At 44.2% G+C, this 137809-nt stretch overlaps 5 protein-coding genes, 1 long non-coding RNA gene and 1 other non-coding gene across 13 annotated transcripts; 5 read left to right on the top strand and 2 right to left on the bottom strand.

Annotated features, from left to right (window-relative positions):
• Window positions 1-15932: 15932 nt before the first annotated feature.
• Window positions 15933-16705, top strand: LOC115178434 (uncharacterized). Its single transcript, XR_003872625.1, has 2 exons — window positions 15933-16104; window positions 16200-16705. It is a non-coding gene; the product is annotated as an uncharacterized LOC115178434 (long non-coding RNA).
• Window positions 16706-20916: 4211 nt separating this feature from the next.
• On the bottom strand, window positions 20917-28656 carry LOC115178158 (ERI1 exoribonuclease 2-like). Its single transcript, XM_029739200.1, has 9 exons — window positions 28424-28656; window positions 28159-28223; window positions 27984-28064; window positions 27684-27811; window positions 27316-27469; window positions 26474-26574; window positions 26238-26319; window positions 24063-24151; window positions 20917-23194 (listed from the first exon to the last, which is right to left on the bottom strand). Exons 1-9 carry the CDS (start codon window positions 28444-28446, stop codon window positions 21269-21271), a joined length of 2649 nt encoding a protein of 882 aa, XP_029595060.1. The 5' UTR covers window positions 28447-28656; the 3' UTR covers window positions 20917-21268.
• Window positions 28609-57814, top strand: LOC115178157 (RNA exonuclease 5-like). Of its 2 annotated transcripts, none has more exons than XM_029739198.1 (18): window positions 28609-28767; window positions 29218-29572; window positions 29756-29882; window positions 30065-30182; window positions 30338-30445; window positions 30551-30639; window positions 31212-31327; window positions 31419-31557; window positions 32052-32146; window positions 32378-32480; window positions 34560-34654; window positions 45592-45715; window positions 46654-46767; window positions 50343-50480; window positions 55062-55157; window positions 55462-56050; window positions 56351-56642; window positions 57115-57814. In XM_029739198.1, the coding sequence occupies exons 2-18, from the start codon at window positions 29334-29336 to the stop codon at window positions 57203-57205; spliced, it is 2673 nt and encodes an 890-aa protein (XP_029595058.1). In that variant the 5' UTR covers window positions 28609-28767; window positions 29218-29333; the 3' UTR covers window positions 57206-57814. The 2 variants fall into 2 exon arrangements, with proteins under 2 accessions (XP_029595058.1, XP_029595059.1); XM_029739199.1 differs by having other exon boundaries at window positions 45607-45715; window positions 57115-57452.
• Window positions 45739-45814, top strand: trnaa-ugc (transfer RNA alanine (anticodon UGC)). The gene has a single exon. It is a non-coding gene; the product is annotated as a tRNA-Ala (tRNA).
• Window positions 57815-58764: 950 nt separating the features above from the next.
• LOC115178548 (zinc finger protein 345-like) lies at window positions 58765-71709 on the top strand. Its single transcript, XM_029739802.1, has 3 exons — window positions 58765-58832; window positions 61371-61941; window positions 69321-71709. Exons 2-3 carry the CDS (start codon window positions 61429-61431, stop codon window positions 71322-71324), a joined length of 2517 nt encoding a protein of 838 aa, XP_029595662.1. The 5' UTR covers window positions 58765-58832; window positions 61371-61428; the 3' UTR covers window positions 71325-71709.
• An 11515-nt stretch (window positions 71710-83224) lies between these two features.
• On the top strand, window positions 83225-87711 carry LOC115178070 (oocyte zinc finger protein XlCOF6-like). Its single transcript, XM_029739097.1, has 3 exons — window positions 83225-83612; window positions 84077-84665; window positions 84914-87711. The coding sequence occupies exons 2-3, from the start codon at window positions 84135-84137 to the stop codon at window positions 87008-87010; spliced, it is 2628 nt and encodes an 875-aa protein (XP_029594957.1). The 5' UTR covers window positions 83225-83612; window positions 84077-84134; the 3' UTR covers window positions 87011-87711.
• Window positions 87712-104962: 17251 nt separating this feature from the next.
• LOC115178071 (oocyte zinc finger protein XlCOF6) lies at window positions 104963-137538 on the bottom strand. Of its 6 annotated transcripts, none has more exons than XM_029739099.1 (9): window positions 118268-118600; window positions 117664-117874; window positions 116509-117342; window positions 115451-116258; window positions 112025-112193; window positions 109941-110687; window positions 108726-108980; window positions 106635-106835; window positions 104963-106347 (listed from the first exon to the last, which is right to left on the bottom strand). In XM_029739099.1, the coding sequence occupies exons 4-9, from the start codon at window positions 115457-115459 to the stop codon at window positions 105701-105703; spliced, it is 2028 nt and encodes a 675-aa protein (XP_029594959.1). In that variant the 5' UTR covers window positions 115460-116258; window positions 116509-117342; window positions 117664-117874; window positions 118268-118600; the 3' UTR covers window positions 104963-105700. The 6 variants fall into 6 exon arrangements, 5 of the variants coding, with proteins under 5 accessions (XP_029594959.1, XP_029594962.1, XP_029594960.1 ...); XM_029739102.1 differs by having other exon boundaries at window positions 109980-110687; XM_029739100.1 differs by having other exon boundaries at window positions 118342-118600.
• Between the last annotated feature and the right edge of the window lie 271 nt (window positions 137539-137809).

Here is a 137809-nt window from a genome sequence, read left to right as displayed (position 1 = left end):
CCTGTTATCACTGTGCTTTCGTACTTCCTGTTAGTCACTGTGCTATCCGTACTTCCTGTTAGTCACTGTGCTATCCACTTCCTGTTATCACCTGCTATCCATACTCCTACACACTGTGATCCACTTCCTGTTATTCACTCTGCTATCCATGAGTCACTGCTATCCATACTTCCTGTTATTCACTGTGCTATCCAGATTCACTCTGCTATCCATACTTCCTGTTATTCACTCTTCCTGTTATTCACTGTGATATCCGTACTTCCTGTTATTCACTCTGCTATCCATGATTCACTCTGCTATCCATTCTTCCTGTTATTACTGTGCTATCCATTCTTCCTGTTATTCACTGCTATCCATACTTCCTGTAGATTGTGATCCTGAGGTGGAGGCATCAGAATCCAACTTCCTGACGCTGATTAAAACGCTGCTGGAAGACCCAGTTGAGAGAGAACGCTTCTTTCAGGTCAGTGACTAAGTAGCTGATTCTGTTGATGATGATGGTGATGAGGAGGATAATAACTCCAAGGTGTTGAATGCTTTGACAAGGTAGTGTTGTTCAATGCTTAGATTCAAGCACTGTCCTATTCTCTACTTGTTTGATTGTTTCTCAGAACGTTTTCCAGAGGAATTCGGCCCAAAGTATCACTCCGCACTGCGACTGGTGTGGGAGTTCCTCTCCAGACTGGAGAAGCTGCTTCCAACACCGACCCTTCAACAGGTACCACCATAACATCTTACTACCTTCATCGGACTGAGGCTAGCCTTCATACATCAGGGTTATACCCAACGGGGACTTTACACAAATGAAAAATATCCATTAAGTGCATGAATAGATGCATAAAATGTATATTGTATTCTATACCATTGTGCGTTTTATACCATTCATGCATTTTGTCAGCGTCCTGGATAAACACGGTTTCTTTTCAGATGTATTAATGTGGTTTACTTCAGCAACCTCCTTTAAATAATGTACAACTTATTTTACCTTGTAGTTATTCTTTGGAATGCTACTCGTTTTACAACGTTGAGCTAGAAATGCCATTCAAAACTTTAAAACGTGCAGACTGGTCTGGAATAGTATGCTTAAATACACCTTTTTGAAACCATTTATACTTTTAAAACTATTAAATGTTTTTTTCCTAAAATAAATAAAACTTCTATCCACTTTAATGGAATTTCTTCAACATTCTAAAGCTTCCGTTGTTGAATACCCCATAACTTCTAACATTCTATTCACTGTAAACATTGTCACTTTTGATGCAATCACGACTTTGACCACTTTCCCAAAACTTAGAGCATACAACATCTTAAGGCTGTTTTTATATTTGACCTAACGACGTGTTTGTAGACAATTACAATTCGACAAGTATCGTTGGTCAAAACGACATTTCATTTTATACTCCGGTGGAATGTCTGTAGACCGTAGCTGCGACTGTCGTTTCCATGTTCATGTCGCAGACAGAAAAGGAAACTTTGACCCTGTTTCAGCGTTCGTTGTCATGGTTACCAGAAACCAGAGCGCACACGTTCTAAAAAATCTTAAGTAGAATGCCCTGCTTTTATTTCGTCACATTATTTAGATCTTGTTGTAATTTATCTTCCTGTAATGAAGGATACAAATTAGCTAAAGACGTTGTCAGCTATGCTCTGGTCATTATTTTAACTGGCTAGGCAGCTAGCTAACAAACAAACAACCAAACATTGTTTAGGAAGTTGCTTTTAGTTGCCTGGCTTGATAGATTGACATCTACTAAATACATTTTTAGACGGATGGGTTCAATTAAAAACAGCATTTATGCTATTTGGACCACCATGCTGTTGATGTCATGCAGCCTGGCGTTTTTGTGTTTATATTTTTTCATAACGACAACGATGCTGTCAGATGACAATAGAATGTTCATGATGTCACTGTGACAACTGTCTACAGACATGTCGATAGACCACAAGCCTTAAGTCTCCGCTATTAAAATCTAAATCAGAACAGAAATATCTTCTTCCAAACAAAAGTTACAGCTGTTTTAGTAATCGCATCAACTAAACTTAACAAAAATATAAACGCAACATGTAAAATGTTTGTCCCAATGTTTCATGATCTGAAATAAATAAAAAATCCCAGAAATGTTCCATATTTACAAAAAAGCTTATTTCTCTAAAATGGTTTCCACAAATTTCTTTACATCCCTGTTACTGAGTCTCATTTGCCAAGATAATCCATCCACCTGATAGGTGTGTCATATCAAGAAGCTGATTAAACAGCGTGATCATTACACAGGTGCACTTTGTGCTGGGGACCATAAAAAGGCCACTCTAAAATGTGCAGTTTTGTCACTCAACACAATGCCACAAATGTCTCAAGTTTAGAGGGAGCGTGCAATTGAATTGGAATGCTGACTGCAGGAATGAGAATTTGGCAGTACGTCCAACCGGCCTCACAACCGCAGACCAAGTGTAAAACCACGCCAGCCCAGGGCCTCCACATCCGGCTTCTTCACCTGCGGGATTGTCTGACACCAGCCACCCGAACAGCTAATGAAACTGAGGAGTATTTCTGTCTATAATAAATCCCTTTTGTGGGGAAAAACTCATTCTGATTGGCTGGGCCTGGCTCCCAAGTGGGTGGGCTATGCCCTCCCAGGCCCACCTATGGCTGCGCCCCTGCCCAGTCATGTGAAGTCCATAGATTAGGGCCTAATGAATTTATTTCAACTGACTGATTCCTTCTATGAACTGTAACTCAGTAAAATCTTTGAAATTGTTGCATTTATATTTTTGTTCAGTATACATTTTCTCTTTTTTATTATTTTTATAACTGGACAGTTTGACCACTTTCTCAACAAGTTAGACAAAAACGTAGTGTATGAAATCCTAGTCTTACTTCCTGCTTTTCAAATCTAAAATCAGAACACTTCTTTTCATGTAAAAAAAGACAAATAATACTCCATCAAAAGTGAGTTTTCTAGGGCAATGAGGTTATGATATTATAGAACGGATCTATTGTCATTGTCAAGCCGTTCTCTTTCCCCCAGACTGCATCTTGGTTTCTACCTGACCCCTCTGTCCTGGAGGAATGTGGGCAGTCGGTGCGTCACCCTCAACCTTTGAGGACCCTTCTCCCAGTACAACACCAACCCTTCTCCAGTCCCACACCAACCCTTCTCCAGTACCACACCAACCCTCCTCCAGTACAACACCAACCATCTCTAGTCCCCACCATATTGAGGCCAATGTAGGAGAAGAATGACTTTTGAAAAATGAAGGAATGATATTGTAATGGTTTTTTAAATGGTTTTTGACATTCATGTTTTGATATTGCCTTTTCTTCTTCTCTTGTCCTCGGCTCTGTCCATCTGGAGACAACCACATCCTGTCTCCATCTCCCCGAGAGTCATTCACTGACCAAGCTGACCCAGAGATCCAATCAGAACCCATACAGACATTTATGACCATTTCAAAGCCCTGCATCATATTACTTTGAGTCAGAAATGACACCTTCGCTGGATTACAGGGAGAGTCACGAGGGATGAATTTAGACCACACTGCAAATGTCGACATTTTGCCTTTGAATGGAGAGGTAGAGTGTGGTAAACAAAAGAACTCTTGACAAAGAGAGTGAAAATGGATCATGCTTTAGTCTTCACCTTCGTGCTGACAGTGTGGGCCGAAAATCCAACCAGGAGCTCGCCGCTTCGAAAAGGAAGTGCAGGACGTTTCTAATTTGTCTACGTCCTGTCGGCTCCTTGAGCCCACGGTGCTGCTGCACAGACTTGACATTACTGATATGCTGTCACCTGTGTCAGAGGTTTTTCCAACGCCGAAGCAGAGAGGCTTCAGATTGACAATGTGGAAACCCAAGGACAGAGAGAAGGACGGGTCATATCACAAAAGTAGTGAGGGGAAATGTCGACGTAGAGCCCTCAGATAGCCAACCTCAATATTCTCTGGTCCCTGGCCCATGCCATACTAAGGGGCAGCCTAAAAGAAGCATGCGTGTCAAAATATGCTCCTTGTGTGGGGAAACTTTCAGGGAAGCAAAGGATTTGACAGCACACATAACATCTCACACTGAGCAGAGGCCTTACCAGTACACCATGTGTAGGACAAGACGTTGAACACCATGAGGACTTACAGAAACATCGTCAGAATGGTGTGAGGTGGCAATTCAACCAGAAGAGGATAACACGTCTGCGACATCTACGGAGGATTGCACAGAGATATCCCAGCCCCACGACACTTTACCCCAGAGAAGGCACATGAAAATCCAACATGGTAAAACCAAGACAGACTTCCAAAGTCACCAAATGCTCCTGTGTGACAGGACCTTCAGTAAGGCGTCCCACATGGAAAAGCACATGAGATACACACATGGGAAGCTCCTGTGCCTCAACTGTGGGGAGGTTTTTGAGAACTCCACTTTGAAGAAACATAAAAAAGTGTGCTTGAAGACAAAGAAACGTCTCTCTGCTCTCTGTGCGGGGACACCTTTGATCTCTCTGAGGCAAACGAGCATGAGGACGTGAACCCACAGCAACTTCAGAGGAAGGCTCTTCCAGAGGCCAGCGCGCTTTTAGCAGCAGTAGAGAATGCAACAGAGATACCTCAGCCCTCAAACACAACACCCCAAAACCCAACCACCTCCAATGCTCTGCCCTTTCAGCTAGCTAATCATTACAGAAAATGCCTTTTGTGTAAAGAAGCTTTTGATAACGGAGATGACCTGAGAAGACATCTGAGATTTCAACATGGTGTACTTCCTCATCTGTGCTTCAAATGTGGGGAGAGTTTCCAAAGCACATCTGATCGGGAGAAACACTCAGACGAGTGTTCCGGTCAAAACATTCCAGATTCCAGAAAGTGTCCCGGGTGCAGGACAAGGACTTCTCAATATAGGCAGCAGCAGCAGGAAATGACAAGTCAGGAAGTGAACCTTAAAAGACACCAGACAGCCTGGCCACTAAATACAGGGGAAAAGGAGATGGAGATCCCACAGTCCAGCAGCACCAGACGTTGACTTCTCAAATTACTCTCAGCAACACCAGCTAAACCATCAGTCAATCAATCAAACTTATTTGTAAGGTGCTTTTTCGATCAGCGAACTGCTCTTACAGGAAGCCGGTCTAGACCCCGAAGAGCCAACCAGTGTGACGAGAGGGACATTCAGACACAGCAAGACTTTAATGAGGAAGTCAATGCAAGCCAACCCCTAAGGGAGGTTGAACCCAGCAGGTGGAAGCACATCTCAGCCTTCAAGGGGGAACGGGATAGAGACTCCCCTCCCCACAGTACTGAATCCCAGAACCCAACAACCTGCGACGCTTTCCCCCACTCTGCCCCTGGTGTGAATTTAGATTCTAGAACATGTCATGTGTGCTCCAAGAGTTTTCGTAGGAAACAATCCCTGATTTTGCATCTGAGACGTCACGGTGAGGGGGCCATTAAGTGTCCCATATGTTCAAGGTGCTTTGGTCGCAACAGGGATTTAAAGTTTCACCTGGCCAACAAATCAGGCTGTGGGCCATGCGCCGTAATCTTACCACCGTAATCGTTCCCACAAAAAGACACGCCGGTCTTCACTTGCCCCGATTGTCTGCAACAGTTCACAAGCGAAAAGAAACTGAAATCCCACATGGTATGTCACACAGGAGATGGGTTCTCCTGTAGCTTTTGTGGCAAAATGTTTGCTGGACATAATCAATTAAAGTTTCATATTCGTTGTCATAGTTACAGGGCCTTATCTATGTGATACGTGTGGCAAGGATTTCCCATCGCAGAGTGCATATGGAATCACACGAGCGTGTGCACACAGACGAGCGGAGTGACGCATACTCTTGCACGGATTGGTGGAAAACCTTTAAGCGTAAGGGTACCCTGACACAACATCGACTGATTCATACGGGAGAGCGGCCATTTGCGTGTACTCTTTGTCAAGTACGCTTACCACTAATAAGCATCTAAAACTGCACATGATGTGTCACACAGGGGGAGAGGCCTTTTAAATGTCCGCTTTGTGGGAAGGGCTTTAGAACAGAAGGCGATTTGAGGCAACATCAAGCTCTGTGTTCCTAGTTGCCTTTCGGCTCAAGAGTTAAGATAAAGAGTTCTTATTGTGTCTGTCAGTATTCAGACGTGTTATAATTCCGTCTTACCCTGAGTTCATAACATCTGGTAAATTTGGGAATACCAGCAATCCGACTGTGAAAAAGAATCCACTTGAACGTCTCTCCAACTGGTAATTACTAGTGGGAAACTGGTCTGTCATCTCTGAGCTTCCGACTTCTGCCACATGCTGAACTCTGACATCACAGACAAAGAAATTTAATTAGGAAATGACCTTGATAACAGCATTTTTGGCAGTTAAATGCACACACAAAACATTATTTATAAAAAAAAATTTAAAAATCTATGAATATGTTTTTTTGAAAACAAGTTGTTAGTGAGCAGGTTGCTGTACTTTGTGTATGGTTGACACAGCTTTGCCATCAGCCAATCGGCGATTTCTAAATTGGTTCAAAGCATGTGAATGTACTCAACTCGTTGCTCCCAGTTTCCCGTTTGTCTTGAAGGCAGCATTAAGCACGCCCATGGGAAGTACCGCAGGTGCATTCCAAGACGGTTTGGAATGGAGACTTCAACTTACTATTTTGATGAGGTTATCAATTAGCCTATTAGACCAATGTCAATGAGGATGTTTCCAAATGCAATAGACCTTATTCCACCCGTCGCATAATAAGGCCTATTAAGTACGACATGAATGGTTTCATTTCTTTGTCTTGCACAATTGTCCATGGCTGTCTTATTGCAAACGATCCAGAACTTTCTGAGAGGAGATAAATATTGTCTGATTCGAGGAATCGCTGAAGACTGAAATGCTGATAAAATGCTATTGTAACAGATCTCTCAGTGGGCAGATGTTCCATTGGGTGAATTTTGGGGAGGATGATGCACTGCGCCCAGTTTCAAGCACATGTGTAGAAGTCTGAATACTGGGGCTTGTGCCAGTAAACTCATAATTCAGCCAACTCTGAAAAGAGCACTAGTCATTTTGATTTGTGATATACACTACCAGATGTATTGTCGGGTAAATTAGATAGCATTCCTGTTGGGTGGTTCTTATCAACAGACTAAAACCCTTCTACTTTTTCCACACAAAATAAACTGCTTCTTTTGAGTTCATTTTGAATTCTCCCTATTGAATGAGTTACTTTTGAATTCTCCTTATTGAATGAGTTAATTTTGTGTTCTCCCTATTGGATGAGTTAATTTTGTGTTCTCCCTATTGAATGAGTTAATTTTGAGTTCTCCCTATTGAATGAGTTACTTTTGAATTCTCCCTATTGAATGAGTTACTTTTGAGTTCTCCCTATTGAATGAGTTCATTTTGAGTTCTCCCTATTGAATGAAATAATCTAATATGTTGAAAAATGTTAATTTTTTTAATTACAAACTTCTTAGCTTTGTAAAACAGCCAATTGTATATATCCTTTACAAAACTGCAACTATATGTCTAGAAGAATTGTAATAAACATAACAGCAACCCATGCATTATCCTCAATTTTGTCATCTTTCCATTTTGTATGTTACAATTTGTTCTACGATGCCCTGTAATGAACGGTTAAAAACATGTCAAAATGAATCATTTTGGCCTCTCCCCGATCTGTCTTAGTGAAAAGTTATCGACAACAGTTTCTGAATTTACATCCATTGTACAGAAATGATTATTCTGGAATCATTCTTAAGGTATTGGTTGTTACAGGTAACTGCCAAAATAATGGAAACACGTGAGTAAATGAGGGATACAAATGATATTGAAAGCAGATGCATCCACACAGGTGTGGTTTCTGAGTTAATTAAGCAATTAACATCCCATCATGCTAAGGGTCATGTACTGTATATAAATGCTGGGCTGGCAATTATTAAATGTAATTATTTTGGCTACCATGGCTATACTCTCATAGGATGACCTTGCTCCTATCCACTAGCCATGAGTGGTCACTGAATAGTTTGATGAGCATGAAAACGATGTAAACCATATGTCATGGCCGTCTCAGTCACCAGATCTCAACCCAATTGAACACTTATGGGAGATTCTGGAGCGGGGCCAGTGTTTTCACCACCATCAACAAAATAACAAATTATGGATTTTCTCATGGAAGAATGGTGTCACATCCCTCCAATAGAGTTTCAGACACTTGTATAATCTATGCCAAGGTGCATTGAAGAAGTTCTGGCTCGTTGTGACCCAACACCAACAATAAGACACTATGTTGGTGTTTCCTTTATTTTGGCAGTTACGTATGTCACCTAGTGAGACACAGGCTGATTTAACATGATAAAGCCACAATGATTTCTATCTTAATAAACAAATCATTTTCTGGGTAACAAATGAGTACCTTACTGTGATTGTTCTCAATTCAAATTGTCAAAAATTGCTTCTCATTAAAGAGCAATTTCTCAAGCTAGAATGTTGCTAGGACTGTCTTGGAGTGGCCTTAGTGGGGAGGTGAAAATGGAAAACTAGCTGTTATTGGCAGAGAAGTTTGGAACTCTCTTATTGGTCTATTAACTAATTTACCTTCCGGTGATGTCACCAGTCAGGTTATTTGGTATTTTATTAGGATCCCTATGAAACGTGACATAATACAGAACATTAATAGACAAGAACAGCTCTTCAGGTCCTGGACCTCTCTGGTCAGGTCCTGGTCCTCTCTGGTCAGGTCCTGGTCCTCTCTGGTCAGGTCCTGGACCTCTCTGGTCAGGTCCTGGTCCTCTCTGGTCAGGTCCTGGACCTCTCTGGTCAGGTCCTGGTCCTCTCTGGTCAGGTCCTGGACCACTCTGGTCCTCTCTGGTCAGGTCCTGGTCCTCTCTCCTCTCTGGTCAGGTCCTGGTCCTCTCTAGTCAGGTCCTGGTCCTCTCTGGTCAGGTCCTGGTCCTCTCTGGTCAGGTCCTGGACCTCTCTGGTCAGGTCCTGGTCCTCTCTAGTCAGGTCCTGGTCCTCTCTAGTCAGGTCCTGGTCCTCTCTAGTCAGGTCCTGGACCTTTCTGGTCAGGTCCTGGACCTCTCTGGTCAGGTCCTGGTCCTCTCTGGTCAGGTCCTGGACCTCTCTAGTCAGGTCCTGGTCCTCTCTAGTCAGGTCCTGGTCCTCTCTAGTCAGGTCCTGGACCTTTCTGGTCAGGTCCTGGACCTCTCTGGTCAGGTCCTGGTCCTCTCTAGTCAGGTCCTGGACCTCTCTGGTCAGGTCCTGGACCTCTCTGGTCAGGTCCTGGTCCTCTCTGGTCAGGTCCTGGACCTCTCTGGTCAGGTCCTGGTCCTCTCTAGTCAGGTCCTGGACCTCTCTGGTCAGGTCCTGGACCTCTCTGGTCAGGTCCTGGTCCTCTCTGGTCAGGTCCTGGACCTCTCTGGTCAGGTCCTGGACCTTTCTGGTCAGGTCCTGGACCTCTCTGGTCAGGTCTTGGACCTCTCTGGTCAGGTCCTGGACCTCTCTGGTCAGGTCCTGGTCCTCTCTGGTCAGGTCCTGGACCTCTCTGGTCAGGTCCTGGACCTTTCTGGTCAGGTCCTGGACCTCTCTAGTCAGGTCCTGGACCTCTCTGGTCAGGTCCTGGACCTCTCTGGTCAGGTCCTGGACCTCTCTGGTCAGGTCCTGGACCTCTCTGGTCAGGTCCTGGACCTCTCTGGTCAGGTCCTGGTCCTCTCTGGTCAGGTCCTGGACCTCTCTGGTCAGGTCCTGGACCTCTCTGGTCAGGTCCTGGACCTCTCTGGTCAGGTCCTGGACCTCTCTGGTCAGGTCCTGGACCTCTCTGGTCAGGTCCTGGTCCTCTCTGGTCAGGTCCTGGACCTCTCTGGTCAGGTCCTGGTCCTCTCTGGTCAGGTCCTGGACCTCTCTAGTCAGGTCGTTCATTCTTTTATTAGTTGAATCCACCAGTATTTGGACAAAACACTTGAAGCTATTTTGTTGTTGTTGTAACAACTGCTTGTATAACTATTTTTCTTTGTTTAAAAGATCCTTCACGTGCGATAGACTCCACTGTCCTCAACGGTACTCGCGCCGGCTTTGTTCTTTGTCATGGTAGCTAGGGCAAAACTCCATCCCACCAAAACAGCTCTTACACTAAAAGGGCATTATCATCATTTTCACAATTTCACAGTATTATTCCAACCTCATAGTGTGGAAACATAAAACACAGGAAAATCACTTTTTTAATGCATTGAACCTTTAACTACAGTGACCATTAAACTGCATTTACTATATCACAGATTGCACCTTTAATAAGATACTTTGGTGAAGATAGATAGGACTGGGTAGAAGCTCTCAAAACAACGTTCTGTTTCGCTGTCCTCTTGGATAGATAGGACTGGGTAGAAGCTCTCAAAACAACGTTCTGTTTCGCTGTCCTCTTGGATAGATAGGACTGGGTAGAAGCTCTCAAAACAACGTTCTGTTTCGCAGTCCTCTTGGATAGATAGGACTGGGTAGAAGCTCTCAAAGCAACGTTCTGTTTCGCTGTCCTCTTGGATAGATAGGACTGGGTAGAAGCTCTCAAAACAACGTTCTGTTTCGCTGTCCTCTTGGATAGATAGGACTGGGTAGAAGCTCTCAAAACAACGTTCTGTTTCGCTGTCCTCTTGGATAGATAGGACTGGGTAGAAGCTCTCAAAACAACGTTCTGTTTCGCTGTCCTCTTGGATAGATAGGACTGGGTAGAAGCTCTCAAAACAACGTTCTGTTTCGCAGTCCTCGTTTAGTTTCAGAACCATTGCTTTTAATCCACTTCTTTTCTGTTCCTCCTTTTCGTTTGTTTTCTGGTCACATGGTTCTCTTCTTCTGTGGCCTCATTGGGTGCATCTACAGTAGCGTGGTTCCTAGTTCTGCTTTAACTACAAGAGGGTTTTTAAAAACGGAATAGACTTACGTTAGCCTTGGATGTGATGTGGCCAAAGCCACATTCATTCTTCATGAGTGCGGCATACTGTTACTAGCTAAAACCAAAAGAAGGCACGCTATTCAAACTGTACGGGAGCTTCTCAACTAATCCATATTACACACTAGTAATGCACCGACTGACCAATGTGCAAGACATTTGAAAACAGTTTCATTTTCCATTTGGCTAACAACAAATATGATGTCTACTGGTTGTTGTTGTGTGGGGTATGTAGTGTCAGAGAACCATTGTGTTTACACCACTCAGAGGTGGGTATGTCGTGAAAACACGATTCTCAGTCGTCATTCTCTTCACACGGTTTTCTTTTCTTCCTCATTGTCTTCTTCTCTGTCTGTTTCTGCAGCTTTATCTACCGACTGCCCTCACAAATCTCCGTTTCCCCCTCCCACCCATATTCTGTTTTCACTGTTTTCTCCCCTTGTTTGGTTGTCCTCTTCTCCTTTACTGGTTTCTCCTCTTTTCTTGAGCTCCTCTCCTCTGTGTGTTTCGTCTGGTCCTCTTGAGCTCCTCTCCTCCATTTTATGGTTGTCAACTTTCTCACTATCAAATAAGGGACAAAAGGTCGCGTGCCAGTGCACGGTGGTATGGGTAGGTGTTGTCACGAACCGGCTCGAAGCCTGTAACAAAAAGGGAGACAACGTGGAGATAGAGAATAACAAAATGGATTTATTAACTGAAGTAAATACAATTAACAATGGTGTATGTGTAAGTGAGTGGTCGCATGTATACATGTGATAATGAGGGGTGTTGAAAGGTGCCAACGCAAACAAACCAAACAGCCACAAAAATGCCACAACCAAAATCTGTCTGTGTCTGCATGGAGAGAGTCTCCTCAGTGAATGGGGAAGAGGTGTATATATCCTGGGACACACCTGAGCCCTGGTGTCCCATTTCGCTGACAACCCTCCCAGCTCCGCCCACCGACATCCTATTAAGGAAAACAAGAGAAAGAAATCGGCAGACAGAGTGGGAGGGTCGTCACAGTGTTGTGTCAATGAATATACAGTGTATATTCATATTCTTATTCCAATTGGAAAGGCAAAACATTTGTATTGTAATGAAACAGCAGGGAGCAGGTCTCGAACCCTCGACCTTCTAGCCCGAAGTCCAGCGAGCTATCGACTGTGCAGCAAAAGCCTTCTCGAGCGGCAGAGTCGATATCCGCCGTTACACTATATTCCATTTAGTCTATAACTTTACTAAAACTGTATCATTATGTAAACAAATGTGAATAAACCTCAAAATAAATGATAAATGAAATCACAATTTGGACCTTTACAGAAAAAAAAATACTTTTCAAATGCAAAAGAGGGGCATGAGTCACTCACCAAGTCTACATATTTTTTGCTGCTCTTGACTGATTCAAGCAGTCCTTTCTCCTCTTGCATAGCCAGAGAGAAGTCATTACATGACCAATCACAGTTCACAGATATCTGAAGTTCATTTTTGATCAGCTCTGTGCTGCATCTGTTTCTTGAGTCTGACCATTTAATGGTCATCAGACAGAAAATCTGCTCTACAAAGGCATTTGAGCCTCTCACTGAGGACAAACGAGACAATCCTGAACATGTTGAACAAGTTGGCTTTCCCTAGGTCTTGGAAAATTGCCACCCACTTCTCACTGGCGGATTTTGTGGTATCCTGTCTGGCTTTCTGTATTTCCTCCAGGCTAGCACAAAACTTTTCATAGAGTTGGTCCATACTGACTGTCTGTCATTTTGAGGGCAACCACCACCTGCTCCAGGTCAGTGAAGGAGAGCTCCTCATAGAGGCACATCAGTTTCACCATTACATTTTCTGGTGAGAAATCAAACCACTTGTCAATGTATGTAATGACAGTGTCATAGAACTTAAGTCCTGTTGCTACTTGGACATTTGTGCTGACAATTGTTTGTCCATCAGCTGCTTGGTCTGGTATCCAAAACAAACGGTCCTGTTTCAGCTGAAGCATCTTCATTTTGAACTTTTGGACTTCCTCGTAAACATCTGTTTCCTCCCGCTTTTTTACGAGTTGGTCAAAAACACACCCACGTTGTGGAAAAAGCACAGATAAATCTCAGCAGCTTCATACTCAAAAATACTCTTCAGTGCCTCAGGACAAGTCTCCCCAAGGGACCTGAAGTACGAAGTAAGAGCTGGCCAGCTTTGCAGGAGACGATCGACAGATGGATCAAGACAGAGCCATCGTGTGCAAACATGTCGCAGAATTTCACGCCACTCAATGTCAACAAAGGCAAAACATGCACGCAGTTCCTCTCTTCGGGAAGCAGATACTGATAAGTGGCTGTAGATCTGTAAAACAATTGTCTCAATATCCACTGACAGCTGATCGCAGGCGTGCTTGCAGGCATTATGAGCTATGTGAGCTGGGCAATTAGCTTTCAGAATGCGATTGTTGGCACTGCTCAATAACTGGTAAACGGAGAGGTGTTTCCGCAGTAGACGTCAAGAAGAATGCACAGATATTACTAGCACCTTTAGCTCGCGTGGCCTTGTGCATTTCTGTGGATGCATGCTGAGTTAGGACATTCTCCTCTCCATGGCCAATTGAGAATTCCCAACGCATAAAGTACAGAAAGCTTTCGTCGAGTCACCACTGACGGGCTTAACCCACGTCTTTTTTGCTTCACATTGTTTGTTGTAGCTGCACGGTCTTTTTTGCTTCACATTGTTTGTTGTAGCTGCAGGTCTTTTTTCTGCAGGTTTATCCATATTTCCTTGATATGCCAAACTGTTAGGACCAACTATTTGTGTGCATATCCTATATAATATAACAAATTGTTTGCATAATCAATATAATATAACACAGATGCTATAATAATGAGTATATAAACTATAGATAATTGAGTACTGCTATATGATAGAGGAAGTGGCTCATGTGATGGTGGGTCATGTGGACAGAATACTGATGCTTTAAAACAGGGTTTTGCAAGAGCTTTTCTGTAGAATAATAGCAATAACAGGATATGCAGGGGGGTGTAAGGGTTTTAGAGAACTGTGCATTGTGCAGTCACAAGATGAGACATCCGCCAGAGACAACAACAACGCCAGGAAACAGGAGTGCGTCTAGAGGTTGGGACCAACCTGCACGCCAACGATAGGCTGGAATAAGTCTAAACCATATTCTAGCCTCTACTATGACAGGCCCTCATGGAGAGGGAACTACGTCTGTCAAGAAGTATTTAAGGAAGAACTTGTGATGTCATACCAGTTCTCTGTCTGCCCTGCGAGGTGTTACAGAGATCCCGTATATACGAGCCACATATTTACCATTCAAGTGTTTGCATTAATTAAAGTACAAAGAAATCAGAAGTTACTATGTGCAGACTATTTTGTTCTGATACGAGATTCGAATTGACGCGACCTAACAAAACCGACCGAACAATAACAGAAATTGCTTTGCAGGAATTTGCGAGTTTACGCTTTACTGTGATTGGATGAATATACGGGACAAGGAGGTCCCGTATGGGACAAACCAATTTAGCCCAATATAAGGGACATCCCGGACAATACGGGACAGTTGGCAACCCTACCTCCATGTCTTTCGGCTGGTCCTTTTCTCAGGTTGTCCCTTTTCATGAGCTTGGTCCTAAATTGGGGTAAATTCATTTTCAATTCAGTCAATTCACGAAGTTAACATTAATTCCAATTCTTCCCATTGTCTCTCAACCACGTTAACATCCATAGTTTTTATGCGAGTAAAATCGTACCGTACAAATTAAAAACATTACGTTTCGGTACAATTTTATAAATGCCAACAGAATGTGTTAGTTCGACATGGTGGGATATTTTTGTGTCGGTAAAACTGAATTAGCGAGAGACGGTGGAAACGCCTTTATTGACATATTGATATAATAACCATCATATCGAAGTAAAGTTGGAAGTCACTCGATGATATGGGTGTATGGTCCTCACACTACGACTCGTCGGGAAACCATGCAGTTTATTAGGCTACAGATTAAATAAATAATTTACTTCACAAGGTGCTGAAAGTGCACGGTGATCTTGATGCTCCTTTACAAGAAATATCAAAGTGTCTTATTCTGGTGACATGAGTGACTGCTGTTTGACAAATAAAAATATTCTCTTATCCATAATAATCTTATCCCATAGACTAGCCTACCCGCACAGCCTATCCGCCCCTTATCTGCGAGTTGATGGCGAGAGCGCACGTACCAAGACCAGATTAGTTACATTTGCTATTTAACACAACAGTTTGTGACTAAACTTTCGGTAGAGTTGATAATACGATGGAAACACGCTGAACTTTAAATTTTTATTCGATACATGAAAACTTAATCGAAAAAGTACATTTTTGCGTTCACTATATCATCACGCACTATAATTTCAAATCCAACGTGCTGGAGTACAGAACCAAAACAACAACAAAACATGTGTCTGTCCAAATACTTTTTGAGCCAAACTGTAGATCAGTAGACACAGTGAGTATGTCAAAGTTACTGGACAGTGTCCAACTACAAGATAATTGGGGAGACCCTACTGTATAGGGTCTGCATATTATTAGTATTAGGATAGAAAACACTTTGACAGTCATTTCTGATTTTTATTATTCATTCATTTTAAAGGTAAAGAAAAATAATCTGTCCCTTGTGTTAAGGTCAACCGTGTTACGTGAACTGAACTCTAGTCTTAATATGGAGAAACTATTCCTTAATAAAATAAATATAAAAAAGAAAAACAAACATTGAACGTCTACGTAATAGTCAAATCATAGTGTAAAAGAAGGTGAGCTGGTTCTGCACTTTTGGGGCATTTTCTGGTGTTTTGAGGTGGAAACTGAGTGGGTCGAGCGTAACACTTCTACCCGGTTACTCAAGCTTCCATTTCCCCTGTCACAGGGGGATTTATGTCTGAATTAAGATGAAATATTAGGTATTTTTTATTTAACCTCGAGATGGGATGTGGGTTTTTTTTTAAAGTTGAACGTGTGCTCTTTTTGGCAATGTTAAAATTAGGTGAAATACAAGGTTTTTATCTCCACATCTCAAAAAGGCACCGAATTAGTGGAACGACCCTTTTGAGTTTTTCAGAAATGTTTCAGGACCTCCGTGACACAAGATGGCGACACGGACCTAAAAAACCTTTCACATTCCATATGGATGGGCTATCGAAGAAGAAGCAATGCAGAGTCCAGAACGGGACAGCTAAGGTAGCTTGCATTTACAGGTATCCTCATTTCACATTCCTCTATACCTACCGATTGCATACATTATAAAGTCAGGTTATTGTATTGTTCCCGAACAGATCGTTGTAACATGGTGTTGAGTCGTCTTCTATCCGCTCTGCTCAACAAAGCGCAAGTGGTGGAAAAACTGGCCGAGTTGCGACCTATACGACGGGCCGCACAGCTCACCGCTTATGCCTGGATGAAGGCAAGAATTGCCGGAAAAGATGCGACAACCAAACTGATGAAGTTCAAAACAGTTCGCCAGATACGACATGAGGCTTCGGGACTGCCTAAAAACGTCGGGGAGGTGGGGAGAAGAGCCGGAAGACTTCGGGATTCTTTAGTAAATGATGTGAAAGACGGGATAAGGGACAATTCGAGACAAGTTAAAGACAAGGACAAATGATGCTGTGTTCAACAACAAACCAAACAGTATATTTTAAGGCCTAAATGAAGGCTATCATAATGGTCTTCTTTAGCGCTCAAAAACGCTATTCTGACTAGTATTCAAAATAAAAGCCCGCATTTCAAAACACTGCAATGTGTAGAATTCATTCAAAAACATTAAAATAGTACATTTTAATCTATGTCAATTTTTATTGTGATTTATAAGCAAACGCAAGGAGTACTTTATGGAAACAATTACAAACATGCTTCAAAAACCATTTAAAACCTGTTAGGGATAGGGGGCAGTATTTTCACGTTCGGATGAAAAGCGTGCCCAGAGTAAACTACCTGCTACTCGGGCCCAGAGTCAAATATTTGCATATTATTAGTATTTGGATAGAAAACACTCTGAAGTTTCTAAAACGGTTTGAATGATGTCTGTGAGTATAACATAACTCATATGGCAGGCAAAAACCAGAGAAAAATCCAACCAGGAAGTGGGAAATCTGAGGGTTGTAGTTTTTCTATCTAATCCCTTTCCAAAGTACAGTGTCTGTGGGGTCATATTGCACTTCCTAAGGCTCCCACTAGATGTCAACAGCCTTTAGAACCTTGTTTTATGCTTCTACTGTTACTGGGCAGAGAATAAGAGCCCAGTCAACCAGTGGACTGCCTGGAATCAGCGAGTTGTTTACTGCTCGAGTACGCAGGCGTGCCGCTCCTTCTTTTTCCTCTGTAATGAATACGCTATTGTCCGGTTGGAATATTATCGAATATTTATGTTAAAAATACCCTAAGGATTGATTGTAAACATCGTTTGACATGTTTCTACGAACGGTAATGGAACATTTTGACTTTTTGTCTCTGGTTTTACGCCCGCGCATTTTGCCTTTGGATAGTGATCTGAACGCGCGAACAAAAGGAGGTATTTGGACATAAATATGGAGTTTTTCAAACAAAAATAACATTTCTTGTGGGAGTCCTGGGAGTGCATTCCAACAAAGATCAGCAAAGGTAAGTGAAGATTTATAATACTATTTTTGAGTTTAGTTGACTCCAGAACTTGGCGGGTAACTGTATAGCTTGCTTTGATGGCTGAGCTCTGTACTCAGAATATTGAACAATGTGCTTTTGCCATAAAGCTATTTTAAAATCTGACACAGCGGTTGCATTAAGGAGAAGTGTATCTATAATTCTTTCAATAACTGTTGTAAAGTTTATCAACGTTTATGATGAGTATTTTTGTAAATTGATGTGCACATTCACCGGAAGTTTTGGGAGGCAATACATTTTCTGAACATCACGCGCCAATGTAAAATTATTTTTTTTTAATATAAATATGAACTTTATCGAACAAAACATACATGTATTGTGTAACATTGAGTCCTGGGAGTGTCATCTGATGAAGATCATCAAAGGTTAGTGATTAATTGTAGCTGTATTTCTGTTTTTTGTGATGCCTCTCCTTGCTTGGAAAATGGCTGTGGTTTTTCTTGTGAAGTTGATGTCCTAACATAATCTACGGTTATGCTTTCGCCGTAAAGCCTTTTTGAAATCGGACAATGTGGTTGGATTAACGAGAAGATTCTCTTTAAAATGGTGTATAATAGTTGTATGTTTGAGAAAATTGAATGATGAGATTTTTGCTGTTTTGTATTTCCCTGCTATTACATTGGCTGTTGGCGAGGGGTTCCGCTAGCGGAGCTCCTGTCCATAACAGGTTTTAAGACCCCTATCGAAAAATACAATGTTCAGATTGGTATATTCACAATTTTGGGCTGTAGAGAAGAAAAAAAAATTATTCTATGTGCCGAGATAAATGTGGGGTTGGGAATACTCTGTAGGGTCTGTAGAATCCATGGCGATTACTGTATAGGGTCTGTAGAATCCATGGTGATTACTGTATAGGGTCTGTAGAATCCATGACGATTACTGTATAGGGTCTGTAGAATCCATGGTGATTACTGTATAGGGTCTGTAGAATCCATGGTGATTACTGTATAGGGTCTGTAGAATCCATGACGATTACTGTATAGGGTCTGTAGAATCCATGACGATTACTGTATAGGGTCTGTAGAATCTATGGTGATTACTGTATAGGGTCTGTAGAATCCATGGCGATTACTGTATAGGGTCTGTAGAATCTGTGGTGATTACTGTATAGGGTCTGTAGAATCCATGACGATTACTGTATAGGGTCTGTAGAATCTATGGCGATTACTGTATAGGGTCTGTAGAATCTATGGCGATTACTGTATAGGGTCTGTAGAATCTATACAATGTGTTATTTCTTATGGGACTGTGGTCTAAATACCCAGCAGCACTTTCTACCCAACCCACTGGAATACATTGTAGGCCTATAACATTACAAATTGGTTTATAGAGGGAGAAAAAACAATTGTGTGTGTGGAAGTAAAGCTAGGGTTGGGATTACTGTAGAATCTGTATATGGTGTTATTTCTTGTGGGACTGTGGTCTAAATACCCAGCAGCACTTTCTACTCCACCCACTTGGTTCCAATGCAATACACTGTAGGCATAGACCATGTATCATTTACATGTTAGTCATTTAGGAGATGCTCTTATTCAGAGAGACTTACGGTAGTGAGTCATTTAGGAGATGCTCTTATTCAGAGAGACTTACGGTAGTGAGTCATTTAGGAGATGCTCTTATTCAGAGAGACTTAGGGTAGTGAGTCATTTAGGAGACGCTCTTATTCAGAGAGACTTAGGGTAGTGAGTCATTTAGGAGATGCTCTTATTCAGAGAGACTTAGGGTAGTGAGTGCATACATATCCATAGGCTACTGGTCCCCTGTGGGAATCGAACCCACAACCCTGGCGTTGAAAGCACCACGCTCTACCAACTGAGTCACCCGTACATTGATTCTACAGACCCTACTAAGTAATTCCAACCACACTTTTACTAAGGCAGATGGAATCATTTCTTCTCTATAAGCCAATGTGTAATTTATAGGCATATAGTCTATTGCATTGGGACCAATGGAGTAGTTGAAGTAGAAAGTGTTTCTAGGCTTATAGACCTCAGTCCACCATTAAGTAACACTATATACACAGTGGGGTGTGAAATTGACACCCTTAATAAAGATGAGCAATAATGACTGTATAAAATAATTCAAACACAGATATATTGTATGCAAAAAAAAATTAAAAACGGGTAACTTCTATTATTTTATACAATCGCTCAGAGAAAGATTGTGTTTAACAAGTAATACAACAACAAATTGACACCCCTAAAGATTCTTATACCGTAGTCAGAAGTTTAGTATTTGGTCCCACATTCCTAGCACGCAATGATTATATCACCTTGACAAATGTAGATCATATTCCATATGCATTTTTGTGTTTCAGATTATGTTATAAAAATAGACATTAAATGGTAAATTACGTAGTGTGTCATTTTGGAGTTAAAAAAATAAACACTTTCACATTAATGTGGATGCTACCATGATTACGGATAATCCTGAATGAATTGTGAATAAAGATGAGTTAGAAAGTTAGGGGGTCAAAGATCATACCCCCAAAGACATGCTAACCTCTCACCATTACCAATAACAGGGGAGGTTAGCATTATATATCATACCCCCAAGACATGCTAACCTCTCACCATTACCAATAACAGGGGAGGTTAGCATTATATATCATACCCCCAAGACATGCTAACCTCTCACCATTACAATAACAGGGGAGGTTAGCATTATATATCATACCCCCAAGACATGCTAACCTCTCACCATTACCAATAACAGGGGAGGTTAGCATTATATATCATACCCCCAAGACATGCTAACCTCTCACCATTACAATAACAGGGGAGGTTAGCATTATTGATCATACCCCCAAGACATGCTAACCTCTCACCATTACCAATAACAGGGGAGGTTAGCATTATATATATCATACCTCCAAGACATGCTAACCTCTCACCATTACAATAACAGGGGAGGTTAGCATTTAATATCATACCCCCAAGACATGCTAACCTCTCACCATTACAATAACAGGGGAGGTGAGCATTATATATTATACCCCCAAGACATGCTAACCTCTCACCATTACAATAACAGGGGAGTTTAGCATTTAATATCATACCCCCAAGACATGCTAACCTCTCACCATTACAATAACAGGAGAGGCTAGCATGTCTTGAGCGGTATGATCTTTGACCCACTAACTTTCTCACTCATTATTCACAGTTCATTTTGAAGGCTTACCGCCGATTCCACTATTTTTGCGCATGTAAAATATTGGTGGCTCTAGTACAGGGCACCAAGAGGGACAATTTGCAATATGTGCAATTCCAACCTCATGTCAGAACACAAAACATTTATAATTTCCATTTTGGTCCGACCTCAACTGTTATATTTACAACAATAGAACCCATGTAATAAAATTCATGACATATTTTATTATGACTATACCGACCTAAAAAGTATTTTACATTTCATCATGACGTCATGTCATCTCACATTATGAGGATCAATTCTATTTAGAAACTGTACAGGATATTGGTCAATGAATGCACCAGATTTAGTATGTGGACATAAATCATATACTCAAAACACGCATCATACATATTTTCATAAAGTACAGTTTAAAATATGAGACCTTTGTGAGGAGAATCTCAATTGCATTTCCTTGATTCCTCGTGTCCTCTCCTCGCCGCCTCACAAACCATTGGATGAGAAGGAAATGCTATTGAGAGTCTCCCTATGACCTCAAGCTAATTGATATCTCATCCTAGATGATGACAGGGGGACGAACAACACTGGAGTTGAGACCAAAACACAGAGCGATTGAGGCGGCAGCGGAGGCTGGTGATTTAGCCTGGAGGAGAGCAGACTCCCACTTAAATAACTCACATCCCTTCCTGGTCCCCCCAGGGCCGTGTTTACGCACCGCGCAGCAGTAGAACGCTCGGCCTTGGTTCGGACCGCCGTTACACACCGTTAGACGCTTGGCTCGCCGCCCACAGTCACACAGCGGGGCCGTGATCTTGGTGCTGCGGTTCGGCAGGAACGAGGACCGGTTAACGGACGAAGAGAGGATGGAGGACGATCCACCGACAGAAGGACGAGAGACAGAGGAGAGGCAAGAGGAGTACTTGTGGATCATGAAAGATGAGTTTGGCGTCTCTGCGTGCAGACTTGAACGTGAAGTCGATGGGTTAGGGTTATGGATGACAGGTCTGGGCCTGGCAAATGAAAGATTGGATGCAGAGCCGTTTGGTGTCTGTGAAACAGAGAGGTTAGAATCACCGCTGGTGGTAACTGGTTTGGGTCTAGTGAAGGAAGGATTGGGAAGGTTTGTAGTAGAGGACATGGATGTGAAGGAGTTACCAGGGTTTTTTGTTGTGAGCGATCTTGACAGTGTAGCATGGAGGTTGGAGTTCTGGAGGCCTGGTCTGGGTTTGACAAAGGAATGATTGGATGCTGTCGAGGTATTGGATGTGATAGAAATACTGGATGTAGAAGAGTTATTTGAGGCTCTTGGCTTGTCCTTGTAGATCACAAAGGAGTTGTTTGATGTTGCCGTTTGCGGTCTTGACCGTGTAGCTGAGCGGTTGGAATCATGGGTAACAGGTCTTGGTTTGGCAAAGGAGAAACTGCATGAACTATTGGACCCAGAGGTGTTGAATATCCTCGTTGTCTCAGCTTTTGCAGAACTGGAGGATATTCTCGATCCGTTCTTGTCGATCACAAAGGAGTTGTTTGACGTTTCCGTGTTCAGTCTTGACCGTGTATGTGAGAGGTTTGAGCCAGGGGTAACAGGTCTGGGTTTGACAAAAGAGGAAGGGGACAGACTATTGGGTGCAGAGGTGTTGTAGGTCCTTGTTGTCTCAGCCTTCAAAGACACCAAGTTCCTGGAGGACGTTCTAGTATCGGTCTTGTGTACCAGGCTGGTCAGACGTTGGCAGGGCGTGTTGGTGGTATTGGAACTAGGCCTACTGTTGGTTGGACCTCTACCAGGATTTGAATGTACTGGGCTTGGACACAGCAAGGTCTTCCCATAGACCGAGGTATCATCCACCTCAAACCTCTCGTTCTCTGTGTACACATCAGCAACAGAAGCCTCGTCACCAACCATGACATCCCAGTCCTCCTCCAATACCACGTCGTCATACGAACTGCACGACTCCGTTTCCACCAAGATGGGCAAGTCCTCCTCCATACTTCCTGTTTCTGGGTCAAGGGTCGGGTCTGGCTGGGGTAGATGGGTAATGCAATTCATAGTGGTGGAGACCAGAACGAGGCTGTTGATGTAGTGATGAGGAGAGGGGATATTGAAAGTCATAGGAGAGGAGACGGACCGTATTGTTCCTATTCTAACTGTTCTGCTGCTATTACTACGACCACCACACATTGGAGTGGTCAGACCATTTAGAAGGGTCTTTGGTGAAACAATACTCTGATACTGAACAGGTTCAGCGGTTAAGTTGTAGTTCACCTCTGTGTTGGGGACCATGCTGTCTGAAGGCTTGGGTCGTGTTTCAACAACGTCTGTGTTGCTTACTGGCTTGCTGTTGGGTTGATTTTCAAGATCGTCGCCGCTCTCTGCCGTCTTCGAGGGTTTTTTGATAGTGGTGTTGTTATCCCCCTTGTTGCTAGGACAACCATTCCCTGGCACGTTCCCATTTCCAAACAGGGGTTTGGTCTTCAAAGGTGCCTAAGAGGTAAACAAATAAAATAAATCAATACATTATAATTATTTTTTCCCCCTTTTCTCCCCAATCACAATCTTGTCTCATCGTTGCGCCTCCCCAACGGGCTCAGGAGACGAAGGTCGAGTCATGCGTCCTCCGAAACATGACCCGCCAAACCTCGCTCCTTAACACCCGCCCGCTTAACCCGGAAGCCAGCCGCATCAACTGACGACCGAGGTCAGCCTGCAGGCGCCCGACCCGCCACAAGAGCGCGATGAGCCAAGTAAAGCCTCCCCCGGGCCAAACCCTCTCGTAACCTGGACGATGCTGGGCCAATTGTGCGCTGCCATATGGGACTCCCGATCACAGCCGGTTGTGAAACAGCCCGGGATCGAATCAGGGTCTGTCGTGACCCCTCTAGCACTGAGATGCAGTGCATTAGAACGCTGCGCCACTCGGGAGGCCCCAAATCAAAACATTTTTTTACAAACTTTATTGATAGTCAGTCCAGTAAACAGAGGAGACAGAGTCATATTCACTAGAAACCAAACGGAAGAAAACAGACCCGAAACAAGGAGTGGCTTCCTGAACTCCAGTAAGAAATTTGTTTTCATTGCAAAACGTTTTACATGGCAAAATGTTTCGCTACGGTTTACACTAATGAATACAACCCAGGTGTGTATGGAACGGGGGAAGAGTCACCTACGCGCGTGAGTCTTTACGGGAGGAGGAGTGGGTATTCTGGGGCGTTGACAGAAATCCAAGGGTTCGATGTAGGTCACCCCTGGGTGAGTCTTTAGGGGCGTAGTACAGTAGTCCAGGGGTCGTCAGCACGGTGGGGTCGTTAGTACTGGGGGTGTAGTAGTGGGGGTTCGTCAGGACGCCACTCACCCTCTCCAGACTGCGCGTAATCTTCATCACACAGCCATCCCTCATCATCCTCCAGGCCAGGTGGGCCGTGTTGCGGGCGTCATCCAGACCTGCAAATAACATTCAACAAAAACTGTTTTCTATGTACTATAAACTATGTCTAGATTATCAAAAATGCTGAAGAGAAATATTCACATTGTTTTATATGAATGTTATTCATTGTAACTGTTATGGGCTTCGTCCAGACCATCAAACAATATGTATATTATTCCCAGTAACTGACAATGATGACTGGAGTCTTGTGTGTATGTTTCGATCCTAATGTTATTAAATGACTAGTGCTGAGAATGCTAATAGCTAGCTAGCCTGCCACTAGTGCAGAGAATGCTAATAGCTAGCTAGCCTGCCACTAGTGCAGAGAATGCTAATAGCTAGCTAGCCTGCCACTAGTGCAGAGAATGCTAATAGCTAGCTAGCCTGCCACTAGTGCAGAGAATGCTAATAGCTAGCTAGCCTGCCACTAGTGCAGAGAATGCTAATAGCTAGCTAGCCTGCCACTACTGCAGAGAATGCTAATAGCTAGCTAGCCTGCCACTAGTGCAGAGAATGCTAATAGCTAGCTAGCCTGCCACTAGTGCAGGGAATGCTAATAGCTAGCTAGCCTGCCACTAGTGCAGAGAATGCTAATAGCTAGCTTGCCAGCCACTTGTGCTGAGCAATTAGTGCTTTTTTTGAGGACGGTTCAGTTTCAATTCGATTATTTAAAAAATAAATCAGGGTTTTCGATTATGTGGGATGAATGCTGTAACACAGAATCCAACTATTACTAAAAGTTCCATGATGGCCCGTCACTGATCATCACCTATTAACCATTTATTCACTTTAATAAAATATTTCAGTTGTTGTGTACATAACATTTGGTTGATCTCTATTGAGCTGCTGTCTGACAGAAATCAGTATTTTGTAGTTCTTCAAAGTAAATAAGGCATACTTTTCTGACTGCTGATTACCAACTATCAATCACTTAGCTCATGTATTTTCAGGTAGAGATACCTCGTGAAGCAACAGCTGCTCTCTTCAGCCTCTTCCGTAGCAGGCATAACATAAAACAGACCGGACAAGTAGACGAGCAATGGATTATGGTTATTGTAGTTAATTACCACATTTTATGCACTAAACTATGTGGAATATTGGCCTGTTGGAAACTACATCTCACAGTTCAGGCTGGATCTGATGCATCTCTAGAGAAACTACAACTCCCTACTACATCTCACAGTTCAGGCTGGATCTGATGTATCTCTAGAGAAACTACAACTCCCTACTACATCTCACAGTTCAGGCTGGATCTGATGTATCTCTAGAGAAACTACAACTCCCTACTACATCTCACAGTTCAGGCTGGATCTGATGTATCTCTAGAGAAACTACAACTCCCTACTACATCTCACAGTTCAGGCTGGATCTGATGTATCTCTAGAGAAACTACAACTCCCTACTACATCTCACAGTTCAGGCTGGATCTGATGTATCTCTAGAGAAACTACAACTCCCTACTACATCTCACAGTTCAGGCTGGATCTGATGCATCTCTAGAGAAACTACAACTCCCTACTACATCTCACAGTTCAGGCTGGATCTGATGTATCTCTAGAGAAACTACAACTCCCTACTACATCTCACAGTTCAGGCTGGATCTGATGTATCTCTAGAGAAACTACAACTCCCTACTACATCTCACAGTTCAGGCTGGATCTGATGTATCTCTAGAGAAACTACAACTCCCTACTACATCTCACAGTTCAGGCTGGATCTGATGTATCTCTAGAGAAACTACAACTCCCTACTACATCTCACAGTTCAGGCTGGATCTGATGTATCTCTAGAGAAACTACACATTGAGCTCACAGAAGAAGAAAAAAAGACCTAAATGGAATTTAAATAATTTAACCGATGTCAGTCAATGAGTTGTTATTTTTTATTTATTTAAATAACACAAATTTCTGTTAATCTCTCAGCACTATAAATGATATTAGAGAGATGTTTTTGGTCTGTGTGTACCTGAGTGCTCCTGTCCAGAGAAGCTCAGGCACTATAAATGATAGAGAGATGTCTTTGGTCTGTGTGTACCTGAGTGCTCCCGTCCAGAGAAGCTCAGGCACTATAAATGATAGAGAGATGTCTTTGGTCTGTGTGTACCTGAGTGCTCCCGTCCAGAGAACTGTATCCCTAAATCCAGTAAAGCTCCATTCAGTCCTTTTGGTTTTCTGTTGTAGAACAGCTGAGAGAGAGAGAGAGACATGAGTTAGACTGGGTTAAGAGTAACACACACACACACATACACATACACATACATACATACATACATACATACATACATACATACATACATACATACATACATACATACATACATACATACACACACCACCTACTCTGTACGTAGCTCTCAGGTCTATCCAGCTGTTCAGAACAGCAGGTTTGTGGAGCTGCTTCCGTTTACACTCATACAGCAGACACACCCCCAGGTCCCAGTCTGAAACAATAGGACACAGATAATCAAGTTGAACAAGCTTATTCCCATTAAATGTTTGAGACTGTACAAAAGTGTGAAAATATACTTATTTCCTCTAAACCTTAACAAAGAATCCACTGGAAAGGCAATATATAGTCAGATATGAGTCCTGGGCCCACAGAGAAAGGCAGTGTATAGTCAGATACGAGTCCTGGGCCTACAGAGAAAGGCAGTGTATAGTCATATGAGTCCTGGGCCTACAGAGAAAGGCAGTGTATAGTCATATGAGTCCTGGGCCTACAGAGAAAGGCAGTGTATAGTCATATGAGTCCTGGGCCTACAGAGAAAGGCAGTGTATAGTCATATGAGTCCTGGGCCTACAGAGAAAGGCAGTGTATAGTCATATGAGTCCTGGGCCTACAGAGAAAGGCAGTGTATAGTCATATGAGTCCTGGGCCTACAGAGAAAGGCAGTGTATAGTCATATGAGTCCTGGGCCTACAGAGAAAGGCAGTGTATAGTCATATGAGTCCTGGGCCTACAGAGAAAGGCAGTGTATAGTCATATGAGTCCTGGGCCTACAGATAAAGGCAGTGTATAGTCATATGAGTCCTGGGCCTACAGAGAAAGGCAGTGTATAGTCATATGAGTCCTGGGCCTACAGAGAAAGGGAGGGAAATAAGAATTTCTGATTTCCGTATCAAAACATTTGGTCTCATTTGAAGGTGACCTGGGTAACCTTTCCTATCCTAAGCTACTATACCTGACCAGGTGACGAAGGCACAGGGGCGCTGCTCTGCGACTGGAGCCCTCTGGTCCCTGGGGAAGACAACACCCCTCTGGTGCTCCAGAGTCTGCAGCCACCGAGAGAACCGGGACAGACAGATGTGAAGGGGAACCCCGGCCTCCACCTGTTGCTGTAAACAAAATGAATAACAAAGTGTGTGTGTGTGAGAGAGAACCGGGACAGACATGTGGAGGGGACAGACATGTGGTTCCAGTGAGCTCAGTGCAGAAGTCAGACAGTGTGAATACCTGTGTGGTTCCAGTGAGCTCAGTGCAGAAGTCAGACAGTGTGAATACCTGTGTGATTCCAGTGAGCTGGGTGCAGAAGTCAGACAGTGTGAATACCTGTGGGATTCCAGTGAGCTGGGTGCAGAAGTCAGACAGTATGGGGTGCTCCTGCGGCTGAACGTACGTATGGAACTCTGACTCCACCTCGCCTGTAGCGGTGTTCAGGAGAACAGCAGGAAACTCAACTAGATGGGGGGAGGCAAGGGTGAGAGAGGGGAGGCAAGGGTGAGAGAGGGGAGGCAAGGGGGAGAGAGGGGAGGCAAGGGGGAGAGAGGGGAGGGGGACAAAAAAAGTGCAATGGTTACAGTATGTAGGTATGATATTACCACAAATATTGTCAAAGTACTGTATACTTACTAATCTCCTGCCCATAGCTGTTCCTCTCTCTCCAGCACGTGGATTCGAAGTCAATGACAATCAGATATGGGAATATTTGATCTGGAAAGTAGAAAGTCAAAAGTTATGGAAGTTGAACGAGATGTCATTGATTCAAGTAGAAAACCAAAAATGTAGGGCGTTTTAAAAGACTTACTAGATGTTAGTGGTTTCTTCTGTCCAGTTGATGGCTGGCTGCGTTTCCTCACGAACCCTAATTGTCTGTTTTGTTATGGAAGACATCATCCCATCAGTTTTGTCACCCCTGCCACTGTGAATATTACTCGTTGTACTTTTATGTTCATGGAAGCGCTAAAAAACATTTGAGAATCATGGCAAGTCGGCATTTGAATTACATTGTTTCTCGGCTAGTATGGCTGTCTAGATATACTTTAGCTAGAAAGCTAGCTAACGTTACTTACTTCGCCAGTTTCTTTGTAGACATGTCGTTTTCCTCAGGCCACGGACTCAACTTCGTTACGAATAGTGTACATTAAAATGTGAACAATGTGACAACCGAAGTACGACTTCAAAAATAAAGTACCAGGTAAAATATCGCATACAACTTCATAACAAAGCAGTGTTGGATTCGCGGTGATCTTTTTTGAATTCTCGTCGCATCTGTGATACTGTGCTGCGCTCGACTGGTTTGGGCTGAAAGGAAAAACAATCGAGCAGGAAGCAATGATCGATCAGCAGCATGGAAACCTTGAAACGTGTGAGGCGAAGCCGGGGAACTTCACAAAACAGATTGACCCACTACGAGGTATTGATCTTTATTTGCACTAGTCACACTGTAACTTGTTAGTAGACTATGGACATGCTACTGTATTTACTTATTGTTTGCGTATGTATGAGTGTTGTGGTTTTGTAAATAAAGAAGTCACGATCACTTCTCGTCGACCGAGTCGAGATGCAGTAGTGTTGAGTTCGATCACCGGTAAAAAACAGACACGTCAACGACATAAGGAAGACTTATTAAATCAATTATGAAAGAAAATGTAATGGAATTTTGTCACCGTTGGGACTGTTGCTAGGATATGATCGCTAGCTAGATGTATCTTCTGAAAACTCCATTGGGTGATACAGGGTTTGTTCCATAAAAGCAGGATGAATAAATTAGCCAGTTCAACTAACTGTCCTATTCTTAAATAACTTAATATTTTCGAAAAACAGAGTTTAAGTTAGGATGATATAATTGACTTTCTTCACTCAGATCCATGTCCAGTTTGAGTCACAACAACTAGCCAACCAACACAGCTGCTGACGTTCATGAGAACTTGATCTCGGAGCTACAACTTTCCTCCATCCAACCTGGGACTCCCCGTAAGCATGGAGCCACAAGTCTGTCTCAAGAGGAAGAGGGAACCTTCCCCAACACCAGAGAGCAGTAAACAAGTGAAAGAGACAGAACTTAACGGAGTTCCAGAGTCTGAGCACCGTTCCGGTTCCCGACCCCCACGGCTCTCTCTGCCGTTTGACCGTCTCCAGGAACCGGTCACGTTGAAAGATCTGACGGAACTGCTTCAGTTTGCTGCTCTGGGGAATACCGGTGGGCTGAAACAACCCAGGTATGTTAGCTAGCTAGCTACAACAACAAAACACCTCAAAACTTATCTTAGAGCAACAACACTACTCCATAGAGATGGACCTCACATCACGACAGGAACTGAAGCAAACATTCTGCCACAACAATAACATGATAGATAGATATGTGGATTGATAAGTGATAACATGTTATTGTCTTGTTTCAGTTGGTGTCGCCTCCACCACCAGAGGAAGGTATCAGGGGTGAGCGTGATCCTTCTAGAAGGACTGAGCCAGGCCCACTTCTACAGACACTACCTGCACTTCAAACACCTCCGCACCAAGTACACCTCTGTAAGTCAAGGACCAAATGGCACCCTATTCCCGTTTTTAGTGCACTACTTTTGACCAGAACCGTAGGGGTCGTAAATTAGTGCACTCTATAGGGAACAGGGTGACATCTGGGACACAGACTGTGTCAGTCATATTGCATAAGATTCCACCGTGACAGTTTTTTTTTTACCCTCTGACCTCAGAGACACGGTTATACTCCGTCGCCTGGCAACGTGATTTCTGGAATATTCAGCAGTGAAGTTGTCCACAATAGTCCTGCTGATGCGCTAGGAGACCAGAAGAGTGCTCAGCCAGAGGGAGGTATGTATGGGTAGCCCTGTCTGCAACGGTGCAAGGGGGGATTTCCTCTTGGTCTAATTGTTAGGATGTTGATTTCTGGAGTGTGTTTTGTACCTGTGTGTGTGTGTGTGTGTGTGTGTGTGTGTGTGTGTGTGTGTGTGTGTGTGTGTGTGTAGGTCTACGGTGGCACCCAGTGATCAGGAAGTTTGGTCTGGAGACCAGAGGGCTGACCGGATACCTCCTCACCCAGGAGGATATGATCAAGAAACACTTCCCTGTCCGCGGTGAGACACACACACTGGACACTCACACACACTGGACACTCACACACACTGGACACACACAGGTCCCTCTCTCGCTCTGATGTCTCTCTGTGCTGTGTTTTCCAGGTATGCCTGGCAGTGAGGGCTTTGTGTGTACAGACAGTGATGACTGTGTGACTGACAGTAGTCCTCTCTATGGGCTGGACTGTGAGATGGTGAGGACATGACTGCATCCCAAATGGCACCATGATCCAGCCCCATAGGGCTCTGGTTAAAAGTAGTGTACTATATAGGGAATAGGGTGCCATACGGTTCTGGTTAAAAGTAGTGCACTATATAGGGAATAGGGTGCCATAGGGTTCTGGTTAAAAGTAGTGCACTATATAGGGAATAGGGTGCCATAGGGCTCTGGTTAAAAGTACTGCACTATATAGGGAATAGGGTGCCATAGGGCTCTGGTTAAAAGTAGTGCACTATATAGGGAATATGGTGCCATAGGGCTCTGGTTAAAAGTAGTGCACTATATAGGGAATAGGGTGCCATAGGGCTCTGGTTAAAAGTAGTGTACTATATAGGGAATAGGGTGCCATTTGTGACATCCCATATTCATGTCATATCATTCATAGATTTTATAAACGGTAGATGAAACCTCCTGTTCTTTAGTTATTGCTTGGTGTCTAACGTGTGTGTGTGTGTGTGTGTGTGTGTGTGTGTGTGTGTGTGTGTGTGTGTGTGTGTGTGTGTGTGTGTGTGTGTGTGTGTGTGGTGTGTGTGTGTGTGTGTGTAGTGTCTGACAGAACGGGGCAACGAGCTGACGCGTATTTCTCTAGTAGACAGCAGAGGGAGCTGTGTTCTGGACGAGCTGGTCAAACCTCCCAACCGCATCCTCAACTACCTTACACAGTAAGCTGAGTGTGTGTGTGTGTGTGTTTACGTGTGTATGTGCGTGTTTGCTTCTCAATATCTGTACGTAACCTCTCCTCTCCCCTGATAGGTTCTCTGGTATCACCCGTGCAATGCTGCAGCCAATCACCACCACCCTAAGAGAAGTCCAATCAAAGCTCAAGAAAGTGTTGCCCCGGGACGCGGTCCTGGTTGGCCACTCCCTTGACAACGACCTCAGGGCCCTGAACGTGAGTCGCCGTGGTTTACCAATGTAGCCATGACGATAGTGGTTGCAATGGCAGCTAGCAGCAATGCCCGAGGCCTGTTCAGGAGAATATAACATTACAGAACGTTCAGATAGAAATGTATGTTGTAGAACAGATATGACTGTCAGGTAGAATAGGAATCATGTCAGATCTATTCATTTCTATCTGGAATACACACATAGGTCATATTCACTAGGAACTAAACGGGCCAAAACGGGGAGGGACCTACCTGAATTTGTCAAATAAGAAACCCTTGTTTTTTGTTTTCCATTGAAAAGCGTTTCGCTACTGTGAGCGCTAATGAATTCGACCCGGTCTCGTCTTAGCTAACCCCTGACCTCAAAACCCCTGAACTGTGACCTGTTGTCTCGTGTCAGCTGACCCCTGACCTCAAAACCCCTGATCTATGACCTGTTGTCTCGTCTCAGCTGACCCCTGACCTCTAAGCCCTGACTTGTTGTGTTGTCTCCTCCCAGCTGATCCACCCCCATGTGATTGACACCTCCCTGCTGTACAGGAGAGAGTTTGGACAGAGGTTTAAACTCAAGGTGCTGGCTGAGACCGTGCTCAAGTGAGTTCATTTTCACAACACACACACTGACAACTGACCGCTGCGCTCCATAATAGGTAAGAACTGCAGCATGTTTGTGTTTCTGCTCTGGGGTGAATTTTTCCCTAGGTACAGATCTAGGATCAGCTTCCCCCTCCCCTAACCTTAACCATTAGTGGGGGAAATGCTAAACTGACCCAAGATCAGTGTCTAGGGGCAACTTCATCCAACTCTTATGTTTGGGACCCACAGGAAGCAGATCCAGACGGAGGAGAGGAAGGGTCATGACCCCACAGAGGACGCCCAGGCTGCCCTGGAACTGGCCCAGTACTTCATACACACTGGACCACGACAGGTACACGACACACACACTGGACCACGACAGGTACACGACACACACACTGGACCACGACAGGTACACGACACACACACTGGACCACGACAGGTACACGACACACACACTGGACCACGACAGGTACACCACAGACATACACACACTGGACCACGACAGGTACACGACACACACACACACACTGGACCACGACAGGTACACGACACACACACACACACTGGACCACGACAGGTACACGACACACACACACACACACACTGGACCACGACAGGTACACGACACACACACACACACACTGGACCACGACAGGTACACGACACACACACTGGACCACGACAGGTACACGACACACACACTGGACCACGACAGGTACACCACAGACATACACACACTGGACCACGACAGGTACACAACACACACACACACACTGGACCACGACAGGTACACGACACACACACACACACTGGACCACGACAGGTACACGACACACACACACACACACTGGACCACGACAGGTACACGACACACACACACACACTGGACCACGACAGGTACACGACACACACACACACACTGGACCACGACAGGTACACGACACACACACACACACACACTGGACCACGACAGGTACACGACACACACACACACACACACTGGACCACGACAGGTACACGACACACACACACACACACACTGGACCACGACAGGTACACGACACACACACACACACACACTGGACCACGACAGGTACACGACACACACACACACACTGGACCACGACAGGTACTCGACACACACACACACACACACACACACACTGGACCACGACAGGTACACGACACACACACACATACACACTGGACCACGACAGGTACACGACACACACACACACTGGACCACGACAGGTACTATCGACACCACACACACACACCTGGACCACGACAGGTACACGACACACACACACTGGACCACGACAGGTACACGACACACACACACACACACACACTGGACCACGACAGGTACACGACACACACACACACACACAACACTGGACCACGACAGGTACACGACACACACACCACACACAACACCACTGGACCACGACAGGTTACACGACACACACACACACACACACACTGGACCACGACAGGTACACGACACACACACACACACACTGGACCACGACAGGTACACGACACACACACACACACTGGACCACGACAGGTACACGAAACACACACACACACACACACTGGACCCACGACAGGTTACACGACCACACAACACACACTGGACCACGACAGGTACACGACACACACACACACTGGACCACGACAGGTACACGACACACACACACACACACTGGACCACGACAGGTACACGACACACACACACACACACACACTGGACCACGACAGGTACACGACACACACACACACACACACACTGGACCACGACAGGTACACGACACACACACACACACACACACACTGGACCACGACAGGTACACGACACACACACACACACACACTGGACCACGACAGGTACACGACACACACACACACACACTGGACCACGACAGGTACACGACACACACACACACACACTGGACCACGACAGGTACACGACACACACACTGGACCACGACAGGTACACCACACACACACACACACACACACACACTGAACCACGACAGGTACACCACACACACACACACACTGAACCACGACAGGTACACCACACACACACACACACTGAACCACGACAGGTACACCACACACACACACACACTGAACCACGACAGGTACACGACACACACACACACACTGAACCACGACAGGTACACGACACACACACACACACTGAACCACGACAGGTACACGACACACACACACACTGGACCACGACAGGTACACAACACACACACACACTGGACCACGACAGGTACACCACACACACTGAACCACGACAGGTACACGACACACACACACACACACACACACACACACACACACACTGAACCACGACAGGTACACACACAGACTCCCAGGCTGTGTAACCAGACTGTGTGTTCTGTATCAGGTGGTGGAGCTGTATTGTGAAGAGCTGTGGGGTGGGAGTCCTACCATGTACCAGCCTCCTGTCAACAGAGCAACATCTACACACAACAACAACAGGTACGACCAAGAAACCCTTCCCCTCTTGTCCATATGTGGTTCCTCTTGTATTAGCCTGGAGGCGAAAGAAACACACCTGTTTAGGAGAGGTGCTGGCTAGGGGAGTAGAACACCTGTTTAGGAGAGGTGCTGGCTAGGGGAGTAGAACACCTGTTTAGGAGAGGTGCTGGCTAGGGGAGTAGAACACCTGTTTAGGAGAGGTGCTGGCTAGCAGAGTAGAACACCTGTTTAGGAGAGGTGCTGGCTAGGGGAGTAGAACACCTGTTTAGGAGAGGTGCTGGCTAGGGGAGTAGAACACCTGTTTAGGAGAGGTGCTGGCTAGTGGAGTAGAACACCTGTTTAGGAGAGGTGCTGGCTAGGGGAGTAGAACACCTGTTTAGGAGAGGTGCTGGCTAGGGGAGTAGAACACCTGTTTAGGAGAGGTGCTGGCTAGCGGAGTAGAACACCTGTTTAGGAGAGGTGCTGGCTAGCAGAGTAGAACACCTGTTTAGGAGAGGTGCTGGCTAGCAGAGTAGAACAGTTGTTTAGGAGAGGTGCTGGCTAGCAGAGTAGAACACCTGTTTAGGAGAGGTGCTGGCTAGGGGAGTAGAACACCTGTTTAGGAGAGGTGCTGGCTAACAGAGTAGAACACCTGTTTAGGAGAGGTGCTGGCTAGGGGAGTAGAACACCTGTTTAGGAGAGGTGCTGGCTAACAGAGTAGAACACCTGTTTAGGAGAGGTGCTGGCTAACAGAGTAGAACACCTGTTTAGGAGAGGTGCTGGCTAGGGGAGTAGAACACCTGTTTAGGAGAGGTGCTGGCTAGGGGAGTAGAACACCTGTTTAGGAGAGGTGCTGGCTAGGGGAGTAGAACACCTGTTTAGGAGAGGTGCTGGCTAGGGGAGTAGAACACCTGTTTAGGAGAGGTGCTGGCTAGGGGAGTAGAAAGCCTGTTTAGGAGAGGTGCTGGCTAGGGGAGTAGAACACCCGTTTAGGAGAGGTGCTGGCTAACGGAGTAGAACACCTGTTTAGGAGAGGTGCTGGCTAACGGAGTAGAACACCTGTTTAGGAGAGGTGCTGGCTAGGGGAGTAGAACACCTGTTTAGGAGAGGTGCTGGCTAGCGGAGTAGAACACCTGTTTAGGAGAGGTGCTGGCTAGCGGAGTAGAACACCTGTTTAGGAGAGGTGCTGGCTAGGGGAGTAGAACACCTGTTTAGGAGAGGTGCTGGCTAGCAGAGTAGAACACCTGTTTAGGAGAGGTGCTGGCTAGCAGAGTAGAACACCTGTTTAGGAGAGGTGCTGGCTAGGGGAGTAGAACACCTGTTTAGGAGAGGTGCTGGTTAGGGGAGTAGAACACCTGTTTAGGAGAGGTGCTGGCTAGGGGAGTAGAACACCTGTTTAGGAGAGGTGCTGGCTAACGGAGTAGAACACCTGTTTAGGAGAGGTGCTGGCTAACAGAGTAGAACACCTGTTTAGGAGAGGTGCTGGCTCGGGGAGTAGAACACCTGTTTAGGAGAGGTGCTGGCTAGGGGAGTAGAACACCTGTTTAGGAGAGGTGCTGGCTAGGGGAGTAGAACACCTGTTTAGGAGAGGTGCTGGCTAGCAGAGTAGAACACCTGTTTAGGAGAGGTGCTGGCTAGCGGAGTAGAACACCTGTTTAGGAGAGGTGCTGGCTAGCGGAGTAGAACACCTGTTTAGGAGAGGTGCTGGCTAGGGGAGTAGAACACCTGTTTAGGAGAGGTGCTGGTTAGGGGAGTAGAACATCTGTTTAGGAGAGGTGCTGGCTAGGGGAGTAGAACAGTTGTTTAGGAGAGGTGCTGGCTAGCAGAGTAGAACACCTGTTTAGGAGAGGTGCTGGCTCGGGGAGTAGAACACCTGTTTAGGAGAGGTGCTGGCTAGAGGAGTAGAACACCTGTTTAGGAGAGGTGCTGGCTCGGGGAGTAGAACACCTGTTTAGGAGAGGTGCTGGCTAGGGGAGTAGAACACCTGTTTAGGAGAGGTGCTGGCTAGGGGAGTAGAACACCTGTTTAGGAGAGGTGCTGGCTAGGGGAGTAGAACACCTGTTTAGGAGAGGTGCTGGCTAGGGGAGTAGAACACCTGTTTAGGAGAGGTGCTGGCTAGGGGAGTAGAACACCTGTTTAGGAGAGGTGCTGGCTAGGGGAGTAGAACACCTGTTTAGGAGAGGTGCTGGCTAACGGAGTAGAACACCTGTTTAGGAGAGGTGCTGGCTAGGGGAGTAGAACACCTGTTTAGGAGAGGTGCTGGCTAGCAGAGTAGAACACCTGTTTAGGAGAGGTGCTGGCTAGCGGAGTAGAACACCTGTTTAGGAGAGGTGCTGGCTAGGGGAGTAGAACACCTGTTTAGGAGAGGTGCTGGCTAGCAGAGTAGAACACCTGTTTAGGAGAGGTGCTGGCTAGCAGAGTAGAACACCTGTTTAGGAGAGGTGCTGGCTAGCAGAGTAGAACACCTGTTTAGGAGAGGTGCTGGCTAGCGGAGTAGAACACCTGTTTAGGAGAGGTGCTGGCTAGGGGAGTAGAACACCTGTTTAGGAGAGGTGCTGGTTAGGGGAGTAGAACATCTGTTTAGGAGAGGTGCTGGCTAGGGGAGTAGAACAGTTGTTTAGGAGAGGTGCTGGCTAGCAGAGTAGAACACCTGTTTAGGAGAGGTGCTGGCTCGGGGAGTAGAACACCTGTTTAGGAGAGGTGCTGGCTAGAGGAGTAGAACACCTGTTTAGGAGAGGTGCTGGCTCGGGGAGTAGAACACCTGTTTAGGAGAGGTGCTGGCTAGGGGAGTAGAACACCTGTTTAGGAGAGGTGCTAGCAGAGTAGAACACCTGTTTAGGAGAGGTGCTGGCTAGGGGAGTAGAACACCTGTTTAGGAGAGGTGCTGGCTAGGGGAGTAGAACACCTGTTTAGGAGAGGTGCTGGCTAGGGGAGTAGAACACCTGTTTAGGAGAGGTGCTGGCTAGCGGAGTAGAACACCTGTTTAGGAGAGGTGCTGGCTAGCAGAGTAGAACACCTGTTTAGGAGAGGTGCTGGCTAGCAGAGTAGAACAGTTGTTTAGGAGAGGTGCTGGCTAGCAGAGTAGAACACCTGTTTAGGAGAGGTGCTGGCTAGGGGAGTAGAACACCTGTTTAGGAGAGGTGCTGGCTAACAGAGTAGCACACCTGTTTAGGAGAGGTGCTGGCTAGGGGAGTAGAACACCTGTTTAGGAGAGGTGCTGGCTAACAGAGTAGAACACCTGTTTAGGAGAGGTGCTGGCTAACAGAGTAGAACACCTGTTTAGGAGAGGTGCTGGCTAACAGAGTAGAACACCTGTTTAGGAGAGGTGCTGGCTAACAGAGTAGAACACCTGTTTAGGAGAGGTGCTGGCTAGGGGAGTAGAACACCTGTTTAGGAGAGGTGCTGGCTAGGGGAGTAGAACACCTGTTTAGGAGAGGTGCTGGCTAGGGGAGTAGAACACCTGTTTAGGAGAGGTGCTGGCTAGGGGAGTAGAACACCTGTTTAGGAGAGGTGCTGGCTAGCAGAGTAGAACACCTGTTTAGGAGAGGTGCTGGCTCGGGGAGTAGAACACCTGTTTAGGAGAGGTGCTGGCTAGCGGAGTAGAACACCTGTTTAGGAGAGGTGCTGGCTAGGGGAGTAGAACACCTGTTTAGGAGAGGTGCTGGCTAGGGGAGTAGAACACCTGTTTAGGAGAGGTGCTGGCTCGGGGAGTAGAACACCTGTTTAGGAGAGGTGCTGGCTAGGGGAGTAGAACACCTGTTTAGGAGAGGTGCTGGCTAGGGGAGTAGAACACCTGTTTAGGAGAGGTGCTGGCTAGCAGAGTAGAACACCTGTTTAGGAGAGGTGCTGGCTAGGGGAGTAGAACACCTGTTAAGGAGAGGTGCTGGCTAGGGGAGTAGAACACCTGTTTAGGAGAGGTGCTGGCTAGGGGAGTAGAACACCTGTTTAGGAGAGGTGCTGGCTAGGGGAGTAGAACACCTGTTTAGGAGAGGTGCTGGCTAGGGGAGTAGAACACCTGTTTAGGAGAGGTGCTGGCTAGTGGAGTAGAACACCTGTTTAGGAGAGGTGCTGGCTAGGGGAGTAGAACACCTGTTTAGGAGAGGTGCTGGCTAGGGGAGTAGAACACCTGTTTAGGAGAGGTGCTGGCTAGCGGAGTAGAACACCTGTTTAGGAGAGGTGCTGGCTAGCAGAGTAGAACACCTGTTTAGGAGAGGTGCTGGCTAGCAGAGTAGAACAGTTGTTTAGGAGAGGTGCTGGCTAGCAGAGTAGAACACCTGTTTAGGAGAGGTGCTGGCTAGGGGAGTAGAACACCTGTTTAGGAGAGGTGCTGGCTAACAGAGTAGAACACCTGTTTAGGAGAGGTGCTGGCTAACAGAGTAGAACACCTGTTTAGGAGAGGTGCTGGCTAGGGGAGTAGAACACCTGTTTAGGAGAGGTGCTGGCTAACAGAGTAGAACACCTGTTTAGGAGAGGTGCTGGCTAACAGAGTAGAACACCTGTTTAGGAGAGGTGCTGGCTAGGGGAGTAGAACACCTGTTTAGGAGAGGTGCTGGCTAGGGGAGTAGAACACCTGTTTAGGAGAGGTGCTGGCTAGGGGAGTAGAACACCTGTTTAGGAGAGGTGCTGGCTAGGGGAGTAGAACACCTGTTTAGGAGAGGTGCTGGCTAGGGAGTAGAACACCTGTTTAGGAGAGGTGCTGGCTAGGGGAGTAGAACACCTGTTTAGGAGAGGTGCTGGCTAGGGGAGTAGAACACCTGTTTAGGAGAGGTGCTGGCTAACGGAGTAGAACACCTGTTTAGGAGAGGTGCTGGCTAACGGAGTAGAACACCTGTTTAGGAGAGGTGCTGGCTAGGGGAGTAGAACACCTGTTTAGGAGAGGTGCTGGCTAGCGGAGTAGAACACCTGTTTAGGAGAGGTGCTGGCTAGCGGAGTAGAACACCTGTTTAGGAGAGGTGCTGGCTAGGGGAGTAGAACACCTGTTTAGGAGAGGTGCTGGCTATCAGAGTAGAACACCTGTTTAGGAGAGGTGCTGGCTAGCAGAGTAGAACACCTGTTTAGGAGAGGTGCTGGCTAGGGGAGTAGAACACCTGTTTAGGAGAGGTGCTGGTTAGGGGAGTAGAACACCTGTTTAGGAGAGGTGCTGGCTAGGGGAGTAGAACACCTGTTTAGGAGAGGTGCTGGCTAACGGAGTAGAACACCTGTTTAGGAGAGGTGCTGTCTAACAGAGTAGAACACCTGTTTAGGAGAGGTGCTGGCTCGGGGAGTAGAACACCTGTTTAGGAGAGGTGCTGGCTAGGGGAGTAGAACACCTGTTTAGGAGAGGTGCTGGCTAGGGGAGTAGAACACCTGTTTAGGAGAGGTGCTGGCTAGCAGAGTAGAACACCTGTTTAGGAGAGGTGCTGGCTAGCGGAGTAGAACACCTGTTTAGGAGAGGTGCTGGCTAGGGGAGTAGAACACCTGTTTAGGAGAGGTGCTGGCTAGGGGAGTAGAACACCTGTTTAGGAGAGGTGCTGGTTAGGGGAGTAGAACATCTGTTAGGAGAGGTGCTGGCTAGGGGAGTAGAACAGTTGTTTAGGAGAGGTGCTGGCTAGCAGAGTAGAACACCTGTTTAGGAGAGGTGCTGGCTCGGGGAGTAGAACACCTGTTTAGGAGAGGTGCTGGCTAGAGGAGTAGAACACCTGTTTAGGAGAGGTGCTGGCTCGGGGAGTAGAACACCTGTTTAGGAGAGGTGCTGGCTAGGGGAGTAGAACACCTGTTTAGGAGAGGTGCTGGCTAGGGGAGTAGAACACCTGTTTAGGAGAGGTGCTGGCTAGGGGAGTAGAACACCTGTTTAGGAGAGGTGCTGGCTAGGGGAGTAGAACACCTGTTTAGGAGAGGTGCTGGCTAGGGGAGTAGAACACCTGTTTAGGAGAGGTGCTGGCTAACGGAGTAGAACACCTGTTTAGGAGAGGTGCTGGCTAACAGAGTAGAACACCTGTTTAGGAGAGGTGCTGGCTCGGGGAGTAGAACACCTGTTTAGGAGAGGTGCTGGCTAGGGGAGTAGAACACCTGTTTAGGAGAGGTGCTGGCTAGCAGAGTAGAACACCTGTTTAGGAGAGGTGCTGGCTAGCGGAGTAGAACACCTGTTTAGGAGAGGTGCTGGCTAGGGGAGTAGAACACCTGTTTAGGAGAGGTGCTGGCTAGCAGAGTAGAACACCTGTTTAGGAGAGGTGCTGGCTAGCAGAGTAGAACACCTGTTTAGGAGAGGTGCTGGCTAGCGGAGTAGAACACCTGTTTAGGAGAGGTGCTGGCTAGGGGAGTAGAACACCTGTTTAGGAGAGGTGCTGGTTAGGGGAGTAGAACATCTGTTTAGGAGAGGTGCTGGCTAGGGGAGTAGAACAGTTGTTTAGGAGAGGTGCTGGCTAGCAGAGTAGAACACCTGTTTAGGAGAGGTGCTGGCTCGGGGAGTAGAACACCTGTTTAGGAGAGGTGCTGGCTAGAGGAGTAGAACACCTGTTTAGGAGAGGTGCTGGCTCGGGGAGTAGAACACCTGTTTAGGAGAGGTGCTGGCTAGGGGAGTAGAACACCTGTTTAGGAGAGGTGCTAGCAGAGTAGAACACCTGTTTAGGAGAGGTGCTGGCTAGGGGAGTAGAACACCTGTTTAGGAGAGGTGCTAGCAGAGTAGAACACCTGTTTAGGAGAGGTGCTGGCTAGGGGAGTAGAACACCTGTTTAGGAGAGGTGCTGGCTAGTGGAGTAGAACACCTGTTTAGGAGAGGTGCTGGCTAGGGGAGTAGAACACCTGTTTAGGAGAGGTGCTGGCTAGGGGAGTAGAACACCTGTTTAGGAGAGGTGCTGGCTAGCGGAGTAGAACACCTGTTTAGGAGAGGTGCTGGCTAGCAGAGTAGAACACCTGTTTAGGAGAGGTGCTGGCTAGCAGAGTAGAACAGTTGTTTAGGAGAGGTGCTGGCTAGCAGAGTAGAACACCTGTTTAGGAGAGGTGCTGGCTAGGGGAGTAGAACACCTGTTTAGGAGAGGTGCTGGCTAACAGAGTAGAACACCTGTTTAGGAGAGGTGCTGGCTAGGGGAGTAGAACACCTGTTTAGGAGAGGTGCTGGCTAACAGAGTAGAACACCTGTTTAGGAGAGGTGCTGGCTAACAGAGTAGAACACCTGTTTAGGAGAGGTGCTGGCTAACAGAGTAGAACACCTGTTTAGGAGAGGTGCTGGCTAACAGAGTAGAACACCTGTTTAGGAGAGGTGCTGGCTAGGGGAGTAGAACACCTGTTTAGGAGAGGTGCTGGCTAGGGGAGTAGAACACCTGTTTAGGAGAGGTGCTGGCTAGGGGAGTAGAACACCTGTTTAGGAGAGGTGCTGGCTAGGGGAGTAGAACACCTGTTTAGGAGAGGTGCTGGCTAGCAGAGTAGAACACCTGTTTAGGAGAGGTGCTGGCTCGGGGAGTAGAACACCTGTTTAGGAGAGGTGCTGGCTAACAGAGTAGAACACCTGTTTAGGAGAGGTGCTGGCTAACAGAGTAGAACACCTGTTTAGGAGAGGTGCTGGCTAGGGGAGTAGAACACCTGTTTAGGAGAGGTGCTGGCTAGCAGAGTAGAACACCTGTTTAGGAGAGGTGCTGGCTAGCAGAGTAGAACACCTGTTTAGGAGAGGTGCTGGCTAGGGGAGTAGAACACCTGTTTAGGAGAGGTGCTGGTTAGGGGAGTAGAACACCTGTTTAGGAGAGGTGCTGGCTAGGGGAGTAGAACACCTGTTTAGGAGAGGTGCTGGCTAACGGAGTAGAACACCTGTTTAGGAGAGGTGCTGGCTAACAGAGTAGAACACCTGTTTAGGAGAGGTGCTGGCTCGGGGAGTAGAACACCTGTTTAGGAGAGGTGCTGGCTAGGGGAGTAGAACACCTGTTTAGGAGAGGTGCTGGCTAGGGGAGTAGAACACCTGTTTAGGAGAGGTGCTGGCTAGCAGAGTAGAACACCTGTTTAGGAGAGTTGCTGGCTAGCGGAGTAGAACACCTTTTTAGGAGAGGTGCTGGCTAGCGGAGTAGAACACCTGTTTAGGAGAGGTGCTGGCTAGGGGAGTAGAACACCTGTTTAGGAGAGGTGCTGGTTAGGGGAGTAGAACATCTGTTTAGGAGAGGTGCTGGCTAGGGGAGTAGAACAGTTGTTTAGGCGATGTGCTGGCTAGCAGAGTAGAACACCTGTTTAGGAGAGGTGCTGGCTCGGGGAGTAGAACACCTGTTTAGGAGAGGTGCTGGCTAGAGGAGTAGAACACCTGTTTAGGAGAGGTGCTGGCTCGGGGAGTAGAACACCTGTTTAGGAGAGGTGCTGGCTAGGGGAGTAGAACACCTGTTTAGGAGAGGTGCTGGCTAGGGGAGTAGAACACCTGTTTAGGAGAGGTGCTGGCTAGGGGAGTAGAACACCTGTTTAGGAGAGGTGCTGGCTAGGGGAGTAGAACACCTGTTTAGGAGAGGTGCTGGCTAGGGGAGTAGAACACCTGTTTAGGAGAGGTGCTGGCTAACGGAGTAGAACACCTGTTTAGGAGAGGTGCTGGCTAACAGAGTAGAACACCTGTTTAGGAGAGGTGCTGGCTCGGGGAGTAGAACACCTGTTTAGGAGAGGTGCTGGCTAGGGGAGTAGAACACCTGTTTAGGAGAGGTGCTGGCTAGCAGAGTAGAACACCTGTTTAGGAGAGGTGCTGGCTAGCGGAGTAGAACACCTGTTTAGGAGAGGTGCTGGCTAGGGGAGTAGAACACCTGTTTAGGAGAGGTGCTGGCTAGCAGAGTAGAACACCTGTTTAGGAGAGGTGCTGGCTAGCAGAGTAGAACACCTGTTTAGGAGAGGTGCTGGCTAGCGGAGTAGTAGAACACCTGTTTAGGAGAGGTGCTGGCTAGGGGAGTAGAACACCTGTTTAGGAGAGGTGCTGGTTAGGGGAGTAGAACATCTGTTTAGGAGAGGTGCTGGCTAGGGGAGTAGAACAGTTGTTTAGGAGAGGTGCTGGCTAGCAGAGTAGAACACCTGTTTAGGAGAGGTGCTGGCTCGGGGAGTAGAACACCTGTTTAGGAGAGGTGCTGGCTAGAGGAGTAGAACACCTGTTTAGGAGAGGTGCTGGCTCGGGGAGTAGAACACCTGTTTAGGAGAGGTGCTGGCTAGGGGAGTAGAACACCTGTTTAGGAGAGGTGCTAGCAGAGTAGAACACCTGTTTAGGAGAGGTGCTGGCTAGGGGAGTAGAACACCTGTTTAGGAGAGGTGCTAGCAGAGTAGAACACCTGTTTAGGAGAGGTGCTGGCTAGGGGAGTAGAACACCTGTTTAGGAGAGGTGCTGGCTAGTGGAGTAGAACACCTGTTTAGGAGAGGTGCTGGCTAGCGGAGTAGAACACCTGTTTAGGAGAGGTGCTGGCTAGCGGAGTAGAACACCTGTTTAGGAGAGGTGCTGGCTAGCAGAGTAGAACACCTGTTTAGGAGAGGTGCTGGCTAGCAGAGTAGAACAGTTGTTTAGGAGAGGTGCTGGCTAGCAGAGTAGAACACCTGTTTAGGAGAGGTGCTGGCTAGGGGAGTAGAACACCTGTTTAGGAGAGGTGCTGGCTAACAGAGTAGAACACCTGTTTAGGAGAGGTGCTGGCTAGGGGAGTAGAACACCTGTTTAGGAGAGGTGCTGGCTAACAGAGTAGAACACCTGTTTAGGAGAGGTGCTGGCTAACAGAGTAGAACACCTGTTTAGGAGAGGTGCTGGCTAACAGAGTAGAACACCTGTTTAGGAGAGGTGCTGGCTAACAGAGTAGAACACCTGTTTAGGAGAGGTGCTGGCTAGGGGAGTAGAACACCTGTTTAGGAGAGGTGCTGGCTAGGGGAGTAGAACACCTGTTTAGGAGAGGTGCTGGCTAGGGGAGTAGAACACCTGTTTAGGAGAGGTGCTGGCTAGGGGAGTAGAACACCTGTTTAGGAGAGGTGCTGGCTAGCAGAGTAGAACACCTGTTTAGGAGAGGTGCTGGCTCGGGGAGTAGAACACCTGTTTAGGAGAGGTGCTGGCTAGCGGAGTAGAACACCTGTTTAGGAGAGGTGCTGGCTAGGGGAGTAGAACACCTGTTTAGGAGAGGTGCTGGCTAGGGGAGTAGAACACCTGTTTAGGAGAGGTGCTGGCTAGGGGAGTAGAACACCTGTTTAGGAGAGGTGCTGGCTAGGGGAGTAGAACACCTGTTTAGGAGAGGTGCTGGCTAGCGGAGTAGAACACCTGTTTAGGAGAGGTGCTGGCTAGATGAGTAGAACACCTGTTTAGGAGAGGTGCTGGCTAGGGGAGTAGAACACCTGTTTAGGAGAGGTGCTGGCTCGGGGAGTAGAACACCTGTTTAGGAGAGGTGCTGGCTAGGGGAGTAGAACACCTGTTTAGGAGAGGTGCTGGCTAGGGGAGTAGAACACCTGTTTAGGAGAGGTGCTGGCTAGGGGAGTAGAACACCTGTTTAGGAGAGGTGCTGGCTAGGGGAGTAGAACACCTGTTTAGGAGAGGTGCTGGCTCGGGGAGTAGAACACCTGTTTAGGAGAGGTGCTGGCTCGGGGAGTAGAACACCTGTTTAGGAGAGGTGCTGGCTCGGGGAGTAGAACACCTGTTTAGGAGAGGTGCTGGCTAACGGAGTAGAACACCTGTTTAGGAGAGGTCCTGGCTAGCAGAGTAGAACACCTGTTTAGGAGAGGTGCTGGCTAGCAGAGTAGAACACCTGTTTAGGAGAGGTGCTGGCTAGGGGAGTAGAACACCTGTTTAGGAGAGGTGCTGGCTAGGGGAGTAGAACACCTGTTTAGGAGAGGTGCTGGCTAGGGGAGTAGAACACCTGTTTAGGAGAGGTGCTGGCTCGGGGAGTAGAACACCTGGAAAAGGGTGATGAAGACAGCTTGTCTGTGGAAATGGTTAATAAATGATTGCATCTGAGCTCCTAGAGTGTGGCTCTCCTTTTCCTCTTGTAGTAACAACATTACTATAGCTCTCTCTCTCTCAGGTTTGCCCAGGCCCTGAAGAGTTCTGGCCAATCAGCCGTGTTTATAGGGAAGCGTGCTGACATCACCCTGGATCTATCCAATCAGCAGTGGCACAGCTCAGACAGAGAGGTGAGACGTGTGATGGGTCAGGGGGTTCCATGGGGCTCAGTTGGTAGAGCATGGCACTTGCAATGCCAGGGTTGTGGGTTCAATTCCCACTGGGGACCAGTATGAAAAGTACCCTCCCTCTTACCTCCTAACCCTCCTACCTCCACCCCTCCTAACTCTCCCTCCTAAACTCCACCCTACCTCCAACCCTCCACCTACCTCCCTTACCCTCCACCCTCACTCCTAACCCTCCAACCTTCTTACCCCTCCCTCCTAAACTCCACCCTACCTCCTAAACCCTCCTAACCTCCAACCTACCTCTAACCTTCCTACCCCTCCTACCTCCTAACCCTCCACCCTACCTCCTAACCTCCACCCTACCTCCTAACCTCCACCCTACCTCCTAACCTCCACCCTCCCTCCTAACCCTCCAACCTTCCTACCCCTCCCTCCTAAACTCCACCCTACCTCCTAAACCCTCCTAACCTCCAACCTACCTCTAACCCTCCACCCTACCTCCAACCTTCCTACCTCCTAACCCTCCACCCTACCTCCAACCTTCCTACCTCCTAACCCTCCACCCTACCTCCTAACCTCCACCCTACCTCCTAACCTCCACCCTACCTCCTAACCTCCACCCTACCTCCTAACCTCTAACCCTCCACCCTACCTCCAACCTTCCTACCTCCTAACCCTCCACCCTACCTCCTAACCTCCACCCTACCTCCTAAACTCCACCCTACCTCTAACCCTCCACCCTACCTCCAACCTTCCTACCCCTCCTACCTCCTAACCCTCCACCCTACCTCCAACCTTCCAACCCCTCCTACCTCCTAACCCTCCACCCTACCTCCTAACCTCCACCCTACCTCCTAACCTCCACCCTACCTCTTAACCTTTAACCCTCCACCCTACCTCCTAAACTCTCCACCCTAACTATCCCTCATTCTCTCCTCTAGGTCCTGTCTTCCTTTAAAAGAGGACTAGAGTCTCACTCGTTCAGCGTTGTCCAGTTGTCTTCCTTCTCTGACCATCTGACGTCTATGATCTCTACTGACCAGCACTACCACACGGTATGAATCTGTCTATCTGTCATATCTATCACTACCACACGGTATGAATCTGTCTATCTGTCATATCTATCACTACCACACGGTATGAATCTGTCTACCTCTCTGTCTGTCATATCTATCACTACCACACTGTATGAATCTGTCTACCTCTCTGTCTGTCATATCTATCACTACCACACGGTATGAATCTGTCTATCTGTCATATCTATCACTACCACACGGTATGAATCTGTCTATCTGTCATATCTATCACTACCACACGGTATGAATCTGTCTACCTCTCTGGCTATCATATCACTACTAGAGGTCGACCGATTAATCGGAATGGCCGATTAGTTAGGGTCGATTTCAAGTTTTCATAACAATCGGTAATCTGCATTTTTGGACTATGGACGATTACATTGCATTCCACGAGGAGACTGCTTGGCAGACTGACTACCTGTTATGTGAGTGCAGCAAGGAGCCAAGGTAAGTTGCTAGCTAGCATTAAACTATCTTATAAAAAACAATCAATCTTAACATAATCACTAGTTAACTACACATGGTTGATGATATTACTAGGTTAACTAGCTTGTCCTGCGTTGCATATAATCGATGCGGTGCCTGTTAATTCGTCATTGAATCACAGCCTACTTCGCCAAACGGGTGATGATTTAACAAGCGCATTCGCGAAAAAAGCACTGTCGTTGCACCAATGTGTACCTAACCATAAACATCAACGCCTTTCTTAAAATCAATACACAAGTATATATTTTTAAACCTGCATATTTAGTTAATATTGCCTGCTAACATGAATTTCTTTTAACTAGGGAAATTGTGTCACTTCTCTTGCGTTCATTGCACGCAGAGTCAGAGTATATGAAACAGTTTGGGCCTCCTGGCTCGTTGCGAACTAATTTGCCAGAATTTTACATAATTATGACATAACATTGAAGGTTGTACAGTGTAACAGCAATATTTAGACTTATGGATGCCACCCGTTAGATAACGGGTGGCATCCATCACTGAAAGAATAAACGTTTTGTTTTCGAAATGATAGTTTCCGGATTTGACCATATTAATGACCTAAGGCTCGTATTTGTGTGTTACTATATTATAATTAAGTCTATGATTTGATAGAGCAGTCTGACAGAGCGTTGGTAGGCAGCAGCAGGCTCGTAAGCATTCATTCAAACAGCACTTTACTGCGTTTGCCAGCAGCTCTTCGCAATGCTTCAAGCATTGGGCTGTTAATGACTTCAAACCCATCAACTCCTGAGATTAGGCTGGCAATACTAAAGTGCCTATTAGAACATCCAATAGTCAAAGGTATATGAAATACAAATCATATAGAGAGAAATAGTCCTATAATAACCTCAACCTAAAACTTCTTACCTGGGAATATTGAAGACTCATGTTAAAGGGAACCACCAGCTTTCATATGTTCTCATGTTCTGAGCAACGAACTTAAACGTTAGCTTTTTTACATGGCACATACTGCACTTTTACTTTCTTCTCCAACACTTTGCTTTGGCATTTAAACCAAATTGAACATGTTTCATTATTTATTTGAGACTAAATTGATTTTGATGTATTATATTAAGTTAAAATAAGTGTTCATTTCATTCAGTATTGTTGTAATTGTCATTATTACAAAAAAATAATAATTGACATTTTATTATTAGTAAAAAATAAATAAATCGGCAGCGGGTTTTTTGGTCCTCCAATAATCGGTATCGGCGTTGAAAAATCATAATCGGTCGACCTCTAATCACAACCACACGGTATGAATCTGTCTACCTCTCTGTCTACCACACGGTATGAATCTGTCTACCTCTCTGGCTATCATATGACTTTATATTCCAATAGGGGGGGGCCTACTATATACTGAACAAGTCCCGTCAGCTGTAATGACTTTATATTCCAATAGGGGGGGCCTACTGTATACTGAACAAGTTCCGTCAGCTGTAATGACTTTATATTCCAATAGGGGGGGCCTACTGTATACTGAACAAGTCCCGTCAGCTGTAATGACTTTATATTCCAATAGTGGGGGCCTACTATATACTGAACAAGTCCCGTCAGCTGTAATGACTTTATATTCAAATAGGGGGGGCCTACTGTATACTGAACAAGTCCCGTCAGCTGTAATGACTTTATATTCCAATAGGGGGGGCCTACTGTATACTGAACAAGTCCCGTCAGCTGTAATGACTTTATATTCCAATAGGGGGAGCCTACTGTATACTGAACAAGTCCCGTCAGCTGTAATGACTTTATATTCCAATAGGGGGGGCCTACTGTATACTGAACAAGTCCCGTCAGCTGTAATGACTTTATATTCCAATAGGGGGGCCTACTATATACTGAACAAGTCCCGTCAGCTGTAATGACTTTATATTCCAATAGGGGGGGCCTACTGTATACTGAACAAGTCCCGTCAGCTGTAATGAATTTATATTCCAATAGGGGGGGCCTACTGTATACTGAACAAGTCCCGTCAGCTGTAATGACTTTATATTCCAATAGGGGGAGCCTACTGTATACTGAACAAGTCCCGTCAGCTGTAATGACTTTATATTCCAATAGGGGGAGCCTACTGTATACTGAACAAGTCCCGTCAGCTGTAATGACTTTATATTCCAATAGGGGGGGCCTACTGTATACTGAACAAGTCCCGTCAGCTGTAATGACTTTATATTCCAATAGGGGGGGCCTACTGTATACTGAACAAGTCCCGTCAGCTGTAATGACTTTATATTCCAATAGGGGGGGCCTACTGTATACTGAACAAGTCCCGTCAGCTGTAATGACTTTATATTCCAATAGGGGGGGCCTACTGTATACTGAACAAGTCCCGTCAGCTGTAATGACTTTATATTCCAATAGGGGGGCCTACTATATACTGAACAAGTCCCGTCAGCTGTAATGACTTTATATTCCAATAGGGGGGGCCTACTGTATACTGAACAAGTCCCGTCAGCTGTAATGACTTTATATTCCAATAGGGGGAGCCTACTGTATACTGAACAAGTCCCGTCAGCTGTAATGACTTTATATTCCAATAGGGGGAGCCTACTGTATACTGAACAAGTCCCGTCAGCTGTAATGACTTTATATTCCAATAGGGGGAGCCTACTGTATACTGAACAAGTCCCGTCAGCTGTAATGACTTTATATTCAAATAGGGGGGGCCTACTGTATACTGAACAAGTCCCGTCAGCTGTAATGACTTTATATTCCAATAGGGGGAGCCTACTGTATACTGAACAAGTCCCGTCAGCTGTAATGACTTTATATTCCAATAGGGGGGGCCTACTGTATACTGAACAAGTCCCGTCAGCTGTAATGACTTTATATTCCAATAGGGGGAGCCTACTATATACTGAACAAGTCCCGTCAGCTGTAATGACTTTATATTCCAATAGGGGGGGCCTACTGTATACTGAACAAGTCCCGTCAGCTGTAATGACTTTATATTCCAATAGGGGGAGCCTACTGTATACAATAGGGGGCGCCTACTGTTGATTTCATATCTGTCTAAATGAACTTTGTATGTGTGTGTCGTGTGTGTCATGTCATGTCGTGTGTTCCAGATGTCTCAGCGTCTGAGAGAGATGTGTGTGGTGTTTGCAGGGCCGTTGCCTAGCGACTACACAGAGAGGGATGTGAGGAGGCTGTTCAGGAGCTGTGGAAAAGTACGGGCTGTCAGGCTGCTGGATGCTACTCAGAGGGTACGTGACCAAATATAAGAAGCCATAAAGCGTCACAGTGGTGCTGATCTAGGATCAGGTCCCCCTTGTCCATTCATTACCACAGTAGTGCTGATCCAGGATCAGGTCCCCCTTGTCCATTCATTACCACAGTAGTGCTGATCCAGGATCAGGTCCCCCTTGTCCATTCATTACCACGGTAGTGCTGATCCAGGATCAGGTCCCCCTTGTCCATTCATTACCACAGTAGAGCTGATCCAGGATCAGGTCCCCCTTGTGCATTCATTACCACGGTAGTGCTGATCTAGGATCAGGTCCCCCTTGTCCATTCATTACCACAGTAGAGCTGATCCAGGATCAGGTCTCCCTTGTCCATTCATTACCACGGTGGTGCTGATCCAGGATCAGGTCCCCCTTGTCCATTCATTACCACAGTAGTGCTGATCCAGGATCAGGTCCCCCTTGTCCATTCATTACCACAGTAGTGCTGATCCAGGATCAGGTCCCCCTTGTCCATTCATTACCACGGTAGTGCTGATCCAGGATCAGGTCCCCCTTGTCCATTCATTACCACAGTAGAGCTGATCCAGGATCAGGTCCCCCTTGTGCATTCATTACCACGGTAGTGCTGATCTAGGATCAGGTCCCCCTTGTCCATTCATTACCACAGTAGAGCTGATCCAGGATCAGGTCTCCCTTGTCCATTCATTACCACGGTGGTGCTGATCCAGGATCAGGTCCCCCTTGTCCATTCATTACCACAGTAGAGTTGATCTAGGATCAGGTCCCCCTTGTCCATTCATTACCACAGTAGAGCTGATCTAGGATCAGGTCCCCCTTGTCCATTCATTACCACGGTAGAGCTGATCTAGGATCAGGTCCCCCTTGTCCATTAATTACAACCTAAAAGGCAAAGCTGATCCTAGATCAGCACTCCTTCTCAGAGGGGCTTTATGAGTACTGGCCCAGGGATCTCCAATGGGTACAGGCTTTTGTTCCATCCAAATCACATGTTATTTGTCACATGCTTTGTAAACAACAGGTGTAGACTAATAGTGAAATGCTTACTTATAGGTTCTTTTCCAACAGCGCAGAGGTAACAAACATGTTACATGATCCTAGATTAGACTAGGTTTGGTTTTACAGGAGTATTTATGGTCCTGCGCCCAGATATCTAAGTGATTACTTTCCTCGTGTTAGGGATGCACACAATCACAGCACCAGATCAGGTGTTGCTGATGTGTGCTTATACAGGTTCAGGAGCAATGCTGGGAAAGGTACTTTCTTGTATACTGGAGCCTCAGAATGGAATGAGTTGCCTCTGCCCATAAAAACAACGTCCTCTCTGGGCAGCTTTAAAAATAAAGTAAAAATATGTTTGATGTCCTCTGTGCCCATATGAACAACCCCTATGATGTAACTGCAATGATGAGATAGATGTTCTTCTTCTGTTTCTGTTGTATTATTTCTCTGCCATACTGTTTGATCTTGTCTAGCCAGCTTGTCTCAAGAGGACCACAATGGAAATAAGTCCCAGACTTTGTGAAATAAGTCCCAGACTCCATGATTTTATTCATGTGCATGTATGGCTTAAGTTTTGTGTGCTTGTTTTTTTTTTATGGTCAAATGAATAAACTAAACATATAGAAAGTGAAAGAAGGAATAAATACTCAGTGAATAACGAATCTTATAAAACTGGCTGGTCCGAGCCCTGAATGCTGATTGGCTGTAAACCGTGGTATATCAAACCGTATGACAAAACATTCAGTTTTACCCTTCTAATTACATTGGCAACCAGTTTATAATAACAATAAGGCTCCTCTGGGGTTCGTGGTATGTGGCATCAGCATGCATGTTGTGTGTGTCTGGGCGTATGTAGTGTGTGCTGAGGTGTGAGTGTGTGCGTTTAGGCGTATGTAGTGTGTGCTGGGGTGTGAGTGTGTGTGTGTGTCTGGGCGTATGTAGTGTGTGCTGGGGTGTGAGTGTGTGTGTGTCTGGGCGTATGTAGTGTGTGCTGGGGTGTGAGTGTGTGTGTGTCTGGGCGTATGTAGTGTGTGCTGGGGTGTGAGTGTGTGTGTGTCTGGGCGTATGTAGTGTGTGCTGGGGTGTGAGTGTGTGTGTGTGTCTGGGCGTATGTAGTGTGTGCTGGGGTGTGAGTGTGTGTGTGTGTCTGGGCGTATGTAGTGTGTGCTGGGGTGTGAGTGTGTGTGTGTGTGTGTCTGGGCGTATGTAGTGTGTGCTGGGGTGTGTGTGTGTGTCTGTGCGTATGTAGTGTGTGCTGGGGTGTGAGTGTGTGTGTCTGGGCGTATGTAGTGTGTGCTGGGGTGTGAGTGTGTGTGTCTGGGCGTATGTAGTGTGTGCTGGGGTGTGAGTGTGTGTGTCTGTGCGTATGTAGTGTGTGCTGGGGTGTGAGTGTGTGTGTCTGGGCGTATGTAGTGTGTGCTGGGGTGTGAGTGTGTGTGTCTGGGCGTATGTAGTGTGTGCTGGGGTGTGAGTGTGTGTGTCTGGGCGTATGTAGTGTGTGCTGGGGTGTGAGTGTGTGTGTCTGGGCGTATGTAGTGTGTGCTGGGGTGTGAGTGTGTGTGTCTGGGCGTATGTAGTGTGTGCTGGGGTGTGAGTGTGTGTGTCTGGGCGTATGTAGTGTGTGCTGGGTGTGAGTGTGTGTGTCTGGGCGTATGTAGTGTGTGCTGGGGTGAGTGTGTGTGTCTGGGCGTGTGTGTCTGGGCGTATGTAGTGTGTAAATGGGGTGTGAGTGTGTGTGTCTGGGTGTATGTAGTGTGCTGGGGTGTGGGTGTGTCTGGGTGTATGTAGTGTGTGTGCTGTTAGGTTCTAATTTTCAGAGTTAAAACTCAATGGACAATATGAAAGCTCAAACCAAGTTTATTCTGCCCAGAGGGTCAATACATGCTCAAGATGGTGTAGCTGTAGAACTTTGAGGATCTGAGGGCCCCATGCCAAATCTTCTCCGCCTCCTGAGGGGGAAGAGGCGCTGTCGTGCCATCGTCACAACTGTGTGGGTGGACCATGTTCATTCCTTAGTAATGTGGATACTGAGGAACTTGGAAGCTCTCAACCTGCTCCACTACAGCCCCATTGATGTGAATGGGGGAGTGCTCACCCCTCCGTTTCCTGTACTCCACCATCAGCTCCTTTGTCTTTCTGACGTTGAGGGAGAGGTTGTTGTCCTGGCACCACATGGCCAGGCCTCGGGTCTCCTCCCTATAGGCTGCTTCATCATCGTCGGTGATCAGTCCTACCACCGTCGTGTCATCAGGTAAATTTGATGATGGTGTTGGGACTCGTGCGCGGCCACACAGTCGTGGGTGAACAATGAATACATGATGGAACTAAGCACACACCCGAGCGGCCCATGTTGATGGTCAGCGTAGCGGATGTGTTGTTGCCTACCCTTAACGCCTGGAGCCGGCCCATCAGGAAGTTCAGATCCAGTTGCAGAGGAAGGTGTTTAGTCCCAGGGTCCTGAGCTTGGTGATGAGTTTGGAGGTGACTATGGTGTTGAATGCTGAGCTGTAGTCAATGGACAGCATTCTTACATGCCGGTAGGTAATCCTTTTGTCCAGATGGGTGAGGGCAGTGTGGAGTGCAATAGAGATTGAGTCATCTGTGTATCTGTTGGGTATGTGAATTGGAGTGGGTCCAGGGTGTCTGGGATGATGGTGTTGATGTGAGCAATGACCAGCCTTTCAAAGCATTTCATGGCTATACATGTGAGTGGTACTGGGCGATAGTCATTTAGGCAGGTTACCTGGGAGGTTTTAGGCACGGGGACAATGGTGGTTGGCTTGAAACAAGTTGCTATTACAGACAGGGTTAGGTTGAAAATGTCAGTAAAGACACTTGCCAGATGGTCAGCGCATGCTCTGAGTATGCGTCCTGGTATTCCGTCTGGCCCTGCGAATGTTAACCTATTTAAAAAGGTCTTACTCGGTCTTACTTACTTACAACTGGTGCGCTCATGCATGGTTCAGTGTTGCTTGCCTCAAAGTGGGCATAGAAGCAAATTTAGCTTGTCTGGTAATCTTGCGTCGCTGGGCAGCTTGTGGCTGGGTTTGGCTTTGTAATCTGTGATAGTTTGCAAGCCCTGTCACTTCCCTCGAGCATCAGAGCTGGCGTAGAGGATTCGATCTTAGTCCGGTATTGATGCTTTGCCTGTTTGATGGCTCGTCGAATGTCGTAGCAGCATTTCTTATAAGCCTCGAGATTAATGTCCCGCTCCTTGAAAGCGGCAGCTCTAGCCTTCAGCTCAATGCAGATGTTGCTTATAATCCATGGCTTCTGGTTGGGGTACGTACTTAGTCACTGTGGCGATGACTTAGTCGTCGATGCACTTAATAACGGAGGTACTGACTGATGTGCTAAACTCCTCAATGTTATTGGATGAATCCCGGAACATATTCCAGTCTGTGCTAGTGAAACAGTAGCTTAGCATCCGCTTCATCGGACCAGCACGAACACCTGATTCCACTAATCAAAGTCTTGATGAGGTCCAGAGTTGGTGACCAGTAATCAAGATTACTTTCCTATGAGTATATGTGCCTCATAAATGTGAGTTTGACCTTTGACCCTGTGATGACTCGGCAGGTGCATGCAGAGGTAGAGTTTGAGCTGCTGGAGGGAGCTGTGCTGGCTGTAGAGATGCTCAACGGAACACTGCTACACACCCGACACATCCTCAAGGTCTGGATCTATCGCTCTCTCGTTTTCTGTTTATCAACCTCTCTTACTCTATGTTTCTCTCTCCTAACCCCCTCTCTATGTATCTGTCTGGTTTTTCTGCCTCTCTTTTTTTTACTTTCTGTCTCTCTCAATCTCTATCGCTTTCTGCCCTGCCTCTCTGTCTGTCTCTTTCACACTTTGTCTGTCTCCCCACTCTCTTTCTCCCACTCTGTCCTTTTTTCATATAAGTAATTCACCCCTTTGGTCTTGTTGCTCATGCTCTTTCTAAATCTAATGTGTGTTATATCTCTCTCCTACCTGTCAGGTCCAGAGACCTGTAAAGGAGTCCATGCTGGATCTGGACGTCTTCCTGAGTTGCCTGCAGGATGACCCGCTAAATGCTAACGTCATCTACGCCGCAGGGCTAAAGGCTAATGCTAAAACAGCACGGCTTGCAGCCAAAATCAATGGGACTGGGCTAAATGCTAACGCAGCAGCTAAAGTCAATGGCACTGGGCTAAATGCTAACATAGCAGCACTCCCAGCTAAGGTCAATAGAGCTAGGCTACACGCTAAAGCGAACCATTCAGGGCTCTTAGAGAAAGTCAATGGAACTTTTCTAAATGCTAAAGCTAAGCTAGCTGAAGCGAATGGACCTGGGCTACATGCTAAAGCTAAATTTGCTAAGCTAGTAGAGCTCTCAGCTGAAGTCAATGGCACTCTGCTCAAAGCGAAAACTATGTTAGCAGAGATAGCAGCCGAAGCCAATGTTGGAGCGAGGCTACATGCTAAGACTGCCGGACTCTGTGAAGAGGACCTCTGCAAGGCCTTCGGACAGTACGGAACGGTTCAGGGGGTAATTCTACCTGCAAAGCACTCTGGAAAACAGAAACGTAGGAGACATGCTTTCTTAAGTGAGTCAATGCTTCACATGTACCAACACTTATTATTATTTTTTTTTACATTTTAGTAATTTAGCAGACGCTCTTATCCGGAGCAACTTACCCTTGTTGGCTCAGAGATTCGAACCAGCAACCTTTTAGGTCACTGGCCCAATACTCTAACCGCTAGGCTACCTGCTGCCCATCATCAATGACCTGGGTTTAATTTTAGCTGTTGAACTTTTGTTGTTCGAAATATAAAGTATGATTTTAAAATGCAATTTGTTTGTTAATCATCATATTAAAATGTGTACACGGTGTATATTCTTACAGAGTATGATAGTCCTGACACTGTGGACGCGGTCCTCAGCTCACCTGTGGAACTCTGGGACAGGAAGGTGAGCACTCGCAGAGCCCTGACTCCACCCCACCTGCGCTCCTGGGTTACTATGATGACGACGACTGGGTCTGACAGAGAGACACCGGACGAGTCGTCACAGCAAACTGGAAGAGAGGAACAGGAAGTGGCGTGTGTGATGAGGAAGTTGGACCGGCGCGTGGGGAAGCTGTTCAGATCTCTACCTGACAACACCCTCAGCATCGTACTGCTACCTGGTCACAACAGGTGAGAAAAGACACCGGCCCAATCCCAAATCATCACCTATGCACTTGGGGAGAGCTGAAAGGATTTAATTGGTATGAGCAATATGTTGATATCACCTAGCCTATCAGGAGTTCAATGTGGAGCTATTACCAGATTTCTTACACCTGTCAACTCATCTCAGATCTCCACAAGGGCTTAGGGGTTGATTTGAGATCGGGCCAAAGTCATATTAGGACACCAGAGGTGTATCCATTAGTGCACAGCGTAGCAAAACCAAGAAACGAGTGTCTCCTTTTGGACGATGTTTAGTTATGGTAGTCCCTCCCTGTTTTGTCCCTTTGCTTCCAATGGGTTCCTAGTGAATACAACCCCTGGTGAGGAAAGGGTTTTTACAGGATGGGCTGTTTTCTATAGAGAGAGGGAACTCAGGGAGCTGTTGTTTCCTATATTAGAGAGGGGTGGATTCTAATACGCTGTCGGTTTGCTTTTTCAGTTCCCATGGCGATGGTCTGTGTTTCCTGGAGGTCAAACAGGGGTCAGCAGCACTCAGTGACCATGCCCACAACCTGATGCTACCTGCATAGGGTTGCAAAAATCCAGTACCTTCCCAAGATTCCCAGAAATCCTGGTTGGAGGATTCTGGATTTCTTGCTTATTCCCTCCTGATTTCATGAATCTTCCAAATGGGAAAGTTAACAGATTTTAGCAACACTTCGCCTGCGATACCGTGTTTTACCATCTTTGTGTTCTGTAGCCCAGGAGTGCTGCAACTTGTCTAACATAGAGAGCTATAGGCTACGAGAATATGAAGTTATTTTTAAATAAAAAGAGCTGTCTACTTACGAGTGCTCGATATGTTTCATTCAGTACAGGCTGGACAGGGTTTTGTACACAGGCAACGAATTGAAGGCAAAACACAGGATGTGCCTGAAATGACACCCTATTCCCTATGTAGTGTGCACTATGGGCACCCTATTCCCTATGTAGTGTGCACTATGGGCACCCTATTCCCTATGTAGTGTGCACTATGGCACGCCATGGGTCCTGGCAAAACCCTCTACAGGGATTATTAGGATGCCATTTTGGACGTAAACTCAGTGTGTTTGACCTGTATTACTGCCTCTGATCTGAATCACATGATGCCTTGTGTTGTCTTTATCATGTCCACCTAATAAACAGGTGATTGTTGTTAACATGGTTCTGTCATTCAATAGAGAGCTAGCTTCTACTGTCTGGTGGTACATTTATAACTCATTCTGTCACTGAGTAGAATGCATAACTCATTCTGTCACTGAGTAGAATGCATAACTCATTCTGTCACTGAGTAGAATGCATAACTCATTCTGTCACTGAGTAGAATGCATAACTCATTCTGTCACTGAGTAGAATGCATAACTCATTCTGTCACTGAGTAGAATGCATAACTCATTCTGTCACTGAGTAGAATGCATAACTCATTCTAGTCATATTTTGAAGGCTTCCTCTGAAGGAAGATGGGGGAAACCAATGTTCTGTTTGAAACTAATGGTGGGTTGGGTTAAGATGAGAACACAGAGAGTAAGAACGAGTTGGTTACCGTGGTGAACAAGGAAAAGTGGGAGGATCGAGTGGCGTTGAAGACTCAATGGTAGTAGAGCCTACACCCGTGAATGTTTCTCGGCAACCAAGGGATCCTGATATATTTCATGTTAAAAAGGTGGACTGTATAATTGATTGCAATGGTCATAAACGGCACAGCACAAACGTTGAAGAAATCAGAGACAATTGGCATCATTGTAAGTGCAGCTGAACGCTCTTTGGGACTTTGGAATCCTGTCGAAGAATGTTCCGCCCTGCGCTATGACTGGATGTGGTTTTTAATGGGTCTATTTTTGTATAGTATTGTTTTTTTACCCATTGTGCCCCTCTAATAAGGGACTGATTTAGACCTGGGACACTAGGTGTGTGTGCAATTAATTCAGGTAGAACAGCAAACCAACAGGCTCCGGACCTCGTAGGCTAAGAGTTGAGTACCCCTGGTATAGCCTATGATGTCGTTTACCCCCCCCCCCCAAAAAAATGCTTTTTATTTTTTGTCCTGCAATAGACATTCAGGCCAATACACCTCTGAAGAAGGCTTCCTTCCCATACCGGAAATGACGGCATCAAACTGCTGCCATCAAAACAGGCTGCGTTGAAAGCAAGACTATCTAAACCGTCTTTGGTCATAAGGTAAACATATCGGAGGGAAACGTCACACATACGATATGATTAAAGTTGATTAAAAGCATCAAGGTAGATCATAAATGCGCATCTAGCCAAATTTTAATCGCTTTGTAGTTAGGTCCACATGGATCGCTAGCTGATCTAGCTAGTTAACGTTAGCTGTTGTAACGTATTTGTTCAAACGTTACCTATATCAGAACGGTTTATATAGACCTTTAAAAAAGCCCAAATCATACGTTAAGTGTTTTTTGAACACGTGAATGAGCGTGCTCACGATGGAAATATAATGCAGAATGAGAAAAGACGGGATGTAAGCGTCAGATTCTATTTTTCTCGCGTCTACGCGGAGCAATGCTGGTCAAATGAACGGTTAAATTGCCAGAAAATGCTTTTTGTGCATATAGTGGTTCCAAAGAAATGCATGGTATAGTGTAGCTTTGGGACAACATCGGGGGTCTGTATTGGTTGGACTCCCTGAGTTGTGCGTATAGTAGTTCTGGTGGCTGGCGACGGAAAATAACCCTACCACAATATAGCCGGATACACAAAAGCATATGTATAGTCTCTAGGAACTCCATTTACCAGACGTAAATTTAAATGTGACCCTCACTATCAAATAAACGTCTGAATCCAAACGTTGTCCGAACCGCACCATATTCCTGCTCTGTAGACAGTGGTAGGATGTGCGTGGTCTAATGACAACCCACTGTAACGCAACAGGAACATGGTGCTGTTCTCACAAAAGTGGGATAGCGAGGGTCACACTTCACTTTCGGTAAATAGTTCCTAGAGCTTATACATGCATATGCCTTTGTTGACAGAAAACGTTGTGTGTGTGTGTGTGTAGCCGGCTATATTGTGGTACGTTATTTTCTGTCGCCAACCACCAGAATGATGCAACCAATAGACTCTCGATGTTGTCCCAAAGCTGGGTAAAGTGATAGTTAATGGAATCAAACGGTTTCTCCTCATCAGCTGTGATAAACGTTGATCTCAGGCAGCTGCATAGCCATAGCAGGAGATTTATCCACCAACTTTTTCTTGGCGATACTTTCATCGTTCTCGATTAGGAGAGGCACCATTCTCTTAAATGTATGTGTCCAGCTGCAGCGGGAACGATTGAATTCATAAAATGCTCCCGTTATTAAATACATGTTTTGCTCCATAAAGGTATTCACCGCCATCTTTTCTATCTCTGATCTGCTCTCGTTGATTGAGCCAGGTGAGTGTCATTCAAAGTGACGCTTGATTGGAGGATTAATTAACGAGCCAGGTGAGTGTCCACCAATCAAGCGTACACTCACCGACTCCGATCAATGAGAGATGAGGGAGAGATGAGGAATAGACAAGATGGCTACGTTTACATTGTTGGATTACTTCTTGGAGCAAAATATTTAATAACTAAATGTTTTCTAAATTCAAACGTTACCCCAGCAACTGGACACGCAGGTTGAAATATTAAAACAAACTCTGAACCAATTATATTAATTTGGGGACAGGTCAAAAAGCATTTTAAACATTTATGGCATTTTAGCTAGCTAGCTTGCAGTTTCTAGCTAATTTGTCCTAGGATATAAACATTGGGTTATTTTACCTGAAACACACAAGGTCCTCAACTCTGACAATTAATCCACAGATAAAACGGTAAACGGAATTCCTTTCTCCTCCGTCCTAAAGGCTTATTTTTCTTCTTTGGACTTTATATGTCGGTTGGCAACCAACTTTACAGCATTACTACAACCTACCGGAGTGTGGACCTAAGTTCATCTTTCAATCACCCACGTGTGTATATGCTCCTAAAAACCAATGAGGATGTGGAGGCAGTTAGGGTAGTGGTTAGAGCGTTGGACTTGTAACTGAAAGGTTGCTGGATCAAATCCCCGAGCTGACAAGGTCAAAAACTGTCGTTCTGCCCCTGAACAAGTCAGTTAACCCACTGTTCCTAGGCCGTCATTGTAAATAACTGACTTGCCTAGTTAAATAAAGGTGAAAGAGGACTCACGCGTCCGGTTTGGTCAGCATGTAATAGAGCAGGAGGAAAGTATTGCCAAGATGATGGATGAATCTCCTACTATGAAGCTCCTTGTTATCAACGGTTATCACAGCTAATGAGGATAAACCGGTTGATTCAACTGTTCCTAGGCTGTGATTCTATATAAGAATTTGTTGTTAACTGACTTGCCTATGTAAAATAAAGGTTAAATAAGCTAAGGTTTGTCAGTCAAATAGGCTACATATTTGAAAACAATGAAAGCCTTCCTGTGTTGATTTCGATCATAAGAATGGCTGGAAGTGTAAGGAAACTGCTAGCTGTTTCTGTAGACTTCGTCATTGCTCTACTGCAAGTTAGCATTGGCTTGTGAAACTGTTCCTCTAACTTATTTCATTCTGGACGCAGAGACAAACATGGTATCCATAAGTCCGTTTAACTCTGGGGAAGTAAAGAAACTCATTGCCAAAATCCTGAACTATTCCTTTAAATGTCAGCTAATAATGACATGAAATTACAGATGAGTGTTTTGATGTATTCATCTTTTTTTACAGGTACTCTATAGTCCTGCCATTGACTGCATTGTCGTTGTTGCCACACGAGCAGGACAATATGAATCCACTCAGTTCAGAGAAGGAAACATTGATTGATGAAATTGAACAGAGTTTATTCACTTTAACCGAGGACAATTTACGTTACCTGTGTGAACGTCATGGCAACGATGGATCGGAAATTAAAGGGATGAATCATCGCTTATTACGCCGTAGAATCATGGAGGAAATGTGGGACAATACAGATTCAATGAAATCAGAGGAGCAGGGAGTGTCATGGTTACTCCAACTGAAAGAGGACATCAGAAGGATGCTGGAGGATGCTAGTGGTGCACCAATGAGTCCCAGCCAGTCCGATGATGATGATGATGCTGTAGACTGTGACGAAGAATGCGATGGGGACAGCGATTGGTTGCCTAGCAATGGACTGAAGGTGGAGCACTTGAGTTCCAGCCAATCCGATGATGCCGCTGCAGACAGCGATGAAGAATTTGACGTGGAGGACAAGGATTGGTTGGCTAGCGATGGGCTGGAGGCAGAGTCAGATCCAGAGAGGCACACTCCAGAGCAGAGAGTAAGAGACATGAGTATTTCTTTTTACAGTCATAAAATGTGTGTTATAGTCTTTCTTTGATAAATCTCATCCTCGATTCCTTGTTCTCAAATCAGTTTCTTGGTCGCGAAACACACATTTTCAGATATTATCGCAGGTGCAGCGAAATACTTGTGTTCCTAGCTCCAACAGTAATAATATCTGAAAAATAATACATAAATTAAGAAATATCAAAACGTGCAATGTCAGGCAGGAAGTTGATATGTGTGTATATATATATATATATATATGTATGTATGTATGTATGTGTATGTGTGTATAAAAATGCATACATACAGCACCTACTCATACGAGGGTTTTTCTTTATTTGTACTATTTCTTCTACACTGTAGAATAATAGTGAAGACATCAAAACTATGAAATAACACATATGGAATCATGTAGTAACCAAAAAACTATTAAACAAATCAAATTATATTTTTGATTCTTCAAAGTAGCCACCTTTTGCCTTGATGACAGCTTTGCACACGCTTGGCATTCTCTCAACCAGCGTCACCTGGAATTATTTTCCAACAGTTTTGAAGGAGTTTCCACATATGCTGAGCACTTTTGGACTGCTTTTCCTTCACTCTGCGGTCCAACTCATCCCAAACCATCTCAATTGGGTTGAGGTCGAGTGATTGTGGAGGCCAGGTCATCTGATGCAGCACTCCATCACTCTCCTTCTTGGTCAAATAGCCCTTACACAGCCTGGAGGTGTGTTGGGTCATTGTCCTGTTGAAAAGCAAGTGATAGTCCCACTAAGCGCAAACCAGATGGGATGGTGTATCGCTGCAGAATGCTGTGGTAGCCATGCTGGTTAAGTGTGCCTTGAATTCGAAATAAATCACAGACATTTTCCCCAGCAAAGCACCATCACACCACCTCCTCCATGCTTCACGGTGGGAACCACACATGCAGAGATCATCCGTTCACCTAATATGCATCTCACAAAGACACAGCGGTTGGAACCAAAAATCTAAAATTTGGACTCATCAGACCAAAGGACAGATTTTCATCGGTCTAATGTCCACTGCTCGTGTTTCTTGACCCAAGCAAGTCTCTTATTATTATTGGTGTCCTTTAGTAGTGGTTTCTTTGCAGCAATTCGACCATGAAGGCCGGATTCACGTGGTCTCCTCTAAACAGTTGATGTTGAGATGTGTCTGTTACTTGAACTCTGTGAAGCATTTATTTGGGCTGCAATTTCTGAGGCTGGTAACTGTAATGAACTTATCCTCTGCAGCAGAGGTAACTCTGGGTCTTCCTTTCCTGTGGTGGTCCTCATGAGAGCCAGTTTCATCATAGCTCTTGATGGTTTTTGCGACTGCAGTTGAAGAAACTTTCAAAGTTCTTGAAATCTTCCGTACTGACTGACCTTCATGTCTTAAAGTAATGATGAACTGTCGTTTCTCCTTCCTTATTTGAGCTGTTCTTGCCATAATATGGTATTTTACCAAATAGGCTATCTTCTGTATACCCTCCCTACCTTGTCACAACACAACTGATTGGCTCAAACGCATTAAGAAGGAAAGAAATTCCACAAATGATTTCATAATTTTGATGTCTTCACTATTATTCTACATTGTAGAAAATAGTAAAAAAAATAAAGAAAAACCCTTGAATGAGTCGGTGTGTCCAAACCTTCGACTGTTACTGTACATAATACATTGAGTGTACAAAACATTAAGAACACCTGCTCTTTCCATGACAGACTTACCAGGTGAATCCAGGTGAAACCTATGATCCTTTGTTAAATCCACTTCAATCAGTGTAGATGAAGGGTAAGAGACAGCTTAAATAAGGATTTAAGCCTTGAGACAAAGCTGAAATGTCTTGAGTCGATACGTATTCAACCTATTTTTCTTATGGCAAGCCTAAATAAGTTCATGAGTAGAAATGGGCTTAACAAGTCACGTAATAAGTTGCATGGACTCATTCCGTTTTCAGTAATAGTGTTTAACATGATTTTTGAATGACTATCTCATCTCTGTAGCCCACACAAGTACAGATAATTGTAAGATTCTTCAGACGAGCAATTTCAAACACAGATTCAACCACAAAGATCAGAGAGGTTGTCCAATGAAGGGCACCTACTGGTAGATGAGTAAAAATTTAAAAAGCAGACATTTGAATATCCCTTTGAGCCTGGTGAAGTTATTAATTACACTTTGGATGTTGTATCAATACACCCAGTCACTACAAAGATACAGGCATCCTTCCTAACTCAGTTGCTGAAGAGGAAGGAAACCGCTCAGCGATTTCACCATGAGGACAATGGTGACTTTTAAACAGTTTTAAACAGGAGAAAACTGAGGATGGACCAACAACATTGTAGTTACTCCAAAATACTAATATAAATGACAGAGTGAAAAGAAGGAAGCCAGTACAAAATACAAATATTCCAAAACATGCATCCTGTTTGCAACAAGGCACTAAAGTAATACTGCAGCAAATCCTAGAGGAAAACCTGGTTCAGTCTGCTTTCCACCAGACACTGGGAGAGGAATTCACCTTTCAGCAGGACAATAACCTAAAACACAAGGCCAAATATACACTGGAGTTGTTGTTTACAACAAGGCACTAATAGTGCAAAAAATGTGCCAAAGAAATTAACTATATATCCTGAATACAAAGTGTTATGTTTGGGGCAAACACAACACATCACTAATCCAACACAACACATCACTCTTCAAATTTTCAAGCGTGGTGGTGGCTGCACCGTGTTATGTGTATGCTTGTCATCGGCAAAGACTAAGGAGTTTTTTAGGATAGAAATAAACGTAATAGTGCCCAAGCACAGGCAAAATCCTAGAGGAAAACCTGGTTCAGTCTGCTTTCCAACAGACACTGGGAGACGAATTCACCTTTCAGCAGGACAATAACCAAAAAAAAACAAGGCCAAATATACACTGGAGTTGCTTTACTAAGATGACATTGAATGTTCCTGAGTGCCCTAGTTACAGTTTTGACTTTAAAATCGGCTTGAAATTTATATGGCAAGATTTGAAAAATGGCTGTCTAGCAATGATCAAGCCTTGAAGGGAAAAAGGAAAGAAAATAGTAAATATTGTCCAATCCAGGTGTGTAAAGCTCTTAGAGACTTACCCCAAAAACGACTTACAGCTAGCTGTAATAGCCACCAAAGGTGCTCCTACAAAGTATTAACTCGGGTGTGAATATTTGACCAAGATGGTGAAGGGCTTTGTAGGTCTGAAGGAGGATCTTGTAGTCAATGAGTTGGGAGCCAGTGGAGTTCACAGAGGGCAAGGGTTGATGTGCTACCAGGACTTAGTGTGGGTGATGTGCTACCAGGACTTAGTGTGGGTGATGTGCTGCCAGGACTTAGTGTGGGTGATGTGCTGCCAGGACTTAGTCTGGGTGATGTGCTACCAGGACTTAGTGTGGGTGATGTGCTACCAGGACTTAGTGTGGGTGATGTGCTACCAGGACTTAGTGTGGGTAATGTGCTGCCAGGACTTAGTGTGAGTGATGTGCTACTAGGACTTAGTGTGGGTGATGTGCTGCCAGGACTTAGTGTGGGTGATGTGCTGCCAGGACTTAGTGTGAGTGATGTGCTACTAGGACTTAGTGTGGGTGATGTGCTGCCAGGTATAGTGTGGGTGATGTGCTACCAGGACTTAGTGTGAGTGATGTGCTGCCAGGACTTAGTCTGGGTGATGTGCTGCCAGGACTTAGTGTGGGTGATGTGCTGCCAGGACTTAGTCTGGGTGATGTACTGCCAGGAGTTAGTCTGGGTGAAGCGGGCTGCAGATTTTAGGAGCTTATGGAGGGAACTTGAATTGATACCGGAGAGTAGTGAGTTGCAGTAGTCAAGACAGGAGGAGATGAATGCATGTATATGTGTTACAGCAGCAGGACAGGAGAGGAAAGACCTGACTTTGGCAATGTTGCAGAGGTGGTAGAATCAGTATTTGACAGTCTGTCTTATGTGTGGGTCCATTCTAGATGGTAGCAGGGTGAACGGGTGAGGTCCTTGATGATCTTCTTGGCATTCCTGGTACATCGGGTGCTGTCGATGTACTGGAGGGCAGGCAGTGTGTCCCCGATGATGCTTTGGGCTGACCGCACCACCTTCTGGAGAGCCCTGCAGTTGTGGACAGCGCATTTGCTATACCAGGCGGTGATACAGCCCGACAGGAGGCTCTCAATGGTGCATCTGTAGAAGTTTGTGAGGGTCTTAGGCCAAGGCAAATATCTTCAGGCTCCTGAGGTTGAAGAGGTGCTGCTCCACCGTCTTCACCACACTGTCTGTGTGAAGGGACCATTTCAGGTCATCAGTGATCTGCATGCCTATAACTTGAAGCTTTTGACTCTCCACTGCGGCCCCGTCGATGCGGATGTGGGGCGTACGCTCTCTGTCTCCTATAGTCCACGATCAGCTCCTTAGTTTTGTTGATGTTGAGGGAGAGGTTATATTCCTGGCACCACTCTGCCAGGGCCCTCACCTCCTCCCTTTAGGCCCTCACCTCCTCCCTGTAGGCCCTCACCTCCTCCCTGTAGGCCCTCACCTCCTCCCTGTAGGCCCTCACCTCCTCCCTGTAGGCTGTACTCAGGTCTACCACTGCTGGGTGGTCAGTAAACTTGATGATTGAGTTGGAGACATGCGTGGCCACGCAGTCATGGGTGAACAGATAGTACAGGAGGGGGCTGAGCACGCAGTGTTGAGGAGCAGTGTGGCGGACGTGTTGGCTACCTTCGCCTCTTGCGGTCGGCCTGCCAGAAAGTCCAGGACCCAGTTGGGCCTTGAGCTTAATGATGAGCTTGTACAGCACTAGGGTGTTGAAGGCTGAGATGTAGCCAATGAACAGCATTCTTACATAGGTATTTGTCTTGTCCAGGTGGGATAGGGCAGTGTTCACTGCAATGGAGATTCTGTCATCTGTGGATCTGTTGAGGAGGTAGTGGGAATTGTAGTAGGTCTAGGTTGTTGTGTAAGGTGGAGGGGATATGTTCCTTAACTAGCCTCTCAAAGCACCTAATGATAACAGAAGTGAGTGCTATGGGGCGATAGTCATTTAGTTCAGTGACTATTTTCTTGGTTACAGGAATAATGATGGACATCTTGATGCAAGTGGGGACAACAGACTGGAATATGAAGAAATTTGAATATGTCCGTAAACACTCCTAGTTTGCACATGCTCTGAGGATGCGGCTTGGGATGCCGTCTGGGCCGGCAGCCAAGTGAGGGTTAGCATGTTTACATGACTTACTCACGTCGGTCACGGAGAACGAGAGCACACAGTCCTAGTGAGCAGAAGGGACCTCGGCGGCGGCTCAATATTTTCCTCGAAGTGGGTGAGGGTGTTTAGCTTATCCAGGAGCGAGGCATCGATGTCCGCGACGTGGCTGGCTTTCCCTTTTTGATCTGGGATTGTCTTGAGTCCCTGCCACATGCATCTCGTGTCTGAGCCGTTGAATTGACTTCACTTTGTCCCTGTACTGTCGTTTTGCCTCTTTGATTGCCTTACCAAGGTCATAGCTCGTCTGTTTGTACATGTCCATGTTCCCAGTCACCTTTCCACGGTTAAATGCATTCACGCTTTCAGTTTTGCGTGAATGCTGCCATCTAGCCACGTTTTTGGTTTGGATAAGTTATAATCGTCACAGTCAGAACAACATCCTCTATGCATTTCCTGATGAACTCAGTCACCGTAGGAACAATATCCTCTATCCACTTCCTGATGAACTCAGTCACCGTAGGAACAATATCCTCTATCCACTTCCTGATGAACTCAGTCACCGTAGGAACAATATCCTCTATCCACTTCCTGATGAACTCAGTCACCGTAGGAACAATATCCTCTATCCACTTCCTGATGAACTCAGTCACCGTAGGAACAACATCCTCTATCCACTTCCTGATGAACTCAGTCACCGTAGGAACAACATCCTCTATCCACTTCCTGATGAACTCAGTCACCGTAGGAACAACATCCTCTATCCACTTCCTGATGAACTCAGTCACCGTAGGAACAACATCCTCTATCCACTTCCTGATGAACTCAGTCACCGTGAGAACAACATCCTCTATCCACTTCCTGATGAACTCAGTCTCTGAGTCTGTGTATACGTCAATATTATTCTCAGAGGCGACCCGGAACATTTCCCAGTCCGCGTGGTCAAAACATTCTTGAAGCGTAGATTCCGAGACCAACCTCGACCAGTCCTTACCACCGGAGCTTCCTCTTCAAGTTTCTGCCTATAGGTGGGGAGGTGCAGAATGGAGGCGTGATCTGATTTTCTGATGGGAGGGCAGGGTAGGGCCATCCCCAGAAGGGAGAGTAACAATGATCCAGGGTACGTGATGCGCATGTTGTACAGGCGATGTTTTGATAAAAATTTCAGTAGCGTTTTCCTCAGATTTCCTTTACTAAAGTCCCCAGCTACAATAAATGCAGCCTTGTTTTCCAGTTTGCACATAGTCGCGGTGTCTGCTTGATTGGGGAATATACATGGCAGTGACAATGACCGAAGAAAAGTATATCGGGAGGTAATTCGGCTTGCATTTGATGGTGAGGTATTCCAAATGGGGAAAACAAAAGGACTTGAGTTCCTGTACGACAAGCACACCATGAGTTGTTAACCATGAAACAAACCCCTCCGCCTTTCTTTTTCCCTGAGTTCTTTCTTTCTGTCTGCGTGATGGTCGAAGAATCCCGCTGGCTGATTGGACAGGGGACAATATATCCGGAGAGAGCCATTATTCCGTAAAACAGAGTATGTTACAGTCCCTGATGTCTGTCTGGAAGGAAATCCTCGCCCTGAGCTTGTCTACTTTATTGTCCAGGGACTGAACGTTAGAGAGTAATGTACTCTGAAGTGGTGGATGGTATGCACGCCGGGCTCCACTTCTTCCTCTTCTCCGGCGTCAGTGTTTTGGTGCAGCTCCCGGGATGAATAGACCTGTCTCGGGAAGTTCAAACAAAGGATCCAGGTCAGGGAAGTCGAATTTCTGCTCGAGTTTCTGGTGAGTGACCGCCGATTTAGTGTCAGTTATTTTCAGCTGTAGGTAATAATACAAGAAACGTTCTGAGCAAATAATGTCAGAAATAACACCTCCAATATGTCAGAAATAACACCCCCCAAAAATACTGCAAAGTTGGCTAGTAGCTAGAAACAAGGCAACCGTGTCTGTCGGCGGCATCTTGTTATCCTCCTTCTATAAATGTATTGCAGGAAAAGATTCAAGGTTTCTCCTCTTGGACTTTATCCTCCAATGTTTTTTAATGAAGGATGAGCGGAGTCAAGGGAAAGACTTTTGAGACAAACAATTCCTTGACACGTAGGAGAGTGTTTCCCACCCTGATTTGTTCTGTCTCTATTTTTATGATTTACAGAACAAGCTTTCCACGTCACACTCCGCCCTCCCGAAATCCCCAGGTCGTGCCTCTCCCAGTAGCGTATTACTGCTGGGTCTGAAGAGGGTGTCTGTGCGGCTGGTCGACTGCATGAAAACAGCAGGGCAGAGTGGCCATATAATACACAAGACAACACAGACAGGAGAGAATCCTCACAGCTCGTCTGCTGAACAACACAAAACCCTCTCAGGAGACAGTCCAAGCTCCCATATCTGTGACCATTGTGGGAACAATTTTACCACAGCAAGAAGTCTAAAACTACACCTACAGTACCTGAAGAGATACAGAGATAACTTGACTGGAGAGAAACCACACGTGTGTTCTACATGCGCAAAGGGATTCAGTGAGGCTGGCAGTCTTAAGAGACACCTGAGAACTCATACTGGGGAGAAACCGTACGTCTGCCATCATTGTGGGAAGGCTTGGAGTGATTCTGGAAACTTAAGGAGACACATGAGAAAAACTCACCCAGGAGAGACGGTCGTTGTGAAGAGCGTCCTTACAGGCGAGACACCTTACTATTGCTCCTCTGACGACTGTGGGATGAGCTTCGGTACCTCACGCAAACGCAGAGTACACCAGAGAAAACACACAAGAGAGAAGCTTTGCAGCACGCCTAATGCTAAGCAACGTAAGGAACCCCTCTCAGGAGATGGCTCCCATATCTGTGATCACTGTGGGAAGAGTTTTATCACAGCACGAAGTCTAAAACGACACTTACAGTACCTGAAGAGATACAGAGAGAACTTGACTGGAGAGAAACCACACGTGTGTTCTACATGCGGAAAGGGATTCAGTGAGGCTGGCAGTCTTAAGAGACACCTGAGAACTCATACTGGGGAGAAACCTTATGTTTGCCATCATTGTGGGAAGAACTACAATGATTCTGGAAACTTACAGAGACACATCAGGACTCACACAGGAGAGAAACCTTACCACTGCTCGGAATGTGGTAGGAATTTTCGTGAAAAAATAAGCCTTATACATCACCGGGAAGTTGTTCACACAGAACACCCTCACCGCTGTGCTCACTGTATGAAGAGCTTCGTAAGTGCATTTAAACTGGAATCACACATAAAAACCCGGCATCCGCCAAATGATCCTCTGAAAAAACCACATGTGTGCTCTGAATGTGGAAGGGGATTCAGTGAGGCCGGCAGTCTTAAAAGACACCTGAGAATCCATACTGGGGAGAAACCGTACGTCTGTCCTCGCTGCGGTAAGGATTTTACTCAATCTGGACTCTTACAGCGACACATGAGAACTCACACGGGAGAGACACCTTACCACTGCTTGGTGTGCGGGATGAAGTTTCGTCATACAATCTCGCTAAAGCAGCACCACCTGAAGAACCACAAGGGGGAGACACTGGGTCCAGTCCGTATGCACCAAGGCCCTCTTCCATGCCCACACTGTGGGGAGAAGTTCTTTACCAAGGCTCTTCTAAAGGGTCACCTTCAGAAGACTCACAAAAGCAGAGTCCACTGCCCACAGTGCGACAAAACCTTCTCCACTAAAGGTAGTTTACTAGTCCACCAGAGGAAACACACTGGAGAGAGGCCTTACCTTTGCCCTCAGTGTGGGAAGAGTTTCTCTCTGACAGGGAGTTTAAAACTTCATCTCCGGATTCATGCTGGTGAAAAGCCTTACTGCTGTACTTACTGTGACAAGAGCTTCACAAGTAAAAGCCACTGCAATCTACACTTGCGAATCCACACTGGAGAGAAGCCGTACCAATGCCCTGACTGCGGGAGGAGGTTTCGTGATGGGAATGTCTTGAAAAACCACCTGCGGACCCACACAGGAGAGAAACCGTTCCAGTGCCACGTGTGTGATAAAGCCTTTGCCCAGTGGAGCAGTCTGAAGAAACATCAGGACACACACAGGCTAACTCAGCCTGTCTCTGTCCCAAGACTCCCTAATCCCTACCTACCACACAATCAGCATGTCCCTTATCCCTACCCATCACAGACTCAATGGTAACCTGGTTTATCACCTGTCCAATCCCTTATAAAGGGATTCCTCACAATACCCAGACAGAAAAATACCATGATTTGGGGGAAATTCATAAAATATAATCCATAGAATAAAACATTAACACCTTCCTAATATTGAGTTGCACCCCATTTTGCCCTCAGAACATCCTCAATTCGTCGAGGCATGGACTCTACAAGGTGTCGAAAGCATTCCACAGGGATGCCCATGTTGACTCCACTTCATAAAGTGGGCTTAACTTTAAAACTAGAAGAGATTCCACATTGGAACTGCATATGCTTATAGAGTATATTATGTACAACTATATAAATATTTTTTACACTACCTTTCAAAAGTTTGGGGTCACTTAGAAATGTCCTTTGTTTTTAAAAAAGAAAAGCTCATTGTTTGTCCATTAAAATAACTATTGTAGCTGGAAACGGCTGATAAAAAAAAAAGGAATATCTACGTAGGCGTACAGAGGCCCATTATCAGCAACTATCACTCCTGTGTTCCAATGGCACATTGTGTAGCCAATCCAAGTTTATCATTTTAAAAGGCTAATTGATCATTAGAAAACCCTTTTGCAATTACGTTAGCGCAGCTGAAAATGGTTGTGCTGATTAAAGAAGCAATACAACTGGCCTTCTTTAGACTAGTTGAGTATCTGGAGCATCAGCATTTGTGGGTTTGATTGCAGGCACAAAACGGCCAGAAACAAAGAACTTTCTTCTTAAACTCATTCTTGTCTATTCTTGTTCTGAGAAATGAAGGCTATTCCATGGGAGAAATTAACAAGAATCTGAAGATCTCATACAAAACTGTGTACTACTCCTTTCACAGAACAGCGCAAACTGGCTCTAACCAGAATAGAAGGAGGAGTGGGAGGCCCCGGTGCACAACTGAGCAAGAGGACAAGTACATTAGAGTGTCTAGTTTTAGAAACAGACGCCTCACAAGTCCTCAACTGGCAGCTTCATTAAATATTACCTGCAAAACACCAGTCTCAATGTCAACAGTGAAGAGGCAACTCCGGGATGCTGGCCTTCTAGATAGAGTACCTCTGTCCAGTGTCTGTGATCTTTTGCCCATCTTAATCTTTTATTTTTATTGGCCAGTCTGAGATATGGCTTTTTCTTTGCAATTCTGCCTAGAAGGCCAACCAAAAACAAGGACATTTTTAGTGACCCCAAACGTTTGAACAGTGGTGTGTGTGTATATATATATATATATATATATATATATATATATATATAAAAAAATGGCCAAATCAAAAATGGTTTATTTTTTGCTTTGTAGCACTTACAGATGAAACATAGAGTTTTAAATTAGGCCTGGGTAAGGCCAAAATCTAATAACTTTGATCAGTTATTTCTCAATTATGCTTTTAGAGATGAATCTCAAATAAATGTAAACATTCCTTCCTCCAAATGACCATTCTATGGATAACATTTAGTTACACTCCCCAAAACCCATCCCACTGGGCACACACCAGTTCAATAAACGTTGTTTCCACGTCATTTCAATGAAAATTACATTGAACCAACATGGAATAGAATTAAAATGGATGTCTGCGCCCAGTCTTTTTGTTGTTGTTGTTGTCTGGGTTTCGTGAGGAATCACTCTATCGATCTGGTTACCAACTGAAGCAAATAGATTGGGAGGAAGCATTTCTTAAGTACTGGAACACTGCCTTTGACTCAGCCTGTCCAAAATGGCACACTCTGCACGATAGAGGGCACAAATTTTGACCAGAGCCTATGCCCTACAATTTGTTCAAGACTTTTAACCAGGGCCCATAGGGCTCTGACCAGGCCCCTGGTCAACATTATTGCACTCTGTATGGACAAAGGTGGCATTTGGCACTCAGGACATCTCAAACCCCCACCTACTACGTCCCCCTGGCCCCTCCCCCTTCTATGTTGGCCAGATGTAGGGAGGGATTTGGAATCAGATGAGGTAATGAAAGACAAAACAGATGGGAGACTGAATAGAACTATACAACTGACTTCCTCAAAGTATTGGGTCTGGTGTGTCCTGATTTCTGGGGTTTGAAATACTTTACCGCAAACTTACCTCCTTGACCAGAGATTGAATCGAGACATCCCACTCCCATATGTTTCCGTTTCAGTGGAAGTCAATGAACTAAGTAGTCCAGACTCGCATTTGGTGTCTATTGGAGAGCCACCCACTTAAGTAGACAATGGTAAACGGCTTGAGTTGTTCATCTAACATTTATCCACCATCTTTGCCTTGACCAGTTCATTCTAAATGACAAATATGGGTAAAATTGTTGTGATGTTTGTTTGTTATTTAAAACATTCTGCTTTATTTAGATACGTGGTTGTCTCCAACTACAGAGCTGTGTTGTGAACTGCAGAGGGGCCACGAATCATGGAGACCACTAAAGAAATGCTAGTTCATTTTTTAAGGGGTTTAATAACATTTATAAACACCACCATCGATTTATAATTGTAAAAAATGTTGTGAGAAAAAAAAACAACGTAACTCCAAACCCAGACTGAAGCTGTTTTCTGTTTAACTGTTCCGTTTCTTTAATGATTATCTAGACAACTCCATAGCAACCATTAGTCCTGTCAGTTGTAAATCTAAGATGTAGACTACATTTTATTTATTTTTTTCACCTTAATTTAACCAGGTAGGCAAGTTGAGAACAAGTTCTCATTTACAACTGCGACCTGGCCAAGATAAAGCAAAGCAGTTTGACAACATACAAAAACACAGAGTTACACATGGAGTAAAACAACATACAATCAATGATACAGTAGGAAAAAAATAAGACTATATACAATGTGAGCAAATTATGTGAGATAAGGGAGGTAAAGGCAAAAAAGGCCATGGTGGCAAAGTAAATAAAGTATAGCAAGTAAAACACTAGAATGGTAGATTTGTAATTTGAAGAAAGTTCAAAGTTCAAATATAAATAATATGGTGCAAAGGAGCAAAATAAATAAAATAAATAAATACAGTAGGGGAAGAGGTAGTAGTTTGGGCTAAATTATAGATGAGCTATGTACAGGTGCAGTGATTGCAACACCCAATCTACAGTATAGTATATATTTAAGCAGTAAGGCACGGGGGGCTGTTCTTATGCACGAAGCAAAGCGGAGTGCCTGGATACAGCCCTTAGCCGTGGTATATTGACCATATATCACAAACCCTTGATGTACCTTATTGTAAACTGGTTATCAACGTAATTAGGGCAGTAAAAACAAATGTTTTGTCATACCCATTGTTTACGGTCTGATATACCAGCCAATATACCAGCCAATCGGCATTCTTGGCTCAAACCACCCAGTTTATAAATATTGATATCACACTGGCTGTAATTATGACACGATATATTCATGAGTCATTAGTTTAAGGCATGAGTAAGAGAGACCTGGGTTAGCGCAGGGTAGCTCTAACCATACGGTGAAGACATGAGTAAGAGACCTGGGTTAGCGCAGGGTAGCTCTAACCATACGGTGAAGACATGAGTAAGAGACCTGGGTTAGCGCAGGGTAGCTCTAACCATACGGTGAAGACATGAGTAAGAGAGACCTGGGTTAGCGCAGGGTAGCTCTAACCATACGGTGAAGACATGAGTAAGAGAGACCTGGGTTAGCGCAGGGTAGCTCTAACCATACGGTGAAGACATGAGTCAGAGACCTGGGTTAGCGCAGGGTAGCTCTAACCATACGGTGAAGACATGAGTAAGAGAGACCTGGGTTAGCGCAGGGTAGCTCTAACCATACGGTGAAGACATGAGTAAGAGAGACCTGGGTTAGCGCAGGGTAGCTCTAACCATACGGTGAAGACATGAGTCAGAGACCTGGGTTAGCGCAGGGTAGCTCTAACCATACGGTGAAGACATGAGTAAGAGAGACCTGGGTTAGCGCAGGGTAGCTCTAACCATACGGTGAAGACATGAGTAAGAGAGACCTGGGTTAGCGCAGGGTAGCTCTAACCATACGGTGAAGACATGAGTCAGAGACCTGGGTTAGCGCAGGGTAGCTCTAACCATACGGTGAAGACATGAGTAAGAGAGACCTGGGTTAGCGCAGGGTAGCTCTAACCATACGGTGAAGACATGAGTAAGAGAGACCTGGGTTAGCGCAGGGTAGCTCTAACCATACGGTGAAGACATGAGTAAGAGAGACCTGGGTTAGCGCAGGGTAGCTCTAACCATACGGTGAAGACATGAGTAAGAGAGACCTGGGTTAGCGCAGGGTAGCTCTAACCATACGGTGAAGACATGAGTCAGAGACCTGGGTTAGCGCAGGGTAGCTCTAACCATACGGTGAAGACATGAGTAAGAGAGACCTGGGTTAGCGCAGGGTAGCTCTAACCATACGGTGAAGACATGAGTAAGAGAGACCTGGGTTAGCGCAGGGTAGCTCTAACCATACGGTGAAGACCAGGGGCACCTGTTGATGCGGAGCTCACATAACTTGTTGTATGGTGCTGTCTGTTCGCCTGGAATCCAGACTTTTCATTTGTTTTTGTCCATTTCAAAGGGTGGTTTGCAAGTTAACAATAGGCAGGTTTCCATTGACCCAGGTGTATTCGACAAAAGCAATAGCACAAAGAAAAGAATTGCAACGTGTTAATGGAAATGGCAGATATAGGAGACATTTTCTAAAGATCAACAACATTTTATCCGTTCAACAGGGGTGGATTTTTTAATTTGTATAACTTTATTGCGACAAATGGAAAAGCTGTTTTTTTAATTACATTTGTATAAATGATTGCAGAATACTTTTGAAGGTGACGTCATCGCGTAGCTATAAGCTCCACTCCACATTTTAATTCTAAATACCTACTTCTTGCAAAATCTATTTGTTCGCCTATGAATTTTTTTGAAACAATTGCAGGGCCAACGATTTTCCTAACTTTAAAGAATGTGTGAATTGCTTCGACTTGATTTTCTGGTTGGCTGGCAAGTTTCACCATCCAATTATTTCAGATCTACGGACGGTGGCGATTCGTTGGCACATCAGAATTATTAGAATATGGCAAATATTAGTAAACTATTGCATTCTCTCCATGCTGGTTTTCACGGTATACCTGATACATGAAACATAGGTGGGAGGGAATACAGGCTGTCGCCAATGTATTAATGCCCAATTTCCCTCAATGGGTAATGGAAACACTTAAACCGCTACGTTCTTATTCAACACTCTGTTTTTACGAAAATGCGTTCTATTTTTGGTGTGACGTCATTACATCCGGCTGTTGATCTACACAAGATAGTTAAACGCACCCAAGCAGACAATTAATTGTTTTATCTATTTTCAATGCAAACTTTCTAAATGTCGACAAAAAAATGACTGGACAAGTTAATGGAAACATAGCTACTGTGTTGGAGTTACAGGAACAAAATGAGCTTTTTGCAGAATGGGCTGTAGTTTTGTTCTTACAAAATATCAGGAAACTAAACACGTGCTGGAAAATATATGATTATTTCTTTAGAAGATTGCTGAAGTGGCTAGGTTCTAACATAAAAGAAAAGCCACTTCAATGGACGCTTTTACAGGTTGGGTTCCAACGCATTTCCCCATTAAGTAACTTCAGAGAGTTGCAACTCAAATGTAATTTATCACTTACTAAATGTTTAGGGCCCAATAGCGATGGAACTTAAGCTTACACGCGTTTTAATGTTGCAACAGTTTTAACGACGCATCTTTCCTACAACGGCCGAAGATGTAACATGTGTTTCCAAAACACTATGCAGAGAGAATGTAAGCCAAGTACATTGTTACTGCATGTGTCGACACTGATAGGATCGAAAGAAAGGTATCGCTGCTCTCAGATCAGTTCCCTTCGAAATATTAACATTACAATTATTCCACAATAGGCTACTGACAACGATTTTGTGTTTAGCGGATATCTTGTGTATAAAGTGACACGGAAGGGTAAAAAAAAGCATCTAACAACGGACTTAGCTGTTCTACTAGTGGTCTGAGGCGGTCGTTAAATAACGAGAACCTTTCAAGTGCAACTTTAGTAACGATGGTTTTGGGAAACAGCTCGGAGATTTAAGATGCTCCTACGACGTTTCTAATAATGAACTTAGCCTTAAGATGCTTTTGGTTCCAGGTATAGTAGGGAACATTGAGGTTATGAGGTCGAATCCTGTTGAAAGCACACTATTTAGAAAATTGTTTTATGTGAAACCACACTTTCTGCACTGTTGTTAAAATAATTAGTTTTACTTAGTATAAGCTTCTGTCTTAAGCATCCTAAATAATGCCATAGATTCAGTTTTAGAACAATAGTAAAGTTGAAGGCAAAAAGGGGAAGCATGACGTAAGATGCGACCCTGGTAATCCAACTGATTGTAGGCTATTAAAGCCAACGATGTAACGCTGCGCTGCGGAGTTTTGATAAAAACAGTGGAGAGAAAAAGAACTGTAAAAAAGTACACCACCCCATCTGATAATCACCCGTTGCTGTTTTTATTGCCGACCAGCAGATGTGATTAATGTGCATTGTGAACGGATAATGAAGCCCCGAGTAGTTAACCTACAGTATTTTCGACACAATTGTCTGGGAAGCCTCAATGCTTCGGGAAGTTTTGTTCCCCATCACTAGTACACAGGCTTCCAACACCTGTTCCAATTATGTCTACTGCCATCTTCTTCTTTGGTATCATGTCACTCGCACACTTTGTTTGTGCATGCCACTGCCTACTGTGTGGGAGTGTGTGGTCGATCAAGTTACATTTTGTGAAACACAATAAAAAGGGGGAAAGGAAAACATTACATACCACCAGCTATCCCTGCACCATACCACTATTACATACCACCAGCTATCACTATTACATACCATCAACTATCCCTAATGGCTAGTTAGTTAGCGGTGGTGCGCGCTAATAGCATTTCAATCAGTGACGTCACTCGCTCTGAGACTTGAAGTAGGGTTTCCCCTTGCGTTGCAAGGGCCGCGGCTTTTGTGGCGCGATGGGTAACGATGCTTCGTGCGGTGTCAGTTGTTGATGTGTGCAAAGGTCCCTTGTTCGAGCCCAGGTTGGGACGGAACCTACACTGTTACATCTACACCATACCACTATTACATACCACCATACCACTACTACATACCACCAGCTATCACTACACCATACCACTATTACATACCACCAGCTATCCCTACACCATACCACTATTACATACCACCAACTATCCCTACACCATACCACTATTACATACCACCATACCACTACTACATACCACCAGCTATCACTACACCATACCACTATTACATACCACCAGCTATCCCTACACCATACCACTATTACATACCACCAACTATCCCTGCACCATACCACTATTACATACCACCAACTATCCCTAGACCATACCACTATTACATACCACCAGCTATCCCTACACAATACCACTATTACATACCACAAGCTATCCCTACACCATACCACTATTACATACCACCAACTATCCCTAGACCATACCACTATTACATACCACCAGCTATCCCTACACAATACCACTACTACATACCACCAGCTATCCCTACACCATACCACTATTACATACCACCAACTATCCCTACACCATACCACTATTACATACCACCAACTATCCCTACACCATACCACTATTACATACCACCAGCTATCCCTACACCATACCACTATTACATACCACCAGCTATCACTATTACATACCATCAACTATCCCTACACCATACCACTATTACATACCACCAGCTATCCCTACACCATACCACTACTACATACCACCAACTATCCCTACACAATACCACTATTACATACCACCAGCTATCACTACACCATACCACTACTACATACCACCAACTATCCCTAGACCATACCACTATTACATACCACCAGCTATCCCTACACCATACCACTATTACATACCACCAGCTATCACTACACCATACCACTATTACATACCACCAGCTATCACTACACCATACCACTATTACATACCACCAACTATCACTACACCATACCACTATTACATACCACCAACTATCACTACACCATACCACTACTACATAAAGTCAAATAAAATACACCACCCCGTTCAACTACTTAGACCCTAACTGATCCTACACCAGGCCGACGTTCTGGGAGGACAGGACTCTTTCGTTCAACGCACCATGTAACTCTTCTACAGTAAAACCTCGTACACCCAAGTACATCTCTGCAGCTGCCACCACAACATCTATTTTCTGTGATTTATGTTCCATTTCTGTGGTACAGTTGTAACCATGGCAAAGAATGCTAAGAAGCTAAATCTCTCACAGGATAACTGACATATCATAACACGTCTGTCAGGTAATGACTCAAAAGGACAGTGTCTTCTCAGTTTCTCCACGCTCGCCACCAGGTCTGCGTCACACCAAACGATGGGCGTCACAGACACAGAGAATCTTTCATTTCAGTTGCTCCACCTCAACACTTAATGCCACCCCAGTAATCACTCGTTTCAAAGGCACCCTGCTCCGGAGAGTAAAGTAAGTCACAGGTCTTGTCCCGAGCGCATGACGTGGAGCACCCTTTCCTTCTGGGTGGAAGAAACACAGAAAATCATCAGAAGTCCAATTCTAGTTAACTTCCTCGATTTAACAGTACCCAAATTATTTGTATGCGTTATGTGCGTTTTGCACCCCCGACTTTCCGACCTGAAGATCACTGACGTCATGATTTGAGCTCGTATTTTCCCAGTTGTTTTGAATGTGGCATGGGAACTCTGAAAAAAGGACAAATTATGACGTCAGTGATCTTCAGAGGAGGCCCAAGTTTCGATTTGGAATTCCAAGTTGGATGACCATTCAAAGAGATTTTTCCCAGTTGTCTTGAATGCAGCATGAGCCCATGTCGTCAACCAAGTGCGCCTGTATGTGTGGTATCAGTGAAATAGATTAGGCTGCCTATTATCTTTCCAAGGAAATTAACTTAAATATGATTAGACTATAGTTTACAACATTGCCTGGAAATAAATATTGATCACCAATATTTGCTCAGAGATGCCCAAATATAACATTCAAAATAAATACCAATGGCCTAATATAATGGGCCACATGAGAATCTCTGGTAATTTTACCTATTTAGGTTACTTTTGCACATTTTGATATTGCCTATAGACAGGTTTTAATTTAAATGTTTTATTTCACCTTTATTTAACCAGGTAGGCCAGTTGAGAACAAGTTCTCATTTACAACTGCGACCTGGCCAAGATAAAGCAAAGCAGTGTGACACATGGAATAAACAAGCGTACAGTCAATAACACAATAGAAAAGTCTATATACAGTGCGTGCAAAGGAAGTAAGATTGGGATCAGGGTTGGGCGGATTACTTGAACATTTTTACCTGTTACTGATTACAGTTACATGAAAAATGAAGTTATTGTTAACGTAATCCTCTGGATTACTCTAAATGAGTAACGTAATCTGATTACAATTTGATTACTTTCACTTCTTAACACCCAGAAATATGTTTAAACGTTTTAAAAACATTCACTTAATATAGCATTTTGTTGTTGTAGTAGTATTTCCACACTGGGGACTAGTGTGAGAGCAGTCTAAAGATCCTGTAATTCACATGTTCTATTCTAAAAGCGTAGTTACAGGGAGGACTCCATACTAACATTTTCAGTTGGTGGCACCAGCCCGTGATTTGGTCGTATCACAATTGCTGCTGGGTCAAGCAGTCAGTGGATGTGTTCTAGAATAGGCCTACTAGAATGGTATGATTCAACAAATAAATTGTGTATTCTAATATCATGTCCAAGCACGAATGCATGATTCCAGAAATGTTTATGTGCAAACTAAACCAGTGATTGACATTCATTTTTGGTTTGACAATTGAGCAATTGTTGCTATTATTTTACTATCAAAATAGGGTTCCAGAATTGTCCATATTTTTTTGTTTTTGTTCTTCAATAGAGATTCATTTTCCTACATTTTTTGGGGGGCACTTATATCACATAGACTAATTCATTTGGGGCTAATCCACCACCTGAGGAAGTGGTTAGCTAAATTGCTAACTCTAAATACAGCCTAATATCACTGATAGTTAACCATGTAATTGATATCTAACAGAAGGCTACATTTAGTGTATAGGCTTATGCACCCACTTTGAATGGCTAACGTGAGTGCCCTTTGTTCAATATTAAATACAATTCAGACCAGAAAGCTCTTTTCTCTTCAACAGCAACAACACTGGTTGATCCTTTTCTATTCAACAGCAACAACACTGGTTGATCCTTTTCTCTTCAACAGTAACAACACTGGTTGATCCTTTTCTCTCCAGCAGCAACAACACTGGTTGATCCTTTTCTATTCAACAGCAACAACACTGGTTGATCCTTTTCTCTCCAGCAGTAACAACACTGGTTGATCCTTTTCTATTCAACAGTAACAACACTGGTTGATCCTTTTCTCTCCAGCAGCAACAACACTGGTTGATCCTTTTCTCTTCAACAGTAACAACACTGGTTGATCCTTTTCTATTCAACAGTAACAACACTGGTTGATCCTTTTCTCTCCAGCAGCAACAACACTGGTTGATCCTTTTCTCTCCAACAGTAACAACACTGGTTGATCCTTTTCTCTCCAGCAGTAACAACACTGGTTGATCCTTTTCTCTTCAACAGCAACAACACTGGTTGATCCTTTTCTCTCCAGCAGTAACAACACTGGTTGCTTTCAATACAGAGTTTTTCCCGCGATTAGGCCTACATTTTGAAATATTGTGCAATCAGAAAGCATTTTCACAAAAGAGAGAGAGAGAGAGTGAAACTGCACTGCTTCAAAGACCTCTACTGAACCATCTTTGTGTGATATAACCCGGGATGAATTAAACTTGAATGAAAAAGACTACGAGAATATAAAGTTATTTTAAATTACAAACCGGGTATTTCGGGTCCTGGATGCTGATTGGCTGAAAGCCGTGGTATATCAGACTGTATATCACGGGTTCTAATTATCTTGGTTACCAGTTTATGATATCAATAAGGCATGTTGAGGGTTTGTGGTATGTGGCCAGTATACCACGGCTAATGGGTTTTCACAGAGGGAAGGAATTAAGAAAGAAAACACAAAATGGCACCCCATTTCCTGTGCAAGACACTGCTTTTGACCAGAGCCCAATGAGCACTGGCCAAAAGTAGTCCACTATATAGGCATTAGGTCGTTATTTCGAATAAACTCCCATATTGTATATTCATTGTTTTACTGGTGTTGACTTGAATCACATGATGCCACATGATGCCTTGTGTTGTCTTTATCATGTCCACCTAATAAACATGTGATTGTTGATAACATGGTTTCAAAATCAATTCAAATCAAATTTTATTGGTCACATACACATGGTTAGCAGATGTTAATGCGAGTGTAGCGAAAGGCTTGGCTTCTAGTTTCGACAGTGCAGTAATATCTTACAAGTAATCTAACAATTCCACAACAACTACCCAATACACACAAATCTAAAGGGATGGAATAAGAATATGTACATATAAATATATGGATGAGCAATGTCAGATGTATTTGATGTATGCATAGGCAAGATGCAATAGATAGTATAGAATACAGTATATACATATGAGATGAGTAATGCAAGATATGTAAACATTATTAAAGTGGCATTATTAAAGTGCCATTATTAAAGTGACTAGCAATCTATTTATTACAGTGGCCAATGATTTCAAGTCTGTATGTAGGTAGCAGCGCCTCTGTGTTAGTGATGCTGTTTAACAGTCTGATGGCCTTGAGATAGAAGCTGTTTTTCTGTCTCTCGGTCCCAGCTTTGATGCACCTGTACTGACCTAGCCTTCTGGATGATAGTGAACAGGTAGTGGCTCAGGTGGTTGTTGTCCTTGATGATCTTGTTGGCCTTCCTGTGACATCGGGTGGTGTGGGTGTCCTGGAGGGCAGGTAGTTTGCCCCCGGTGATGCGTTGTGCAGACCTCACTACCCTCTGGAGAGCCCTGCAGTTATGAATGAATGTAGGGTTAGTCGGAAGGGTGTTTTTAAAATATTTTATTTTACTATTTTCCCCTTTTCCCATTTTGTATCACAAAGTATCATGGATTTATATTAAAGTCCAGTTGGTGTCGGTAATGCAACATATTGGATGCCAACCGGCGTTAGATCCCAAAGAAGAAGAAGAAGAAGAAGAAGAAGAAGAAGCAGAAGAAGAAGCCGAATGCGACGTCATCGATCTGCTGCCAGTAGAATTGTGGTCAAAATGTAAACATCAGAAGGAAAATCCCAGACTATATGATCAGAGTTATTAAAAGCAGCCAGGTATATTATAAATGCATATATAGACAATTTATATTCGCTTTGTAGATAGGCATAGTCAGCAATATAGCTGCTAGATGGCTAGGTCCACATGGGTAGCTAGCTAGGTTAGCACATGCTTATCTAGCCACGCTAACGTCTAGCTGCTTTGAACACCGCTATCTAGCTAGATCTGTTGTAGTGTTTATTGTATACTGTAATATGAGGTTTATTTTCCCAACTTTGCTACACGTTCAAGCTGTGAATGTGTATTTCCAGGATCTGTAAATCGATTGAAATGATTTGGCTCACCTACACAACGTGAACAGAATAGCTAGCTAACCGGCTAACAGAGCGATGGTCACGTTCCAGGCTTCTTTGTAGACGGCTGCCAGATCTCACAACGCCTGGTGACGTGTTTTAAATGTCAGCTAATAATGACATGAAATTACAGATGAAAGTTTTGATGTATTCATCTTTTTTTACAGGTACTCTATAGTCCTGCCATTGACTGCATTGTCGTTGTTGCCACACGAGCAGGACAATATGAATCCACTCAGTTCAGAGAAGGAAACGTTGATTGATGAAATTGAACAGAGTTTATTCACTTTAACCGAGGACAATTTACGTTACCTGTGTGAACGTCATGGCAACGATGGATCGGAAATTAAAGGTATGAATCATCGCTTATTACGCCGTAGAATCATGGAGGAAATGTGGGACAATACAGATTCAATGAAATCGGAGGAGCAGGGAGTGTCATGGTTACTCCATCTGAAAGAGGACATCAGAAGGATGCTGGAGATTGCTAGCGATGCAGAAATTAGTCCCAGCCAGTCCGATGATGATGATGATGATGATGCTGTAGACTATGAAGAAGAAGGCGACAAGGAGGACAGCGATTGGTTGCCTAGCAATGGACTGAAGGCGGAGCACTTGAGTTCCAGCCAATCCGATGATGACGCTGCAGACTGCGACAAAGACTGGGACGTGGAGGACAAGGATTGGTTGGCTAGCGATGGGCTGGAGGCAGAGTCAGATCCAGAGAGGCACACTCCAGAGCAGAGAGTAAGAGAGGTGAGTATTTATTTTCCCAGTTAGAAAATGATTCCTTGACCTCCTTCTATAAATGCATTGGAGGAGAAGATTCAAGGTTCATCCTCTTGGAATATCTCTTCCAATGTTTTTTGAAAAGGATTCAAAGTAATCAATGGTGAGAGGAATCAAGGAAAGACTTTTGAGATCACCTTTTGAGAGTCAAAATTCCTTGACACAGGAGAGTATTACCCACCCTGATTAATTCTCTCTTTTTTTATGATTTCCAGGACAAGCCTCCCCCACCCCCCTCCCCTCTCCCAGAGTCCCCAGGTCGTGCCTTTCCCAGTAGTACCTTACTGCAGGGTCAGAAGAAGGTGTCCGTGCGGCTAGTCGACTGCAGGAAGACACCTGGGCAGAGTGGCCATATAATACACAAGACAACACAGACTGGAGAGAAACCCCACAGCTCGTCTAATGCTGAACAACACAAAACCCTCTCAGGAGACAGGCCTGGCTACCATATCTGTGATCACTGTGGGAAGAATTTTACCACAGCAAGAAGTCTACAACTACACATACAGAACCTGAAGAGATTCAGTGATACCGTCACTGCAGAGAAACCACACGTGTGCTCTGAATGCGGAAAGGGATTCTCTCAGGCCTACAGTCTTAAGATACATTGGAGAACTCATACTGGGGAGAAACCTTACGTTTGTTATCAGTGTGGGAAGGGTTTCACAGAATCTGGAACCTTAAAGAGACACATCAGAACTCACACAGGTGAGAAACCTTTCCACTGCCCTCGTTGTGGGAAGGATTTTATTGAATCTGGAGGCTTGAAGAAACACATCAAAAGAGCTCACCCAGGAGAGGAGGTCGTTGTCCCTCAGAAGAGCGTCCATACAGGAGAGAAACCTTACCATTTCTCCTCTGACGACTGTGGGATGAGCTTTGCTACCTCACGCGAACAGAGACTACAACAGAGAAAACACACAAAAGAGAAGCTTTGCAGCACGCCTAATGCTAAGCAACGTAAGGAACCCCTCTCAGGAGATGGCTCCCATATCTGTGATCACTGTGGGAAGAGTTTTACCACAGCAAGAAGTCTAAAACTACACCTACAATACCTGAAGAGATACAGAGATAACTTGACTGGAGAGAAACCACACGTGTGTTCTACATGCGCAAAGGGATTCAGTGAGGCTGGCAGTCTTAAGAGACACCTGAGAACTCATACTGGGGAGAAACCGTATGTTTGCCATCATTGTGGGAAGGACTACAATGATTCTGGTAACTTACAGAAACACATCAGAACCCACACAGGTGAGAAACCTTTCCATTGCTTGGATTGTGGGAAGAATTTCCGTGTAAAAATAAGCCTGAAACATCACCAGGAAATTGTTCACACAGAACACCCTCACCGTTGTGGTCAATGTAAGAAGAGTTTCATAACTGCAGAAAGACTGGAATCACACATAAAAACACGACACCCGCCAAATGATCCTCTGAAGAATCCACACGTGTGCTCTGAATGTGGAAGGGGATTCAGATATGCTGACAATCTTAAAATACACCTGAGAATCCATACTGGGGAGAAACCGTACGTCTGCCCTCGTTGCGGTAAGGATTTTACTCAATCTGGACTCTTACAGAGACACATGAGAACTCACACAGGAGAGAAACCCTATCACTGCTCAGTGTGCGGGATGAAGTTTCGTCATACAATCTCGCTAAAGCAGCACCACCTGAAGAACCACAAGGGGGAGACAATGGGTCCAGTCCGTATGCACCAAGGCCCTCTTCCATGCCCCCACTGTGGGGAGAAGTTCTCTACCAAGGCTCTTCTAAAGGATCACCTGCAGAAGACCCACAACAGCCGTGTCCACTGCCCACAGTGCGACAAGACCTTCTCCACTAAACGTAATTTACTAGTCCACCAGAGGAAACACACTGGAGAGAGGCCTTACCTTTGCCCTCAGTGTGGGAAGAGTTTCTCTCTGACAGGGAGTTTAAAACTTCATCTCCGGATTCATGCTGGTGAAAAGCCTTACCGCTGTACTTACTGTGACAAGAGCTTCACAAGTAAGAGCCACTGCACTCTTCACCTGCGAATCCACACTGGAGAGAAGCCGTACCAATGCCCTGACTGCGGGAGGAGGTTTCGTGATGGGAATGTCTTGAAAAACCACCGGCGGACCCACACAGGAGAGAAGCCGTTCCAGTGCCGCATGTGTGATAAAGCCTTTGCCCAGTTGAGCAGTCTGAAGAAACATCAGGACACACACAGGCAAACTCTGCCTGTCTCTGTCCCAAGACTCCCTAATCCCTACCTACCACACAATCAGCTAATCCCTTATCCCTACCCACACCAGACTCCATTGTAACCTGGTTTATCACCTGTCCAATCCCTTATAAAGGGATTCCTCACAATACCCAGACAGAAAAATACCATGATTTGGGGGAAATTCATAAAATATAATCCATAGAATAAAACATTAACACCTTCCTAATATTGAGTTGCACCCCATTTTGCCCTCAGAACATCCTCAATTCGGCATGTCCCTTATCCCTACCCACCACACCATCGGCATGTCCCTTATCCCTACCCACCACACCATCGGCATGTCCCTTATCCCTACCCACCACACCATCGGCATGTCCCTTATCCCTACCCACATCAGACTCCATTGTAACCTGGTTTATCACCTGTCTAATCCCTTATCCCTACCCACATCAGACTCCATTGTAACCTGGTTTATCACCTGTCTAATCCCTTATCCCTACCCACATCAGACTCCATTGTAACCTGGTTTATCACCTGTCTAATCCCTTATCCCTACCCACATCAGACTCCATTGTAACCTGGTTTATCACCTGTCTAATCCCTTATAGATGTGTTTAGTACTTCAAGGAAACAAGATGGGAAGGATGTGATTTTTAGGGGGGTATATTTGATGTTGTAATTGTTTTTAATGGAGACAGGTTAGAAGTAGAGGGGGAGACAGATGAGCAGGGAAGACAGGGAAGACTAGATGCAGGTATTGAACCCTGGTCTCCAGTGGGGAGGTTGAGGCATACAGTGAGGGAAAAAAGTATTTGATCCCCTGCTGATTTTGTACATTTGCCCACTGACAAAGAAATGATCAGTCTATAATTTTAATGGTAGGTTTATTTGAACAGTGACAGACAGAATAACAACAAAAAAAATCCATAAAAACGCATGTCAAAAATGTTATAAATTGATTTGCATTTTAATGAGGGAAATACGTATTTGACCCCCTCTCAATCAGAAAGATTTCTGGCTCCCAGGTGTCTTTTATACAGGTAACGAGCTGAGATTAGGAGCACACTCTTAAAGGGAGTGCTCCTAATCTCAGCTTGTTACCTGTATAAAAGACACCTGTCCACAGAAGCAATCAATCAGATTCCAAACTCTCCACCAAGGCCAAGACCAAAGAGCTCTCCAAGGATGTCAGGGACAAGATTGTAGACCTACACAAGGCTGGAATGGGCTACAAGACCATCGCCAAGCAGCTTGGTGAGAAGGTGACAACAGTTGGTGCGATTATTCGCAAATGGAAGAAACACAAAAGAACTGTCAATCTTCCTCGGCCTGGGGCTCCATGCAAGATCTCACCTTGTGGAGTTGCAATGATCATGAGAACGGTGAGGAATCAGCCCAGAACTACACGGGAGGATATTGTCAATGATCTCAAGGCAGCTGGGACCATAGTCACCAAGAAAACAATTGGTAACACACTACGCCGTGAAGGACTGAAATCCTGCAGCGCCCGCAAGGTCCCCCTGCTCAAGAAAGCACATATACATGCCCGTCTGAAGTTTGCCAATGAACATCTCAATGATTCAGAGGACAACTGGGTGAAAGTGTTGTGGTCAGATGAGACAAAAATGGAGCTCTTTGGCATCAACTCAACTCGCTGTGTTTGGAGGAGGAGGAATGCTGCCTATGACCCCAAGAACACCATCCCCACCGTCAAACATGGAGGTGGAAACATTATGCTTTGGGGGTGTTTTTCTGCTAAGGGGACAGGACAACTTCACCGCATCAAAGGGACGATGGACGGGGCCATGTACCGTCAAATCTTGGGTGAGAACCTCCTTCCCTCAGCCAGGGCATTGAAAATGGGTCGTGGATGGGTATTCCAGCATGACAATGATCCAGAACACACGGCCAAGGCAACAAAGGAGTGGCTCAAGAAGAAGCACATTAAGGTCCTGGAGTGGCCTAGCCAGTCTCCAGACCTTAATCCCATATAAAATCTGTGGAGGGAGCTGAAGGTTCGAGTTGCCAAATGTCAGCCTCAAAACCTTAATGACTTGGAGAAGATCTGCAAAGAGATGTGGGACAAAATCCCTCCTGAGATGTGTGCAACCCTGGTGGCCAACTACAAGAAACGTCTGACCTCTGTGATTGCCAACAAGGGTTTTGCCACCAAGTACTAAGTCATGTTTTGCAGAGGGGTCAAATACTTATTTCCCTCATTGAAATGCAAATAATTTTATAACATTTTTGACATGCGTTTTTCTGGATTTTTTTGTTGTTATTCTGTCTCTCACTGTTCAAATAAACTACCATTAAAATTATAGACTGATCATTTCTTTGTCAGTGGGCAAATGTACAAAATCAGCAGGGAATCAAATACTTTTTTCCCTCACTGTACATAGAGCATCCAGCTGTGTTACCACAAGACTACAGGCTATGTACTAGAGCTGGGACATTAAACCCAAAATGATCTACAGCGAACGTACCAATCACTAATTGCAGGGCGCTTTGCTCTGTCATTCATTACGATAAATAACCCTATAGTAGAACGTTAGAAATGAAATTAGTTTGTTAATATGGGTGATTGTTAATGGGACAATTCATGGCTACAGTCATCAGACTAGTAGTAGTATTTTTAAAAGGATAATTGATTAAAACTGTGGTGCCCGTTGATGCTATAAACGTATTGTTCTATATGTTGTTATCCACATCAGTTCAGGCAATTTATGGCGATATGGAGATTTGTGACCATATCGCCCGCAGCTCTACTGTGCATCTCTAAGTATTGGAACAGAACCTTAGACTTAGAACCCCCGTCCAAACCCCTACCTATCACGCACCCTTTGGCCCTCACCTTTCCATGTTAACAGATCTGGGGAGGGATTTGGGACCAGATGACATGAGGGACACAAAAGACAAGCCGATGGAAATAGAACTCTACAACTGAACAAAAAAGTCCTGTTTCTCCACCCTTTTCCATGAGTGGCACCGTCCCTGACATGGATTTAAAAGCATGGGATTGTTACAAGCATTGGCTGGAGAGAGCTTCCACCATTGTCAAATCCATTAGAGAATAGGAGAACCTCAATTCCTCGCGTCGGCTTCTCAAAAACCCATTGGATGAGAAGGTCAGAGGTCCCCTCCGGCTCTGACTTAATTATCCAATGGGTTTTGAGAAGGAGGTGAGGAGAGAGGACGCGAGGAATCGAAGGCAATTGAGATTCTCCCAAAGTGTGCAAATTTGCACACTTGTGGAGAATCGGGACACCCGCCCATGAAGTAGAACTCGATACAACTGACTTCCTCTCACTGGACCATTGGATAAAGTATTGGATCAGGTGTGTCCTGATTCCAGGTTCTGAAAGGCTCGTCTTCAAACATTCTAAATGACTCCTGTGGGTAGAATTCCATGGTGGTGCTTCCTGTATATATATATATATATCACTGGGAAAGGTATTGCACTTTGTCTGTTTCAAACATAAATTATTATACTCTGCTCACATTCTTGCCTAGGAGTTTTTGTATTAATGATTGACAGTTAAATCAAATTGTATTGGTCACATACACAGTTTACAACAGGTATAAAAGATGCAGGGATATGTGAATGTGCTAGCTCCCTCAACAATACAGTACATATCAACAATAAGAGTCGAGTCAATAACAAGTAGTAGAACAGGTAGTATGGGTAGTAGTAGAACAGGTAGTATGGGTAGTAGTAGAACAGGTAGTATGGGTAGTAGTAGAACAGGTAGTATGGGTTGTAATAGAACAGGTAGTATGGGTAGTAGTAGAACAGGTAGTATTGGTAGTAGTAGAACAGGTAGTATTGGTAGTAGTAGAACAGGTAGTATGGGTAGTTGTAGAACAGGTAGTATGGGTAGTAGTAGAACAGGTAGTATGGGTAGTAGTAGAACAGGTAGTATGGGTAGTAGTAGAACAGGTAGTATTGGTAGTAGTAGAACAGGTAGTATGGGTTGTAGTAGAACAGGTAGTATGGGTTGTAGTAGAACAGGTAGTATTGGTAGTAGTAGAACAGGTAGTATTGGTAGTAGTAGAACAGGTAGTATGGGTAGTAGCAGTAATGGACCGGATTTACACACATAACCTGGATCTAAAGATATGTTGTCCATTTTAAAGGGTGGTTTGCGTTTATAGCCGAACCTCAACCAGAGTTAATAAAATGGTGACAGTAAACAATGTTGTTGAAGTAATTCTTTATGACCAACAGAAGCTTTGTGCAGAAGGGCCGTAGTTTCGTTCTTGTAAAGTATATCAGGAACGGAACACGTAACAGACAGACAAACAAGTGATGGGAAATATAACGTCTGAAGAAGATGTCTCCTACCAGTACTTATTTATTTGGTAAGAATAAAACAAAACAATGTTTGACAGATGCATATGAAGAGTCAGGTGGTCGTGATTCATTTTACAGGGACAGATACAGATGAAGAGTCAGGTGGTTGTGATTCATTTGGTAGGGACAGATGCAGATGAAGAGTCAGGTGGTCGTGATTCATTTGGCAGGGACAGATACAGTTGAAGTCGGAAGTTTACATACACTTAGGTTGGAGTCATTAAAAATCGGTTTTCAACCACTCTACACATTTCTTGTTAACAAACTATAGTTTAGGCAAGTCGGTTAGGACATCTACTTTGTGCAAGTAATTTTTCCAACATTTAACAGACAGATTATTTCACTTATAATTCCCTGTATCACAATTCCAGTGGGTCAGAAGTTTACATACACTAAGTTGACTGTGCATCTAAACAGCATGGATAATTCCAGAAAATGATGTCATGGCAGATACATATGAAGAGTCAGGTGGTCGTGATTCATTTGGTAGGGACAGATACATATGAAGAGTCAGGTGGTCGTGATTCATTTGGTAGGGACAGATACATATGAAGAGTCAGGTGGTCGTGATTCATTTGGTAGGGACAGATACATATGAAGAGTCAGGTGGTCGTGATTCATTTGGTAGGGACAGATACATATGAAGAGTCAGGTGGTCGTGATTCATTTGGTAGGGACAGATACATATGAAGAGTCAGGTGGTCGTGATTCATTTGGTAGGGACAGATACATATGAAGAGTCATTTTATTTAGTGCAGTCATTTACAGCATCAGTAGTTCTTTGTTTGGGCTTTTAAAATAAGAAAATAAAATAAACAATGAAAAACATTTTGTTGTGCTTCAGACATTTACAGAGGTATTCCTTTAAATCCATTTGTTTATGTCCTGTTATGTATCATAGGAAATGTAGTAAACCATATTTGCAAATGTAATTAATAACTTTACCATGCTCAAAGTTTTTTTACCCATCTACCAATAAGTGCCTTTCTTTGCGAGTCATTGGAAAACCTCCCTGGTCTTTGTGGTTGAATCTGTGTTTGAAATTCACTGCTGGACTGAGGGACCTTACAGGTAATTGTATGTGTGGGGAACAGAGATGAGGTAGTCATTCAAAAATCATGTTAAACATTATTATTGCACACAGAGTCCATGCAACTTATTATGTGATTTGTTAAGCACAGTTTTACTCCTGAACTTATTTAGGCTTGTCATAACAAAGGGGATGAACACTTAACTGACTCAAGACATTTCAGCTTTTCATTCATTTGTAAAAATGTCGAAAGCATAATTCAATTTTGATATTATGGAGTATTGTGTGTAGGCCAATGACAGAAAATATAAACTGAATCAACTTTAATTTCAGGCTATAACACTACAAAATGTGGAATAAGTCAAGGGGTGAGAATACTTTCTGAAGGCTCTGTAGCTCAAACCAGTCATGACTATGAATGGCTAAATTACTGTCGGACAGAAATAGCTGATATTTGCTTGATCCAGCAATGCTGTTCGGAGGCTCCCTGTGGAGGGTGTGACGCAATTGCGGAGCCTCTGGAGACTAAATCGAGCGCACCGCATCGCCGTGCGCCTCTCAAATGTTGTAACAATGCAGAGGGCTCCGTATAACTCCACACTGACATGATTGGTTGAAGGTATGTGGGGGTAGGAGGTCATGTATAAACAAAAACACACTTCCTTGACAATTTCCTTAACAACAGCTTGGCGAAGCACAAGAAGAATAGGAGGAGCTCCTCCTCACCACTCTGTTGTTATTATATGTAGGTGGAGCTCTTCCTCATCACTCTGTTATTATTATTACATGTAGGTGGAGCTCCTCCTCACCACTCTGTTATTATTATTACATGTAGGTGGAGCTCCTCCTCATCACTCTGTTATTATTATTACATGTAGGTGGAGCTCCTCCTCACCACTCTGTTATTATTATTACATGTAGGTGGAGCTCCTCCTCACCACTCTGTTATTACTACATGTAGGTAGAGCTCCTCCTCACCACTCTGTTATTATTACTACATGTAGGTGGAGCTCCTCCTCACCACTCTGTTATTATTACATGTAGGTGGAGCTCCTCCTCACCACTCTGTTATTATTATTACATGTAGGTGGAGCTCCTCCTCATCACTCTGTTATTATTATTACATGTAGGTGGAGCTCCTCCTCATCACTCTGTTATTATTATTACATGTAGGTGGAGCTCCTCCTCACCACTCTGTTATTATTATTACATGTAGGTGGAGCTCCTCCTCATCACTCTGTTATTATTATTACATGTAGGTGGAGCTCCTCCTCATCACTCTGTTATTATTATTACATGTAGGTGGAGCTCCTCCTCATCACTCTGTTATTATTATTACATGTAGGTGGAGCTCCTCCTCATCACTCTGTTATTATTATTACATGTAGGTGGAGCTCCTCCTCATCACTCTGTTATTATTATTACATGTAGGTGGAGCTCCTCCTCATCACTCTGTTATTATTACTACTACATGTAGGTGGAGCTCCTCCTCATCACTCTGGTATTATTATTACATGTAGGTGGAGCTCCTCCTCATCACTCTTATTATTATTACTACATGTAGGTAGAGCTCCTCCTCACCACTCTGTTATTATTATTACATGTAGGTGGAGCTCCTCCTCACCACTCTGTTATTACTACATGTAGGTAGAGCTCCTCCTCACCACTCTGTTATTATTACTACATGTAGGTGGAGCTCCTCCTCACCACTCTGTTATTATTACATGTAGGTGGAGCTCCTCCTCACCACTCTGTTATTATTATTACATGTATGTGGAGCTCCTCCTCACCACTCTGTTATTACTACATGTAGGTAGAGCTCCTCCTCACCACTCTGTTATTATTACTACATGTAGGTGGAGCTCCTCCTCATCACTCTGTTATTATTATTACATGTAGGTGGAGCTCTTCCTCATCACTCTGTTATTATTATTACATGTAGGTGGAGCTCCTCCTCATCACTCTGTTATTATTATTACATGTAGGTGGAGCTCCTCCTCATCACTCTGTTATTATTATTACATGTAGGTGGAGCTCCTCCTCATCACTCTGTTATTATTACTACTACATGTAGGTGGAGCTCCTCCTCATCACTCTGGTATTATTATTACATGTAGGTGGAGCTCCTCCTCATCACTCTTATTATTATTACTACATGTAGGTAGAGCTCCTCCTCACCACTCTGTTATTATTATTACATGTAGGTGGAGCTCCTCCTCACCACTCTGTTATTACTACATGTAGGTAGAGCTCCTCCTCACCACTCTGTTATTATTATTACATGTAGGTGGAGCTCCTCCTCACCACTCTGTTATTACTACATGTAGGTAGAGCTCCTCCTCACCACTCTGTTATTATTACTACATGTAGGTGGAGCTCCTCCTCACCACTCTGTTATTATTACATGTAGGTGGAGCTCCTCCTCACCACTCTGTTATTATTATTACATGTAGGTGGAGCTCCTCCTCATCACTCTGTTATTATTATTACATGTAGGTGGAGCTCCTCCTCACCACTCTGTTATTATTATTACATGTAGGTGGAGCTCCTCCTCATCACTCTGTTATTATTATTACATGTAGGTGGAGCTCCTCCTCATCACTCTGTTATTATTATTACATGTAGGTGGAGCTCCTCCTCATCACTCTGTTATTAGCATTACATGTAGGTGGAGCTCCTCCTCATCACTCTGGTATTATTATTACATGTAGGTGGAGCTCCAACTCACCACTCTGTTATTATTATTACATGTAGGTGGAGCTCCTCCTCATCACTCTGGTATTATTATTACATGTAGGTGGAGCTCCTCCTCATCACTCTTATTATTATTACTACATGTAGGTAGAGCTCCTCCTCACCACTCTGTTATTATTATTACATGTAGGTGGCGCTCCTCCTCACCACTCTGTTATTACTACATGTAGGTGGAGCTCCTCCTCACCACTCTGTTATTATTATTACATGTAGGTGGAGCTCCTCCTCACCACTCTGTTATTATTACATGTAGGTGGAGCTCCTCCTCATCACTCTGTTATTAGCATTACATGTAGGTGGAGCTCCTCCTCACCACTCTTATTATTATTACATGTACTTGGAGCTCCTCCTCATCACTCTGTTATTATTATTACATGTAGGTGGAGCTCCACCTCACCACTCTGTTATTAGCATTACATGTAGGTGGAGCTCCTCCTCATCACTCTGTTATTAGCATTACATGTAGGTGGAGCTCCTCCTCATCACTCTGTTATTATTATTACATGTAGGTGGAGCTCCTCCTCATCACTCTGTTATTATTACTACATGTAGGTAGAGCTCCTCCTCACCACTCTGTTATTATTATTACATGTAGGTGGAGCTCCTCCTCACCACTCTGTTATTACTACATGTAGGTAGAGCTCCTCCTCACCACTCTGTTATTATTACTACATGTAGGTGGAGCTCCTCCTCACCACTCTGTTATTATTACATGTAGGTGGAGCTCCTCCTCACCACTCTGTTATTATTATTACATGTAGGTGGAGCTCCTCCTCATCACTCTGTTATTATTATTACATGTAGGTGGAGCTCCTCCTCACCACTCTGTTATTATTATTACATGTAGGTGGAGCTCCTCCTCATCACTCTGTTATTATTATTACATGTAGGTGGAGCTCCTCCTCATCACTCTGTTATTATTATTACATGTAGGTGGAGCTCCTCCTCATCACTCTGTTATTATTATTACATGTAGGTGGAGCTCCTCCTCATCACTCTGTTATTATTATTACATGTAGGTGGAGCTCCTCCTCATCACTCTGTTATTATTATTACATGTAGGTGGAGCTCCTCCTCATCACTCTGTTATTATTACTACTACATGTAGGTGGAGCTCCTCCTCATCACTCTGGTATTATTATTACATGTAGGTGGAGCTCCTCCTCATCACTCTTATTATTATTACTACATGTAGGTAGAGCTCCTCCTCACCACTCTGTTATTATTATTACATGTAGGTGGAGCTCCTCCTCACCACTCTGTTATTACTACATGTAGGTAGAGCTCCTCCTTACCACTCTGTTATTATTACTACATGTAGGTGGAGCTCCTCCTCACTACTCTGTTATTATTACATGTAGGTGGAGCTCCTCCTCATCACTCTGTTATTAGCATTACATGTAGGTGGAGCTCCTCCTCATCACTCTGGTATTATTATTACATGTAGGTGGAGCTCCAACTCACCACTCTGTTATTATTATTACATGTAGGTGGAGCTCCTCCTCATCACTCTGGTATTATTATTACATGTAGGTGGAGCTCCTCCTCATCACTCTTATTATTATTACTACATGTAGGTAGAGCTCCTCCTCACCACTCTGTTATTATTATTACATGTAGGTGGCGCTCCTCCTCACCACTCTGTTATTACTACATGTAGGTGGAGCTCCTCCTCACCACTCTGTTATTATTATTACATGTAGGTGGAGCTCCTCCTCACCACTCTGTTATTATTACATGTAGGTGGAGCTCCTCCTCATCACTCTGTTATTAGCATTACATGTAGGTGGAGCTCCTCCTCACCACTCTTATTATTATTACATGTACTTGGAGCTCCTCCTCATCACTCTGTTATTATTATTACATGTAGGTGGAGCTCCACCTCACCACTCTGTTATTAGCATTACATGTAGGTGGAGCTCCTCCTCATCACTCTGTTATTAGCATTACATGTAGGTGGAGCTCCTCCTCATCACTCTGGTATTATTATTACATGTAGGTGGAGCTCCTCCTCATCACTCTTATTATTATTACATGTAGGTGGAGCTCCTCCTCATCACTCTGTTATTATTATTACATGTAGGTGGAGCTCCTCCTCATCACTCTGTTATTATTATTACATGTAGGTGGAGCTCCTCCTCACCACTCTGTTATTATTACTACATGTAGGTAGAGCTCCTCCTCACCACTCTGTTATTACTACATGTGGGTGGAGCTCCTCCTCACCACTCTGTTATTATTATTACATGTAGGTAGAGCTCCTCCTCATCACTCTTATTATTATTACATGTAGGTAGAGCTCCTCCTCAACACTCTGTTATTAGCATTACATGTAGGTGGAGCTCCTCCTCATCACTCATTATTATTACATATAGGTGGAGTTCTTCCTCATCACTCTGTTATTATTATTATTATTACATGTAGGTGGAGCTCCACCTCATCACTCTGTTATTATTACATGTAGGTGGAGCTCCTCCTCACCACTCTGTTATTATTACATGTAGGTAGAGCTCCTCCTCATCACTCTTATTATTATTACTACATGTAGGTGGAGCTCCTCCTCATCACTCTGTTATTATTATTACATGTAGGTGGAGCTCCACCTCATCACTCTGTTATTATTATTACATGTAGGTAGAGCTCCACCTACATGTAATAGAGCTCCTCCTCATCACTCTTATTATTATTACATGTAGGTAGAGCTCCTCCTCAACACTCTGTTATTAGCATTACATGTAGGTGGAGCTCCTCCTCATCACTCTATTATTATTATTACATGTAGGTGGAGCTCCTCCTCATCACTCTATTATTATTATTACATGTAGGTGGAGCTCCTCCTCATCACTCTGTTATTATTATTACATGTAGGTGGAGCTCCTCCTCACCACTCTCTTATTATTATTACATGTAGGTGGAGCTCCTCCTCATCACTCTGTTATTATTATTACATGTAGGTGGAGCTCCTCCTCATCACTCTGTTATTATTATTATTACATGTAGGTAGAGCTCCTCCTCATCACTCTGTTATTATTATTACATGTAGGTGGAGCTCCTCCTCATCACTCTGTTATTATTATTATTACATGTAGGTGGAGCTCCTCCTCATCACTCTGTTATTATTATTATTACATGTAGGTGGAGCTCTTCCTCATCACTCTTTTATTATTATTATTACATGTAGGTGGAGCTCCTCCTCATCACTCTGGTATTATTATTACATGTAGGTGGAGCTCTTCCTCATCACTCTTTTATTATTATTATTACATGTAGGTGGAGCTCCTCCTCATCACTGTTATTATTATTACATGTAGGTGGAGCTCCTCCTCATAACTCTATTATTATTACATACAGGTGGAGCTCCTCCTCATCACTCTGGTATTATTATTACATGTAGGTGGAGCGCCTCCTCATCACTCTTATTATTACTACATGTAGGTAGAGCTCCTCCTCATCACTCTGTTATTATTACATGTAGGTGGAGCTCCTCCTCATCACTCTGTTATTAGTATTACATGTAGGTGGAGCTCCTCCTCACCACTCTGTTATTATTATTACATGTAGGTGGAGCTCCTCCCCACCACTCTGTTATTATTACTACATGTAGGTGGAGCTCCTCCTCATCACTCTGTTATTATTATTACTACATGTAGGTGGAGCTCCTCCTCATCACTCTGTTATTATTATTATTACATGTAGGTGGAGCTCCTCCTCACCACTCTGTTATTATTACATGTAGGTGGAGCTCCTCCTCACCACTCTGTTATTATTACATGTAAGTGGAGCTCCTCCTCACCACTCTGTTATTATTACATGTAGGTGGAGCTCCTCCTCACCACTCTGTTATTATTACATGTAGGTGGAGCTCCTCCTCATCACTCTGTTATTATTACATGTGGGTGGAGCTCCTCCTCACCACTCTGTTATTATTACATGTGGGTGGAGCTCCTCCTCACCACTCTGTTATTATTACATGTAGGTGGAGCTCCTCCTCATCACTCTGTTATTATTACATGTAGGTGGAGCTCCTCCTCACCACTCTGTTATTATTACATGTGGGTGGAGCTCCTCCTCACCACTCTGTTATTATTATTACTACATGTAGGTGGAGCTCCTCCTCACCACTCTGTTATTATTATTACTACATGTAGGTGGAGCTCCTCCTCACCACTCTGTTATTATTATTACTACATGTAGGTGGAGCGCCTCCTCACCACTCTGTTATTATTATTACATGTAGGTGGAGCTCCTCCTCACCACTTTGTTATTATTACATGTGAGTGGAGCTCCTCCTCACCACTCTGTTATTATTACATGTAGGTGGAGCTCCACCTCACCACTCTGTTATTATTACATGTAGGTGGAGCTCCTCCTCATCACTCTGTTATTATTATTACTACTACATGTAGGTGGAGCTCCTCCTCACCACTCTGTTATTATTATTACTACATGTAGGTGGAGCTCCTCCTCACCACTCTGTTATTATTATTACTACATGTAGGTGGAGCGCCTCCTCACCACTCTGTTATTATTATTACATGTAGGTGGAGCTCCTCCTCACCACTTTGTTATTATTACATGTGAGTGGAGCTCCTCCTCATCACTCTGTTATTATTATTATTACATGTAGGTGGAGCTCCTCCTCACCACTCTGTTATTATTACATGTAGGTGGAGCTCCTCCTCACCACTCTGTTATTATTATTACATGTAGGTGGAGCTCCTCCTCATCACTCTGTTATTATTATTACTACATGTAGGTGGAGCTCCTCCTCACCACTCTGTTATTATTATTACTACATGTAGGTGGAGCTCCTCCTCACCACTCTGTTATTATTACATGTAGGTGGAGCTCCACCTCACCACTCTGTTATTATTATTACATGTAGGTGGAGCTCCTCCTCACCACTCTGTTATTATTATTACATATAGGTGGAGCTCCTCCTCATCACTCTGGTATTATTATTACATGTAGGTGGAGCTCCTCCTCATCACTCTGTTATTATTATTACATGTAGGTAGAGCTCCTCCTCACCACTCTGTTATTATTATTACATGTAGGTAGAGCTCCTCCTCACCACTCTGTTATTATTACATGTAGGTGGAGCTCCTCCTCATCACTCTGGTATTATTATTACATGTAGGTGGAGCTCCTCCTCACCACTCTGTTATTATTATTACTACATGTAGGTGGAGCTCCTCCTCACCACTCTGTTATTATTATTACTACATGTAGGTGGAGCTCCTCCTCACCACTCTGTTATTATTATTACTACATGTAGGTGGAGCTCCTCCTCATCACTCTGTTATTATTATTACATGTAGTTGGAGCTCCTCCTCACCACTCTGTTATTATTATTATTACATGTAGGTGGAGCTCCTCCTCACCACTCTTATTATTACTACATGTAGGTGGAGCTCCTCCTCATCACTCTGTTATTATTATTACTACATGTAGGTGGAGCTCCTCCTCATCACTCTGTTATTATTATTACTACATGTAGGTGGAGCTCCTCCTCACCACTCTGTTATTATTATTATTACATGTAGGTGGAGCTCCTCCTCACCACTCTTATTATTACTACATGTAGGTGGAGCTCCTCCTCACTACTCTGTTATTATTACATGTAGGTGGAGCTCCTCCTCATCACTCTGTTATTAGCATTACATGTAGGTGGAGCTCCTCCTCATCACTCTGGTATTATTATTACATGTAGGTGGAGCTCCAACTCACCACTCTGTTATTATTATTACATGTAGGTGGAGCTCCTCCTCATCACTCTGGTATTATTATTACATGTAGGTGGAGCTCCTCCTCATCACTCTTATTATTATTACTACATGTAGGTAGAGCTCCTCCTCACCACTCTGTTATTATTATTACATGTAGGTGGCGCTCCTCCTCACCACTCTGTTATTACTACATGTAGGTGGAGCTCCTCCTCACCACTCTGTTATTATTATTACATGTAGGTGGAGCTCCTCCTCACCACTCTGTTATTATTACATGTAGGTGGAGCTCCTCCTCATCACTCTGTTATTAGCATTACATGTAGGTGGAGCTCCTCCTCACCACTCTTATTATTATTACATGTACTTGGAGCTCCTCCTCATCACTCTGTTATTATTATTACATGTAGGTGGAGCTCCACCTCACCACTCTGTTATTAGCATTACATGTAGGTGGAGCTCCTCCTCATCACTCTGTTATTAGCATTACATGTAGGTGGAGCTCCTCCTCATCACTCTGGTATTATTATTACATGTAGGTGGAGCTCCTCCTCATCACTCTTATTATTATTACATGTAGGTGGAGCTCCTCCTCATCACTCTGTTATTATTATTACATGTAGGTGGAGCTCCTCCTCATCACTCTGTTATTATTATTACATGTAGGTGGAGCTCCTCCTCACCACTCTGTTATTATTACTACATGTAGGTAGAGCTCCTCCTCACCACTCTGTTATTACTACATGTGGGTGGAGCTCCTCCTCACCACTCTGTTATTATTATTACATGTAGGTAGAGCTCCTCCTCATCACTCTTATTATTATTACATGTAGGTAGAGCTCCTCCTCAACACTCTGTTATTAGCATTACATGTAGGTAGAGCTCCTCCTCATCACTCATTATTATTACATATAGGTGGAGTTCTTCCTCATCACTCTGTTATTATTATTATTATTACATGTAGGTGGAGCTCCACCTCATCACTCTGTTATTATTACATGTAGGTGGAGCTCCTCCTCACCACTCTGTTATTATTACATGTAGGTAGAGCTCCTCCTCATCACTCTTATTATTATTACTACATGTAGGTGGAGCTCCTCCTCATCACTCTGTTATTATTATTACATGTAGGTGGAGCTCCACCTCATCACTCTGTTATTATTATTACATGTAGGTAGAGCTCCACCTACATGTAATAGAGCTCCTCCTCATCACTCTTATTATTATTACATGTAGGTAGAGCTCCTCCTCAACACTCTGTTATTAGCATTACATGTAGGTGGAGCTCCTCCTCATCACTCTATTATTATTATTACATGTAGGTGGAGCTCCTCCTCATCACTCTATTATTATTATTACATGTAGGTGGAGCTCCTCCTCATCACTCTGTTATTATTATTACATGTAGGTGGAGCTCCTCCTCACCACTCTCTTATTATTATTACATGTAGGTGGAGCTCCTCCTCATCACTCTGTTATTATTATTACATGTAGGTGGAGCTCCTCCTCATCACTCTGTTATTATTATTATTACATGTAGGTAGAGCTCCTCCTCATCACTCTGTTATTATTATTACATGTAGGTGGAGCTCCTCCTCATCACTCTGTTATTATTATTATTACATGTAGGTGGAGCTCCTCCTCATCACTCTGTTATTATTATTATTACATGTAGGTGGAGCTCTTCCTCATCACTCTTTTATTATTATTATTACATGTAGGTGGAGCTCCTCCTCATCACTCTGGTATTATTATTACATGTAGGTGGAGCTCTTCCTCATCACTCTTTTATTATTATTATTACATGTAGGTGGAGCTCCTCCTCATCACTGTTATTATTATTACATGTAGGTGGAGCTCCTCCTCATAACTCTATTATTATTACATACAGGTGGAGCTCCTCCTCATCACTCTGGTATTATTATTACATGTAGGTGGAGCGCCTCCTCATCACTCTTATTATTACTACATGTAGGTAGAGCTCCTCCTCATCACTCTGTTATTATTACATGTAGGTGGAGCTCCTCCTCATCACTCTGTTATTAGTATTACATGTAGGTGGAGCTCCTCCTCACCACTCTGTTATTATTATTACATGTAGGTGGAGCTCCTCCCCACCACTCTGTTATTATTACTACATGTAGGTGGAGCTCCTCCTCATCACTCTGTTATTATTATTACTACATGTAGGTGGAGCTCCTCCTCATCACTCTGTTATTATTATTATTACATGTAGGTGGAGCTCCTCCTCACCACTCTGTTATTATTACATGTAGGTGGAGCTCCTCCTCACCACTCTGTTATTATTACATGTAAGTGGAGCTCCTCCTCACCACTCTGTTATTATTACATGTAGGTGGAGCTCCTCCTCACCACTCTGTTATTATTACATGTAGGTGGAGCTCCTCCTCATCACTCTGTTATTATTACATGTGGGTGGAGCTCCTCCTCACCACTCTGTTATTATTACATGTGGGTGGAGCTCCTCCTCACCACTCTGTTATTATTACATGTAGGTGGAGCTCCTCCTCATCACTCTGTTATTATTACATGTAGGTGGAGCTCCTCCTCACCACTCTGTTATTATTACATGTGGGTGGAGCTCCTCCTCACCACTCTGTTATTATTATTACTACATGTAGGTGGAGCTCCTCCTCACCACTCTGTTATTATTATTACTACATGTAGGTGGAGCTCCTCCTCACCACTCTGTTATTATTATTACTACATGTAGGTGGAGCGCCTCCTCACCACTCTGTTATTATTATTACATGTAGGTGGAGCTCCTCCTCACCACTTTGTTATTATTACATGTGAGTGGAGCTCCTCCTCACCACTCTGTTATTATTACATGTAGGTGGAGCTCCACCTCACCACTCTGTTATTATTACATGTAGGTGGAGCTCCTCCTCATCACTCTGTTATTATTATTACTACTACATGTAGGTGGAGCTCCTCCTCACCACTCTGTTATTATTATTACTACATGTAGGTGGAGCTCCTCCTCACCACTCTGTTATTATTATTACTACATGTAGGTGGAGCGCCTCCTCACCACTCTGTTATTATTATTACATGTAGGTGGAGCTCCTCCTCACCACTTTGTTATTATTACATGTGAGTGGAGCTCCTCCTCATCACTCTGTTATTATTATTATTACATGTAGGTGGAGCTCCTCCTCACCACTCTGTTATTATTACATGTAGGTGGAGCTCCTCCTCACCACTCTGTTATTATTATTACATGTAGGTGGAGCTCCTCCTCATCACTCTGTTATTATTATTACTACATGTAGGTGGAGCTCCTCCTCACCACTCTGTTATTATTATTACTACATGTAGGTGGAGCTCCTCCTCACCACTCTGTTATTATTACATGTAGGTGGAGCTCCACCTCACCACTCTGTTATTATTATTACATGTAGGTGGAGCTCCTCCTCACCACTCTGTTATTATTATTACATATAGGTGGAGCTCCTCCTCATCACTCTGGTATTATTATTACATGTAGGTGGAGCTCCTCCTCATCACTCTGTTATTATTATTACATGTAGGTAGAGCTCCTCCTCACCACTCTGTTATTATTATTACATGTAGGTAGAGCTCCTCCTCACCACTCTGTTATTATTACATGTAGGTGGAGCTCCTCCTCATCACTCTGGTATTATTATTACATGTAGGTGGAGCTCCTCCTCACCACTCTGTTATTATTATTACTACATGTAGGTGGAGCTCCTCCTCACCACTCTGTTATTATTATTACTACATGTAGGTGGAGCTCCTCCTCACCACTCTGTTATTATTATTACTACATGTAGGTGGAGCTCCTCCTCATCACTCTGTTATTATTATTACATGTAGTTGGAGCTCCTCCTCACCACTCTGTTATTATTATTATTACATGTAGGTGGAGCTCCTCCTCACCACTCTTATTATTACTACATGTAGGTGGAGCTCCTCCTCATCACTCTGTTATTATTATTACTACATGTAGGTGGAGCTCCTCCTCATCACTCTGTTATTATTATTACTACATGTAGGTGGAGCTCCTCCTCACCACTCTGTTATTATTATTACTACATGTAGGTGGAGCTCCACCTAACCACTCTGTTATTATTACATGTAGACCCTACTTTACTTTACTGGCTTGATTGTCCCTGTGGGGAAATGTTGTTGCAGTGTCTTGTACACGTTTAAAGTGGCATTTAAATACAAAACAAATTGACAATACAACTTTCATAACAGTTACATAGCAATAAAACTTGGCAGTTAAAAGCTAAATATCAGCACTTACAAGTTTGAACCCAAAAAACATACAAATCTGCATGGATGGGAGCTGAAGGGTGGAGGGTTGTCTGAGAGTTGAAACAGAACAGATGGTACTGAGAACGGAGGAAGCGTTCCAGGTCTCGGAGGGAGCCAGTCAGTCAGAGACAGTCAGATCCGCAGCCTCAGCAACGCACCTCACTGTCCCCTGGCGTCCAGTTTGCTCCGGCTTTGTTGATGCTGGTTAGCCACTCCTCTCCACAACCCCACTCTAAGACATGTCCTGTACACATGATATGTGGTGTTTCCTAACGATTACAGATCATTCATTTTTTAATCCCACCTCTCTCTGTAGACCCCCCTCTCTTGATTTCCGTGGGCCATATATATTTTTTCAACCGTGCTGTGATGTCTTACATAAAATGAAGTCACTGCTTAAGTTAATTTAAAAAGCACCGTCCTCATGGCAGTTTCTTGGGTCTGCATAACTGCTGTTTAGGTCCTGTGCTTACATATTTCAGTCTTTCAGACATCCACAGCTGCATTCCTTAATATTCTATTGTTTATGTCCGTTTATGGGAAATGCATAATCAAGATGAACATAACTATTTTGCTGGTGATCAGGAGACACTACACAAGTACATTTTTCCTGTCCCATTGTCAGTTTGGCAGTTGCTTCGGTCTGCCTAACTGCCGTTTAGGTCCTATGGGTTTGCCAGCATGTCTCTTCTTGTGTGAATAAAGGTTTGCTCTACAGCTGAAACGCTTCCCACATTCAGTGCACAGGTATGGTTTCTCTCCTGTGTGAACTCTCTGGTGGATTTTGAAAGTTCCTTCTCTACTGTATGTCTTCCCACAGATGGAGCAAAGGTATGGCTTCTCTCCAGTGTGTGTCAGTAAATGACCTTTTAAGTATGCTTTTTTCATGAAACTCTTTCCACACACAAGGCAGCTGTAAGGTCTCTCTCCAGTGTGTGTTCGCTGGTGAATTTTAATGTAGCTTTCATTGACGAAACATTTCCCACAGTCAGGGCAGGAGTAAGGCTTCTCTCCAACATGCTTTAACTGGTGGTCTTGGATTTGCCCTTTCTCAGTGAATTCTGCCCCGCAAAGGGAGCATTGGTAAGACAGCTTCTTTCCGGTATGAGTTTTCATGTGTTTTTTTAGTGCTGGTAGAGTTTGGCATATCTCCCCACAATCTATGCAATTATGAAATGTCTTAGCTGTGTGGTTCTTCTGGTGTTGTTCAGGTTCTCCTGATGTAGAGGGACTGTCCTCTCCAGTGGACCACAATTTGGGGTTCAAACCTGCGTGGAAGACATGGTGTGAGACAATGTGAAGACAGTCAAACCAGCATGTTCTTCATGAAGAAGTAAGAAAGTCCAATGGAAATGCAGTCAAACACTTACTAAGACATACATTTTTCTCTTTTCAGAACTACTCAACATTTTAAAAATGATAAAACTGTTAAAATTTCAAAACGTGTAATGTCTGAAGTATATTTCTTTCACAATAAACTCAAGCTGACAAACATTTCCATAGTTACTGCTATGCATAGTTATTACTGGGACAGTAATATAAGACTTCTTCTCACCTCTGTGTGTTTTCATGTGTGTTTTCAGATTTCCTTTCTGTGTGAATCCCCTGCCGCACACAGAGCAACCGTGAGGTTTCTCTCCTGTGTGTGTTCTCATGTGCCTCTTCAGCTTCATTGCTTCCAATAGTTGTTTTCCACACACTACACAGTCATGAGACTTCTTAGCTTTGGGATTCTTCTGGTGTTGTACAGGTATTCCTGACGCAGGAAAAAAAGACAGTGGTCGTGTCCGAATACCATACTAGTCTACTACATACGTAAAACGGCACACTCATTTCGGCGTTTGTTCTAGTAGAATTCACGCGTTTTCCTGACTCACGTGTCTGACCACAACTGATAATCAATAGTGAAGACATACTATAACACTTTTTTTATTTCCACATACTATTTAGTATGCTAGCATGGATCGGTTTACTAGTAAAAGTCCAACGTGTTTTTGTTTTTTTAAATGTGAGTTATCACTGGCATTGCAGACGCATGCCAGACCTCACGACACATGGATAGGTGTTTAACATAAATATTATCATCAAACCACGTCATACGATACGGCAATCTGATGCCCGACTGTGCAGTTGATGACATGGCACGTAACCATTGGCTGATGCAATGCAACGTCTGCAATGTACAGTACCAGTCAAAAGTTTGGACACACCTATTCATTCAAGGGTTTTTCATTATTTTTACTATTTTCTACATTGTAGAATAATAGTGAAAACATCAAAACTATGAAATAACACATATGGAATCATGTAGTAACCAATAAGTGTAAAATAAAATCCTAATATATTTTAGATTTGAGATTCTTCAAAGTAGCCACACTTTACCTTGATGACAGTTTCTACAAGTGCAGTCGTAAAAACCATCAAGCTCTATGATGAAACTGGCTCTCATGAGGACCGCCACAGGAAAAGAAGACCCAGAGTTACCTCTGCTGCAGAGGATAAGTTCATTATAGTTAACTGCACCTCAGATTGCAGCCCAAATAAATGCTTCACAGAGTTCAAGTAACAGACACATCTCAACATCAACTGTTCAGAGGAGACTGTGTGAATCAGGCCTTCATGGTCGAATTGCTGCAAAGAAACCACTACTAAAGGACACAAATAATAGGAAGAGACTTACTTGGGCCAAGAAACACGAGCAATGGATATTAGACCGGTGGAAATCTGTCCTTTGGTCTGATGAGTCCAAATTTGAAATTTTTGGTTCCAACCACTGTGTCTTTGTGAGACGCATTGTAGGTGAACGGATGATCTCTGCATGTGTGGTTCCCACCGGGTAGCATGGAGGAGGTGGTGTGATGGTGTGGGGGTGCTTTGCTGGGGAAAATGTCTGTGATTTATTTAGTATTCAAGGCACACTTAACCAGCATGGCTACCACAGCATTCTGCAGCGATACGCCATCCCATCTGGTTTGCGCTTAGTGGGACTATCACTTGCTTTTCAACAGGACAATGACCCAACACACCTCCAGGCTGTGTAAGGGCTATTTGACCAAAAAGGAGAGTGATGGAGTGTTGCATCTGATGACCTGGCCTCCACAATCACCCGACCTCAACCATATTGAGATGGTTTGGGATGAGTCGGACCACAGAGTGAAGGAAAAGCAGCCAACAAGTGTTCAGCATATGTGGGAACTCCTTCAAGACTGTCGGGATAAGCATTCCAGGTGAAGCTGGTTGAGAGAATGTCAAGAGTGTGCAAAGCTGTCATCAAGTCAAAGGGTGGTTACTTTGAAGAATCTCAAATATAAAACATATTGATTTCTTTAACACTTTTTTGGTTACTACATGATTCCATGAGTGTTATTTCATAGTTGTCATGTCTTCACTATTATCCTACAATGTAGAAAATAGTAAAAATAAAGAAAAACCCTTGAATGAGTAGGTATGTCCAAACTTTTGACTGGTATTGTGGTTGAGTTTTACATGCAACATCACTAATGTTGAGCTGTGGTAAACTTAGTGTGATAAACCATATTGTCAGTCACTCAAATCACTTTGGCTAAACTCTAGCAGTCATGGTTTCCAACATGGCTGCTCACACACAAGAATCTCATTATTTAAAAGGATCTCTGTGGCTTTTCACCTGTGTCAACTTTCTGATGATGTGTTTTGAGTAACTCTTTCTGGTAGAACAGCTCTCCACAGACAGACTTGTAGAAGCCTCTCTCTATGTGTGTCCTCTGGTGTAACATGAGGTCACAGGCAGCAGGGAACTCCTGTCCACAGCCAAAGCAGCGGTGAGACGACGTGGCTGTCTGATGATTCTCCTGTTGTTGCTCAGGTTCTCCTGATGTAGAGGTAGTCTCCTCACTGCCGTGGCTGGAGGCAGGACTCATTCCTGTGGAGGAAAATAATAAGGATTTAGTAATAGAGCATATACAGGTAACTGCCAAAATAAAGGAAGCACTTGAGTCAATTAGGATTCTGGCTGCTCTGTTAGACTTACAGGTAACTGCCAAAATAAAGGAAACACTTGAGTAAATTAGTATTCTGGCTGCTCTGTTATGTTGTGGAGGTGCATTTTCCTGGCATGGGTTAGGTCCAATCAACCCCTTAGAGGACAAGATAAACACCAATAAATACACCGCCATTCTGACTGATCACCATCAACCTTTGGTGAATCATTTCTATCCGGATGGGAGTGGTCTCTTCCAGGATGACCTTGCCCCCATCCACTAGGCATGAGTGGTCACTGAATAGTTTGATGAGCATGAAAACGATGTAAACCATATGTCATGGCCGTCTCAGTCACCAGATCTCAACCCAATTGAATGAACACTTATGGGAGATTCTGGAGCGGGGCCAGAGCCAGCGTTTTCCCACTACCATCAACAAAACATCAAATGATGGAATTTATCGTAGAAGAATGGAATGGTGTCGCATCCCTCCAATAGAGTTCCAGACACTTGTAGAATCTATGCCAGGGCACATAGAAGCTGTTCTGTCTCATGGTGGCCCACCTCCAAGAGAGTTGCAGACCCTTGTAGAATTCATGCCAAGGCACATTAAATATGTTCTGGCTTGTGGCCCAACGGCCAATTAAAACACTTTATGTTGGTGTTTCTTCTTTTTTAGCAGTTACCTGTAGGTCCATTACTATGGAAACGGAAAGGAAAGGGAAAGGGGGATACCTAGTCAGTTGTACAACTGAATGCCTTCAACTGAAATGTTTCTTCTGCATTTAACCCAACCCCTATGGTAGTATAGTATAGTGTCCCAAATGCCACCCATTTCCCTATGCGGGCTCTGGTCAAAAGTAGTGCATTATGTAGGGGATAGGGTGCCATTTAGGACTAACCTTTGTGTTCTTTAATGGCATCATATCCCAGCCCCTTACCGAGTTGAGGAGGATCCCAAGTAGCTGCTTCTTCACATTTAATAAATCCACCCACTTCCTCTCCTTCCTCCTCCTCCTCAGTGTGACCACACTCTCTCTTTACAGTCATGGTATGTGTCCCACATGGCACCCTGTTCCTTACATAGTGAGTCCTCTGGTGTAGCATGAGGTCATAGGCACCAGGGAACTCCTGTCCACAGGCACAGCAGCAGTGAGACGACGTGGCTGTCTGATGATTCTCCCGGTGAGACGACGTGGCTGTCTGATGATTCTCCCGGTGAGACGACGTGGCTGTCTGATGATTCTCCCGGTGAGACGACGTGGCTGTCTGATGATTCTCCCGGTGAGACGACGTGGCTGTCTGATGATTCTCCCGGTGAGACGACGTGGCTGTCTGATGATTCTCCCGGTGAGACGACGTGGCTGTCTGATGATTCTCCCGGTGAGACGACGTGGCTGTCTGATGATTCTCCCGGTGAGACGACGTGGCTGTCTGATGATTCTCCCGGTGAGACGACGTGGCTGTCTGATGATTCTCCCGGTGAGACGACGTGGCTGTCTGATGATTCTCCCGGTGAGACGACGTGGCTGTCTGATGATTCTCCCGGTGAGACGACGTGGCTGTCTGATGATTCTCCTGTTGTTGCTCAGGTTCTCCTGATGTAGAGGTAGTCTCCTCACTGCCGTGGCTGGAGGCAGGACTCATTCCTGTGGGGGAAAATTATATGGATTTACTAATAGAGCAAATAGGTCAATAACTATGGTAGTTTTGTTGCGTCGATCCCAAATGACTCCCTATTCCCTTTATAGTGCACTACTTTTGACCAGAACCCTATGGGCCCTAGTCAAAAGTAGTGCACTATGTAGGGAATAGGGTGCCATTAGGGATCAATATTAGGGTAAAGTAGTGCACTATGTAGGGAATAGGGTGCCATTAAGGATGTGTATTAGGGTAAAGTAGTGCACTACGTAGGGAAAAGGGTGCCATTAGGGATGTATCTTAAGGTAAGGTAGTACACCATATAGGGAATAGGGTGCCATTAGGGATGTATATTAGGGTAAAGTAGTGCACTACGTAGGGAATAGGGTGCCATTAGGGATGTATATTAGGGTAAAGTAGTGCACTATGTCGGGAATAGGGTGCCATTTGGGGCCTATCTTTTATGTTTAAAGGCATCCTTTCACCACTACTTACCGAGCCGAAGAGGATCCCAATGACCTAATTCTCCTTCAGAATGTATCAATCCACCTACTTCCTCCTCCCTTTCCTCTTCCTTCCTACCTACCTACCGTGTGGACAGTCATATCTTCCTGCTGAGTCAAGCCCATGCCACAGACAGGGCAGGAGTAAGGTTTCTCTCCTGTGTGCACTACCTGGTGTAGCTTCAAGTTCTTCCTGGATGCAGAACATCGGTAAGGTTTCACCCCTTGGTGGATCTGTTAGTGTCTGCATAGTTTATATGAGGTAGGGAACTCCTTTCCACACTCTCTGCAGCCATGTGTCTTCTTGGATTTGTGTTTGTTGTTGTTTGTGTCCTGTTGTTCAGGTTCTCCTGAGGTAGAACCTCCTCACTGTCAGAGTGAAGGCTGCAACTCTCTCCTGTCTCTACTGTGGCGATATAGGAAGAGTCCGGTCCATCTTGCTCCAGTGGGAACATCATTAGAGGCCCAGTTTCAAATAGACCCTACACACTTGTTAAGATCTGATTGGTATAGGCAGTATGGTGATGTTTCCACCTGACCTGTCAGAGGACAGGTGGAGCTTTTTCTCAAGTGGGATCTTATTGGACTATCAGCATGAACTAATAAAGCCATCTCTGTCTGCTCACTGGTTGCTGCTACAGCTGACCCTGTAATGCTCTTGGTGATACAAAAGCAGTTTCCACAAAGATGATATGCATTCCAAATGGCACTCTGTTCCCTATATAGCATCAATGTATTGCACTAAAGGGTTGTCATTTGGGACGTAAACCTTGGTCTTCGCCAGGTTATTCTCTCTGTGTCCAGCTACATGGGACAACTATTGAAAGGCATTGCACACTCACCAGTATTACTCTGACCCCAAGGTTCATGATCATCTTCTGGCTCCTCTTTGAATACAATGTCAAAACTTTGGACCATCTCGGGACCCTGGAGTCGCTTGCTGCGCTGGTGTTGCTGGTCACCATGGTTACAGTATGGACCCCGCCATTTTGACTGTTGGTGTTCATCAAACTATAAAAAAGCCAAGGTGAGAGAGCACATCACAAAATGTATCAAGAATGAATATTAAGCTTTGTCACAGTCCTAACAACTAGCCTAGTTAGGGTTGATAACGTTTTATTTTCAGATAACTAGCTAACCGTCCTGACAACTTATTGACTTATTCAACTCTGACAAGTGAAGTTGCATAGCTAACGCGTTAGCTAATTTAGCTAGCTAGTTAACGTTAGCAAACTAATAAGTTAGAGGTTGTCTTCTCACCTCATGCATTGTGAATGGGCTTCAAATGTCTCAAAGAATATGTTGTTGTGCCAGAGTTATTCCAGTCTCTTGCTGTGCTGTGAGGGAGGAATGTTAGCTAACGATAGCGCGCTGTTACAACTGGCTAGTATTGTAGCTCCTAAACTGGCAGAGGCGGAAATCCGGCGTTTCATAATTCCATACGTGAACTAGTCCAGCCAGTGAACAATACTTAACGTTACCATAACCGTATAATAAATGATATCTGGTGATATTAGCTGTTTGGAACTAGCTACACTGCTTTGAAGTGCGATAAATAAACTGGTTAGTTAACATCAGCTAGCTACATTACTACTTCCGTGTTTGGTTTATGTCGTCTTCTTGGTGCGCCTTAGTAAATCAAATCAAATCAAATTGTATTGGTCGCGTGCACATATTCTGCAGATGTTTTCGCAGGTGCAGTGAAATGCTTATGTTTCAAGCTCGTGCAGTAATACCAAACACTACAAAACACAAAACACCCAAAATAAAAATGTGGAAATTAAGAAATATGAGAACGAGCAATGTCCGGGTCTGGAATGTCAATGTATATATGTTGAGGTGTGTATAGACAGTATATTAATAGAAAAGCTGTGTATAGCAGTAGTAATATAGCATTAGCCTTGGCTAGAATATACATACAAAGTGGGTAAAACAGTATGTAAACATTATTTAAGTGGCCAGGTCACAGTTGTAAATGAGAACTTGTTCTCAACTGGCCTACCTGGTTAAATAAAGGTGAAATAACATTCAGCACAAAGGTAAGGTCTCTCTCCTGTGTAAACTCTTAAGTGGTCTTTGAGAGAATCTTCTGAACCATACGTTTTTCCACAGATGGGGCAGTGTGTCTATAAATGCTTTGGTACTTGATTTTGTTGCTTGAAACTCTTTCTACACACAGGGCAGCTGTAGGGTATTTCTCTAGTGTGAGTTCTCTCGTGACTTCTAAGCCCATTTGAATGTAGCTTCCACTGACAAATCTCTTCCCACAGTCAGGGAAGAGTTAAGGCTTCTCTTTAATATGCACTAACTAGTGGTCTTCTAATTGTCCTTTTCTCAGTGAATTGCTTCCCACAGAGCATTGGTGAGACTGGTTCTCTCCTTAATGAGTTCTCATGTCGATCTGTGGAGCTGGTAGGTGAGTCTTCCTAGCTGTGTTGTACTCCTGGTGCTGTTCAGGTTCTCCTGATGTAGAGGGACTCTCCTCACCAGCAGACCACAACCTGGGATTCAGTCCTGCATGGAAGAGGTTGAAGCTGAGATCAAGTTTGCTTTTTACATCAAACTGACAAATTTCATAGTCTGCCTCAGAATAACTTCAATCAGCGTGAGATTATTATTATTTTTACATAACATGTAAGATGTCAAGTCTTTTCATTGTCCAGGGTCGGGGTAAGGCTTCTTCTCACCTTTGTGCGTTTTCAGATTTCCTTTCCGTGTGAATCCCCTCCCACACACAGAACAACAGTGAGGCTTCACTAACCTTAGTTTATATGAGCAGTTATTTTCCACACGTTGAACAGTGGTGAGATTTCTTTACCGCCTCCTGGTGGTGGCCAGGTAATCTTATTGTAGAGGGATTCTCCTCAACAGGGTACAAACCAGGAAGCTCTTCTGCAGGAAAGTAACACTCTGTGAGTTTACCAGTACTCAGTCAAAGGCCAGTGGTTACATTCGGATTCTCTACCCTTGTGCACTCGCACACTCCCCCTCATGTATTTAAAGGAATGGATTGGTGTAAAAGGAATATGGTGAAAACTCCCTCTAGCCATGCTTGCACCAATCCAATGGCTTTAAATGCATGAGGGGTCGTGACCAAGTGCACACTTCTGAAAGAGGGTAGAGATAGTAGTGCTGCCAGTGTCAAATCAAATGTTATTTGTCACATGCGCCGAATACTACAGGTACTACAGCCCTTAACCAACAATGCAGTTTTAAGAAAAAATACCACATAAAAAAAATAAAAGTAACAAATAATTAAAGAGCAGCAGTAAAATAACAATAGCAAGGCTGTATACAGAGGGTACCAGTACAGTTGTTTCTTTGATGTGAAGTGTTCCATGATGTAACATTACTAATGTTGAGCTGCGCTAAACTAAGTGTGATAAACCAGACTTTCAGTCACTCAAAACCACTTAAACCTGGGTTGGGGTCAATTTGAGTTTAAGTCAATCAAATCAGGAAGTAAACTGACATTCCAATTCAATAATTGAAAGAAAAAGCATCTATTTTCAATGACTTCTCAATAAGTTAAAAAATAAAACGTTTTTCCATTTTACATTCAAATCACTTCCTGAATTGACTACCTTCAATTTAAATTGACCCCAACCCTGACTTACAGTTTAGCAGTCATGGTTTCCGTCACAGGTTCTTACACCCAGAATAACATGTAGAATCTCACCTAATCTAATTGAATAGGATCTCTGTGAGTTACACCCAGAATAACATGCAGAATCTCACCTAATGTGAAGAATTTATCTGCACTGTATGTGTGTTAGCTCGCTAGCCAGGCAGTTTTACAGGAATGATTACATCAATTGTTTAAATTAACTAGACAACTTGTAAATGCAACAAGTACTAATTTTGTATGATATAATAGCAGTCACAGCTTTCCAAGAAAAGAAATCGGAGTCATTTATGGTCTGTTTGCATTTATTTTAGAGACTATTTATACAGAACATTTGTATAAAACCTGTATAACAGGTATTTATAATTATATGACCAATATTTTAGATTGAATGTAATTTATGATACATCACATGCCTTACTTTTATTTTCCTGCATCACTAAAAGCAAGACATGCATCACCTACTGCCGTTCATATCAATTAGACTGGTTTTGTATTTCTCCCTGACCAAGATGGCTGCCATTTTGGCTCCACTATGGGACTTTGAGGGTTTATGGCATAGCCCGTCTTGTAATTTAATAGGATATTTTAATAGGATCTCTATAGCGCCAACTAGTTAGCTACCTAGCTGACGTTAGCTAACCTCATGCATTGTGAATGGACTCGAAATTATCTCGAGAATGACGCTGTGCCCTGCGTTAATCCACCGTTGCTGGCTTTGCTACGAAGAACAAAATGTTGTTCTTTCCCTGTTGCGTTCAGCTCAAAGAAAAGTTACGTCAGTCAGTGAAGTGAGAACGTAAACAACCGCTTATCCAACGTTAGCTTAGCTAGCTAGCTACATTACTACTTCCTTGTGTTGATCATATGTTGATTGACAAGATGAGTGAGAGTTAGCATGATTATCTTACTGATCAGAGATGGCGACAACACAGACACAGCTTCAGCGAGAAGAAGAACTCTACCTACTAAGAGACAAAGTCGTGGTTAATTGTCATAGTACTGGCAGTCCTGCATCTCTGTATCACTCTCCATCTTAGGCACTTTCTTGGACATCTGAGCCCTGGTTAACTGCTTTGGCCTGCCTAACTGGCGGGTCGGTCCAATGGGCTTGGCATCATGTGTCCGCTGGTGCTGCCGGAGCCCTTGTTTACGGACAAAGCTCTTGCCGCATTCGATGCACTCGTGGGGTTTCTCTCCTGTATGTGTTCTGAGGTGGACTTTGAGGTCAAATTCTCTGGGGTAAGTCTTGCCACACACAGGGCAGATGAGACGCTTTTCTCCCGAGTGAGATCTCATGTGTTTGTGTAGTTCTGGGAGGTTAGAGTATTCCTCGCCACACACTAGGCAGCCGTGAGATGTGATGGTCGTGTGGTTCTCCTGGTGTTGTTCAGCTTCTCCCGATGTACAGGGACTCCCCTCACCAGTGGACCAGGAGCTGGGATAATCTCCTGTGGGAAAGAAACAGTGTGCAAATCTGAGCTGTTTCAGATACCTTATTTCCTAGTTGTTTTAATGTCATTTAATGCCATTTCATTTTTTTTTCTCACTCTGTAGCCACACACTATTTGTAGCTTGCAAACCAGGGTCCTACCACTTCCATTAATGTTTTACATGCAACGTGCTAAATGTTAAGCTGTTAGGAGTGTAGGCTGTCGTTATCAATCATGATTAATCAATAACAGCATAAAGTGTTCTCACCTGTGTGCACTTTCTGATGCGTTTTTAAATTTCCTTTCTGCGTGAACCTCATCCCACACACAGAGCACTGGTAAGGCCTTTCTCCTGTGTGTGTTCTCATGTGTCTGTCCAGGTAATATGTTTGAGGGAACTCCTTCCCACAGTCTGGGCATCTGTGAGTCTCCTTAGCTCTCCTCTGTCGGTGTTCAAGTTCTCTTGATGCAGAGGGACTCAACTCCCCTTCAGAACAGTGAAGCCGCTGATGAATCTTCAGATAGCCTTTCTGAGTGAAACTCTTTCCACAGACTGAGCAAGGATGTTTCTCTCCAGCGTGCGACTTCTCGTGCGTTGTCAAATTTCCTTTTTGAGTAAAACTCTTCTCACACAGAGCGCAAGAGAAAGGCTTCTCTCCTGTGTGGGATCGCTGGTGTACTTTCAGTAATGCTTTATGAGTAAAGGTCTTCTCACACACACAGCAGGTGTAAGGCTTGTCTCCAGTGTTTGTCTTCAAGTGAACCTCCAGAACATTCTTTGAAGAGAACTCTTGTCCACAACAGCAGCCAATCTTGTCATCCGGGTATGTTTTAATCTGTTCAGAATGTTTCTTCTGGTGGTGGTATCTCAAACTACATTGATGAGTGAAGCCTCTCCCACACTCAGAGCAGGTATAAGGCTTCTCTCCTGTGTGGGTTCTCATGTGTATTTGTAGTGCCGATAATGTCTGACAGTGTTTCCCACAATCTGGGCATGGGTGGGTCTTTTTCTGCCTCGTTCTGCGTTTTTTCTGGTGTTGTTCAGGTTCTCCTGATGTAGAGGGTCTCTCCCCGGAAGCAGAGTGATGGCTGGGACTCTCTCCTGTGGGGATGAGACAGGACAGATATAGTCAGTGAGACTGAGCCAGACTCAGGTTCTCCTGATGTAGAGGGCATCTCCCCGCCTGCAGAGTGATGGCTGGGACTGAGTCTAAGTATATTGTACATACCTACTGGGTTTCTCCATTGTTTTACACCACCTCCCGTGCTACTCCCATTCTCAGATGTATGGCAACACACAAGACTGAGTCCCAAATCATGCCACCCTATTCCCTATATAGTGCACCACTTTTGATTAGAGCCTCATGGACCATAGGGTGCCCTTTGGGACCCATATCAAGTGACCCTGGCTCCAGCTACCCACCTGTATTATCTAGTTCCCAGTCTTCTTCTTCTTTGACTATGATATTAAATGTTGGTGTTTCACTGTTGATGTCCAGACTCACAGTAACCCTCTCCTGACCCTGCGGTGTGTCTTTCTGATCACCATGGATACTGTCCTCCTGGTCACCGGTCACAGTGGGTTGGGGTTCAGTGGTGCAGGATGAAGACGAGCTGGACGGGTCTTCAGAGTCCTATGATGAAGAGTGACAGCGCAGTTTTCACAACAAGCTTCATTATGAAAGATGGACTCAGCAATATGACACCATACTTAACAGCAAGGCAATGTCTCTGCTTGTTATAGAAATGACAATTTCTCAGTAATGAGACCGTTCCAACTAAATATACCTTGTTTAAAAACGATCAATCAATGCAAACAAAATTACAGCAGCTAATTTTCATTGGATTTTCATTCACCTAGCTAGCTAGCGCTGGTCAGTTAGCTTATGTTAGCTAACGTTACATACCTACTACAAAACAAAATCACATCATCAAGCAACAACAACGTAGCTAGCTAGTACTGCTGTTGCTAGCATGCATTGTACTCTACAAAATACTGAGCAACTTGACTTGCAAGCTAGCCTCACCATTTGGTATAGCAACAAACAAGCAGTTTGCAGAGCAGAAAAGCGATGTGGCTAGCACACGTTCAGATGACTACCTCTTCCATTGTAACTCAATCCCTGAGCTAGCTAGCTAACTAATAAATTAGATATAAATCTAGTTTAGTTTTAACTTATGATGACTGCCAATGTTGTTGGTCGTAACCTCGCGTCTGGTTGGATGGAGGCTGGAAAACACCAACACCTGAGAATATTTCATCTAAAGTTACTGTATTCTTTTTACAAATAGCTATGCTAACGTTACAATGTACATTTAAATAAACTGGTAAATAAACTGTCAAACTCTCCTTGGCTTCCTACTTCCGGTTTAGATTGTCTTTTGAGTGTGCATTAGCGCCGACATGCGGTCTGGAAGTTAAAGGCAATATATTACAGCTCTCTTGCAGTGGTGCAACGTACTTAAGTCAAAATACTTTGAAGTACTACATAAGTAGTTTTGGGGGGTATCTATACTTTACATTTTTGACCACTTTTTACTCCATACATTTTCCCTGACACCCAAAAGTACTCATTACATTTCGAATGTTAGCAAGACAGGAAAATGTTTCAATACACACATGTATCAAGATAACATCCCTGGTCATTCCTACTGCCTCTGATCTGGCAGACTCACTAAACACATGTAAAATATGTCTGAGTGTTAGAGTGAAACTCTTGAGTAAATGAGGGATACAAATTATGTTATGGTGTAGGATGCATTTTCCTGGCATGGTTTTGGGAAACGCTGCCTTAGAGCACGTGCAAACTCATTCTGCGAAGGGCCGAGTGTCTGCAGGTTTTCACTCTACCCTTGTACTTGATTGGCGAATAAAAGGTCACTCATTAGTAAGGATCTCTATCTTAATTGAAAGGAAAAAAACATACCTGCAAACACTCGTCCCTCATTACAGCCAATTTGAGTGATCACCCTTAACCAGGGCTCTCCAACCCTGTTCCTGGGGAGCTACCGTCCTGTAGGTTATAACCAGGGCTCTCCAACCCTGTTCCTGAGGAGCTACCATCCTGTAGGTTTAAACCAGGGCTCTCCAACCCTGTTCCTGGGGAGCTACCGTCCTGCAGGTTATAACCAGGGCTCTCCAACCCTGTTCCTGAGGAGCTACCATCCTGTAGGTTTAAACCAGGGCTCTCCAACCCTGTTCCTGGGGAGCTACCGTCCTGCAGGTTATAACCAGGGCTCTCCAACCCTGTTCCCGAGGAGCTACCATCCTGTAGGTTTAAACCAGGGCTCTCCAACCCTGTTCCTGGGGAGCTACCGTCCTGCAGGTTATAACCAGGGCTCTCCAACCCTGTTCCTGGGGAGCTACCGTCCTGCAGGTTATAACCAGGGCTCTCCAACCCTGTTCCTGAGGAGCTACCATCCTGTAGGTTTAAACCAGGGCTCTCCAACACTGTTCCTGTGGAGCTACCGTCCTGTAGGTTTAAACCAGGGCACTCCAACACTGTTCCTGGGGAGCTACCGTCCTGTAGGTTATAACCAGGGCTCTCCAACCCTGTTCCTGGGGAGCTACGGTCCTGTAGGTTTAAACCAGGGCACTCCAACACTGTTCCTGGGGAGCTACCGTCCTGTAGGTTTAAACCAGGGCTCTCCAACACTGTCCCGTCCTGTAGGTTTAAACCAGGGCTCTCCAACCCTGTTCCCAGGGAGCTACCATCCTGTAGGTTTACACCAGGACTCTCCAACACTGTTCCGTCCTGTAGGTTTAAAGCAGGCCTCTCCAACCCTGTTCCCAGGGAGCTACCGTCCTGTAGGTTTAAACCAGGGCTCTACAACACCGTTCCTGGGGAGCTACCGTCCTGTAGGTTTAAACCAGGGCTCTCTAACCCTGTTCCCGGGGAGCTACCGTCCTGTAGGTTTAAACCAGGGCTCTACAGCCCTGTTCCCGGGGAGCTACCATCCTGTAGGTTTAAACCAGGGCTCTACAACACCGTTCCTGGGGAGCTACCGTCCTGTAGGTTTAAACCAGGGCACTCCAACACTGTTCCCGGGGAGCTACCGTCCTGTAGGTTTAAACCAGGGCTCTCTAACCCTGTTCCCGGGGATCTACCGTCCTGTAGGTTTAAACCAGGGCACTCCAACACTGTTCCTGGGGAGTTACCGTCCTGTAGGTTTAAACCAGGGCTCTCCAACACTGTTCCTGGGGAGTTACCGTCCTGTAGGTTTAAACCAGGGCTCTCCAACACTGTTCCTGGGAAGTTACCGTCCTGTAGGTTTACACCAGGACTCTCCAACACTGTTCCTGGGGAGTTACCGTCCTGTAGGTTTAAACCAGGGCTCTCCAACACTGTTCCTGGGGAGCTACCGTCCTGTAGGTTTACACCAGGCCTCTCCAACACTGTTCCGTCCTGTAGGTTTTTGCTACAACCTTCATGTAGCATACCTGATTCTAATAATTAGCTGGTTGATGAGCTGATTCTAATAATTAGCTGATTGATGAGCTGAATCTGGTTAGTTACAACTGGGGTTGGAGAGAAACATATAGGAGGGTTGCTCTCCAGGAACAAGGTTGGAGAGCCCTGGCTGAAACCAGTTTCCTTTATTCTGGCAGTTACCTGTAGCTATCTGACCGCTTCTGAAATCAAACGTTTTATAGACCCCTTTCTGTTTGCAAACATTGCCGCACGAGGGCGATGTGCGCAAGTTGGTGGAAGAACAAGGGGGAGTTCTTATAGAATGCCAGCAAAAAAAGCCTCTATTTACATGTCGCTTATGAGTGCATTTCACACTACTATTGGATTATACTTGGATTTTAAGGCTCGTATGAATGTCCTGCTTAATATAATGTTTGTCATCACAAATCAACTGCATTATACTTAAACACTTCAACTTCAACCAGTAAAATGGCTCCTTGGCTAGCTTTTGCAACAAGCTATAATCAATGAGCGTTAGCATTCTAGCTAACAACTGCTATATCCAAAATAGTTATTTTGCAAAGTTCACAACCAAATATAATCTTAGCGACTGTTCAAGCAATAATCAAAACATCATTGTAAGCCTATAAGAACCTCAAAAGGTTATTTTGTTTAGAAGTAATAAAAACGTAAATCTAGGCCATGTTGAATGGGGGCAGATCGCGACGGCTTTCTTCCTGCCGCCGAAAGAGTCGCGCATCTGTGACGTCAGTGTGTCGTGCCCTGGATAACGGTAATAAAGGAGAGAAAAACAGCTATTAGAACTCTGTATAATGGTGGCAATAGCTGTATCAAACTCTGTCATGGAACATCCTCGAGGTTTAACATTTACAAAGGAATACGACAAGGTTGTCCAATTTCACCTTTTTTATTTTTGTTAGTATCTCAAATGTTATGCTCATTAGTTCATAAAAGTCCATTTGAAGGCATTACATTCCAGTCCAGAGAGATCAAGATATCCCAACTGGCGGATGACACCTCACTTTTTTTGAAAAATTTATCTCAAGCTAGATTAGCATTGGATATCGTGAAGCAGTTCTCCAAAATTTCAGGCTTGACTTTAAATCTTTCCAAATGTGAGTTGTTTGTTTTGAAAGGAGCTGTCAATCCAGCAGATTGTAACATCTCTGAAAAAGATACTGTAACCTACCTCGGTGTAAAGATCACCAAAAATCTTAAGGCTGTGAATGATCTTAATTTGAACCCTGTAACTGAATCTGTCAACAACAAAAAAATTATCCTCATGGTTAGGGAGGGATTTAAGTCTTCAAGGAAGGGTGCTTTTATCCAAAGCTGAGGGGCTATCTTTTTTCATCCATTGACATTCCCAAATCCACTTGCTTTGTACAACTTCATATGGAAAAACAAGCCACATAAGATAAAAAGAGATGTTATCACCAACAGGGTTTGTGATGGCGTCTAAATGTCTTAGATTTCACTCTCTTCAATCAGATATCAAAGGTCAACTGGGTTAAAAGGTATATAACAATAACTCATTTTGTTTTTCAGAAGTTCGAAGGGCTTAATTTTTTACTACAATGTCCGTATATTGTGGGTAAACTTCCTGTGAAACTGGCGGTTTTTCACAAGCAGGCTTTAATGTGCTGGGCTTTGTTGTATAAACACAACTTTTCACCTCATGAATGATTTATGGAACAATGGGTCGATATTACATAGAAATAAGATGTTATTTAACCATAAATGGTTCTCGAAAAACATTGTTCTTGTCAGCCAATTAGTTAATAACAGTGGGAATCTATTTACACGGAGAGAATTTATGGAAATATACAACTTTGAGGTTTCAAGCAAGGAATATGACACTGTTATTAAAGCTATACCTAGTGGGATAAAAACTTTACTTCAGAATAATGCATATTTTGGAATATCTCCGATTGTAAGCAATATTCAGTTGAATGGCATTGGTCTACTAGATACGAAATTCAACAATCGTTTAATAAGGGATATTTTCTACAGGAAGTCTATTCCCTCTGCGATATTTTGTTGGGCTTCATCGTTTGATGTAAACTGGCGCCGTGCTTGGCTCACTCCACACAGATTTATGGTGACCAATAAAGTAAAGGAGATCTCCTTTCAGAGTATCCATAGATTCTATCCGTGTAATAGCTTGATTTCTAAATATATATTTGACGTTCAAAAAGAAAGGAGGACCAAGGCACTCTTCATATAATTGATTAAATGCCTTTATTAGTATGGCATGTTCAATAGAAACAATGTTTTTAAAAAACCGACGCGTTTCGGCTGCATGGCCTTCATCAGGGTGTACAAAGAAATAATACAATGTTCTCTGTTTAACGGCTTTTCCAATTAACCCTAATTAGAAGGGGGAGTGGTTAAAATTGATTGGACACACCTAGTAAGCAATAGTATACACACTTTAAAGTGAAATGCTGTAGCTATGTTATCATAAAAATGTAACTCCAAACTAGAAGTATCAGAACACTTAGAAAGGTAGTTCTAACCTTAAATATGTCTGGGCAAAGTGTCAAGAATAAGAAAGCAATACATTCCATAGTACACTAGAACACAGCAAAACATGAACAACAAGAGTCTAAACATAGCTGAGGGCAATTGAGCAAAGATATCCACTAGATGACAGCAAATGTACCCATCACAACCCTACAGGAAGGGTGAGAAATCCATATCTTCATTCAAACCCGGGTATTTAGTGGCCTGTAGTTTGTAAATCCAAAAACTTTCCATTTGGTTTAACTGTTTAAGGCGGTCCCCTTTTCTAATAGAGGCCGGGATATGATCAATACCCATAGCTTGTAGGGAGGCAGGGTTGCCATGGTGTAAGGACTTGTAGTGCCTTGCCATGGGGTAGTCTTCATTGCCTACCCGTATGGCGTACTTGTGTTCCGCTAGGCGATCTTGAAGGCGTCTCTTTGTCCGTCCAATATAGAACACCTTGCACTGTGGACATTCCAATCTATAGATGACATGAGTGGTTTTGAAGTTAATGAAATGCTTGACGTAATACTCCATTTTGGAAGCTGTATCAACGAAATACTTTTTCTGTGCAATATTTCTGCAATGGTTGCACTGGTTACATTTAAAAGAGCCCTTGGGTTTGTGGCCAAGCCAAGTTTTTTGAGAGTCACCCGGAAGATAACTGTGGACTAATTTGTCCTTTAGGGTAGGACATCTCTTAAAGCTTATGACTGGTGGCTCAGGAAAGACTTGGCGTAGTAGCGTATCACTTTGGATGATTCCCCAATTATTTTTAATGATTCTTTTAATGTTCTCTGCTTCAGTGCTGTATTTTGTAACAAAATACACTCTCTCTGATGCATCACGAGGCACTCCCCTTCGCAACAAGTTCTCTCTGTCAAGTAATCCAGCCCTTATACCTGCATCTTTCAGGACCTGGACGCTGTAGCCCCGATTCAAGAAACGATTCTCCAATTCAGCAGATTTGACAACATAGTCTGTTTCCTGATCGCAAATTCTGCGGACTCTTTGGAATTGGCCATATGGAATATTCTCTTTTAGCCTTTTGGGGTGAAAGCTGTCTGCCCTCAGAATGGTATTCCCATCTGTAGGCTTCCTAAAGATTGATGTGTGCAAACAACCTTTGTCATTTTTACTGATGTCGAGGTCCAAAAAATGAATGTTATCCTTGCTATACTCCATAGTTAGTTTGATGTTAGGGTTAATGCTGTTAAGGTATTGGTGGAAGGAAATAAGTTCATCTTCTGAGCCGGACCAAAAAAGGCAAACATCATCAATATAGCGTCCCCACCATATAATCCGGTCAAAGAAATGGTTATTAGAAGGATCCAAAATGAAGTCATTTTCCCATTTACCCAAGTACAAACCAGCGTAGGAAGGGCTGTAGCAAGCTCCCATGGCACATCCTTTGACCTGTTTAAAAATACGGTCCTGAAAGATAAAGATGTTATGATTAAGAGTCCATTCAGTCAGTGAGACAATGAATTCTGTAGGAGGCATCTCAGTTTCAGGTCGGGTACTCAAGAAATGGTGCATAGCTGCCAAACCTTGTTCATGTTCAATGGTGGTGTAAAGAGACTCCACATCCATGGTGACTAAAAAGGAAGCTGTACCTATATTATTCAATTCCTTAATTTTGTTCAACACATCTGTGGTATCTTGAAGATAGGCTGGGAGTGACGTCAGAAAAGGCTTAATAAAGTAATCAATGTACTTAGAGATGGGTTCTGTCAGACTTTCATTACCACTAATGACTGGCCTGCCTGGGGGATTTTCAAGATTTTTGTGGACTTTTGGAAGAAGGTAAAAAGAAGCCATACGTGGACTGCCATTGAAAAGAAATTTGAACTCATTGTCTGAAATGTAGCCATTCTCCTTAGCTTCTGTGAGGATCCCTTTCAACTCAATTTTTAGGTTCTCTGTAGGGTTGAAGCTAAGAGATTGGTAGAATTCATCATTGTCTAATTGACGGTAGGCTTCTGTCATATATTTGTCTTTACTCCACACTACTGTAGCGCCACCTTTGTCTGCTTTTTTAACTACAACCCGTTCATTTTTGGACAATGATTCAACTGCATCCCTCTCTATCTTAGAAAGGTTACGTCGTGATTGGTTGGAGTCAATTTTACCCTTAAACAGATTTTCCACATCAAAATTCACCTTCTTGGCAAATGTATTTAGTGTGGCATTCTGGACAATGGGACAAAAGGTGGACTTGGGCTTAAAAGGTGTTTTTGAGGGAACAGAAACTGCCTGACCTGAGACACTGGCGTCTGTAGTTGGAGAGATGTTTTGCTTATACCAGGCCTTCAGATGTAGATTCCTGTAGAAACGAAATAGGTCAATCTTTGTATTAAATTCATTAGTTGAGTATGTGGGGGCAAAGGACAGTCCTTTAGAAAATACCCTTAGGCAATCATCAGAAAGGGGTTCTCCAGAAATGTTGATCACAGCCTTGTTCTGGTCCTGCTCCGTGTGGTTGGGTAGTCTTGATTTCTTCCTCCCCCTCCGTGTTGGCCTCTTCCGCGTCCTCTCCCTCTCTTGTTGAGGTACCTGTGTGACTCCTCTTCCTGATCTAAAAAATCTTGGGAGGAGCTGGCCACTGAATGTCTGGGGTGATCATCCTCATCACTGCTTGTATGGTTGAAAGAGACAGATCTAGGCTTCCTCCTCTGCAGATGTAATTCTGAATTCTTGCGCGTTGGTTTTCTCCAGGCAAAGACCTTGCCATCTCTATAGTCTACTTCATCTCTTCTAAATTTTCTTAACTTATCTTGCTTCAATGTCAGAGTGAATGTGTCTACTTTCTCTTTCAAGATCTCATCACATTGTGCTTTGTTGGAATTGTCACTGTGTTCTGTGATTTTCTTTTTAACTTCTTCAATTTCTGTTTGGACTACTTGTCTGTCCTTTTTAGATTCTTCTATTAGAAGTAGCATTAGGTCAAAAGAACACTTGTTGAGAATAGCCTCCCATTTATCTCTAAATTCAGTTTTACCTTGTACTCCAGTAGCTGGAAACTTCATAATACGGAGTCCTCTGGGGATTAGGCCTTTCCTCCAATAGTCAGACAAGGTAATAGAATTGAGGTCAAGTTTTGTTTCTTTCTCCATAAGGTGTTGCAAGTCTCTGTAAGCCTTGTTTAAGTCCATTCCAGTATTCTCTGTGGCTATATTTGACGTTACCAGTGAATGCAGTTTTTGTGAACTAGAAACTGAATCTATTGAACACTTATTCTGTAATTGTTTATATAGTGAAGTGTTCTGGACTGATGTAAAACTATATCTTGGCCTCAAATTGCATACAACCATTGAAATTACTAAGTTTGACATATTATTTTACTACACTGATTCCTCATTTGAACGTGAGTATGTCATAAATCTCTTTATTTTATTAGGAAAATGTTTCATACACAAATCAAAATTTATGAAGAAAAAGCCCCTTTTCTTATTTTTTTTATCTGATTTGGAACAGTACTTAGAGTCTTTATAATGTATACAAAACAAAATGTCCAAAAAATGTATTCGATATATGTCTGTATTTGGTTTGATATAATGTGGAATAGTTTTATTTTATTTTTCTCTAATTTCTTTGGATTCCCTCTGGCTGTTATGTTATGTTTATGTTTTGCATGTTACTGTTAATAAAAATAAAAACAAATATATATAATATATATATATTTTTTAAATACAAAATAAAAAAATAAATAACAAAAAAAAGGAGAGAAAGTTTTTCCCCAAATGTTCATTTATTGGACCATGGCGTTATATGAAATGCATGTAATTGCTTAGTATCATGATAGCTTCAATAAGTAAAATAAGATAAAATAAACAAGAAATAAAATGCATCGGATAACATAGTATGATTATCTTATACAACACAGTGGACTGTATTATACTGATCACAACACACTAGAGGTCGACCGATTATGATTTTTCAACGCCGGTACCGATTATTGGAGGACCAAAAAAGGCCAATACCGATTAATCGGCCGATTTTTAGAAATAAACATGTATTTATTTGTAATAATGACAATTACAACAATACTGAATGAACACTTATTTTAACTTAATATAATACATCAATAAAATCAATTTAGCCTCAAATAAATAATGAATCATGTTCAATTTGGTTTAAATAATGCAAAAACAAAGTGTTGGAGAAGAAAGTAAAAGTGCAATATGTGCCATGTAAAAAAGCTAACGTTTAAGTTCCTTGCTCAGAACATGAGAACGTATGAAAGCTGGTGGTTCCCTTTAACATGAGTCTTCAATATTCCCAGGTAAGAAGTTTTAGGTTGTAGTTATTAAAGAAATTATAGGACTATTTCTCTCTATAAGATTTGTATTTCATATACCTTTGACTATTGGATGTTCTTATAGGCACTTTAGTATTGCCAGTGTAACAGTATAGCTTCCGTCCCTCTCCTCCTACCTGGGCTCAAACCAAGAACACATCGACAACAGCCACCCTCGAAGCAGCGTTACCCATGTAGAGCAAGGGAAACAACTACTCCAAGTCTCAGAGCGAGTGACGTTTGAAACGCTATTAGCGCGCACCCGGCTAACTAGCTAGCCATTTCACATCGGTTACACCAGCCTCATCTTGGGAGTTGATAGGCTTGAAGTCATAAACAGCGCAATGCATTGCGAAGGGCTGTTTGAATGAATGCTTACGAGCCTGCTGCTGCCTACCATCGCTCAGTCAGACTGCTCTATCAAATCATTGACTTAATTATAACATAATAACACACAGAAATACGAGCCTTAGATCATTAATAATGGTCGAATCCGGAAACTATCATCTCGAAAACAAAACGTTTTTCCTGTCAGTGAAATACGGAACCATTCCGTATTTTATCTAACGGGTGGCATCCCTATGTCTAAATATTGCTGTTACATTGCACAACCTTCAATGTTATGTCATAATTACGTAAAATTCTGGCAAATTAGTTTGCAACGAGCCAGGCGGCCCAAACTGTTGCATATACCCTGACTGCGTGCAATGAACGCAAAATGACACAATTTCACCTGGTTAATATTGCCTGCTAACCTGGATTTCTTTTAGCTAAATATGCAGGTTTAAAAATATATACTTCTGTGTATTGATTTTAAGAAAGGCATTGATGTTTATGGTTAGGTACACGTTGAAGCAACGGGTACCTAAGCGATTATATGCAACGCAGGACAGGCTAGATAAACTAGTAATATCATCAACCATGTGTAGTTAACTAGTGATTATGATTGATTGATTGTTTTTTATAAGATAAGTTTAATGCTAGCTAGCAACTTACCTTGGCTTCTTACTGCTTCGCGCAATGTAAAGCAGGTGGTTAGAGCGTTGGACTAGTTAACCGTAAGGTTGCAAGATTGAATCCCGAGCTGACAAGGTAAAAATCTGTCGTTTTGCCCCTGAACAAGGCAGTTAACCCACCGTTCCTAGGCCGTCATTGAAAATAAGAATGTTTTCTTAACTGACTTGCCTAGTTAAATAAAAGGTCTAAAAAAATAAAAAATAAATAAATCTGCCAAATCGGCATCCAAAAATACCGATTTCCGATTGTTATGAAAACTTGAAATCGTCCCTAATTAATCGGCCATTCCGATTAATCGGCCGACCTCTACAACACACACACAAATATGTGCGCGCATACAGACGCGCGCACACACCAGAAAGAAGAACGATTCTGTAGTCATAAGAGGCATGGTGGGTGTCCAAAATAGCACCCTATTCCCTATATAATGCACTACATTTCAGCAGAGCCCTCAAGGTTCCCATATGGGCCCTGGTCAAAAGTAGTGCACTATATAGGGAATAGGGTGCCATTTGGGATGAAGATATGGACCCAGCCCCATGTTTAAAGGTGTCAGTACTGCCAGTGTCCTCTCTCCATCTGCGGTAAGGGCATGAGTCTCTCATATTTATATTGATGTATGTATTTTTTGCTTAGCTCTTCCTACCCTGGGTGATTGGTTGGACCTTCCACTACTAGAGCCCACCCTGGGTGGTCTGCCTAAATGGCGGGTCGGTCCCATGGGCTTGGGAGCATGTGACCGCCGGTGTTGTTGGAGATTGTTTTTCCGGACGTAGGCCTTCCCGCAGTCATAGCACTTGTACGGTCTCTCTCCTGTGTGTGTTCTGAGGTGGACTCGGAGGTCGTATTCCCGGGTGTAAGTCTTGCCACATTCAGGGCAGAGATAGTGTTTTTCTCCCCTGGGGGACATGGTGGGTTTCTGTGGTGCCGGAAGGTGGTGGCTTCCTTCCCTCTGCGGTGCCGGGAGGTGGTGGCTTCCTTCCCTCTGCGGTGCCGGGAGGTGGTGGGTTTGCGGTGCCGGGAGGTGGTGGGTTTGCGGTGCCGGGAGGTGGTGGGTTTGCGGTGCCGGGAGGTGGTGGGTTTGTGGTGCCGGTAGGTTGTGGGTTTGTGGTGCCGGAAGGTGGTGGGTTTGCGATGCCGGGAGGTGGTGGGTTTGTGGTGCCGGTAGGTTGTGGGTTTGTGGTGCCGGAAGGTTGTGGGTTTGTGGTGCCGGAAGGTTGTGGGTTCCCTCCTTGCCAATCTGATTCAGGCATCGTTGTGGTTTCCCAACATTATGTCTGTTGTCCGGAGGTTGTTTCACTGCTTCTGAAGAAGTCGTCCTCATGTCCATGTCAGGCAGCAAACTGGGATCCCTGCCTGCATGACAGACAGAGAGAAAGGAGAGACAGACACAATGCAACAATGTTATTGTTAAGGTGTGGATGAGATTATTGTTTTTAAAACAACATGGTTTTGATCACTGACAGCTTGCTAGTAGTCCATCAGGATTTATTAATGGTAGAGGACACTCACCTGTGTGCACTTTAAAATGCGTTTTGAGATTCCCTTTCTGGTTGAACCTCATCCCACACACAGAGCACTGGTAAGGCCTCTCTCCTGTGTGTGTTCTCATGTGTCTCTCCAGTTTGTTTGCTTGAGTGAACTCCTTCCCACAGTCCGGACACTTGTGAAAGCTCTTTGGTTGCCGTCGTTCCTCTCCCCCAGAACAGTTGAATCGCTCGTGGGTCATCAGGAGTCCTTTACTGATGAAGCCCTTGCCACACTCAGAGCAGAGGTAAGGCATCTCTCCTGTGTGTGTTCGCTCGTGGACTTTTAACGTATACTTACTAGAGCAGGTCCGTCCACACACAGAGCACAGGGGCTTCTCCTCGGTGTGTGTTCGCTCGTGGGCTTTCCAAGCCGGTTTGTGGTAGTAACCTTTGCCACAGAAAGAGCAAGAGTAAGGCATCTCTCCTGTGTGGGATCGCTGGTGTTCTTTTAATGATTCTTTATTGAACCTCTTACCACAAACACAGCAGGTGTAAGGCTTGGCTCCAGTGTCTGTCTTCAAGTGAACCTCCAGAACGCACTTTGAGGAGAACTCTTGTCCACAGCAGCAGGGTATCTTCTCATTCGGGTCTGTTTTAATCTGTTCAGAATTCCTCTTTTGGTGGTATCTCAAACTACATTGATGAGCGAAGCCCTTCCCACACTCAGAGCAGGTATAAGGCTTCTCTCCTGTGTGTGTTCGCTGGTGTGTTTTCAAAGCTTGTCTAATAATGAACGTTTTCTCACACACAAAGCAAGCGTAAGGCTTCTCTCCTGTGTGGGTTCTCATGTGTATTTGAAGTGCAGATAATGTCTGACAGTGTTTCCCACAATCTGGGCATGGGTGGGTCTTTTTCTGCCTCGTTCTGCGTTTTATCTGGTGTTGTTCAGGTTCTCCTGATGTAGAGGGTCTCTCCCCGGCTGCAGAGTGATGGCTGGGCCTCTCTCCTGTGGGGATGAGACAGGACAGATATAGTCAGTGAGACTGAGCCAGACTCAGGTTCTCCTGATGTAGAGGGCATCTCCCCCGAGTCTAAGTATATTGTACATACCTACTGGGTTTCTCCATTGTTTTACACCACCTCCCGTGCTACTCCCATTCTCAGATGTATGGCAACACACAAGACTGAGTCCCAAATCATGCCACCCTATTCCCTATATAGTGCACCACTTTTGATTAGAGCCTCATGGACCATAGGGTGCCCTTTGGGACCCATATCAAGTGACCCTGGCTCCAGCTACCCACCTGTATTATCTAGTTCCCAGTCTTCTTCTTCTTTGACTATGATATTAAATGTTGGTGTTTCACTGTTGATGTCCAGACTCACAGTAACCCTCTCCTGACCCTGCGGTGTGTCTTTCTGATCACCATGGTTACTGTCCTCCTGGTCACCATGGTTGTTGTCAGGACCCGGGGACACCTTGGGTTGGGGTTTAGTGGAGCAGGATGGAGACGGGCTGGACGGGTCTTCAGAATCCTATATGATGAAGAGTGACAGTGCAGTTTTAACAGCACACTAGCTAGTTACATTATTAATATGTAGATTTAGCAATATGACACCATCCTAAATAGCAAGGCAATGTTTGTTTGTTATGGAAAAAGACAACTTCTCTTTGAAATAAACCTTTCCAGCTAAGTATAACTGGTTTAGGAACTATCAGTGGAGAAGGTGGAAAGCTTCAAGTTCCTCTGCGTACACATCCCTGACAATCTGAAATGGTCCACCCACAGACAGTGTGGTGAAGAAGGCACAACAGCGCCTCTTCAACCTCAAGAGGCTGAAGAAATGTGTCTTGGCCCCGAAGACCCTCACAAACTTTTACAGATGCACAATTGAGAGCATCCTGTCGAGCTGTATCACCGCCTGGTCAGAAACTGCACCGCCCGCAACCGCAGGGCTCTCCAGAGGGTGGTGCGGTCTACCCAACGCGTCACCAGGGGCACACTGTCTGCTCTCCAGGACACCTACAGCACCCGATGTCACAGGAAGGCCAAAAATATCCTCAAGGACAACAACCACCTGAGCCACGGCCTGTTCACCCCCATATAATCCAGAAGGTGAAATTAGTACAGGTGCATCAAAGTTGGACAGGTAGGCTGAAAAACAGCTTCTATCTCAAGGCCATCAGACTGTTAAATAGCCATCACTAACCGGCTACCTCCCAGTTACTCAACCCTGCACCTTAGAGGCTGCTGCCCTATGTACATAGAGATGGTATTCCTGGTCACTTTAAATGGAACACTAGTCACTTTAATAATGTTTACATACTGCTTTACTCATATATACATACTGTATTCTATTCTACTGTATTTCAGTCAATGCCACTCCGACATTGGTCGTCCTAATATTTATATATTTCTTAACTCCATTTATTTACTTTTAGATTTGTGTGTATTGTTGTGAATTGTTAGATACTAATGCACTGTTGGAGCCAGGAACACAAGAATTTCGCTACACCCGTAATAGAATATGCTAAATATGTGTATATGACCAATAACATTTGATTTGATATCAATCAATGCAAACCAAAACACACCAGCTACTGTTGATTGTATTGTCATTCATCTAGCTAGCTGGCCAGTTAACTACCTACGTTACCTTACTAGAAAACGACATATCAGCGAGCTACGACATAGTTAGCTAGTAACGTTACTGATGTTGCTACCATTCACTGTACTCTATAAAATACTGAGCTACTTGATTCGCTAGCTAGCCACAACATTTGGTATCGCAACCGCCGTGCAGACTGCAGAAAAGAGATGTGGCTAGCACACATTCAGTCTTACCTCGTCCATAGCATATGGAATGAATCCCTGAGCTAACTAATTACAAAGCTCATTTAGTTTCAAATGTACAATGATGACTGGCAATGTTGTTGGTCGTAACCTCGAGTCTCGTTGGATGGAGGCTGGGAAATACCAACACCCGAGGCTATTTAATCAAAAGCTGCGGTCTTCCTTTCATTACATTTTTCTGCAAAAGTGTTTTGAACGATGATATGTTATAAGTGAAGTTCGGTAAACTGTCGAACTCAGTTTGGCTTTTTACTTCTGGTATGAGGTTGTCCTTTGTCTGTGCTTTAGCGCCCCTATGCGGTCTGGAGAACAAAGACAATAGAGGACAAGTCTCTTGCAACGTAGTTCTCTGACCGTTTCTGAAGTCAAATGTTTTTATAGATCAAGGTAATAAAGAGAGAAATACGTTTTTCCCCCCTCCCAATGTTCATTTATTGGTCCATGGTATTATGACATGCAAGTCACTGTGGATTTCTTAGTCTCATGACAGCTTCAATAAGTAACATAAGATATAAAAAACACAAGGGCTAAAATGCAAACACTTCATTTTTGTTGATTAAAATATGCACAGGATGACAACTACAGTCGGAATGCTTATCTTACACAATACAGCAGACTTTATTGTACTGATCACAGATGAGGAAGCAACACACACACACTGCCACCATCCGGGCTGAAGTGTAAAGACAACAGATGACATATCTTACAACTTAGCCATCTCTGCTTATACTGGCAATGAAATCAAAATGTTCTAAGGCATATACAAAAAGGGCCAACGTTTGATACTGGCATTATGACATGTACGTCACTGTGGATTTGTTTTGTATCATTACAGCTTCAATAAGTAAAATAAGATTTTTTATTTCTTTTTTATACACTAGAATGGACAAAAATGCAATGGCTAAATTTTTGTTGATTAAAAATATGTACGTTACTATAACTACAGTTGGCAAGATTATCTTGCACAGTGGTAACGATTATTATACTGATCATAAATGAGGAAGCAACAACATGCGCACACACACACACACACACACACAAACACAAACAGAAGCAAGAAGAACAGTTCTGTTTAGTCATGGGAGACATGGTGTGTCCAAAATGGCACCCTATTCCATTTATAGTGCACTACATTTGTCCAGAACACTATGAGCCCTGGTCAAAAGTAGTGCACTATATAGGGAATAGGATGCAGACATAGCCATGGAGTTTAAAGGTGCCAGTACTGCCAGTGTTCTCTCTCCATGTCTGGTAACGGCATCGGTCTTTCCACTCGATGTAAAGGCATGGGTCTCTCCACTGTATGGAACGGCATGGGTCTCTCTACACTAGAGAACGGAGGCATGGGTTTATCAACCCTGGACAACTGCTGCTTAGAGCTTCCCATCCTGGGTGATTGGTTAGGTCTTCTGCTATTGGAGCCCATGCTGACGGGCCGGCCTAACTGACGGGTCGGTCCCATGGGCTTGGGAGCATGTGACCGCCGGTGTTGACGGAGCCCTTGTTTCCGAACAAAGGTCTTTCCGCATTCATCACACTGGTACGGTCTCTCTCCTGTGTGTGTTCTGAGGTGGACTCGGAGGTCGTATTCCCTGGTGTAAGTCTTGCCACATTCAGGGCAGAGATAGTGTTTTTCTCCCCTGGGGGACATGGTGGGTTTCTGTGGTGCCGGGAGGTGGTGGTTTGTTCCCTCCTTCTGTGGTGCCGGGAGGTGGTGGGACGATTCCTCCCTCTGTGGTGCCGGGAGGTGGTGGCTTCCCTCCTTCTGTGGTGCCGGGAGGTGGTGGCTTCCCTCCTTCTGTGGTGCCGGGAGGTGGTGGTTTGTTCCCTCCTTCTGTGGTGCTGGGAGGTGATTGGATGTTCCCTCCCTCTGTGGTGCCGGGAGGTGGTGGGTTTGTGGTGCCGGTAGGTTTTGGGTTCCCTCCTCGTCATGCTGATGGAGGCAGCGTTGTGGTCTCCCAGCTTTACGTCTGTTGTCCCGAGGTTGTTCAGAGGGAGTCTCCATGTCAGCCACTAAACTGGGATCCCCTCCTGTATAGACAGACACACGGACACTCAGTGGGCCCATATGGGCCCTGGTCAAAAGTAGTGCACTATAGATGAATAGAGTGCCATTCGGGACTCAACCAATGCAACATGCAACAATGTTATTGTTAAGGTGTGGATGAGATTATTGTTTTTAAAACAACATGGTTTTGATCACTGACAGCTTGCTAGTAGTCCATCAGGATTTATTAATGGTAGAGGACACTCACCTGTGTGCACTTTAAAATGCGTTTTGAGATTCCCTTTCTGGTTGAACCTCATCCCACACACAGAGCACTGGTAAGGCCTCTCTCCTGTGTGTGTTCTCATGTGTCTCTCCAGTTTGTTTGCTTGAGTGAACTCCTTCCCACAGTCTGGACACTTGTGAAATCTCTTTGCTCGCCGTCGTTCCTCTCCCCCAGAACAGTTGAATCGCTGGTGGGTCGTCAGGTATGCTTTACTGAGGAAGCCCTTGCCACACTCAGAGCAGAGGAAAGGCTTCTCTCCTGTGTGTGTTCGTTGGTGGACTTTTAATGTAGTCTTATTAGAGAAGGTCCGTCCACACACAGAGCACAGGGGCTTCTCCTCGGTGTGTGTTCGCTCGTGGGCTTTCCAAGCCGGTTTTTGGTAGTAACCCTTGCCACAGAAAGAGCAAGAGTAAGGCATCTCTCCTGTGTGGGATCGCTGGTGTTCCTTTAGCCGTTCTTTTTTACCGAACCCCTTGCCACACACACAGCAGGTGTAAGGCTTGGCTCCAGTGTCTGTCTTCAAGTGAACCTCCAGAACGCACTTTGAGGAGAACTCTTGTCCACAGCAGCAGGTCACCTTGTCAGCTGAGTCTTTCTTCTGGTGTAATCTCAAGCTACTTTGATAAGTGAAGCCCTTCCCACACTCAGAGCAGAGGTATGGCTTCTCTCCAGTGTGGATTCTCTGGTGGACCTTCAGTGCTGATAACGATGGGCAGTGTCTCCCACACTCGGGGCAGGAGTGGGTCTTCCTGACTCCCCATTTCCTCTTCTGTTGTTCAGGTTCTCCTGAAGCGGGACTCTGTCCTTTACTCTTCTCCGTCTCCTCTCCTGTGTGTGTCCTGTTGTCTGTCTCCTCTCCTGTGTGTGTCCTGTTCTGGTGTCTCCTTAGTGTGTACAAGGAGACAAACTTCCTCCCACACGCTAGGCAGCTGTGAGTCTTAGTTTTGCGTTTCACTCGTCGTTGTTCAGGATCTTCGGATTCGGAATGTTCAGGATCTTCGGATTCGGAATGTTCAGGATCTTCGGATTCGGAATGTTCTGGTTCTTCCGATGAAGAGGGACTATATTCACTGGCAGATGGTTGGTTGGGACTCTTACCTGTGGGACAGAGACGGGAGAGAATAAGGAACAGAGGCAAGTGAGTCCAGCTCATGTTGTTATTCTTCATTTGGTCCTGGGGAAATAGTGTCCTGTCCAGTGGGTGTACTTGTACATTCTGTCCCAAGGCTTGTACATCAAGCTGCCTTCCGTTACAGAAACAAGAGATAGGCTCCTGTACCTAGGTTTGCTTAATTACCTACAGACTGTGCAGTCTTCCGTTCAATCCAGCACTAACACAAAAACGAACACAAAGTGCTCTAAGTTAATGGACATTAAAGTACATCTCATCTTAACACACCTAATCACTTACCTGTAACACAACAATCCCAGTCATCTTCCTCCTCCTTGACGACGACAACTTTTTGTAGAACTATCCGCAGACTACCCAGTTTTGACCTCTGGTCACCATGGTCCCTGTCAGGACCCGGTGATGACACCGAGCGCTGGGGCTCCGAAGAACTGGCTGGGGACTGTCTAGATGGGTCTTCTGAGTCCTACGATACAAAATAGAGAGTGTGTCAGTGTAGTCTTAACAAAGTGATAAGGATCTGGGCCTATATATTAATAAAGCGTCTCAGAGTGTGGGTGCTGATCTACGATCAGGTCCCACCCCCCTATCTACATAATTCATTCGTTATGATCCGAAAAGGCTAAACTGATCCTAGATCGGGCTAAATAGCCTGCTATTCTAGGCTGCTGAAGCTGAGCTAATCTGTATCTGTTTCCGATCTACTATAATTATCTGGCAAGTAACTGTGAAGTCTCTGTGACTGGGATTTAATACTCACGTCACTCACTTTCTCCCTCCGTTCTGGTGGTATGTGTCTCTCTGGAGCTGGGTCTGTCAACCTCTCAGCGCCCCCCTCGTTCTTGGTTCTGCTTGGTTCGGTGCCGTCCAGTGTGTCCACTTGCGCTGACTGGCTGGGGCTAGCATCTTGCTGTATTGTTTTGATGTCGTTTTGCAGTTGGAGTAACCAAGACATTCCCTGGTCCTCTAATTTCATTAAATCATCACTTTCACAATATTCTTCTATTTTACGACGCAAAGAGCGATAATTCTTCCCTTTAACGTCGGAGCCATCTTGGCCAGCTATTCCACAACGTTCACACAGGTAACGTAAATTGTTCTCGGTTAAATTCCACAAACTCTGTTCGATTCCATCCAACAACGTTTCCCTCTCTCCGCTCATATTGTTCTACCTACGTACCAACAAAAATGTAGTCAATGGCAAGACAGCTACAATCCGTTAAAGAGATTGTTAATTAGTTAGTACAGTATTCTGAAGTGAAGCAGCTAGCTAAATATTAACCATGCTAGCTAGCTTCTCGTCAACGACTTCCTTTTTTCTTCTTCACCTTTTTGATTCTAATTTAGGGTTTTATATTTTTTGTAATGTTTGCAAACCAATTGAAATGCGCATTACCGCCACCTACTGTACTGGAGTATGAAGACAGACAGGACGTAAAACTGGTGAATTTCCAAGTAGGTACTGAACGGTTTGTTGAATTGATAGAGTAGAGAAGCAAGTTGTTGCAATGATTATTTATTCAATCAAATACCTTATGCGGAATGTCACACTGACTGTCTTCACATGATGTAGGTATGCTACTGC

Source organism: Salmo trutta, chromosome 38 (assembly GCF_901001165.1).
Source record: "Salmo trutta chromosome 38, fSalTru1.1, whole genome shotgun sequence".
NCBI lineage: Eukaryota > Metazoa > Chordata > Actinopteri > Salmoniformes > Salmonidae > Salmo > Salmo trutta.
The sequence above is the reverse complement of the archived record's forward strand: the minus strand, read 5'-3'. Positions and strand labels throughout refer to the sequence as shown.

What these genes read in the sequence shown, in the direction of transcription:
- LOC115178071 (XM_029739098.1), bottom strand. Translation starts at nt 137,386, where the DNA reads ATGAGCGGAGAGAGGGAAACGTTGTTGGATGGAATCGAACAGAGTTTG. An exon ending in CACCAGAACGGAGGGAGAAA is followed by an intron (nt 136,691 to 136,993) that starts GTGAGTGACGTG and finishes TTTGTATCGTAG; the next exon opens with GACTCAGAAGACCCATCTAG. An exon ending in CTGGGATTGTTGTGTTACAG is followed by an intron (nt 136,194 to 136,506) that starts GTAAGTGATTAG and finishes TCTGTCCCACAG; the next exon opens with GTAAGAGTCCCAACCAACCA.
- LOC115178548 (XM_029739802.1), top strand. Translation starts at nt 61,429, where the DNA reads ATGAATCCACTCAGTTCAGAGAAGGAAACATTGATTGATGAAATTGAA. An exon ending in GGCACACTCCAGAGCAGAGA is followed by an intron (nt 61,942 to 69,320) that starts GTAAGAGACATG and finishes TATGATTTACAG; the next exon opens with AACAAGCTTTCCACGTCACA.
- LOC115178157 (XM_029739198.1), top strand. Translation starts at nt 29,334, where the DNA reads ATGGAGCCACAAGTCTGTCTCAAGAGGAAGAGGGAACCTTCCCCAACA. An exon ending in TCCGCACCAAGTACACCTCT is followed by an intron (nt 29,883 to 30,064) that starts GTAAGTCAAGGA and finishes CTCTGACCTCAG; the next exon opens with AGACACGGTTATACTCCGTC. An exon ending in TACACACTGGACCACGACAG is followed by an intron (nt 32,481 to 34,559) that starts GTACACGACACA and finishes GTTCTGTATCAG; the next exon opens with GTGGTGGAGCTGTATTGTGA.
- LOC115178070 (XM_029739097.1), top strand. Translation starts at nt 84,135, where the DNA reads ATGAATCCACTCAGTTCAGAGAAGGAAACGTTGATTGATGAAATTGAA. An exon ending in CAGAGCAGAGAGTAAGAGAG is followed by an intron (nt 84,666 to 84,913) that starts GTGAGTATTTAT and finishes TATGATTTCCAG; the next exon opens with GACAAGCCTCCCCCACCCCC.
- LOC115178158 (XM_029739200.1), bottom strand. Translation starts at nt 28,446, where the DNA reads ATGTCTACAAAGAAACTGGCGAA. An exon ending in AGCTCACTGGAATCCCACAG is followed by an intron (nt 27,470 to 27,683) that starts GTATTCACACTG and finishes TTTTGTTTACAG; the next exon opens with CAACAGGTGGAGGCCGGGGT. An exon ending in ACCTGAGAGCTACGTACAGA is followed by an intron (nt 26,320 to 26,473) that starts GTAGGTGGTGTG and finishes TCTCTCTCTCAG; the next exon opens with CTGTTCTACAACAGAAAACC.